Source organism: Petromyzon marinus, chromosome 48, assembly GCF_048934315.1.
Source record: "Petromyzon marinus isolate PM22_M1 ecotype Great Lakes invasive population chromosome 48, UKy_Petmar_22M1.pri1.0, whole genome shotgun sequence".
Taxonomy (NCBI): Eukaryota; Metazoa; Chordata; class Hyperoartia; order Petromyzontiformes; family Petromyzontidae; genus Petromyzon; species Petromyzon marinus.
The window spans coordinates 8,894,481-9,038,659 of NC_133714.1; the positions used below are offsets into that span (position 1 = coordinate 8,894,481).

The following is a 144,179-nucleotide window of genomic DNA, read 5'->3' on the forward strand; positions in this document are numbered from 1 at the left end:
GGGTCAAGGAGGGAGGAAAGACGGACAGAGAAGCAAGGAGAGAGAGAGAGAGAGGGGGCTGGAGGGATGAACAGCAGCCTTAAATAGGAAATAAAGTTGGGGGGAGGGGCCGGAGAGAGAGGGTGCGGCAGCTGAAATAAGCACATCCTGCACATCAACAGAAGCGGGGGGGAGGGGGTAGGAGCAGGCTTGGGGTGCACATTTAGGACAGAATTACAAAGGTAACTTCCCCGTAGAAGTGTGTTAATAAAGAATTAAAGCTTTCGTGACTGCATAAAATTACTCATTGTTTTTTTCGGTAAAGTCACGTATGTAGAAATACAATAAAATTATATTAAAACAAAACAATCACGACGTTTCGATCACAACGCAAGCGATCTTCATCAGGTGTCAAGAACAAATCACGGAGATAATACAACAAGAAGATGAGAGACGAGAATTCAACAAACCTTAGAAAAATTATGTGAAGCACAACTGGTCAGGCCAACAACACAGTTAGACACTTCCTGGCGGACCACGAATTTCAGAAGAGTGTTAAATTTCGTGTTCAACCTCTGGATTGCACATACCAGCATAGACAAAGTGAACAAATACGAGGTACAAAGTCAGCATAAATACATATACAGGCCCACCAAGGGTCAAGGAGGGATGAAAGACGGACAGAGAACAAGGAGAGAGAGAGAGGGGGCCGGAGGGATGAACAGCAGCCTTAAATAGGAAATAAAGTTGGGGGGAGGGGGAGGTCCGCCAGGAAGTGTCTAACTGTGTTGTTGGCCTGACTGGTTGTGCTTCACATAATTTTTCTTAGGTTTGTTGAATTCTCGTCTGTCATCTTCTTGTTGTATTTACCTCCATGATTTGTTCTTGACACCTGATGAAGATCGCTTGTGTTGTGATCGAAACGTCGTGATTGTCTTGTTTTAATATAATTTTATTGTATTTCTACATACGTGACTTTACCGAAAAAAACAATGAGTAATTTTATGCAGTCATGAAAGCTTTAATTCTTTATTAACACACTTCTACGTGAAAGTTACCTTTGCAATTCTGTCCTAAATGTGCACCCCAAGCCTGCTTCTACCCCCTCCCCCCCACTTCTGTTGATGTGCAGGATGTGCTTATTTCAGCTGCCGCACCCTCTCTCTCCGGCCCCTCCCCTCCCCCCAACTTTATTTCCTATTTAAGGCTGCTGTTCATCCCTCCGGCCCCCTCTCTCTCTCTCCTTGCTTCTCTGTCTGTCTTTCCTCCCTCCTTGCCTCTTGGTGGGCCTGTATATGTGTAGTGGAGTATGACGGTGTGTTGTGGGAACTGCGCGATTGCATGATCACACGGACAGTGTGGGTTATCTGGGGTCAGCCTGTGGAGAAGGCGAAAACAGTGTGGGTCGTGTTAGGACAGCCAGGTGCAAAGGCTGGGATGGTGAGGTAACGGTTGGGCCAATTAAGCCACAGGATCAGCAACGGCGGTGATTGGCTGTGGCTGTTGTCAAGGGTGAGGAGGCGTCGGGATGTCTGGAGAAAGGCAGGTGTTTGAGGACGCGAAGCGTGCGGAGGCACGCGGGCCAATTAATTAGCGATAATGAGAATGGGGATAAATTGGGGGAGACACACAGAGAGCGGGGAGTTGGAGTTGGGAGCTGGACGAGGAAGAAGTGGAGTTGGAAACAGAGTAGAAACAGAGTTTGGAAACAGAGTTTGGAAAAAGAGTTTGGAAACAGAGTTTGGAGACAGAGAGGGAAACGGAGTTGGAACAGAGTGTGAAGCAAGACGAAGTAGTTAGCAGTGGAGTGAGCGTAGCGATAGCGGAGCTGAAGATGCTGTGTGCGGAGTGTGCGAAGTCGCTGTGTGCGAAGACGCTGTGTGCGGAGGAGCTGAGGAGAATAGCCAGCAGTGGAGAGAGCGTAGCGATAGCAGAGCTGAAGACGTTGTGTGCGGAGTTGCTGAACGGGGAGTCGCTGAGTGCGAAGCAAGTGAAGTAATAGTGGGGAGACAAAGGTGGTGAGCGAGACGAGCGGAGCACGGCGAGCGAGCCGTGGTGACCAGGATACTGTGGAGTGTGGAGGACATGTTCAATGTTGTAAATAAAGCGGTGTTCGAAGAAAGACAAAAGTTGTCCGTGTAAAGTTGTACACTACATATGTATTTCTGCTGACTTTGTACCTCGTATTTGTTCACTCTGTCTATGCTGGTATGTGCAATCCAGAGGTTGAACACGAAAATTAACACTCTTCTGAAATTCGTGGTCCGCCGGGAAGTGTCTAACTGTGTTGTTGGCCTGACTGGTTGTGCTTCACATAATTTTTCTTAGGTTTGTTGAATTCTCGTCTCTCATCTTGTTGTATTTACCACCATGATTTGTTCTTGACACCTGATGAAGATCGCTTGTGTTGTGATCGAAACGTGTTGATTGTTTTGTTTTAATATAATTTTATTGTATTTCTACATACGTGACTTTACCGAAAAAAAACGAGTAATTTTATGCAGTCACGAAAGCTTTAATTCTTTATTGTAAACCTTTCTACTCGCCTCGCGAGTTTGCTTCGCTCATTTTGGTCGGAGTTTACTTGCTGCCGGGTCCTCAGGTTAAAGAGGCCCAACACATGCTCGTCGACCAGATTCTGAGTGTGGAGCGAGAAAATCCAGATTCGCTGGTTATCGTACTTGGCGACTTTAACAAAGGTAATCTCAGCCACGAACTCCCCAAATACATACAATTCATTAAATGCCCTACCAGAGAAGGGAACACTCTGGATCACTGCTGCACTACAGTCAGTAGAGCCTACCACGCCATCCCCCCAGCAGCATTGGGACACTCTGACCATGCCATGGTCCACCTGATTCCTGTATACAGGCAGAAACTAAAGCTCTGTAAACCTGCTGTGAGGACATCTAAACAGTGGACCAGTGAGGCTGTGGAGGATTTGCGGGCGTGCTTGGACTGTACTGACTGGGATATGTTCACGACTGCTACCAATAGTCTGGATGAACTCACAGAGGCTGTGATGTCGTACATCAGCTTATGTGAGGACTGCTGTATTCCAACACATACCAGGGTGAACTTCAACAACAACAAGCCCTGGTTCTCAGCAAAGCTCAGAAGGTTGAGGTTGGAGAAGGAGGAAGCGTTAAGGAGTGGGGATAGAGACAGATTCAAGGAGTCGAAGAACAGGTTTAGCAAAGCGGTGAGAGAGGCTAAACGACTGTACTCAGAGAGACTAAAATACTAGTTCTCTGCTAACGACTCTGCTTCTGTCTGGAGAGGGCTCAGGCAGATCACCAACTACAAGCCCAGAGCCCCCCACACCACTAACAACTCCCTCCTGGCCAACGACCTGAACGAGTTCTACTGCAGATTTGAAAGACAATTGGACTGTCCTGAACTACCCCTTCCCACCCAAGAGGCCCCATCCCCCACCCCTACTACAGAAACGACTCTCTCTTTTCAGGAGGGAGAAGTTAATAGACTTTTCAAGAGGCAGAACCCACGTAAAGCAGCTGGGCCAGACTCTGTCTCTCCAGCCACCCTCAGGCACTGCGCTGACCAGCTGTATCCAGTGTTCACCAACATCTTCAACACCTTCCTGGAGACATGCCATGTACCAGCCTGTCTCAAGTCCTCCACCATCATCCCTGTGCCCAAAAAGCTAAGGCCAACAGGACTAAATTATTATAGACCAGTCGCCCTTACCTCTGTTTGTAATGAAGTCTTTTGAGCGCCTGGTCCTGGCACACCTCAAAGCCATCACAGACCCTCTCCTGGACCCCCTTCAGTTTGCCTACAGAGCCAACAGGTCTGTGGACGACGCAGTAAACATGGCCCTCCACTTCACCCTACAGGATCTGGACTCCCCAGCATCCTACGCCAGGATCCTGTTTGTGGACTTCAGCTCTGCCTTCAACACCATCATCCCTGCCCTGCTTCAGGACAAGCTATTCCAGCTGAACGTGCCCTACTCCACCTGCAGGTGGATCACAGACTTCCTGTCTGACAGGGAGCAGTGCGTTTAGCTGGGAACACAAGTCTCTGACTCCAGGTCCATCAGCACTGGAACTCCTCAGGGCTGCGTCCTTTCCCCACTGCTCTTCTCCCTGTACACCAACAGCTGCACCTCCAATCAGCTGTCCGTCAAACTCTTGAAGTTTGCGGACGACACCACCCTCAGTGGGCTGATCTCTGTTGGGGATGAGTCTGACTATAGATGGGAAGCTGACAACCTGGTGACCTGGTGTAGCCAGAACAACTTAGAGCTAAATGCTCTAAAGACAGTTGAGATGGTTGTGGACTTCAGGAAGAATACAGCCCCACTCACCCCCATCACCCTGTGCGACTCCCCCAGTCAAAACTGTAGAGTCCTTCTGCTTCCTGGGCACTATTCTCTCCCAGGACCTCAAGTGGGAACTGAACATCAGCTCCCTCACCAAGAGAGCTCAACAGAGGATGTACTTCCTACGGCAGCTGAAGAAATTCAACCTGCCAAAGACAATGATGGTGCACTTCTATACAGCAATCATTGAATCCATCCTCGCCTCCTCCATAACCGTCTGGTACACTGCTGCCACTGCCAAGGACAAGAGCAGACTGCAGCGTATCATCCACACTGCTGAGAAGGTGATTGCCTGCAATCTACCAACCCTCGAGGACCTGCACACCTCGAGGACCATGAGGCGAGCGAGGAAGATTGTGGCCGAATCCTCCCACCCTGGACACTCTCTGTTCCAGCTACTCCCCTCCGGCAGAAGGCTGCGGTCCATCAGGATCAAAACCTTACGCCACAAAAACAGTTTCTTCCCATCCACTGCTGGCCTCTTCAACAAGGCCAAGGGCTTACACTGACTTTAACATTTTATCTACAAAATGACACCTTGCCATATTTACACTATGTTACCCTATTTGTATTTTTTGTATTTTTAGATTTATCTTATAGCTACTTTATTTTAATTATTTGTTTAAAAATTTACATACTTTAGCCCCTTAGTGTCAGTTAGACTTTGTACCTTTTAGTATAGTTAGACTTGTATACCACTTATTTAAGATTCCTATATGTTGAATGTATGCACCTTCCTGCCAAAGTAAATTCCTTGTCTGTGCAAACTTTCATGGCGAATAAAACCCTTTCTGATTCTGATTGTGATTACGATTCGTGGTCACGATGACGTGATTTGTTTAAGCAAGGCGAGAGCTCAAGAGGCCAGGGTAGAGTGTCTCAGGCTCCACCCAAGAGACCTCACTCACCACAGACATTTAGTCGGAGGGCATCACCGTGCTGCCCGGAGCTCTTCTCTGAGAGTGAGCCCGGAATGGGAGCGCAGCAGCTCCTCCCACCTCGTCTCCCATCTCGTCTCCCACCTCGTCTTTAAACTTGTCTCCCACCTTGTTTCCAACCTCGTCTCCAACCTCGTCTCCCACCTCGTTTCCAACCTCGTCTCCAACCTCATCTCCAATCTCATCTCCAACCTCGTCTCTAACCTCGTCCCCTACCTCGTCTCCCACCTCGGCTCTAGCCTCGTCTTTAATCTTGTCTCCCACCTCGTTTCCAACCTCGTTTCCAACCTCGTCTCCAACCTCATCTCCAACCTCGTCTCTAACCTCGTCTCTAACCTCGTCTCTAACCTCGTCTCCAACCTCGTCTCCCACCTAGCCTCTCACCGTTGCCTTGTAGGAGTGCAGTAGAATGCATTTGTGAGAACAGTCCATTATTCTTCCCGACGTTATTAAATGTATAGTTGCATTTTTGTATTTACGAAATAATGTTTACCATTTATATTATTATTCTTTTGATTATTAGCGCTATTACTCATACCACCAATGAAGCCCCCGTATGTTGCTCACACGTAAGACATGACGCTGTCGGGAACGCATCGCCCTGTGTGCAATGTTGTAACGACCCCATTTAGCGCCAATTCGATTAGCGCTAAAAGGAGCGCCAAGCGAGGCGTCGTGTGCCTGTATTTGAACGCTTGTTGTGTTTGTTGCTGTTAAACCTGACAATGTTCGCAGTCGTGGTAACGCTGCCGGATGATTCGGGTCACGTTCACACGCGGGAAATCCCCTCGGGTGCACAGCTACCTCGTGGACACTTCCTCGTTTCACACGCCGACTCTGTGGACTCTCAATCAGCCAACGAAGACCGAGGGAGTCGCTGCACGTTCCATTCGAAGATTTGGGGGGGGGGGACGGAGCGCGTACGGCTCTATGGGTCACACCACATTTCCGGTACAGCACTTTAAAATACGGCACTTGTACAACACGACATTGTGAAATACAATGACGTGTATGTTACGTTGAGCAGATCGGCATCAGGGAACCGAGCGCTGAACGATTTCATGCAAGTCGAGAAACTGCACAGACATAGACTCATCCGAAGTCGGTTCCACGCTGGATTCGCGCAGAAAAAAACCCCGCGCTAGAAACAATGGAAGTGATGGGCTGTCGAGACCAATCCGTAAATCCACCATTACTAACTTCAACACAGGTACTCGCTCTCACCATGGCTTATTCCAGCAGTAGAGAGACCACTGGTTAGTGACCCATATACTCAACTAGAGACTACTAGACTCGCATATAGACCCATAGACTCAACTAGAGACTACTAGACTCACATAGAGACCCATAGACTCAACTAGAGACTACTAGACTCACATAGAGACCCATAGACTCAACGAGAGACTACTAGACTCACATAGAGACCATAGACTCAACTAGAGACTACTAGACTCACATAGAGACCCATAGACTCAACGGGAGACTACTAGACTCACATAGAGACCATAGACTCAACTAGAGACTACTAGACTCGCATAGAGACCAACACAGAAGATGGCCAAGTGACGATCTCTCCGGACATCCACGGGGGGGGGGGGGGGGAGAAAGATTTGAGTACATAGTTTGCTACTCACCATTGGAACCTCCTTTGCCAGTAGAAAAATAACCTTTTATCTGGCAACAAAACTGACATGGTGTAAATGTTCACCCCGGGCTCTCGTACTCTGATGGTGCATTGTCTTTGAGTTGTGCGCTATTTGGCGTCATCTAGTCCAACAACATGTGAGACTAGGCTCTAAGGAAAGCTGTCACGGGTGTGGAACAATCAATTTCAAGGACAGTGCCACAGACATTTTGATTTAAAGCTTTCGTGACTGCAGGGATTCATATTCTTGGTTCTTTCGGTAAAGTCACCACGTAGAAGGGAAACAAGAAAATAATAAAAATATAAAACAATAAAATTCTCACGACGTTTCGACTGTAACACAAGCAATCATCATCAGGTGTGAAAACCACAACAAGAACATTTTCTCGTTGTGTTTTATATTTTTTATTATTTTATTGTTTCCCTTCTGCGTGACTTTACCGAAAGAACCAAGAATATGTGCATAACAGAGTTATGTTTTTTGTTTGCATTCCGACCGCCAGGTAGATTGCAACTGTGAGTTCTATCTGGGGTGGCACGCGCGATACGGGGTGGTGGAATTGAATGAGTTGTTTTCGCACTCTTTGGATATTTCGGTAAAGTCACGTCGGTAGAAAAAATAATAATGGATCACGACGTTTCGGTGAAACAATCACAGCAGGGAAACTGCTGAAACATTTCAGCAGGGGCGGAGCCACAGGGGGGGGGGGGGGTTGGGGGGTTTGGGGGAGGGCTTAGCCCCCCCTGAAATTTTGTGAAAGTCGGTAATCGGGATAACCGGATATCCAGCTGCTGTAAAATGCTGCAGGCTGCCACCTTGTGCTGCTTGAGCCGAAGCCTTTCGAACTTATCTAACTTATTAGCTACATCGGCGGCTCTGACCTATTAATAAACTCCGCGTTCAAATCCAAAGAAAATTTTTCGTGCATTTGTGGCGCCCATTGGAAAACATTACACTGGATATCTCAGTCTAAATCCTGGCTCCGCCCCTGCATTTCAGCAGTTTCCCTGCTGTGATTGTCTCACCTGATGATGGTCGCTTGTGTTGCGATCGAAACGTCGTCATCTATTATTATTATTATTTTGTCCACCTGCGTGACTTTACCGAAATAACCAAAGAGTATGGATTCCTGCGGTCACGAAAGCTTCAAATCGAGATTGAGTTGTTTCCGAGTCTATTCCGTAAGCTCGCCGCTAGATGGTGGCACGGCAATCAGATCGAGTCACGAGGACTGTTCTTCACTGCAAGGCGCCGAGGCCCAACGTGGGCCCCTGGTGACCAGTGACGAGACAAAAAACCAGTGGTCTCTCTCTGTAGAGAGAGAGACCACTGGTTAGTGCAGCAGAAAAGAGACCACGACTTAGTCAAGCAGTAGAGAGACCACGGCTTAGTCCAGCAGTAGAGAGACCACCGCGTAGTGCAGCAGTAGAGAGACCACCGCGTAGTGCAGCAGTAGATAAACCATGACTTAGTCCAGCAGTGGAGAGACGACGACTCACGTAGAGACTTCCTAGACTCACGTCGGAACCCGTCAACTCACATCGAGAACCGCACCCTCAAATGAAGACCAAATGGAGACTCGTAGACTCACGTAATGTCCCGTAGGCTCGCAAAGACACACAGACTCATGATATCACTTAGAGTCCCATAGACTCAACTATAGACTACTAGACTCACATAGAGATCCATAGACTCAACTAGTGACTACTAGACTCACATAGAGACCATAGACTCAACTAGAGACTACTAGACTCACATAGAGTCCAATAGACTCAACTAGTTACTACTAGACTCACATAGAGTCCCATAGACTCAACTAGAAACTAATAAACTCGCATAGAGTCCCATAGACTCAACTAGTGACTACTAGACTCACATAGAGTCCCATAGACTCAACTAGAGACTCCTAGACTCACATAGAGTCCCATAGACTCAACTATAGACTACTAGACTCACATAGAGAACCATAGACTCAACTAGAGACTCCTAGACTCACATAGAGACCCATAGACTCAACTACAGACTACTAGACTCACATAGAGACCCATAGACTCAACTAGAGACTACTAGACTCACATAGAGATCCATAGACTCAACTAGTGACCACTAGACTCACATAGAGACCCATAGACTCAACTAGAGACTACTAGACTCACATAGATACCATAGACTCAACTAGAGACTACTAGACTCACATAGAGACCCATAGACTCAACTACAGACTACTAGACTCGCATAGAGACCCATAGATTCAACTACGGACTACTAGACTCACATATAGACCATAGACTCAACTAGAGACTCCTAGACTCACATAGAGTCCCATAGACTCAACTAGATACTACTAGACTCACATAGAGACCCATAGACTCAACCAGAGACTACTAGACTCACATAGAGACCCATAGACTCAACTAGAGACTACTAGACTCACATAGAGACCCATAGACTCAACTTGAGACTACTAGACTCACATAGAGACCCATAGACTCAACTAGTGACTACTAGACTCACATAGAGACCCATAGACTCAACTTGAGACTACTAGACTCACATCGAGACCCATAGACTTAACTAGAGACTACTCGCCTCACATAGAGACCCATAGACTCAAATACAGACTCCTACACTCACATAGAGATCCATAGACTCAACTAGAGACTACTAGACTCACATAGAGACCCATAGACTCAACTTGAGACTACTAGACTCACATAGAGACCATAGACTCAACTATAGACTCCTAGACTCACATAGAGTCCCATAGACTCAACTAGATACTACTAGACTCACATAGAGACCCATAGACTCAACCAGAGACTACTAGACTCACATAGAGACCCATAGACTCAACTAGAGACTACTAGACTCACATAGAGACCCATAGACTCAACTTGAGACTACTAGACTCACATAGAGACCCATAGACTCAACTAGTGACTACTAGACTCACATAGAGACCCATAGACTCAACTTGAGACTACTAGACTCACATCGAGACCCATAGACTTAACTAGAGACTACTCGACTCACATAGAGACCCATAGACTCAAATACAGACTCCTACACTCACATAGAGATCCATAGACTCAACTAGAGACTACTAGACTCACATAGAGACCCATAGACTCAACTTGAGACTACTAGACTCACATAGAGACCATAGACTCAACTATAGACTCCTAGACTCACATAGAGACCCATAGACTCAACTAGAGACTACTAGACTCACATAAAAACTTATAGACTCAACGAGAGACTACTAGACTCACATAGAGATCCATAGACTCAACGAGAGACTACTAGACTCACATAGAAACCCATAGACTCAACTAGAGACTACTAGACTCACATAGAGACCATAGACTCAACTAGAGACTACTAGACTCACATAGAGACCCATAGACTCAACGAGAGACTACTAGACTCACATATAGACCCATAGACTCAACGAGAGACTACTAGACTCACATAGAGACCCATAGACTCAACGAGAGACTACTTGACTCACATAGAGACCCATAGACTCAACTAGAGACTACTAGACTCACATAGAGACCCACACAGAAGATGGCCAAGTGACGATCTCTCCGGACATCCACGGGGGGGGGGGGGGGGGGTGAGAAAGATTTGAGTACATAGTTTGCTACTCACCATTGGAACCTCCTTTGCCAGTAGAAAAATAACCTTTTATCTGGCAATAAAACTGACATGGTGTAAATGTTTACCCTGAGCTCTCATACTCTGATGGTGCATTGTCTTTGAGTTGTGCGCTATTTGCCGTCATCTAGTCCAACAACATGTGAGACTAGGCTCTAAGGAAAGCTGTCTCGGGTGTGGACCAATCAAATTCAAGGACAGTGCATACATTTTGATTTAAAGCTTTCGTGACTGCAGGGATTCATATTCTTGGTTCTTTCGGTAAAGTCACCACGTAGAAGGGAAACAAGAAAATAATAAAAAATATAAAACAATAAAATTCTCACGACTTTTCGACTGTAACACAAGCAATCATCATCAGGTGTGAAAACTACAACAAGAACATTTTCTCGTTGTGTTTTATATTTTTTATTATTTTATTGTTTCCCTTCTGCGTGACTTTACCGAAAGAACCAAGAATATGTGCATAACAGAGTTATGTTTTTTGTTTGCATTCCGACCGCCAGGTAGATTGCAACTGTGAGTTCTATCTGGGGTGGCACGCGCGATACGGGGTGGTGGAATTGAATGAGTTGTTTTCGCACTCTTTGGATATTTCGGTAAAGTCACGTCGGTAGAAAAAATAATAATGGATCACGACGTTTCGGTGAAACAATCACAGCAGGGAAACTGCTGAAACATTTCAGCAGGGGCGGAGCCACAGGGGGGGGGGGGTTGGGGGTTGGGGGAGGGCTTAGCCCCCCCTGAAATTTTGTGAAAGTCGGTAATTGGGATAACCGGATATCCGGCTGCTGTAAAATGCTGGCTGCCACCTTGTGCTGCTTGAGCCGAAGCCTTTCGAACTTATCGAACTTATTAGCTACATCGGCGGCTCTGACCTATTAATAAACTCCGCGTTCAAATCCAAAGAAAAATTTCCGTGCATTTGTGGCGCCCATTGGAAAACATTACACTGGATATCTCAGAGTCTAAATCCTGGCTCCGCCCCTGCATTTCAGCAGTTTCCCTGCTGTGATTGTTTCACCTGATGACGGTCGCTTGTGTTGCGACAGAAACGTCGTGATCTATTATTATTATTATTTTGTCCACCTGCTTGACTTTACCGAAATAACCAAAGATTATGGATTCCTGCGGTCACGAAAGCTTCAAATCGAGATTGAGTTGTTTCCGAGTCTATTCCGTAAGCTCGCCGCTAGATGGTGGCACGGCAATCAGATCGAGTCACGAGGACTGTTCTTCACTGCAAGGCGCCGCGGCCCAACGTCGGCCCCTGGTGACCAGTGACGAGACAAAAAATACGGGGACTCCTCTGCCGATGAACGAGTTGGGAACCCCAGGTCTGTTCGTAAGTCTGTATACTGGCACACCGTGAACCGTGATACCAGGTAAGTGAAATCGAGAGACTGCAGGCAATAGTGACAATGTGACACTGAGCAGCCATACAGAGACTCCTCTAATCACGAAGGAAACAAGTTCCAGAGGTCTAAGTCGATGTGTTCGTAAGTCCAAGTTTACTCCCGTTGATTCATAACGTGGTGTACGGCGCGGACACTGAACACGGGGAATGGCTTTAACAGTTGCATAATCTCCTGTAGATGCCACTGGTTCTTCACGTTCTGCAGATGTAGATGCAACTGGTTCTTCACGTTCTGCAGATGTAGATGCCACTGGTTCTTCACGTTCTGCGGATGTAGATGCCACCGGTTCTTCACGTTCTGCAGATGTAGATGCCACTGGTTCTTCACGTTCTGCAGATGTAAATGCCACCGGTTCTTCACGTTCTGCAGATGTAGATGCCACTGGTTCTTCACGTTCTGCGGATGTAGATGCCACTGGTTGTTCATGTTCTGCGGATGTAGATGCCACCGGTTCTTCACGTTCTGCAGATGTAGATGCCGCTGGTTCTTCACGTTCTGCAGATGTAGATGCCACTGGTTCTTCACGTTCTGCAGATGTAGATGCCACTGGTTCTTCACGTTCTGCAGATGTAGATGCCACTGGTTCTTCACGTTCTGCAGATGTAGATGCCACTGGTTCTTCACGTTCTGCAGATGTAGATGCCACTAGTTCTTCACGTTCTGCGTATGTAGATGCCACTGCTTCACGTTCTGCGGATGTAGATGCCACTGGTTCTTCACGTTCTGCGGATGTAGATGCCACTGGTTCTTCAAGTTCTGCAGATGTAGATGCCACTGGTTCTTCACGTTCTGCAGATGTAGGTGCCACTGGTTCTTCACGTTCTGCAGATGTAGATGCCACTGGTTCTTCACGTTCTGCGGATGTAGATGCCACTGGTTCTTCACGTTCTGCAGATGTAGATGCCACTATTTCTTCACGTTCTGCATATGTAGATGCCACTGGTTCTTCACGTTCTGCGGATGTAGATGCCACCGATTCTTCACGTTTTGCAGATGTAGATGCCACTGGTTCTTCACGTTCTGCAGATGTAGATGCCACTGATTCTTCACGCTCTGCAGATGTAGATGCCACTACTTCTTCACGTTCTGCAGATGTAGATGCCACTGGTTCTTCACGTTCTGCAGATGTAGATGGCACTGATTCTTCACGTTCTGCAGATGTAGATGCCACTGGTTCTTCACGTTCTGCAGATGTAGATGCCACCACCGCTATATTTTGCTCAGTCGGTTGAACTCAAGACTCTCGGGTCGAGCAGGCAACTGGGCCGTACGTGACCGGGTTTGTTCGTAACTCGGAAAGTTCGTAAGTCGAACGTTCGTAATTAGAGGAGTCAACCCCAACAATGGTTTCACAAGTGTGTTTGGCTGCCCTCACGCCGCTGGTGATAATTCACTACGTAACACTATTTTTGTCCCTGGGTTCTACGTGTTATTTTTAATTGCTTATGCCTAAAAAGTAGAGAAAAATTGATATTATTCCCCGCAAACTTTGCTTATGTGACCAGGACTTTATTTGAAGTAACACATTTTTCTTTTTACACCGTTACTAATGAGTGAAGACCACGGACCTCGATGGTGCCATTCACTATATTCACTCTATGCACTATGTTCACTATGTTCACTCTACTGTATTGAGACGGTAGTCGACGTGCATGCACAGCAGAGGCGGGGTGGGGCGCCTCGTCTCTCACATGAGGAATCGTGGGTGCAGATTATGAACTTTACACCTTCATTGTAAACTCCTGAAAATACTTTATTAAAGGTGTCCTGTTGGGGGGGGTGTGGGGGGCATTGTCCCCCCATGCCTACCCGTGCCCCCCCGTGCCCCCCGTGCCCCCCCCGTGCTCCCCCCTCCCCCCCGCCCAAACTCGTTCCACGACGGGACCCCCCCCAGTGGCGCCACGCGTGGCCGGCCTGAAGCCGGCTGGCCCGGCGGTGCCCAAACACGAGGAGCGTTGCCACAGACGCCGACACTGCCGGTGACGTCCTCCCGCTCCTCACCATCCTTTCTCACCTCACCCCCCTCCCTCTCCCTACCATAACCCTCCCTCACCATTCTCCCTCACCTCACCCCCCTCCCTCTCTCTACCATCACCCTCCCTCACCATCCTCCCTCACCCCACCTCACCCCCCCTCCCTCTCTCTACCATCACGCTCCCTCACCATCCTCCCTCACCTCACCTCACCCCCCCTCCCTCTCTCTACCATCACCCTCCCTCACCATCCTCCCTCACCCCCCTCCCTCTCCCTACCATCACCCTCCCTCACCATCCTCCCTCACCGCACCTCACCCCCCTCCCTCTCCCTACCATCACCCTCCCTCACCATTCTCCCCCAACACCTAAATCCCTTCCCCCCTTTCCTCATCAGCCAATAACGAATGCGCACCATTTTTTTAATTCTCGTCAAGCGCTTTGTACAATCCGAGACGACATTCACGTGTCCAGCAAGGCTCAGGCGCCAGATGGCGCTCAAGCGTTAGCGTCTCTTGGACACCCAACTCCTCCAACTCGATTAAAACCATACTCTTTGGTTCTTTCGGTAAAGTCACGTAGATAGAAAATGTCTAGATCACGACGTTTCGATGGCGACACAAGCGTCCGTCACCAGACGGGACAACCACAGCAAGAAACAACTTCCCACGTGACTTTACCGAAAGAACCAAAGAGTATAGATTCCTGCAGTCACGAAAGCTTCAAATCAAGATCGATTTAAACTACTTTTGTTTCATGCGATCACGAATAATAATAATTCGTGATCGTATAAGAGACAAGGTAATAGATCGAAATATATCAATAATGTTCAGTTTTCACACTGATAGTTATAGGATATAGATTCGCAATGGGCTATTGAGAATCCGCTTTTTGGCTGCTGTGCCACGTGTGGATCATTCTGCGGCCGTCTGGAACGCTCAGCCTGCCGTTGTCAGGAAGCTACTGGAGCTATGCACTTTTAAGTCACCAGATTGAAAACTCATTTCTTGAGAACTGTCTTTTAGTGTTTAGTTTGTTGTCCTCTCCCCCCCCCCCTGCACCTCCGATTAGCGCGGTCGGCCACGTATGGTGCGAAATAAGTTCAACACACACACACGTGCATCCCATCGCTTTGCGTGGATTCAAGTGCTTTCGATTGTACGTCCTGTTTCTCAGAAACGTAGGCTGGTGTGTGCCCTGTATAACGCGAAATGGTCACCTTCCATTCCGACTCTGGGTGCTCTCATGCCCACGTTCACGCGAACCCCAAACCCTCGGATGGAGTCGCTAACCCGCAGTGGCCTCCCGTCCTGGGGGGCCTCTGGCCAACCCCGCTGATTCGCCTTTCCCCGGTGGCTAACAACACATTGTGTCACAGCTTCCCCGAACATGCGGGGTTTGGATTGTCACGGTGGATTTTGTCTTTATTTCCGAGGGAGAGCGTCAGTGTAAAGAATGAAGCGGTATCGGGTATAGGAGGAGGCTCAAACGAGTGTATTGTTGCATCTGATGAACACGCACAAACCTCGCCCATCGCGGGTGGGTTATGTTCTTGAAAATAGCCGCAATTGGAAATTCCGCGATCCGCAAACTCTTAAGCCATGTCAGAAATCGAAATGGTTTGCTTCACGGAGTCGTTATACAATGCCCTCCTCCTTTGGTGCTATGTTACTCTACCTTCACTCAAACATGGACGAGGAAGTATTTTCAATGTAGAATACGGTCAACATTCGCGAATTTCACAATTTATTTTTCACGAGTTTCTCAACCTACTCCAATTCCCCGTCCGCGACCCGCCAGACTGCGGTATTCACGAGGGAGTTCCCAGTGCCTGCAGACCACCCACACCGCGGGAGGTGGGCCCATCACGGTGGGTGACATTTGACGCGGCCTGCGAAGATTCGACACTGCCCCTCGCTTGCCCACGGTCCACGTTGACTTTCTGCTACTTCGGGGCCATTCACAAATGACGTCACGCGATTTTGGAGGATTTTTGACCCCCCCCTCCCCCTCTCGTCACGCGGCGTCACAAAAAGTCAGACCCCCCCCCCTCAAATATGACGTCACAAAGCTTTGCTCCCCCCCTCCAAAAAAATAAAAAAAATGCTTTTAATCGCTTTAAACTATTGTCATTGTAGTGCGTGTTTAATGTGGCGCTGCACTCTGATGTTGTAGGAGAAAACATTTATTAGAAAGTCAATTTAATTAAATAGAAGGTGTTGTCTATATTTATTTAAAGTTGCGCATTTTCACGTGACGTCACATTTCTCAAACACCCCCCCCCCCTCTCGTCACACATCGTCACAAATGTCTGACCACACCCTCCCTAGGTGCGTGAAGTCATTTATAGACGGCCCCTTATCTCAGTCGACTCGTTATTTACGTTTTGGTGTCAACGAGTCGACGGCGAGGCCCGTTAAAAACAGCGGCGAGCGCTCTCCACAGCGCTGAAATGATCACCAGTGTGTGGCGGTTGTTGTCAAAACACATCGCCACCACCACCACCTCCATCGTCGTCAAATCATCATCGGTAATAAAAAAACCACATTCTTCCTTATGTTTTATTATTCATTGTAGCAATGAAAACTTTACCCCCCCCCCACACACACACACACACCGATGTTCACTCGTACCAGGAACACAACCCCAAGTTTTCACACTGAAACAAGGTTTCCGCATTCGCGAATTCTGCATCGGCGAGCGTTTTCAAGAACGTAACCCTCGTGGATAGAGAGGCTTTCCTGCGTTCATATTTTCTGTAGAGTTGAGTATAGCGCATACAGCACAATATATGTAAATATATATATAATGTAGGGACAATCATGCCACTGAACCTCACCGGATGCTGGGAACACGTGACCTGTGACCTGCAATGGGCTGCACGTGACGCAAGGTGGCGCGTGTATTCTTCAGTGGCAGCGTCATCGCGCGCAGTGCAGTTGAAGTACTTTACATGCAGGAATCTCGCGATGTTTATTTGGTGCTAATGGTTAAATCCGCGATGGGCAAAGTATGAGTGCGTGCATGCTAAATACAAGAATTAATAGGATTTCCCGAAAGAGTAATATTGAATTGAAGACTGTTGACTATCCAAGCTAAATATGGTGATGGGGGGATGGGAAGAGATGGGGGACTCCGAACCGACATTTTGTACCCAAAGCCCAGGTGTCTCTCGACCGGCCTGTTCATTACGCACGATCTGCCGTTAGAGATCACGTGCCATGTGCAATTGCCTTGCTATGCATTTGATCATTTAATCATAAGTACCGCCCCAAGCCGTGTAATTCTCGTGAAGAATAGATTGCACGCAGTACATATCATGCGCCTGTGTAAGCGAGCAACCAATTTTTGTCAACGCAAAATTTACGCCGAGAATTTAGTTTTGCATCGTGTTACACAATGCTATAGAAACTTAACCTATGGCGTTAATTTCAACGGTCTCCACCACGTGCATGTTCCCATGGCCATCGGCGACAACTGCGCAAATTCGCTCTGCCATCACAGCCTGACCCAGCGCACGGTCAAATATGACCGCTTGTTCCACATTGGCGGCCAAAACTTGGGGTTGTGGAGGCGGTGCGCGACGTTGAACTCTGTAGTCATGAGCTGGGGTCCAACGCGTGAAGCAGGCGTGTACGGATAGAGGGGTGGGGGGAATACGAGATACAAAAATCACTGAAAAGTATATAAAAAACGTATTTTAAAACGTAAATATTTTGTGTTATTTTACCAGGTAATGCCCACTGAGCTACGTAGCTCTTTTTCCGAAGCGACCTGGATATAACAAATTATAGCTCAACAAAGTGGCTAATCAAGCGGACATTCAAAGCAGCGATATACTCTGGACGCGTGATTTTTATTCTAAATGGAGGGGGGGAAACCGGAGGACCCAGAGGAAAATCCACGCGACCAATGGATCGGAGACACCGCAAACTCCAAATGTACAGCAGCAGGCGTCAGGGTCGGGATGGAATCCACGACTTCCTGCACACCAGGCGAGGTAGTAAACACCTTGCCAGTGCAGTGCCCAACTTTGACTTGGTCACAATGTGCATATTATCTGAGTTCGCACGTGCCAGTGTATCCCTTGATGCTTCCCAACAAAGATTGAAGGCGTGAATGCATTCGCTCTGTCTGGCTGTCCATTCGTCTGTAACATGGTTCATGATGACTCTTGTAAAGATCCAATTAAATTATAATAATAATAAGGTTTTTCCCATTTTTTCTGTCAACAAAACTGAAACCTTTTTACAAGGATTCATGTCTGCATTAACCACAATACCTGCAGTCAAAATGCAAACAAAAAACACACTATGATAATATGATGCATTGTCCTTGAAACTGATTGGTCCACACCAAGGGACGGCTTTCTTTTAAGCCTCGACCCAATTGGTGCTCGACCAGATGACGCCAAAAGGCGTACAGCTCAAAGACATTGCACTGTCAAAGTAATGAGGGCTCGGGGTGAGCATCTACATCATTAGACCTGGCAAAGGAGGTCTAATGATCCAATTAAAATTTGAGTATAGAGTTCTGTTCCCATTAGGGACTTCTCCAATAAAAAAACGCGGACAACATTGATTCAAAGGTTTACCCAAATCGTGGCCATGAAAAAGACAGTGACCAATGCACAAGGCTTTTCAGCCAAGGCCTCTAACTCACACGCCGTACGTTAAACGCGTGTTGAAAACGTGCACACGAGAGTGCGAAACCGAATGGATCTATATCTGTGGGTAATCATCAATCCTACCGTGCTTTTGACTTGGCGCTGCAATCACGGCCGACGCATACGACGATCGTGACGCATCTCGATTATAATTCTACCAATCATAACTACCTCGCCTGGGATGCAGAAGAGCGTGGGTTCGATCCCGACCCTGATGCATGCTGTGTATTTGGAGTTTGCGTGTCTCTCTCTGTCTCTCATCGTCATCACGGTGGCTAGGAGATGTTAACTACCTCGCCTGGTATACAGGAGGTCGTGGGTTCGATCCCGACCCTGACGCCTGCTGTATATTGGGAGTCTGCGTCTCTCTATCTCTCATCACCACGGTGCCTAGGAGATGTTAACTACCTCGCCTGGTATACAGGAAGTCGTGGGTTCGATCCCGACCCTGACGCCTGCTGCTGCTGCATATTTGGAGTTTGCGTGTCTCTCTCTCATCATCATCACGGTGGCTAGGAGATGTTAACTACCTCGCCTGGTATACAGGAGGTCGTGGGTTCGATCCCGACCCTGACGCCTGCTGTATATTTGGAGTCTGCGTCTCTCTCTCTCTCTCATCACCACGGTGCCTAGGAGATGTTAACTACCTCGCCTGGTATACAGGAAGTCGTGGGTTCGATCCCGACCCTGACGCCTGCTGCTGCTGCATATTTGGAGTTTGCGTGTCTCTCTCTCATCATCATCACGGTGGCTAGGAGATGTTCACTACCTCGCCTGGTCTACAGGAAGTCGTGGGTTCGATCCCGACCCTGACGCCTGCTGCTGTATATTTGGAGTTTTCGTGTCTCTCCCTACGGTCGCGTGGATTTTTTTTCCGAGTCCTCCGGTTTTCCCCCTCCACCTTTAGACTCGACATCACTCGTTTAGAGTAAATGGCTGCTCTAAATTTTCACATGGTAAGCCACTTCGTCGGGCTATCGTTCGTGGCCAGGTCGCTTCTGAAAAATGAGCAACATATAGCTCGGTTGGGCCTTACCTGGTACAATTAAGAAATGTTTTTGTTTTCATGTCATACGAGCAATGCATTCGGTCTCACCGGGGCGAGTAGGCACGTCCACGAAATAGGCGGGTCGATTGCGATCGCCATATTCGAAGTCGTCATCGCTCTCATCTTCAACGACGTACACTGCAACGGCAATGTTTTCGAAAACAAGTCCACAATATTGGAACCTCCTTTGCCAGTAGCAAAATATGATCGTTGGTTTTTTTTTACCCTTCTATCTGGTAAACAAAACTGACACCTTGTTTTTTGACAAGGAGTCATGTTTGCATTGACCACAATACCTGCTGGTCGGAATACAAACAGATGACGCCAAAAGGAGCACGCGTCATCTGGTCCAACACCAATGTGAGACGAGGCTCTAAGGAAAGCTGTCTCGGGTGCAGACCAATCATTTTCAAGGACAGTGCCACATACATTATCAGAGTTGTTGTTTTTTGTTCGCATTTCGACCGCAGGTATTGTGGTCAATGCAAACATGACTCCTTGTCAAAAAAAACAAGGTGTCAGTTTTGTTGCCGGATAAAAGGGTACAAAAAACAATGATCAAGTCCACACTAATGCCGTCGTGATACAATGCTCTACCATGTACCAATGTCGCGTCACAATAATTCAAGACGACAGTAGAGACGTGCGGCTGGAGACTGTACCTGGGAGGGCGACCAGAACGGCGATGCAGCGACGGAGATCAGTTCACGAGCGGCGTCTAGACTCTAGAGCGGTGGCTCTTAACCTGGGGGGCAAGATGCCCTTTCCGGGGGTGCGCCAGACACGGCCACATTTTTTCAGAAGCTAAATCGTGTCGTATACGCAAATTTATCACGGGCACGAAAGTACAACTGCTTTGTTTCATCAAGCCCCACATGTATTTATTATCGTTATACAGTTGTTGTTTTTTTTTTACGATTGAGAATCAAAAAGGGTGCGAGGCTGCAGTAAATGTTAAGAGCCCACCGCTCTAGAGGGATGCTTGATGGTGTGGCAGCGGTTGATAGGCCAGGGATTGGCAATCTCCGGCACCAGAGTGGCATGCGGCTCTTCAAAGTACCGCTTCGTTACGCTTATTCACGTTGCATTGCGGTCTTAATTGATTGATCACGCTTACGGTGGCTTTCAGATCGCATCCATTATTTTTCGTCTACCCCCTCCTCTTTTCCGAACATAGATGGACTCGTCCATCCCTGCAGTCACGAACATAGATGGACTCGTCCATCCATTTAGTCACCTTCATAGATGGACTCGTCCATCTGAACAAACTGTCAAATCGCTTTCCGTGGTGCTAACGTTAAAAAAAACCCGCCAATGTTTTCATATTTTCTTGCTGTGGGTTTTCACACCTGATGATGATTGCTTGTGTTGCAGTCGAAACGTCGTGAGAATGTTATTGTTTTATATTTTTATTATTTTATTGTTTCCCTTCTACGTGACTTTACCGAAAGAACCAAGAATATGAATCCCTGCAGTCACGAAAGCTTGAAATCAAAATTTAGTTTAATTTTGATGTCGAATTCTGAAAAAAACAATGGTGCCTTCTGGGTAAGTTGGTTACCGACCCCTCTGGGATAGACCACGTCTCACGATGATGATATGCACGTAACGAAATGTCTTTAGAAAAAATAATACTGCTCATGGTGTAATGGTCATTCATTCATTTCACAAATGAACTTTCACCAGCCGGGAAATTGAGGCAGGGAATAAATGGGAAATATGTCATCCCGGCGAGGCAGCTGGAATGCGTCCACATCACATTCTTGCGACCTTAATTTACTAAACTATATATAAAATGTTTTACCGGATAAGGCCCACTGAGCTGTACAGCTGATTTTCAGAAGCTACCTGGCGATCACAAATTATAGCTCAACGAAGTGGCTTATCGTGTGGAATTGTACAGCAGCGCAATGCTCTAAACGCGTGATGTTGGCTTCGAAATGTGGAGGGGAAAACCGGAGGACCCGGAGAAAAATCCACGCGACCACGTGGTGAGCGAGAGAGAGAAACACGCAAACTCCAAATATACAGCAGCAGCAGGCGTCAGGGTTGGGGATCGAATCAACGACCTCCTGTACACCAGGCGAGGTAGTTAACATCTCATAGCCACCGTGATGATGATGAGAGAGAGAAACACGCACACTCCAAATATACAGCAGCAGCAGGCGTCAGGGTTGGGGATCGAATCAACGACCTCCTGTACACCAGGCGAGGTAGTTAACATCTCATAGCCACCGTGATGATGATGAGAGAGAGAAACACGCAAACTCCAAATATACAGCAGCAGCAGGCGTCAGGGTTGGGGATCGAATCAACGACCTCCTGTATACCAGGCGAGGTAGTTAACATCTCATAGCCACCGTGATGATGATGAGAGAGAGAAACACGCAAATTCCAAATATACAGCAGCAGCAGGCGTCAGGGTTGGGGATCGAATCAACGACCTCCTGTATACCAGGCGAGGGAGTTAACATCTCATAGCCACCGTGATGATGATGAGAGAGAGAAACACGCAAACTCCAAATATACAGCAGCAGCAGGCGTCAGGGTTGGGGATCGAATCAACGACCTCCTGTACACCAGGCGAGGTAGTTAATACCTCACCACCGTGGCACGCATCTCTTTCAACACTTTAAGTACTCAATAGCTAGGGAAACAGGTTTCTATTCACAGTCTCATTATAATTATTGTTCGTAGTCGATTGTGAATAAAAAATAAAATCACTTAATTCACCATCAGCATAAGTATCATCATCAGCCAGGGTCTCTCCACTGCTGGATGAATGCCTGACTCCCCTAGCCTTCTCCCCCATCCTCTAATTCACCATCAGCATCATCATCAGCCAGGCTCTCTCTACTGCTAGATGAATGCCTGACTCCCCTAGCCTTCTCTCCCCATCCTCTACAGTGAGGGAAAAAGTAATTGATCCCCTGCTGATTTTGTACGTTTGCCCAATGACAAAGACATGATCAGTCTATAATTGTAATAGTAGGTTTATTTGAACAGTGAGAGACAGAATAACAACAAAAAAATCCAGAAAAACGCATGTCAAAAATGTTATAAATTGATTTGCATTTTAATGAGGGAAATAAGTATTTCACCCCTCTGCAAAACATGACTTAGTACTTGGTGGCAAAACCCTTGTTGGCAATTACAGAGGTCAGACGTTTCTTGTAGTTGGCAAAGCAGGTTTGCACACATCTCAGGAGGGATTTTGTCCCACTCCTCTTTGCAGATCTTCTCCAAGTCATTAAGGTTTCGAGGCTGACGTTTGGCAACTCGAACCTTCAGCTCCCTCCACAGATTTCCTATGGAATTAAGGTCTGGAGACTGGCTAGGCCACTCCAGGACCTTAATGTGCTTCTTCTTGAGCCACTCCTTTGTTGCCTTGGCCGTGTGTTTTGGGTCATTGTCATGCTGGAATACCCATCCCCGACCCATTTTCAATGCCCTGGCTGAGGGAAGGAGGTTCTCATCCAAGATTTGACGGTAAATGGCCCCGTCCATCGTCGCTTTAATGCGGTTAAGTTGTCCTGTCCCCTTAGTAGAAAAACACCCCCAAAGCATGTTTCCACCTCCATGTTTGACGGTGGGGATGGTGTTCTTGGGGTCATAGGCAGCATTCCTCCTCCTCCAAACACGGCGAGTTGAGTTGATGCAAAAGAGCTCCATTTTGGCCTCATCTGACCATAACACTTTCACCCAGTTGTCCTCTGAATCATTCAAGTGTTCACTGGCAAACTTCAGACGGGCATGTATATGTGCTTTCTTGAGCAGGGGGACCTTGCGGGCACTGCAGGATTTCAGTCCTTCACGGCGTAGTGTGTTACCAATTGTTTTCTTGGTGACTATGGTCCCAGCTGCCTTGAGATCATTGACAAGATCCTCCCGTGTAGTTCTGGGCTGATTCCTCACCGTTCTCATGATCATTGCAACTCCACGAGGTGAGATCTTGCATGGAGCCCTAGGCCGAGGGAGATTGACAGTTCTTTTGTGTTTCTTCCATTGGCGAATAATCGCACCAACTGTTGCCACCTTCTCACCAAGCTGCTTGGCAATGGTCGTGTAGCCCATTCCAGCCTTGTGTAGGTCTACAATCTTGTTCCTGACATCCTTGGAGAGCTCTTTGGCCTTGGCCATGGTGGAGAGTTTGGAATCTGATTGATTGCTTCTGTGGACAGGTGTCTTTTATACAGGTAACGAGCTGAGATTAGGAGCACACTCTTATAAAAGACACCTGGGAGCCAGAAATCTTTCTGATTGAGAGGGGGTCAAATACTTATTTCCCTCATTAAAATGCAAATCAATTTATAACATTTTTGACATGCGTTTTTCTGGATTTTGTTATTGTTATTCTGTCTCTCACTGTTCAAATAAACCTACCATTAAAATTTTAGACTGATCATTTCTTCGTTAGTGGGCAAACGTACAAAATCAGCAGGGGATCAAATACTTTTTTCCCTCACTGTATGTTGAACTTTCTTGGCACCGTACGTAGCCAACCGTGCTGTGTGTGCTCCATGGGGGAGTTGGTTCCAGTCAAGGGGAGCGAGGAGGGAGAAGGAGCGTGAAGACGAGATTGGCCTCAGGGCGAGGGAGGCGCAGAGAGAGAGAGACATTAGCTCGAGGTGACAGAAGCAAGATGTGATGGGGGCAAGGCAGTGGAGGGATTTATCGATGATTCAGAAATGTAAACGTCGTCACTCGTTTCCATCGAGGTTTTTTGTGGTTAGATCGCGTAAATAAATATAAATGTGTCGTTAAACCCGCCACCACCCGACACAGCAAATTAGTAAGAGATGTCATAACATCTATCCCTCTATTTAAGGAACGAAACAGGAGGAGGCTTTCTCCAGAAATCTGGCTGCCGCCTGATGATGCCGGTTGTAATTACTGGCGAAACGTCGTACTCAGATTGTAAATGTTGTGGCTTGGCTCTCCAATACCCCGCTGTGCTGTACTCGTATACTACACTATACACTACACTATACACTACTATACCATTACACTACTATACACTATGCACTACTATACACTACTATACCATTACACTACTATACACTACACTACTATACACTACACTATACACTACACTATCGACTACACTATACACTACACTATACACTACACTATACACTACTATATACACTACACTATACACTACACTATACACTACACTATACAATATACTACACTATACACTACACTATACACTACACTACTATACACTACACTACTATACACTACACTATACACTACACTATCGACTACACTATACACTACACTATACACTACACTATACACTACACTATACACTACACTATACACTACACTATACACTACACTATACACTACACTACTATACACTACACTATACACTACCATACCACTACACTACACTATACACTAGTGCCGCACTGGTGACGAATTGGCCACGTTCTGTTTACGTGACAACCCTTACTAGTTGGCTGTGTCGGGTGGTGGCGGGTTTAACGACACAACATTTACATATGTACGCGATCTAACCCAAAGACACCTGTTTTCTGGAAGCAGCGATAGTATACGTGGCGTGCCCAGTTGCCAGCATGCCTGCGCATCACTGTTCATTCTCTTTGGTTCTTTCGGTAAAGTCACCACCACGTAGAATGAGAATAAAATAATAAAATTCTCACGACGTTTCGGCCACAACACAAGTGGCCTTCTTCAGGTGAAGGAACAGAACTGTCGGGACAACAGCACTTCAATGAACGCTGCTAAGATTCGTGGCTAAATGAGCAATGCAGAATGCCATTCTTTTTTTTTTGGGGGGGGGGGGGGGGGGTGGGAATGAACGCGTCTCACCTGGTCGCCTGTTGGCTGGAGGTCGCACGTTGACAACCGGAACCTGACGATTGCACGAATTCTCGTCTGCGTCGTCAATCACTGCGATCGTGAAACGTGCCCACAATATTTTAAAAGTATGCAATCCAAAACATCTCACATCAGCTCCCGACACACCGAAGTGACGAGTTCAGTGGACATGCGGGACCGAGAGGGATGGTGACGGCATGGAGAGTCCCTCATCCAGCAGGGGATCGAACATGGCTCATTATGTGCAAACCAACGTTGACATTTGACTAAGTGAAGACTATGCTTGGGTTTTTTTTCAACCCACGTTCGTAATATTGCATCCACACGTGTACTTAATGAATAGAATTCCAAACTGGGACCTTTCTTGCGAGTGTCAAAAGATAAGAATATGTTTTTTTACCCTTCCTAGCAATAAGACACGTGATAAGATGTTAAAACACCAAACAGAAACCTTTTCACTTTCACAGACGCTGCAGATATTATCACGGCGTATTTTTGTTTGCATGTTCACCACAAGTACGTGTGGTTAATGCAGACAGGATTCCTTGAAGAAGGTTTCTGTTTGGTGTTTTACATCTCAACACATGTTTTATTGCCAGAAAGGGTAAAAACTATTCTTACAACTTTAAGCTATTAAAATATGTTTTATTTGACCAGGTATGGCCCACTGAGCTAGAAGTGACCCGGCCAAAAAATGATAGCTCAACGGAAGTGGCTTATCAGGTGTAAAGTGTATAGCAGCCAACCACTCTGAACGCGTGATATTGAGTCTAAATGTGGAGGGAAAAAAACGGAGGTCCCGGGAAAAAAAATCCACGTGACCACAGGGAGAGAGAGACACGTAAATTCCAAATATGCATACCAGGCGAGGGAGTTAACATCTCCTAGCCACCGTGATGCATACACGGTGGCGAGCATGTGCCCACTTGCAGCGCATGATTGTGAACTGTATTCATGCCACACCTTGCACACGTGAAGCACTGCAAGTCTAGCACTGACCCTGCAAGTGTGGCGTTTGCATTTGTTTGCGTGTTGTTAAACCTGATATTTCGGTATTTTATATCGAGTGACGGTATCGTTGCAGACATATTTATTTCATGCAGGAAATCCCCCGAGGTGAGCAAGTATGCATAGTGCAGATCATTGTTGATATGTTGTCTCGATGGACTTTTAAGTAGCATCAGATTAAACGGGGAGTTTTAATTTGACAACTGAGCTTACTCAATAAAAAAAAGAGAGATGACATCGTCATACTCTCAGCTGACAAGGGCAATGCCACCGTTATCATGGACAAAACCACGTACAATAACACAATTCAGGACCTACTTAATGATGGTAGCTATACCAAAATTAAAAGAGATCCCACCAACCGCCTCGTTACGAAAACCAACAATATCATCACCGATTTGACATCTTTTGATCGTACCAACCAAGCGGTTATCCTTAAAGCCCTCTGCTGCTAGACCACCCAGATTGTTTGGCTTACCAAAAATCCGTAAAGAAGGGACACCCCTTCGTCCTATCGTCTCCACCATTGACTCACCCACCTACAAACTGGCCCGATTTCTGTCTGAGACCTTACAACCATTCACTGATAAGACCACCTCAGCTGTACTTAACTTGGCTCACTTGGTATCGTTAATTAAGGACATCTCACTATCTCCAGGTGAGACGTTACAACCATTCATTGGTAAGACCACCTCAGCTGTACTCAACTCAGCTCACTTGGTATCGTTAATTAAGGACATCTCACTATCTCCAGGTGAATTGCTCGTTAGTTTCGATGTAGTCTCTTTGTTTACCAAAGTTCCTGTGCTTGACAACGTTGCAATCATTAAAGATTTGGTCCAACAAGGACTGAATGCTGATGTACCGGCCCTGGTGAGACACTGCCTCACCAACACTTACTTCACCTGGAATGGAACATTCTACAAACAAGTTGAAGGTATCCCAATGGGTTCTCCCTTATCTTCAGTTGTAGCCAATGTTTTCATGGAAAAAATTGAGACAGATGCCATCCAGGCATCCACTCTACGTCCGTTCTTCTAGGAGATATACGTAGATGACACCTCCGTCATCTGGCCACATGGCCGACCGGCTCTGAACCAATTCCTCAACCACATCAATTCCATACACCCAGCCATCAAATTCACCATGGAGGTGGAAAAGGACGGCATACTACCACCTTCCGATGTTAGTTGTGCTCTACGCCCATTTCAAACCTTGCGCTTTCACAGTCACTTCGCACGCTGACCCCTTGGCTGCGGCTCTGCGTTCTCCCATTAACATGCTAATCTCTGATTTAAAGCTTTCGTGACTGCAGGGATTCATATTCTTGGTTCTTTCGGTAAAGTCACGTAGAAGGGAAACAATAAAATAATAAAAATATAAAACAATAAAAAAATTCTCACGACGTTTCGACTGCAACACAAGAAATCATCATCATCATCATCGGGTGTGAAAAAAGTGGCGTTTTTTTTCTTCAAATTTTCTTGCTGTGGTTTTCACGCCTGATGATGATTGCTTGCGTTGCAGTCGAAACGTCCTGATAATTTTATTGTTTTATATTTTTATTCTTTCATTGTTTCCCTTCTACGTGACTTTATCGAAAGAACCAAGAATATGCTAATCTCTCTTTAACATGCTAATTTTCACCTGGCAGCCCTCTGATTGGTGGAAAACCAACCACCATCGGGTTGGCTGCTCACCACTTACATTATCATTGGCCGCTGACATTTGGGCTACGCCCATATCAAACCCTCATAAACAGTTTGCCTTGGAAGCTAACCCCCCTTTTCCTAAAGACGACCGCTTGTATTGCGATCCAAACTTCGTAGTTTTTTGTTCTTTTTTGTTATTTTCTTTGAACCTATCTACGTGACTTTACCGAAAGACCCAAGAATACTCTTTGGTTCTTTCGGTAAAGTCACGTAGGTAGAAAAATAATAGAGCACGACGTTTCGATCGCAACACAAGCAATCGCCATCAGGTGAGACAACCACAGCAAAAAAAAACTACTGAAGAAGGATTGCTGCAGTCACGACAGCTTCAAATCAAGACCAAATAATATTAATTCCTGCAGTCACGATAAGCTTTAAGTTAATATTTGATTCACATTCGTTTGACACGTAGGCTTTCGCGACCAATATCATCCATAATAGAGGTTTTTTTTGGAGTTAGATCACGTAAATATATAAATGTGTCGTTAAAACCCGCCACCAACCGACACAGCCAACTTGTAAGGGTTGTCACGTAAACCGAACATGGCCAATTCGTCACTAGTACAGCACTAGTGTATAGTGTAGTGGTATGGTAGTGTATAGTGTAGTGTATAGTGTAGTGTATAGTAGTGTATAGTGTAGTGTATAGTGTAGTATACTAGTACAGCACACCGGTGTGTTGGAGAGCCAAGCCACAACATTTACAAACTGAGTACGACGTTTCGCCAGTGATTACAACCAGCTTCATCAGGCGACAGCCAGATTTGTGGAGAAGTCCTCCACCTGTTTCATTCCTTATATAGAGGCGTAGATGTGCAAGAACGCAGAAGTGTGGTCTCCAACACACCGGTTAGTGCTGTACTAGTATACTACACTATACACTACACTATACACTACACTATACACTACTATACACTACACTATACACTACCATACCACTACACTATACACTACTATACACTACACTATACACTACACTATACACTACTATACACTACACTATACACTACACTATACACTACTATACACTACACTATACACTACACTATACACTACCATACCACTACACTACACTATACACTAGTGCTGTACTAGTGACGAATTGGCCACGTTCTGTTTACGTGACAACCCTTACTAGTTGGCTGTGTCGGATGGTGGCGGGTTTTAACGACACATTTACATATTTACGCGATCTAACCCCAAAAACTCCTCTATTATGGATAATTCACATTCATCAAGACACGCAACACGTGTTTCTGTCTCCGAACTTGATTCACCTCTCTAGCTGGTGACAAGGGGAGCTGGTGACAAGGGGAGCCTTGTCACCAGCGTCCCCACTGATCATCGTCACATCAGCGCATGGCATTCACTACAGTCGTGCCCTCCCTACCTGTCCAGGGGTGGGAGGCATTGCTGGAGAGTCAGCAGACACATCGTGAATAAAATACATTCAAAAATCATATGGCTTCCAGATGTAGATTCATTTAGTCGAGTCTTCCAGTGGCTGAAGACATGTTCTGGAAGATGCCATGAGGTGTCTGCCATCTTAGAAGAGTAGATGCCCTGTTAGGCAAGAAGGCGCCACGGTGGCGAGATGTTACTACCTCGCCTTGTATACAGGAGGTCGACGGTTTGATCCTGACCCTGACGCCTGCTGTATATTTGGAGTTTGCGTGTTCTCTCTCTCCCTCTCTCTGCCCGTGGTCGCGTGGATTTTTCTCCGGGTTTTCTCTCTACATTTGGGGCATTTGCTTGTTATAAATGTCCGCGCGATAAGCCACTTCGTTGAGCTTTCATTTGTGGGCAAGGTGGCTTCTGAAAAAGAACTACATAGCTCAGTGGGGCCTTACCTGGTAAAATGAAAAGTTTATCGTTTTATAGGGATGGTGATGGCACGGAGAGACCCTAATCCAGCACTGCTTGAAGGACGCTGATGTGGCCTAGCGGTTGTGCCTTCACGGTTTGAATACAGCAACCACCCTGGCTAAGATTACAGGTGCCAATAGCAATACAGCCGCCATTCATTCGCCACTGAGTGGCGGTGACATCACCATGGCGCCTGTGCCAGGCCAGGTGCACTTTGACGTCAAGTGAAGTGTCGAAGGCTCGCTGACGGGAGGTGTCGGGACAGGCCCAGGTACCATGGGTTGGCTGACTGAGTATGACTGGTAGATGTGTAGTGGAGTACGAAGGTGCGTTGTGGAAACAGCGTGATTACATGATCACACAGACAGTACGGGTTATCTTGGGTCAGCCTGTAGCGAAGGCGAATACAGTGCAGGTTATGTTGGGGCAATTAAGCTGAGGTAGCCGTGGACGGCTGTGATTGGTTGGTGCTGTTGCCGGGGCTGGAGAGGCGTCTGGAAGTCTGGCGAGAAACAGGTGCGACGGTCACGCGGAGCGCCGTTGGGACGCGGGTTAATTAATTGGGAGGTGTAATGAGAGCGGGTATAAGGGCGGCAGTCGGAGTCAACAGCGGGGAGTTGAGTTGAAGGGAGTTGAGCTTGGAGAGGGGTTGAATGATGAAGAGCTTGGAGGGGGGTTGAAGAGCGGAGAGCTTGGAGATGGGTTGACGTTGGAGAGCTTAGGGAAGACAGAGTTTGGAAGACAGAGTTTGAGAGACAGAGTTTGGAAGACAGAGTTTGAGAGACAGAGTTTGGAAGACAGAGTTTGAGAGACAGAGTTTGGAAGACAGAGTTTGAGAGACAGAGTTGTAGTTAAGAGTTGAAGGGTGGAGTTGCTGAGTGCAAAGACGCTGTGTGCGAAGTCGCTGTGTGCGAAGTCGCTGTGTGCGAAGACGCTGTGTGTGGAGTCGCTGTGTGTGGAGTTGCTGAGTGCAAAGACGCTGTGTGCGAAGTCGCTGTGTGCGGAGTCGCTGTGTGCGGAGTCGCTGTGTGCGAAGTCGCTGTGTGTGGAGTCGCTGTGTGCGAAGTCGCTGTGTGCGGAGTCGCTGTGTGCGAAGACGCTGAGTGCGAAGACGCTGTGTGTGGAGTCGCTGAGTGCGGAGTTGCTGAGTGCGGAGTCGCTGTGTGCGAAGACGCTGAGTGCGAAGTCGCTGTGTGTGGAGTTGCTGTGTGCGGAGTCGCTGTGTGCGAAGTCGCTGAGTGCGAAGTCGCTGTGTGCGGAGTCGCTGTGTGTGGAGTCGCTGTGTGCGAAGTCGCTGTGTGTGGAGTCGCTGTGTGCGGAGTCGCTGTGTGCGAAGACGCTGAGTGTGAAGTCGCTGTGTGTGGAGTCGCTGTGTGCGGAGTCGCTGTGTGTGAAGACGCTGTGTGCGAAGTCGCTGTGTGTGGAGTCGCTGTGTGTGGAGTCGCTGTGTGCGAAGACGCTGAGTGCGAAGACGCTGTGTGCGAAGTCGCTGTGTGTGGAGTCGCTGTGTGCGAAGTCGCTGTGTGCGAAGACGCTGAGTGCGAAGACGCTGTGTGTGGAGTCGCTGAGTGCGGAGTTGCTGAGTGCGGAGTCGCTGTGTGCGAAGTCGCTGTGTGCGGAGTCGCTGTGTGCGAAGTCGCTGTGTGTGAAGTCGCTGAGTGCGGAGTCGCTGTGTGTGGAGTCGCTGTGTGCGAAGACGCTGAGTGCGAAGACGCTGTGTGTGGAGTCGCTGAGTGCGGAGTTGCTGAGTGCGGAGTCGCTGTGTGCGAAGTCGCTGTGTGCGGAGTCGCTGTGTGCGAAGTCGCTGTGTGTGAAGTCGCTGTGTGCGGAGACGCTGTGTGCGAAGACGCTGAGTGCGAAGACGCTGTGTGCGAAGTCGCTGTGTGCGGAGTCGCTGTGTGTGAAGTCGCTGTGTGCGGAGACGCTGTGTGCGAAGACGCTGAGTGCGAAGACGCTGTGTGCGAAGTCGCTGTGTGTGGAGTCGCTGAGTGCGGAGTTGCTGAGTGCGGAGTTGCTGAGTGCGGAGTTGTTGAGTGCGGAGTCGCTGAGTGCGGAGCAAGCGAAGTCATCGTGGGTAGTGGAGAGACAAAGGTGGCGAGCGAGTCGAGTGAGGCACGGCGAGCGAGCCGTGGCGACCAGGATACTGTGGAATGTGGAGGACATGCTGAGAGTTGTAAATAAAGCAGTGTTCGAAGAAAGACAGAAGTTGTCCGAGTGAAATCGAACACTACAGATGCACCACCTGTGCCCCCTACTGTGCCAACTTGCTGTATTTTATCTGCCCCGGCGCTCCGCTCGTTGTTGTGAGCGTCGCTTCTCTGCCCTCCGTTGTCAAGATCCCCGTGAGACCATTCTTTGGAGTAGGCCATTGTGTGCCCGCGTCACGGTCCAAATTGGATAAGTTTGAAAAACTACCCGCAAACGATTAAATACAACCGTAATGTGTGTGTCTTTTTTGGAGGGTTAGATCGCATAAATATATAAACGTGTCGTTAAATCGCCACCACCCGACACAGCCAATTAGTAAGGTTTGTCACGTTTCAGTTTTCAGTTTCATTTATTTGGTATAGCCCTGTGAGCCATTCGGCTCTTGAATCGGGTGCAACCGCAACAAACAAAAAACAAAAACATGAACAAAAAAACATCTTAAAGTGATCATGTGACAGTGCAAACAGAAAAATCCAGGAAAAAACCAGCAAAATCTTCCAGAAAAAGCACCGTACACCAACGCTGTGTGCAAAAATCCCAGTGGGATGCAAGTCAAACAACAACAACAAGACAACTTAGATTAAAGCCATCCGTTTAACTCCGTACTACAGCAATCAAACATGGCCAAACAAAAAAAAACGTTTTCGAAATCACAAAAATAAAGCCATAAAATGCAATGTAACAGTGATCATAGGAACTGTGACCGAAATTTCCCAATAAACGACATAAACAACATGTACAGAACATGCCAATTCGTTTTAATTACAACACACCGGTGTGTTGGAGAGCAAATCCACAACATTTACAATCTGAGTACGACGTTTCGCCAGTAATTACAACCGGCATCATCAGGCGGCAGGCAGATTTGTGGACAAAGCCTCCTCCTGTTTCGTTCCTTAAATAGAGGGATAGATGTTATGACATCTCTTACTAATTTGTTGTGTCGGGTGGTGGCGGGTTTAACGACACATTTATATTTATTTACGCGATCTAACCCAAAAAAACCCCTGTATTATGGATGATATTGGTCGCGAAAGCCTACGTGTTAAACTGATTAAATACAATATATATGTATATTGTTGGTTCTTTCGGTAAAGTCACGTAGATAGAAAACTAAATTCTAAATTAAAAGCAAAAAATCTTCTATTTCAGGTGGAGAGAAAGGAGCTTTTTTTTCTCTCCACCTGAAGAAGACCGCTTGTGTTGCGATTGAAATGTCGTGGGTGTTCTGCTTTTAATTTAGATTTTTGTTTTCTATCTACGTGACTTTACCGAACGAACCAAGAATATGAATTCCTGCAGGCACGAAAGTTTGAAGTCACAATATATATGTTCGCATTGTTTAGAATTGTTTCAATTTGCATATTGAGTATTGATGTACAATTGACAGGTCACAAAATTGTAATATTCACAACAATCATTGCGAAAATTTGCAAGGACCCTCCTAAAAAAGACAATCGGTGAGACATCTCGGGATAGGCAAGCCTCAAATAATAACTAAGAGTGGATAAACTATGGCTAATGATGATGATGATGTGAGAACCAACATTTCTATTTGATCAACTTTATTCATTAAAAAACACACACGCGCGCACGCACTGTAAAATGTTGTACGTTATTATCCGCAAGCTCTCCGCCCCTCCAATTGGCACGCTTGGCTACGTACAGCGCGAAAGAGGTTCAACATACGTCCAGTGCAAGCTTACTAAGGAGACGAACTTACACCAGCAGCAAATGAGGCAGGGAAGAAATGGGAAACAGATCGTCCCAATGAGACAGCGGGAGCACGTCCACTTGCAGCACATGCTTGCGAACTGACTGTGATCGTCGCCTCGCGTACGCTTCAAGTATTCCACATTTATCGTTGAGACCAGGCAGCAAGAATTATTTTATATTTGAATATTTCTTTTGTTAAACCTGATATTTCGGTTTTTATCTGAAGCCGTGGTAACATTGCAGACATATTTGTGCTATGTATACACGTGGGAAATCCCCTAAGGTGTATAGGGCATATTCTTGGTTCTTTCGGTAAAGTCACCACGTAGAAGGGAAACAATAAAATAATAAAAAAATATTAAACAAAATTCTCACGACGTTTCGACCGCAACACAAGCAATCATCATCAGGTGTGAAAACCACAGCAAGAAAATTTTGAAAAAAGTGGCGTTTTTTTATAACGTTAGCACCACGGAGAGCGATTTGGCAGTTTGTTCAGATGGACGAGTTCATCTAAGTTCGTGACTGCAGGGATGGACGAGTCCATCTGTGTTCGTGACTGCAGGGATGGACGAGTCCATCTGTGTTCGTGACTGCAGGAATGGCCGAGTCCATCTATGTTCGGAAAAGAGGAGGGGGGAGACGAAAAATAATGGATGCGGTCTGAAAGCCACCGTAAGCGTGATCAATCAATTAAGACCCGAAATGGTTGATCAAATCCTTCCAATTATTGCTAAGCCAGAATCCATCTTCTCGGTTGTATAGGGCAGTCATCAACTTAGGAACACAATTATATACTGAGGCCCGTTCGTAAGTCGAACGGTTCGTAAGTCGGAACGGTTCGCAAGTCGGAACAGTAACAGACTCTATTTAGATGCTCATATGGTCAGTGTTATGAAATGTGTTACGGTTCAACAAAAAAAGGGAAGCATTGTTAAACTCATAAATAAGAATAAATATTGTACATTTGCATGTAACTCTGCATGCAATTGTGTGGTAAAAAAACACAACTAAATAAAGTAACATTAATCGAAAAAAAATATCAATTTCATTTTCACTTGCCTTTAGTCCTGATGCTGGCTTGCTTGTCGGAAGGGACACAATGAACCACCCCAATTGCACACACACACACGGGGCACGCGCGCTCGCAACCGGTTGCGCGCCTGCTCGCAACCAGTTGCGCGACTGCTCGCAAAACCGGTTGCCGAGACGTCCACGTGCGAGCAATTCGGCTCGCGCGTGCACGCAACCAAAAGTTGTGCATCTGATCGCTCGGTCGTGAGATCCCGGCATTGCGCAAGGGTCAAGGGTACGTGGGCAGAGATAGTTCATAGTTCATTTATTTGGTATAGCCCTGTGAGCCATTCGGCTCTTGAATCGGGTGCAAACGCAACAAACAAAAAACATGAACAAGAAAACATCTTAAAGTGATTATGTGACTGTGCAAACAGAAAATCCAGGAGAAAAAAACATCAAAATATTCCTGAAATAGCACCGTACACCAACGCTGTGTGCAAAAATCCCAGTGGGATGCAAGTCAAATAACAACAACAACCACAAGACAACTAAGATTAAAGCCATCAGTCTAACTCCGTACTACAATAAACAAAAACATGGCCAAAACAAAAAAAAAAACTTTTCGAAATCACCAAAATAAAAGCCATAAATGCAATGTAACAGTGATCATAGGGACTGTGACCGAATTTTTAACAATAAAATACATAAATAAATTACAACACCAAAATCTAGGGCCATAATTTAGGCCACTGAATAGCAGTGGCAGCTATGGTTGTACAACTCCTCTAGAGCAGTTTTGAGTGAAGATCTCATAGTGATTCAAGTTACAGTTTATTGGCAATAGCATTCCAGACCCTGGGGGCATCAATAGCAAAAGCTCTTCCTCCAGTTTTTGTACGGCAATAGGGAATGTGAAGCTGGTAAATGAGCGAAGACCTGAGGTCAAATTTGTTCTTTGAAACAGAGAGGAGATCCAGTAGGTAGTCTGCGGAATTTTTTGTAAGTACATCGTGAATAAATAAGATCTGGTGCACAAGCCGTCGAACATTAAGAGATGTTAAGTTTGACCCAATGTGGAGATCACAGTGGTGAGTCCTATATGGGCAGTTCAATGCAAATCTTAAGGCCGAGTGATAGATGGAATCAAGCTTCTTCAGTACAGTACTTGGGGCTGATTTATACACGATGTCACAGTAGTCAAGTAGAGGCAGTATGGTAGCTTTTATCAATTTCAAACGGAACATTGGGGGGAAGCAGTGCTTGTGTCGATACAGAAAACCAATTTTTATTTTTGTCTTTTTACCAATATAATCAATGTGATCTTCAAAACTAAGTTTTGAATCCAGGATGACCCCAAGATACTTATAGATCTTGACTTGCTCTATTTGATAATTATTCAAGGAATGTAATTGGGGAAAAATAACTTCCTGCTTTAGTCCCGGAGAGAAGCATAGCACCTTGGTTTTGGAGGTATTCAGGACTAGTTTAAGAAAAACTAGCTGATGTTGTAGTTTGTTGAAATCACCCTGGAGCTTAGCAATCACGTCATCCGTAGAGCGGCCAGCAGTAATCAGTATCGTGTCATCTGCAAAAAGATTTACCCTGGAATGATCCAGTTCAGTGCCCAAGTCATTGACATAAAGAGAGAATAAGAGGGGGCCGAGGATGGAACCCTGTGGAACCCCTTTTGTTATCTTAACACTGTTTGACCTCCAACCATCTGTGAATACAGTTTGGGTGCGAGAAAAGAGGTAATTTTTTAACCATTGTACTGTGTTCTTGGAAACACCGAGGTAACTTAGTTTACTAAGCAGGGTGTTGTGGTCAACTGTATCAAAAGCTTTGGACAAGTCAAGAAAAAGACAGGCACAGTACTGCTTATTATCAAGGCTATTGTAAATTTGATTCAAAGAGTCTAATGCAGCAGATGTGGTGCTGTATTTTTTCCGGAACCCAGATTGTTTTAGATGTAGTAGATTGTTGGTGGACAGGAAACTGCTAATTTGGTAGTTCAATAATTTTTCAAAAATTTTAATCAATGGGGACAAAATTGAGATAGGTCGGTAGTTATTGGGATCATCTTTAGGGCCCCCTTTGTGAAGTGGACGGACATAGGCATGTTTCCATTCTAGAGGAACCGATGCTTCTTTGATGGACAGGTTGAAAATATGGGCTATAGGTTTGTATATTAGGTGACCAACAGTTAGTAGAGCAAAGACGGGAAAACTATCTGCTCCGGTAGAGGAGGACCCTTTGAGGTAGGACAGTTGTTTCAGAACATTACTTTCGTGGATTGGTTGGAAACTAAATTCGTTTAAAGTTTGGACAGGGGTGTAGGAATTTGCAGGAGCAGGGGTGATTCCCAATATATTATCAAAAAGATTACCAGCTTCAGAAAAATGAAGGTTAAAATTGTCAACTATTTTTTTGGGATCTGAAAAATATTCCCCATTTCGGTGAAGCTCAATGGGCAGATTTTCTGTTTTGGATGCCTTTTCGATAGATTTGATTGTTTTCCAAAAAATCCTGGCATTTCCATGTGATTCCAGGAGAGTGTAGGAAAAATAGGCATTTTTTGCATGCCGTATTTTTTTAACGCATCTATTCCTTAAAATCCTGTATTCTAGCCAGTCATTTACCAAATTACTTTTCTGAGCACATGCCCAAGCCTTGTCCCTAGTTTTCATGAGCTTTGTAATCAAAGGATCATACCATGGTGGGCGGTTGCCTTTAGTTTTAAATCTAACCAACGGAGCATGTTTGTTAAGAATTTGGAGAAACGTGTACCTGAAAGTCTCCAAAGCCGTAGTCAGGTTGGGGATATCACAGACCTTATCAATATCCGAGTGAAGCACATCATTTGTAAATGCCTGAGTGCTGAAGTGCCTCAAAGAGTGCTTCTCAACAATTTTAGGGGGGGCTTTGGGTCTGGCTGATGATCTCACACCAAAAATGAAGGAGTGATCACTAAGGTTATTACCCAGAACACCAGTCAGTGCGAAATTGTGAGGGGCATTTGTCAATAGGACGTCAAGCAGAGTTGACTGTCCCAGATTTTTTAGGTTGGGTCTTGTGGGGACATTTATTAATTGAAACAAGTTAAATTCATCTGTAAAATTTGTTGCCACGGCCGGCGGGTTTAGCCAATTCCAATTTAGATCACCCACTAAAATTATTTCACCTTTAGGGAGGCCCCCAAAAAGCTCTCTCAGTGCCAATGCAGCTTCAACATCCTTCCCACAAGGCGGTCTATAGCAGCACACTACCAATATCTGTTGATTATTTGGGAGAGTTATTCTGAGAGCCAGACCTTCAAAGCAACATTTTTTAAACAAGGAGTGAGCTGGTGAACATGCAATAGTGTTACGAACATAGATGGCAATTCCACCTCCTTTAGATCCTCGGTCAAGCCGAAAAAGGTTGTAGTTTTCAATCGTAATCTGCAAGTCATTGACGGCAGGAGTGAGAAATGTTTCTGTTAGGCAAAAAATGTCCGGGTCAAGATTTGCCACTTCTAGTTTTAGTTGACTTAATTTAATCACAAGCCCTCTGATGTTGACATGTAGAACACCAACACCTTTCCTGCCAGAAAAATCTACAGAATTATACGAGCTCTTTTCATTTGGGCCAGGATGAAGCTCAATACCACCCATAAATAGGAAAAGTAGAATTAACAGTTTGCATAAGTATTTTCTGTGAAAGGATGAAGAGCGGCGAACCTTGGACGAATGGCAGCAGCTCGCAGATGGTGTTATTTTTAAGAGCAGAATGAAGTTTGGAAGGAGTGCTGGTGAAGTAATGGGATGACAAAGATAGGGTTTAAAAGGATACAATGATGGAGTGTAGAAGTGTCTATGAGCTGTTTCATTTGCAGGTGTAGTGGCAAATAGAGCAACAAGTATTGACGCAAAATAACGAGGGTAGCCGTTTGTAGAGTTGAGTGTGGCACTAGATATGGCCGGGAGGGACAGCAGTAGGATACACAGCAGGAGAATTGCCATCTCTAAAATATCCGGGGTATACACAGATTTACACACAAGTGGAGGGAAAGGACGGGGTGGATGGTGGGGCGGGTGGAATCTATGAATCATTCAATTAGAGGCGTCTCGCAGGTGAGGAACAGGGGGGGGAGGGGTGGGGGAAAGGAAGGGGGGTGGGGGCGACTCTCTGTGACGTAGGCGGCTACCCGCGTGGAACCGCGCGCGCCTAACGCGTCGTGTCATTGATTTAGGAGCCATCGTTAATTCCCGCCGGCCCGGGCCAAATTAGAATCGAGGAATCAATTATGAGCGCCCAGCGCGACGTGGCGTGTCGCATCGGGCACAAGCGGTAGGGTGACTTCTACTTTACTCTCCGTCGTGACCACCACGTCCATTGCCGAGTTACATACGGAGCGGTTAGAACGCTTGCTAATTTGTAAATTTTGCTTCAGATTTTTATGGTTCTGTTTTAGACAATGTTCCGTCAGCTTTGGTGGAGACAGAGACGACCACGACGATGATGATGATGATTATGGGAGAAAGGAATTCCACAGTGCGAGGAGAGAAGCGGAGAGAAGTGAGGTGACCTGCAGTGTGGTGGGTGGCCGAGTGGGTTGGCGAGCGAGTGGGTGGGCGAGCGAGTGGGTGGGCGAGCGAGTGGGTGGGCGAGCGAGTGGGTGGACGAGCGAGTGGGTGGGCGAGTGGGTAGGTGAGTGAGGAGGTGAGTGAGGAGGTGAGTGAGTGAGTGGGTGGGTGAGTGAGTAGGTGGGTGGGTGAGTGTGTGAGGGGGTATGGCGAGCGGTAGTGTAGCGTTTAGCATGCTTGCTACAAACCTGGACACCCGAATACGATTCCCACCTACAGCCAACAGCGGTGACGAATATCTACACCCGTCCTGGGGGTGGGTGGTGGTGTCGTGGTGGGTGGGTGTGGGGTGGAGGGGGTGGGTGGTGGCGTGGTTGGTGGGTGGGTGGTGGGGGTGGGTGGTGGTATGGTTGGTGGGTGGGTGGTGGGGTGGAGGGGGTGGGTGATGGTGTGGTGGCGGGTGGGTGGGGCGGAGGGGGTGGGTGATGGTGTGGTGGTGGGTGGGTGGTGGGGTGGAGGGGGTGGGTGGTGGGGTGGAGGGGGATGGGTGGTGGTATGGTTGGTGGGTGGGTGGTGGGGTGGAGGGGGTGGGTGATGGTGTGGTGGCGGGTGGGTGGGGCGGAGGGGGTGGGTGATGGTGTGGTGGTGGGTGGGTGGTGGGGTGGAGGGGGTGGGTGGTGGGGTGGAGGGGGATGGGTGGTGGTATGGTTGGTGGGTGGGTGGTGGGGTGGAGGGGGTGGGTGATGGTGTGGTGGTGGGTGGTGGGGTGAAGGGGGTGGGTGGTGGTGGTGTGGTGGTGGCTGGTGGGGTGGAGGGGGTGGGGTGGAGGGGGTGGAGGGGGTGGGGTGAAGGTAGTGGCTGGTGTTGGTGTGGTTGGTGGGTGGTGGGGTAGAGGGGGTGGGGGTGGAGGGGAACGAGCATCACCTTTGCTTCTCTATCTAAGACCGATACAGGAGTAGGAATTCTTGTCAATTCTGGCTCATCGCCTGATGTTGCTGGTTGTTGTTGTTGTTATCACCGGCGGAACGTCACGGCACTCGAATTGTAAATGCCGTAGTGGATTTACTCTCCAACACACAACCGGTGTGCTGAGCCAGTAACTAATTGCCACGTTGTGTTTGCGTGACAAACCTTACTAATCGGCTGTGTCGGGTGGTGGCGAGTTTAGCGACACGTGTATCGACGCGATCTAACCCAACAAAAATAAACCTTTATTATGGATTAGGTGCGCGACGTCATCACGACTCAACGGTGTGGGATGCAGGTGACGTCATCCACGCCAGCCAGTCAGGCAGGAATCCAGGCAGGAAGCCAGCCAGCAAACTTTTTTATGATATTATACGCGGGACATCCCCGGAGACGGAAAATCGCGTTTGTAAGGATGTCGAGTGACACCATACCCCTCATCAGTGCCTTTAGCTTGTTAGAGACCAACTCAGACCTTATTGGTCACCCCGTGCCCTTATAAATCTCAAAGTTCATCCTACAAAGTTCCATCACAAGGGAGAAACACAAACAAAGAGACACATTTTTTGTTGTTGTTGTTGTTGTTGCCCGTATTGAAACGGCTGTGCGCCGTACGGACCTAAGATGTTAAAACACCAAACAGAAACCTTTTGCAAGGCATCATGTCTGCATTAACCACACACACAGTACTTGTAGTGAACATGCAAACAAAAACATCATGCTCTGGCAGTACATGTGTGAAGATCGCTTGCGTTGTGATCGAAATGTCGTGATTGTTTTTTGTTTTAATATAATTTTATTGTATTTCTACATACGTGACTTTATCGAAAAAACCAATGAGTCATTTTATGCAGTCACGAAAGCTTTAATACTTTATTATCACACTTCTACGGGGAAGTTACCGTTGTAATTACGTGTAAGATGTGCCCTTTTTTGAGCTGCCATTTTGTATTTACAAGAGGTGCTCATTTTTTGAGCTGCCGTTTTGTATGTACAAGAGGTGGTCCTTTTTTGAGCTGCCGTTTTGTATTTACAAGAGGTGCTCATTTTTTGAGCTGCCGTTTTGTATGTACAAGAGGTGGTCCTTTTTTGAGCTGCCATTTTGTATGTGTAAGATGTTGCATGTTTGAGCTGCCGCTCTCGCTCTGGCCCCTCCCCCCCTCCAACCGTATTTCCTATTTAAGCTTCTGTTCATCCCCCCCTCTCTCTCTGCCTCCCTGTCCGTCTTTCCTCCCTCCTTACCTCTTGGTGGACTTGTATATGTATTTCTACTGACCGTGTACCTCGTATTCTTATTTCTATCTATGCTGGTATGTGCAATCCAAAGGTTGAACACGAAATTTAACACTCTTCTGAAATTCGTGGTCCGCCAGGAAGTGTCTAACTGTGTTGTTGGCCTGACTGGATGTGCTTCACGTAATTTTTTTTCAGGTTTGTTGAATTCTCGTCTCTCATCTTTTTGTTGTATTTACCTCCGTGATTTGTTCTTGACACCTGATGAAGATCGCTTGCGTTGGGATCGAAACGTCGTGATTGTTTTTTGTTTTAATATAATTTTATTGTATTTCTATACACGTAGTTTAGCGGGATATTCGCGGGGAATAAAACCGCTAATAGAGGATAAAACTGTGTCGCGATCGCTGTGAGTGCGAAGAGGGAGGCGGAGTGTTTTGTGTCCGCGCGCATACGCGGCTGTTTGCGGCGAATAAGGGAGTGTAGCGCCTTGCGTTCGCGTGCATGCGCGGTTGTTTATAGCGAAGCAGAGAGCTAAGCGCCTGGTGTGCGCGTACACGCGCGGCTGTTTAAACGGCCCTTTCAATCGGAGCGGAGTGGCTCCCTCCAATCAGCGGCGCGCGCACGGCAGACGCCCCTTGCCCTCTCACCCCCGACCCCAACTCCCTCGAGTGTGATTGGTGTACGGGGCTGGGCAGGTAGCGGCGTCGGGTTTGTTATTGCCTGGACGCGTGGAGCGTGTGTGTGAGGGAATCACGCGTCGGCGCGCCGTACCCGTTTGTTTCACGCGCGGGACGGAGTCGTGCTTCGCGAACGCGCTCACCGCAGCGCGCCGCCACTGAACCCGCGTAGCGCCCCGCAAGCGTAAAGCGTACGAGCCCACTAATTGAGCCATGCTTACGCGGTCGACAACACAGTCAGGGGTACAGGGGGGCGAGGAGTTGGGGGTCGGTAACCCGAACCCCACAGAACAGCCGGGGGGTAGTAGTATGAATGTAACGGGGGAGTCGGGGGACAGCGGCCCCGACAATTCGGTGATGGCGGGGGACGGTAGCCCCCACACATGCATTGTCTTTGAAACTGATTGATCCACAACCAGAGACGGCTTTCTTTAGAGCCTCGTCTCAAACAGCGTTAGACCAGAAGACAACGCCCAAAAGGCGAACAGCACAAAGACAACGCCACTATCAGGGGCAATGAGAGCTCGGGGTGATCAGCTACACCATGGGACCTCCCTTGCCAGTATCACAATATTAAGAATAGGGTTTCCACTTTCTGGCAATTAAACAGCTGTTGTTTTGTTGTTGTTTTAAGACAGCTGCTGTTTTGTTGTTGTTTTAAAACAGCAGCTGTTTTGTTGTTGTTTTAAGACAGCAGCTGTGTTGTTGTTTTAAAACAGCTGTTTTGTTGTTTTAAAACAGCTGTGTTGTTGTTTTAAAACAGCTGTTTTGTTGTTTTAAGACAGCAGCTGTGTTGTTGTTGTTTTAAAACAGCTGTTTTGTTGTTTTAAAACAGCTGTGTTGTTGTTTTAAAACAGCTGTTTTGTTGTTTTAAGACAGCAGCTGTGTTGTTGTTTTAAAACAGCTGTGTTGTTGTTGTTTTAAGACAGCAGCTGTGTTGTTGTTTTAAAACAGCTGTGTTGTTGTTTTAAAACAGCTGTTTTGTTGTTGTTTTAAAACAGCTGCTGTTGTTGTTTTCCAACATTTGTTATTGTACCCTATTGGAACCTCCTTTGCCAGTAGCAAAATACGATAATTATTTTTTTTACCCTTTTATCTAGCAACAAAACTCACACCTTTTTTTGACAAGGAGTCATGTTTGCATTGACCACAATACCTGCGGTCGGAATGCAAACAAAAAACACAACTCTGATAATGTATTGGCACTGTCCTTGAAATTGATTGGTCCACACCCGAGACAGCTTTCCTTAAGAGCCTAGTCTCACATTGGTGTTGGACCAGAAGACGCCAAAAGGCGCACAACTCAAAGACAACGCAGCATCAGAGTATGAGAGCTCTGGGTGAGACTAGGCTCTAAGAAAAGCTGTCTCTGGTGTGGACCAATCAATTTCAAGGACAGTGCCACATACATTATCAGAGTTGTGTTTTTTGTTTGCATTCCGACCGGAGGTATTGTGGTCAATGCAAACATGACTCCTTGTAAAAAAAAGGTGTCAGTTTTGTTGCCAGAAAAAAGTGTAAAAAAAAACATTATTAATTATCAACTGTTGTTTTATTTTGATTTAAAGCTTTCGTGACTGCAGGGATTCATAGTCTTGGTTCTTTCGGTAAAGTCACCACGTAGAAGGGGAAACAATAAATAATAAAAATATAAAACTATTATCAATATTCAACTGTTGTTTTATTTTGATTGAAAGCTTTCGTGATTTATATTTTTATTATTTTATTGTTTCCCTTCTACGTGGTGACTTTACCGAAAGAACCAAGAATATGTTGTTTTAATGTTGGGTGGGGGACCACACACATCCCCCGGTATAGCTTCAGTCGGCGTTGACAACCCTACAACGCAGCTAGGCGACGTTTCGGACTCTGACCCTCGCCCGGAGCAACACGCGCGACGAGGGAGGGAGGGCCCAAGACAGAAGTCGCGAGGCGATTGGCCGAGGGCCGCGGCAGGGGCGGCTCATTTCTGACCAATCACGAGCGGCGTTACTGCTGCACCCGGCTCGTACCCCCCAACATGGGGCCTAGCGAGGCGTTTTCCCGCCAACGCCACCGACGCAACGATCCTCTCTTGCTACTCGCAACGTTTCCCCGTTTCATTGTATTAGCTATAACCCTGTGAGCCACGCGGCTCTTGACAAAACAAAAACATAATTAAGAGTGCCGTAAATTGCGGCGATTAATGAAACATGAGCGTCCTGACGTGGAACATCAATGGTATCAGGGCTTCGCGCGTGGGCCTCAAGGCCCTGCTCGACTCGCTCGACGCCGACGTTGTCTGCTTACAGGAGACTAAAGTCACGAGTGAGTGAAGGCCAACGTTTCGGTCCACCCACCCTCCCCGTAATTGCCAGGGCTGTCGTCGTCATTGTACTGCAAAGGAAGTCGCGGTCGCTTTGACGTTTAAAGCTTCGCGAGTCGCCGTTTGGCTCTGCGCGCCACTCCCGTGTGTTAAGTGCTGGACTTGTTGTTAAACGTTGCTGTTGTGGTACGCATTGTCAGACTAGGTGTCGATGAATATAGTATGCTACCCCTGGTTCTGTTCAAAGTGTACAATTATTACACTAAATGCACCCCCTCGCCAATTAACAATACGGTTCAAAACAGTATATGCATATAAACACTGCGTTTAAAAAATTCTGAGCACACTACTTGTTTAAAAGTGATGCTTGTGTGTGTTTGTGTTGTGTGGCGGGGACAGGGACGTGCAGGATATTAGTTTCTTGTTTAACTTTTGATTAAAAACTGATGGGGAACAGCGCCAGGGCGCCTCTTCATTGGCTGCAAGCACCCCCACGTGACTGACCGCACGGCCCAACGTGACTGCCTGCAGCCCCCACGTGACTGAGTGCACAGCCCCACGTGACCGACTACAGCCCCCACTTGACTGCAGCCCCACGTGACTGACTGCAGCCCCCACTTGACTGCAGCCCCACGTGACTGACTGCAGCCCCACGTGACCGACTGCACAGTCCCACGTGACCGACTGCAGCCCCACTTGACCGACTGCAGCCCCACGTGACTGACTGCAGCCCCACTTGACTAACTGCAGCCCCCACTTGACTACAGCCCCACGTGACTGACTGCAGCCCCACGTGACTGACTGCAGCCCCACTTGACTGAGTGCAGCCCCACTTGACTGACTGCACAGCCCCACGTGACTGACTGCTGCCTCACTTAACTGAGTGCACAGCCCCACGTGACTGACTGCACGGCCCCACGTGACTGCCTGCAGCCCCCACTTGACTGAGTGCACAGCCCCACGTGACTTACCGCACGGCCCCACGTGACTGACCGCACGGCCCCGCGTGACTGACCGCACGGCCCCACGTGACTGCCTGCAGCCCCCACGTGACTGACTGCACAGTCCCACGTGACCGACTGCAGCCCCCACTTGACTGCAGCCCCACGTGACTGACTGCAGCCCCCACGTGACTGACTGCACAGCCCCACGTGACTGACTGCAGCCCCCACGTGACTGACTGCAGCCCCCACTTGACTGAGTGTACAGCCCCACGTGACTGACTGCACAGCCCCACGTGACTGACTGCAGCCCCACGTGACTGACTGCTGCCTCACTTAACTGAGTGCACAGCCCAACGTGACTGACTGCACGGCCCCACGTGACTGCCTGCAGCCCCACTTGACTGACTGCACAGCCCCACGTGACTGACTGCACAGCCCCACGTGACTGACTGCACAGCCCCACGTGACTGACTGCAGCCCCACGTGACTGACTGCTGCCTCACTTAACTGAGTGCACAGCCCCACGTGACTGACTGCACGGCCCCACGTGACTGCCTGCAGCCCCACGTGACTGACTGCACAGCCCCACGTGACTGACTGCAGCCCCACTTGACTGACTGCAGCCCCCACTTGACTGAGTGCACAGCCCCACGTGACTGACTGCAGCCCCCACGTGACTGACTACACAGCCCCACGTGACCGACCGCACAGCCCTACGTGACTGACTGCGCAGCCCCACGTGACTGACTGCAGCCCCACGTGACTGACTGCTGCCTCACTTAACTGAGTGCACAGCCCCACTTGACTGAGTGCACGGCCCCACGTGACTGACTGCAGCCCCCACGTGACTGACTGCACAGCCCCACGTGACTGACTGCACAGCCCCACGTGACCGACTGCAGCCCCACGTGACTGACTGCAGCCCCCACTTGACTGAGTGCACAGCCCCACGTGACTGACTGCACAGCCCCACGTGACTGACTGCAGCCCCACGTGACTGACTGCACAGCCCCACGTGACTGCAGCCCCGGAACTTGGCGTTTCGCGGTTCATTTCCAACCCACGACGACAGCCCCTTGTTTAGATTTACATCCCCAATATAATAACACTTACATCTTCTGAATAATATAATTTGTTATCCCTTCCGAGTATATCTTCGGGTTTTACCCATATCTGTTGTTACGTTTGAATGCCTCACATACCGCTTACAAAAATAAAACGCGACACATTGATCATTGTAACTAATTATTAGTTTGTTATAGGAGTAATCAATTTTCTCCTTAAGTATACCAGTGCCGCTTTTGATAAAAACCAAGTGCGACCCTGTTTTGGTATTTTTATCTCTTCCTTTTGCACACCAACATTACAGAATAACGATCGTGAATTAACACCAAATGTGATGTATAGAGACATTTTTTATACATATATTTCAATACAATCTTTACATTTTAGTTTTTTTTGTTTAATTCGATTTTTATGAACCGGTCATATGATGGGCAGTTACGCTAGTTAATCAATAACACTGAGTGTGTGGCCTTAAAAAATCGAATAAAAAAAATCTATTATAGGCGACCTTTCGGGCAATGACCCTTCATAGCACGTGAATGTATTCCGTTTTTTATATTGTACTTGTGTACCACTAGCAATGCGACATCACCGAATTATCTCTTTTAAGAGCTCTTAAAAATATATTTCCCATGTGTCCTGAACAAATGTGTCTCTTATGTCTCTTGATGAGTGCATCTCCTCTCTTTTATAATCTCTCTTCTGCATACCTCCTGGTTCATAGACTCGCTTGAGGTCCGGATATAATCACAGGTGGCTGAAACCCAGATTCGAACCCAAATTCCCGGCTATGCCTGCTCAGCGCTCTTGACTTCTGAGCCACTCCTCCGCGAGCGTGAATTGAAACCACCTCCGATCGTCGGACGAGCGCACGTGTGCTTGGTAGAGGTAGGTCGACTCAGCCTTAAATGAGCACGTGCTGCGTCGTGTGTGACCATCACCACCGGGGAAGACCAATGCAGCAGGGCGTGGTCCTGGCCACACCACCCCGTCGTGTGCCGTGCCATCCTTAAAGATGTGTTCGCTTACAGAACCTGCCCCAACAATCTGCGAAGGTTTACAGGAGCCATGTTCCTTTGTGTGTTTTTTTAGGGGACCTCCTGGATGAACCCACGGCCGTAGTGGATGGGTACAATGCCTACTTCAGCTTCTCGAGGGTCCGCAGCGGCTACTCTGGTGAGATGGGCGCACAGCTTCATCCCTGTTAGGGATCATCTCCAACGTATTGTGAGTCAGCTGGTGGGTGAGCGAGCAGCTCGCATTCGGAAGGTTTCGAGTTCAAATCCTGGTTCGGGGTGTTAACTTGGTCTATCGTCCCTCTAGAGTCGGTAAAATAGGCCGCTCTATGAACCCGGCAACCCGGTGGAGGGATGTTAACTACCTCACCTGGTATACAGGAGGTTGTGGGTTCGATCCAGACCCTGACACCTATGTATTTGGAGGGTGCATGTCTCTTTCCCTGTGGTCGCGTGGATTTTTGCCCGGATCCTCCGATTTTTCCCTCCACATTTTGAATGAATATCACGCGTTTAAAGTATTTGGCCCGCAATACATTTCCACGTGATAACCCACATCGTTGAGCTATCATTTGTGGCTTGGTCGCCTCTGAAAATGAGCTATATATAGCTCAGTGGGCCTAACCTGGTCAAATGAAAAATAGTTTAAAGTAATTGTATTAAGTACACTTGTGGATGTAACATTATCACTGGGTTAAAAAAAATTCAGTTGGCCAAATATAAATGTTGGTTTGCACATCCTCTTTAGCCAGGCTCTATTCGCCGCTGGATGAAGACCTCTCCATGCCATCACCATCCCTCTAGGCCCCGCATATCATGCGGAGTTTCGCAGTTATCGTGAGACACCGCGTGTTTTAAATTGCGTATTTTCGCACAAGCGGCAGTGGTTTAAACAAAGCGGCGTGTTCGCCGCGTGGGCAGGCGTGGCCACGTACTGCAGGGATGTGGCAACCCCCCTGGCCGCCGAGGAGGGGCTGTCGGGCCTCCTGCGAGGGGCGAGCGGTCGCCGGGACGACGGCAGCGACGGCAGCGTCGGCTGCTACGGCGACACCAGCGAGTTCACCGCCGACGAGCTGCAGGCTCTGGACGCCGAGGGCAGGGCCGTGGTGACGCAGCACCGCGTGCGGTGAGCGGCCGCACAGCATCGGGGAGAGAGGAGGTGGGAGGGGAGAAGGTGGAGGGGAGAGGGAGACGTGGTGAGAGAGAGAGAGAGAGGCGCACACACGGTGCGCTAACCACCGCGCCACCGCTCCTACCCCACCTATCGCCACCAAGGGCCAGGGAGGGTGACTGCTTTGACCTTGCCAGGCTAGGTGCACACGCTCACCATTTTATCTCATCATCTCCCCGTGTGTGAAGCCCAAACGCTCTTAGCGTGTCCGTGCGTGCGTCTGTTAGCGTTTGGGGAGCGGAAGTGCAGCGGTTAGCACGCCGCGCTATGTACACGGCAATCCAGACGATTATCTGAACCGGTCATGGGCCTCACCTAGGTCGACTCAGTCCTCAAATGAGTACCTGGTGAGATGTAGGGGTGACGTCACTGCCACGTAAACGAAACTAGACTATTTTTTTTTATTTTACCAGGTAAGATTCACGGAGCTATGTAGTTCTTTTTCAGAAGCGACCTGGCCACAAGTGAATGCTCAACGAGGTGGCTTATCGCGTGAAAATTTAAAGCAGCCAAATACTCGAAATACTTGCATCTAAATGTGGAGGGATGAACCGGAGGAGCCGGAGAAAAATTCACGCTACCATGGGGAAAACACGCAAGGTCGGAATCGAACCCACGACCTCCTGCATACCGGGCGAGGGAGTGAATATCTCACCACTGCGGTGCCACTCGGTGGCGAATGGTAACGTGAAGCGCCGCGGTGACGTCACCACCACCACTCAGTGGCGGTGGTGACGTCACCACCACCACTCAGTGGCGGTGGTGACGTCACCACCACCACTCAGTGGCGGTGGTTGTTTATTCTGTGCGTTTGCCCGTGCGCCGTGTGTGTGCCCACAGGCTGGCGGCGAGCGGGGAAGAGCGGAGCCTCGCCATCGTCAACGTCTACTGTCCCCGCGCCGACCCCGATAGGCCGCACCGCGGGGACTTCAAGCTGCGCTTCTACCGCCTCCTGCAGGCGCGCTGCGTCGCCCTGCGCAACAGCGGCAGGTGAGGCCCTGCGCCGATCGCCGCGCTGCCAGAATGTCAGTCGCCCTCTGTTTGAGATAATGAAATTGTTATTATTGAGTTGACTGCGTGGTCTTGGTGTGGTCTGGGACAGTGTTTGCCTTGCTCAAGCTTGGGAAAATTTTAAATGTGGTACTTTTGTCTATTTCACGTATTTATTTTTAGCGATTTGTTCACCCTTCCTATACTTTACATTGCCATCGTTGTTTTTGTATCGTTTGTTGTTGTAACCTTTAGAAGCTCATCGGATTTCTCCAGGACACAGATTCTGTTTCGGATTCAATCGTTGATTCCTCCGCCCGTGACGTGGGACTTGGTCTTTCAGCCTGACTGTTTGATCTCATGCCCCACTGTGTTCAGCCACCACCACCACACACCACACCGCAGATCACAGCAGCACTCACCCACCACACAGGACATTGCAGTTACAAAGAGTTGCATAGAGATCCATAGAGTCACGTAGAGAGCCACAGAGTCACATAGAGAGCCACAGAGTCACGTAGACAATCGTGACCACAGCCCAAAACCGCTGGCAGTGGCGGCATTTACAGGACATCGCAGGGTGGAGGGAACGTGCAAACTATAAACGATAAAAACTATACATTATTTTATTTTACCAGGTAAGGTCCACTGAGCTATAAAGCTCCTTTTCAGAAGCGAGTTTGATTCGCGCTCACGGCCACCAACACCGGTGACGATTGTCTGAACCGGTCCCGGGCCTTCCCTAGGTCGACTTGGCCTCAAACGAGTACCTGGTGCCGTCTGTAAACATCGCCACTGGGGAGACAAAGGCAGCCGGGCGTGGTGCCGGCCACCCACCCCGTCGTGTGCCGTGCCGGCCTTCGTGGGTGCTACTCGCTAACAGCCCCAGCAGTCTGTTAAAGGCTACACGGCGGGGGGGTCTTTGTCTTTGTACGTGACAAAAGCGCGTGATGTCACTGACCGCGGCTTGCGCACCATCGAATGTTGCGAGCAACTCGCGGCGGCCGTGTTTGGCAAAGTGCGCCAGGCAAGGGCTAAATGATCCACAGTGCAAGTCGTGTGAGGGAAGAAGCAGAGAGAATTGACCTGCAGTTTTGGGCGAGTGAGTGGGAGAGTGAGTGAGTGAGTGGGGAGGAAGTGGAGAGTCGGTGGGTCAGTAGGTTGGTGAGTGGGTGAGTGCAGTGGGTGGGTCAGAAGGTTGCCGCACATCGATCAAAGATGGTCACCGCATTGTTCGCTTTCAGATGCACTTCTGGGGCCGTCTGGAACGCTCTTCCTCCTGAGATTTGGAAGCCACTGGAGCTACGCGCTTTCAAATCATCATCTAGATTGACAAACTAATTTCTTGAGAAACTGCTTTTTGTGTTTAGTTTGTTGTCCTTCCCCCACACCTCCAATTGGCACGGTCGGCTATGTAGGTTCAAAAGAAGTTCAACATATATACAGTGGGTTAGTGAGTGGTTGACCGGCTGGGTCGGAACGTTGGTGAGTGGGCGGGTGGGTGGGTGAGTGAGCCGGTGAGTCGATGGTTCAGCGAGTGATTGTGCGACTTGGCGACCAGCAGCGTAGCCGTTGGCTACGGTGTGTTTGCGTGGATGAGACGAAACTCTTGGGCCTGGTTAGCGAGGCTCCTCTTCTCTCTGAAATATCCCCCCGTTCGTTGCATCAGTGGGTCGTCTATAAATGGATCACGCCGTGTGTTTGTCTGAGAGGCTGCGATGCTCAGGACGGCCTGGGGGCTCCACTAAAGTCGCGGGCCGGCTCTCCAACCCTAACGTAGACCGCGGCGTCGCCATCGCTGTGATTGACCGCGCGTGGTTTCCATCCTTATATATTTATTTACTTATACGCCACGCGAGATTACCATGCAGGCAGCGGCTCTTAATTATTTGACGGCGCATTAAGTGAAATGCTAATTGTACGTTTGTGCCTTCGCCAAAATTAAATATTTAGCGACGGGGGGTTGGGGGGCCCCGGGGGGGCCGCTGTTGCTCGCGTGCCGTGGCAGCGATAATGAGGATCAGCCGCGGCCCCACTCTCCGCGGCTTGCTTTAACCCCCTCCGCGGCACCTGCTGCCACGTCACCGCGGGGCAAATGCGCTCCTTGCAAATTCGTGAAAGTTTTCCGTTTGCGTACGAGGGGCGAAGTTGGAGCGGCAGACAACTCTGTGGGCGTGAAGCCAGAGGGCTCAGGGTTTCTCTAATACTAGTCTGAACAGGTGAGGGCCTGAACCAGGTGAGAGTTCTGGACGGGTGAGGGCCTGAACCAGGTGAGGGCCTGAACCAGGTGAGAGTTCTGGACGGGCGAGCGCCCCAAACTGCTGCGTGAATTTGGACGACGCTTGACTGCTGTGCGAGTGAGGTGTTTTAAAACGCCCCTCAGCCAGGACAGAAACACAGTGGCTCAAGAGCTGTGATGCCTGAATTCCGCCGAGCCGCACGGTTTTCAACCGAGGGTCCCCTCCCCGTATTTAAGATCGTGATCAAAGACGGATCGAGATAACGGATCCCGTCGTGGCATCTCTGCCAGATCCCGCAGCTGGTTGCACGGGGAGACGCGGGGCGACCTCCAAGGTTCTGCGCTGACAGCCTCATCCCGACATCTGCTCTCAGACTCACGCGGAGATCCCGTGGACTCGCGCGGGGACCCATAGGCTCACGCAGAGACGTGTAGATTCACACGTTGAGGCATAGACTCGCACGGAGACCCACTGACTCAGGCACAGGCACACATGGACTCAACGCAGACACCGGCGAACTCGCACAGGGGCCACTCTCAATGCCTGTCTCGGCAATCGGGCCTTCCTCCATCCTACACGCACATCCCACCCAGCGCAACCGGTGTTTTCCTCGTCCTGTCTGCACCGCCCGCCCGCCCGCCCGCCGTGTTCTCTTCCGGACCCCGTGCGCATGCCCCTGCGCTGTTTTGACACCAAATGCCAAGTCCCCGTGAGGTTCTCACCGACGCGATATCTGGGCGTGGCCTGGGACTCTCTTGTTGATGGTTTTTTTTAGCCGTCTTGCCCAAGCTTGGTCAATCGTGACCCGCTTAACTTGTTCCCTATTTTGCACTCCCATCGTTTTTTTGTCGTCCTATCGTCTCTTGTTGTTGTAACTCTCTGACCCTGCCCTCCTAGGACATCTATGAGCAAGAGCTTCATAGCTCATCGGGTTTCCTCCTCCAGCCTAAATACAGATCTTGATCCGTTTGCCCTCCCCTTCGGCGTGTGTTGAGATATAAGTTTTGTGTGTGGGTGTCTGGGGACGTTTCTTTGACACTTAAGAAATAGGGGCTGGTACGCGTTCGTGTGTTCGTAGGTGCGATGGACAGTGAATACCGATTTAATGTGTTCACAGTTCCATAGTTTTTATTGCCACTAGAGGGTTTAAACACGATCAGCTGATTGATGATGATAATGATGTTGGTATGATGGTGACGACGGTACTATTTATTGAAACGGCACGCGAGTAATTTCCAAAATTAACGATTGTTAAATATTTCAAACACACACACGAGGTAGTAAAATAGAACATTTTAATACAGTTACTCGTGCCCACAGAGTAGTTTAACAGCACAGAGGTGAAGACTGAAGGCTCAAATTACTACCGTAAATTTCCTTAACCCTTTCCTAGAAGTCTGCAAGTGGCAGGGTGGGTGTCCCGTTCACCGCTGAATCTCGGAGCGGTTCGGCTTTCCACTTAGAGGGACGTAGCACCGTTGTTTTTAAAGACATTGCACTCATTGCAGAGAACTGTGGCGACACGACCACCACACTCTAATAGCTGGAGCCAAACTGTGCCACGCGCCGTACCGCATGGCCTTGGTTGGGAGCCCCGGTACCGATAACGTTATTTGTTTAGTTTTTCCCAAGGTCCTCCGGTTTTTGCCTCCACATTTAGAATCGACGTGCCTTTCGAGTATTTGGCTGCTATAAATTTCCACGCGATGATAAGCCACGTACCTCTGGTAAAATGAAAAAAATAATAATTTCATAGTGGCTGATAATTTTGGTGGGGGTAGGGATCTGGACAGGTTCTGTAAGTTGCGTGCCGTTGGTTCTGCCGCTGCTCTGACCCCGGTCACGCGAGCATCTCTTGTGTCTTTCCGGTGTCCTCTCCTCGCCGTCCCTTGCAGCCACGTGATTGTGCTCGGAGACCTGAACACGGCACACAGACCGATAGACCACTGCGACCCAGAGGATCCCGTGAGTGATTGGGGCATCGCCACCATCGTTACCAATCAGCATCATCATCATCATCATCACCACTGCCCATCATCATTGTCATCATCAGAAGCATTAATAGCCTCACCATGACCGTCATCGTCACAAGAAGTCTTCTCAGCATCGTCACCATCGTCATCAATAGCATTGTCACGTTCCATAATCACCACCACCACCACCATCATCATCATCACATGGGCCTCCACCACAACTAATGATAACCCACCATTCATTCTGCCCGCAGGAGCTGTTTCAAGAACACCCTGGCAGAAAGTGGCTGGACCAGTTCCTCTGCGAATCCAGTTCCTCTGCGAGACCTCCTCCTTGGCCCACCGACAACGACCACAGCCACGACGGCGCCGGAGGAGGCGGCGGAGGAGGCGGAGACCCTCCCGCGTCGCGGCCCGGTGCCGCTGGCCCCCGCTTCGTCGACGCCTTCCGCCTCTTCCACCCGACGCGCGCCGACGCGTTCACCTGCTGGTGCAACGTCACCGGCGCTCGCGTCACCAACTACGGCACGCGCATCGACTACGTCCTCGCCGACGGTGCCCTGGCCGCCTCCCGCGTCCTCTCGGCGTGCGACATCGTGCCGGGCGTGCTCGGCTCGGACCACTGCCCCGTGCGCGCCGCGCTGGCGCTCGACTTCGTGCCGTCGCCGCGCCGCCCGCCGCTGTGCGCGCACCTCATGCCCGAGTTCGCCGGGCGCCAGCGCAAGCTCTCGGCGTTCCTGGTGAAGGGGCCGGCTGACCGCGGCGGCGGCGGCGGCGGCGGCGGCGGCAAACCCGAGGCCTGCTCGCGGGATTCGGCGCTCGGCCCGGCGGGGCGGCGCGTTGACCGTGCCGCGAACGTTGCCGGCAAAGCGAGCCCTTCGGCCGCCGCAGCGAAGGGGAAGCGTGCGGCACGCGAGTCGCACGGCGCGAAGGCCAAGCGGGCGAAGGGGGCCGACGAGGCGACCGCCGTGCCGGCCAGGGGGACCCTGCTGAGCTTCCTCAAGCGCCCGACGGGCAGCGCGCGGCTCGACCCGGCGATCCCGGCCGGCGGCCCGGCCGGCGGCCCGGTCTCCTGTCGCGACAAAGATTCCGGCGCGTCCCCCGAGGGAGCCGCGATGGCCGCGGGGGGCGCGGAGGACGCAGGGGGCGCGGGAGATACGGGGGGCATGGAGCTGGGCGGTGGCGGCCCCGCCGCCGACCCCGCCACCGACGACCGCCAGCCGCGGCAGAGAAATCTCGGCACGGATTTTTGGAAGTCGGTGCTGAAGGGGCTGCCCCCGGCGCCGCCGTGCAGGGGCCACGGCGAGCCGTGCCTGCTGAGGACGGTGAAAAAACCCGGGCAGAATTTCGGCCGCCGGTTCTACGTGTGCCCTCGGCCCGAGGGCCACGCGTCGAACAAGGAGGCTCGCTGCAACTCGTTCACTTGGGTCGCCAAGAGGTGAGCCGCAAGGAGGCCTCGCAACGGCCGCTTGGGTGGTGAGCCAGCGCCGCTGGGCTGCCGCGTAGCGATGGGTTTTGTAAACTCTTTGGTTCTCGCAGTCACGAAAGCTTCAAAATCTAGAGCTGTTTTTTTGTTTTTTAAACGATGAAAACTCTCAACGTTCGTCAAACAGCAACTCTGTGGTGTGCACGGCCTCTATTAGTGTGAGGGGACGTGTTAATTACCTCGGCCGGAGGTCGTGGGTTCGATCCCGACCCTGATGACACGTGCTGTATATTTGGAATTTGCGTGCATCTCCAGTTTTTCCCCTCCACATTTCGAACCAACGTGTATTCGGCTGCGACAAATGTGCACGTGATGAGCCACTTCGTTGAGCGATCAACATAAACCATCACGAGGGAACGCCGGTCATCCTCGCAGCGGCTTTTGCCTGCCATCGAACCAAAGACGGTCACCACATCGCGCGCGCTTTTGGATGCCCCTCTGCGGCCGTCTGGAATGCTCTTCCTTCCGATGTTCGGAGGCCACCAGAGCTATGCACTTTTACAATAATTTAGATTGACAAACTAATTTATTTAAAACGGATTTTTCTGTTCAGTTTGTTGTCCTTGGGCACTTCCGATTAGCACGGTTAGCCACGTTTCGGTGCGAAATAAGTTCAACATACACACATTTGTGGGCCAGGTCACTTCTGAAAAAGAGCTTTATAGCTCAGTGGACCTTACCTGGTAAAGTAAAGACTTATTCAATAAAAAAAAATAGTAACAAAATAAGAACAGATTACATTACAGGTGACGTTTCAAGCAACGGCCCTTTCTAGGTGGCATTGGAAATGTGCTGGAGTTTGTTTCCTTGTGTGTACATGCACACCACTGCCCCAAGCGGTACCACCAAATCACTTGTTTTTTGATGACGACTTCAGTTATTGAAGATAATGTGACGATTTTACTGAATATATTTTGTAATAAAAAAGACATTCGCTTAGATCCTGCGAGTCTTTGAGCCTTGTTCCGCCGCAAAATCCAGACTAGGATGCGTTTGACGACGCGTGGGACGTGCGTATCGAGTCGGACTCGGGACACGCCGTCCTCCCTCGCCCAGCAATTCATAACCACGTGTACACGTCAGCGTGCCATTGAGTAATTCGAAAATCTGTGCGTCCGTCAGTAACGCTGCGCGTGTGTATGTACGTGTACTGTATTTTGAACGGTGGGGAGCGGTGGTGCAGCGGTTAGCGCTACGCCGCGCTACGAATCCGGCGACCCGAGTTCGATTTCCGCTCGCGGCAAACACCGCTCGACGATTATTTGAATCGGTCCTGGGCCTCCCCTAGGTCGACTCGGCCTCAAATGAGTACCCGATTTGGTGTGTAAACGTCGCCACTGAGGAGACAAAGGCGGCCGGGCGTGGTGTTGGCCCCCCACCCCCCCCCCCCCGAGGGTTTTGCTCCCTCCCGTCACCAATGGACTTTCGTGCGCGGGCGGTTAATTTGTGAGGGCTGTTTGGGCTCGGTTCATGGTGCGACGTGGAGCGCTGAGAATCCGCCAGAGCCCGACTGCGAGGCGTTCCCTCCTCGCCGCTCGTTCTCACCGTGCGTGCACGCACACGAGTGGAATGCGTGTGTACACGCGCGCACACGTGTACACGCGCACACACGCGCCTGGAACAGTTGTGTACACGCACGAGTATGACTCGTACACACAGACACGCACGTGGAACACGTGTGTGCACGCACGGATATAGCACTTGTGCACGGGTATGACACGTGTGCACACGCGCACACACGCCTGGAACACTTGTGTACACGCACGAGTATAACTCGTACACACAGACACACACGTGGAACACGTGAACACGCGCACACACGCCTGGAACACTTGTGTACACGCACGAGTATAACTCGTACACACAGACACACACGTGGAACACGTGTACACGCGCACACACGCCTGGAACACTTGTGTACACGCACGAGTGTATCTCGTACACACAGACACACACGTGGAACACATGTACACACGCGCACACACACACTGAGACCTCGGCCTTTAATGTGGATCGGCTCATCTCACGCAGACACCGTTAATTGCTTGCCGCATTGTGTGGGCCGCGCGTTTAAGAATCATCGGGCCGTGAAGCGGCGTGGGACAAGTTCATCAGTATGTGAATGGGGCAGGAGTTACTTTGGTGAATGCGGAGAGAGGGAAGCGTGGCGGTGGCGATTGGGTCACCAAGTCTGCAGTGTGGGAACCCCCGGTTCGGTGTTCTTCATTGCAGGGCACCTGACGTGCACCCCCGACAACACACAACACGTGAGAACACCACCGCCCCCCACCCCCCACACCACCACCACCATCAGCATCATCATCATCGTGCTGCTGTCAAAACTCCCAATGGTTTCAAATGCGTGGCGGGCCTCACACTGGTGATGTCCCATCTGCCAAAGTGCTTCCACCTTCTCTCGGGAAATGAGTGAAGAACACTGCAGCGGACTCGAGGCATTGTGCCGCGTGCAACTTGCAGCAGGGCTCTCCATCCTCCCCCTCTCGCCAGATCTTCTGCCGGAAAATAAAGAAATGAAAAACCGCGTCGAGACTTCGCCCGCGGGGTTCGCCGTGCGATTGAGGTCACTGGCCTCGGCGAGGGAATGTAACTTTGCGACCTCAATCAAAGCCCGGCTGACGAGCAACTCGCTCCCGTCGCTACGTGGAACCCCCACCCCCACCACCCCCCCTCCCCCCCAAACAAATATATATAAAACCAAAAAAAAGAATTGCCCGTGCAAAGTCTTTGATGGCCCCGTGAACTATTACCCTTTCCAGGATTCACGGGGGAGCTCGCGAGCCTGACAATTATTTTGGTTCCGTCAGCACGGAGCCACCACGGCTGCTGTTGGCGGCGGCGGCGGCTCCACTCGGGGCTTTCACGTCAGGTGCGCCTGTGTGTGGGTGAGTCGAAAACTCACGTGGATAATGAATCACTCGCACAGAGACCCATAGAGTCGCAGCGACCCGTAGACTCGCCCACACGGAGAGATGCACACACGCACAGATAATCATAAGATTCATGCGGGGACCCATAGAATCGCACACACCCATAGGCTCACACACTCGCACAGATCCATAGACTTACACTGATACCCATACGCTCCCACAGATCCATAGACTTGCAGAGACACCCATTAGACTCAGACTCACCCACACGGAGATATCCGAAGACTCGCACGGATAAGACTCGCACGGATAATCATAGATTCACGCAGAGACCCATAGACTCGCACAGAGACCCACAGACTCACAAAGATATCTATAGACTTACAGAGACACCCATTGACTCAAACGGAGAGCCACAGATTCACACCGAGCCCCACAGACTCGCACGCAGACGAGGGGGCTCACATACCATCCCACGGCGAGGGGCTGTATACTTGACGGAGTGTGCCGCGTGCAGTTACATCCGCGGCGGGCTGTCCCGAGTGGGCTCGGTTCATCGGTGTTCGCCGCCGCGCAAATTTTCGGGAGAATATTTGCAGGAATCCCGGCCTGGTTTTCCTTCTCACTCCGGACCGCCGGCATTACTTAAAGCACCCGCTCACCCACCCGACTGCCGACGTTCGCAACCGCCACCCAACCCGCTCGACCATGCAATCAACCCAAACGTCCACCCACCTACCCGCCCAGCCAACCACCCACTCAATCACAATTACCGCGCTCAATCAAATCACCCGCCCGCTGCTACCGCGAGCCGCGTCTTGCTTCTCACGCGGGTCGCTAATGCGGTGACAGATGGAGCGGTGTCCCCCCCCCCCCTTACAGATGCTGTCCATCAACAAGGTCCCCCCCAGGCGGGGGACGGGGGACTGTGGCGGGGGTGAAGGGGGTGTGGGTAGGGTCTGTCAATAGGGGTCGCGACATGTTCCACAGATCCCAACCCGAGTGAACGAGTCATTGTGTGGGTAGGGAGTGTTAGCGCTACACAGCGGTAGAGTCCAACACAGCGGTAGAGTCCAACACAGCGGTAGAGTCCAACACAGCGGTAGAGTCCAACACAGCGGTAGAGTCCAACACAGCGGTAGAGTCCAACACAGCGGTAGAGTCTAACACAGCGGTAGGGTCTAACACAGCGGTAGAGTCTAACACAGCGGTAGAGTCCAACACAGCGATAGAGTCTAACACAGCGGTAGAGTCCAACACAGCGGTAGAGTCCAACACAGCGGTAGAGTCCAACACAGCGGTAGAGTCCAACACAGCGGTAGAGTCCAACACAGCAGTAGAGTCCAACACAGCGGTAGGGTCTAACACAGCGGTAGAGTCTAACACAGCGGTAGAGTCCAACACAGCGGTAGAGTCCAACACAGCGGTAGAGTCCAACACAGCGGTAGAGTCTAACACAGCGGTAGAGTCCAACACAGCGGGAGAGTCCAACACAGCGACACTGTCACACCGTCATACCGTCCTCTTAGTGGGACAAAGACAAAGATCCCCCGTGTAGCCTTAACAGACTGTCGGGGCAAGTGCTGTTAGCGAGCACGAGGGGGTGGGTGGCCAGCACCATGCCCGGCCGCCTTTGTATCCCGAGTGGCGATATTTACTACACACCGCACCAGGCACTCATTTGAGGCTGAGTCGACCTAGGGGAGGCCCCATGACCGGTTCAGGTAATCGCCAGCGGTGTTTGTGGCCGTGAGCGGGAATCGAACTCGGGTCGCCGGGTTCGCAGCATAGCGCTAACCGCTGCGCCACCGCTCCCCATGACGACGCGGCAACACGATGACACGACATCACTACACAACACCACGACACCACACAACAACACAGCAACACCACAACATCACAACACAACAACACAGCAACACCACAAGGCCACACAACAACGCGACGACACGGGAATCCAGGAGGAGGAGGTCGTGGTGGTGGTGGTGGTAGCGGCGGCTAGGAGCAGGAGGAGCAGGAGAAGTTATTGACGTTTGAAATTGGAGGACAGAACGAGCGCCTTCAATTCATTACGGCACTCCAAACAAATGCAATTGCGTCGTGGACACGGCCACGAATTGAATTTCCACCCAGCGCCTCTTGAATTGCCTCGCCATTGTGTTTGGACAATACCCAGAAACCCGACAGTCACCACGCAGTGACGGGCAGAGTGCCAGGCCAGGTGCACTTTGAGAGCCACGTGATTGAATTAGCCCCCCCCCCACGTTAAAAGTGGGTGGTGGTGGGGGGGGAGCTTTCCTTAGACTCCAGACCGAATTGTACAGCGACGATATTCTGGGTCGGTTTGACAAGTGATGAATGTTGTCATTTATTTTAACAGCACGGTAATCGGCATACAGGCGCGGACACCCCCCTCCTCTCCGCTTTCACGACGCACCAAGTTCCTGGAACCCCTCCGTCGTAAATCGGGACTCCTACTTCCCCCAGAGTAGAAACGCGTCACTCGGCAGACGCGCTTCGTATTGAGCGGGGGGGGGGGGGTCTAATTTGGCGCAAGTCATCTCCAAAGGAACTGGAGAATAACTGAAGAGGCTCCACGCCAGGTCACAACGGAAACCGAACCGACCCTGGTTCAAACGCATTTGGAGTCGCGTCGTCAGAGGCGTCGTAAATCGGATCCTGCGTCGTAAATCGATCCGCGGCGGTATTATATAAACTACATTAAAACTATTTTGTTTTTACCAGGCGTTAAGGTATTATATAAACTACACTAAAACTATTTTGTGTTTTACCAGGCGTAAGGTATTATATAAACTACACTAAAACTATTTTGTGTTTTACCAGGTGTAAGGTATTATATAAACTACACTAAAACTATTTTGTGTTTTACCAGGCGTTAAGGTATTATATAAACTACACTAAAATTATTTTGTGTTTTACCAGGCGTAAGGTATTATATAAACTACACTAAAATTATTTTGTGTTTTACCAGGCGTTAAGGTATTATATAAACTACACTAAAACTATTTTGTGTTTTACCAGGTGTAAGGTATTATATAAACTACACTAAAACTATTTTGTGTTTTACCAGGCGTAAGGTATTATATAAACTACATCATCATCATCCTCATCACGTGGACATTTAGGGCAGCAGCCAACTGCTCGAAACGCGTGATGACGTTGACTCTACATTTGGAGGGGGGGGGGGGGAACCGGAGAAAAATCCACACGACCACGAGAGAGAGAGACAGAGAGACACGCAAACTCCAAATATACAGCAGCAGGTGCCAGGGTCGGGATCGAACCCACGACCCTCCTGTATACCAGGCGAGGTAGGTAACATCTCAGCACGAGAGAGACAGAGAGACACGCAAACTCCAAATATACAGCAGCAGGTGCCAGGGTCGGGATCGAACCCACGACCCTCCTGTATACCAGGCGAGGTAGGTAACATCTCAGCACGAGAGAGACAGAGAGACACGCAAACTCCAAATATACAGCAGGCGCCAGGGTTGGGAACGAACCCACGACCTCCTCCTGCACACGATGCTGTCACATAACGATATTAGCCGTGTGCCCAAACCCAGGAGCCCAGAATGGCAATGCTTTCATTTCAACAATCCCATAACACATGTAATATATATGAAGCACCTTACGATGGATCAATATGTGATTTCGTGCTCAGGATTCAGACTCAGCCTCTGTAGAAACGCATTAAGAAGTGCACGCATTATTAAGCAATGTGTCAGTATTTTTGGTGGTGGTGGTGATGGTGGCGGTGGTGGCGGTGGTGATGTTCCAGTGCTGTGGAGGCAGTAGCGAGGGTTGGTGAAAGGAGGAGCCGTGCCCCTGGCTCAGCCAGAAGGCGGTTCAGCAGAGTGTGGAGCAATGTATTCATGTTTTCGTTGAACTTCTTTCGCAAATTGCGTAGCCAACCGTGCTCATCCGAGGTGCGCCTGGAAGGACCACAAACTAAACGCACACAGAGGCAGTGCTAAAGAAAATAAAGTATGAAAGCTTTCGTGACTGCATAAAATTACTCATTGGTTGTTTTTCGGTAAAGTCACGTATGTAGAAATACAATAAAATTATTTTAAAACAAAAAAACAATCACGACGTTTCGATCACGATGCAAGCGATCTTCATCAGGTGTCAAGAACCTGATGAAGATCGCCAGCAGTGCTAAAGAAGTTCGTTTCCAACCACACTCACCCACCCCACCCGCTCACCCCACTCCACTCGCCCACCCCACCCGCTCACCCTACTCACCCACCCCACCCGCTCACCCACCCCACTCACCCACCCCACCCGCTCACCCCACTCACCCACCCCACCCGCTCACCCCACTCCACTCGCCCACCCCACTCACCCACCCCACCCGCTCACCCCACTCCACTCGCCCACCCCACTCACCCACCCCACCCGCTCACCCCACTCCACTCGCCCACCCCACTCACCCACCCCACCCGCTCACCCCACTCCACTCGCCCACCCCACTCACCCACCCCACCCGCTCACCCCACTCCACTCGCCCACCCCACTCACCCACCCCACCCGCTCACCCCACTCCACTCGCCCACCCCACTCACCCACCCCACCCGCTCACCCCACTCCACTCGCCCACCCCACTCACCCACCCCACTCACCCACCCCACCCGCTCACCCCACTCCAATCGCCCACCCCACTCACCCACCCCACCCGCTCACCCCACTCACCCACCCCGCCCGCTCGCCCCACTCCACTCGCCCACCCCACTCACGTAGACCGACTGCTACGACTCGTCCCCGGAGTTCGTCCTTTGCGGGAACTAACGCGACAAAAAGGTGGCAACCCCCGAAACGGGTTTCGGCATTCCGCGTCTCATCAGCGAGGTTCACCGACGGCCGGCGGCTCGTGCCGGGCGCGTGCCCTGGCTCCCATCCCTGCGCGTCACAGAGGCCACGCCGCGTAGGAATTAAAAGCCATAGGACGCACCCAGTCAGCCCTGGGAAGGGGGGGGGGGGCCCATTTGGAGCCGTCCATAAATGACGTCACGCACCTGGGGGGGGGAGGGGTCAGACATTTGTGACGATGTGTGACGAGGGGGGTTTGAGAAATGTGACGTCACATCAAAATGCGCAACTTTAAATAAATATAGACAACACGTTCTACTTTATTAAATAGACTTTTTTAACAAATGTTTTCTCCTACGACATCAGAGTGCAGCGCCACATTAAATACGCACTACAATGACAATAGTTTAAAGCGATTTGAAGCATGTTTTATTTTCAAAATGCAATTATGGTTTGTTTGGGGGTTGGGGGGGCAGAGCTTTGTGATGGGGGGGTCTGATAGTTTTGTGAGTGAAAGTGTGAACCACCAACCCTCGCTGCTGGCTCCACAGCGTTGGATCACTCCGGGAAGCCACGTGCAGCAGCGTAGCCACCACCACGCAAGACAAAGATCCCCCGTGTAGCCTTAACAGACTGTTGGGGCAAGTGCTGTTAGCCAGCAGCTGTGAAGGCCGGCACGGCACACGAGCGGGTGGGTGGCCGGCGCCACGCGCGGCCGCCTTTGTCTTACCAGGTCACTCATTTGAGGCCGAGTCGACCTAGGGCAGGCCCAGGACCGATACAGATAATCCGTCACGTGGTGTTGGCCGTGAGCTCGCCGCGGTTGTAGCGCAGCGCTGAGCGCTGCTCCGCCACCACCATTGGCCGAAACGATGGCACGCGTGTGTCGGGTCGTCCGGTCTGAACGGAGGGAATGCGACCTCACGTAGTCTCCCATCTCTCCCCGCTGCGTCTCGACTACAGCCCGGGCAGAGCTACGTGGCCAGGGGGTGTCAGAGAAACTCAGCCTCAAATGAGTGCTTGGTGCGGTGTGTAGTAAACATCGCCACTGGGGAGACAAAGGCGGTCGGGCGTGGTGCTGGTCACCCACCCCCTCGTGTGCCGTGCCGGCCTTCATAGGTGCCGCTCGCTAACAACACTTGCCCCAACAGAATGTTAAGGCTATACGGGGGATTTTGTCTTTGTGTGTACCTCTTGTAGGTGTGTGTGTGTGTATAGTGTAGGTGTGTGTAGATAGTGTAGTTGTGTGTATATATAGTGTAGTTGTGTGTATAGTGTAGGTGTGTGTGCATATAGTGTAGGTGTGTGTGTATATATTGTAGGTGTGTGTATATAGTGTAGTTGCGTGTGTATATAGTGTAGGTGTGTGTGTATATAGTGTAGTTGTGTGTGTATATAGTGTAGGTGTGTGTGTATATATAGTGTAGTTGTGTGTGTATATATAGTGTAGGTGTGTGTGTACAGTGAGGGAAAAAAGTATTTGATCCCCTGTTGATTTTGTACATTTGCCCACTGACAAAGAAATTATCAGTCTATAATTTTAATGGTAGGTTTATTTGAACAGTGAGAGACAGAATAACAAAAAAAATGCAGAAAAACGCATGTCAAAAATGTTATAAATTGATTTGCATTTTAATGAGGGAAATAAGTATTTGACCCCCTCTCAATCAGAAAGATTTCTGGCTCCCAGGTGTCTTTTATACAGGTAACGAGCTGAGATTAGGAGCACACTCTTAAAGGGAGTGCTCCTAATCTCAGCTTGTTACCTGTATAAAAGACACATGTCCACAGAAGCAATCAATCAATCAGATTCCAAACTCTCCACCATGGCCAAGACCAAAGAGCTCTCCAAGGATGTCAAGGACAAGATTGTAGACCTACACAAGGCTGGAATGGGCTACAATACCATTGCCAAGCAGCTTGGTGGGAAGGTGACAACAGTTGGTGCGATTATTCGCAAATGGAAGAAACACAAAAGAACTGTCAATCTCTCTCAGCCTGGGGCTCCATTCAAGATCTCGCCTGGTGGAGTTGCAATGATCATGAGAACCGTGAGAAATCAGCCCAGAACTATACGGGAGGATCTTGTCAATGATCTCAAGGCAGCTGGGAACATAGTCACCAAGAAAACAATTGGTAACACACCACGCCGTGAAGGACTGAAATCCTGCAGCGCACGCAAGGTCCCCCTGCTCAAGAAAGCACATATACCTGCCCGTCTGAAGTTTGCCAATGAACATCTGAATGATTCAGAGGACAACTGGGTGAAAGTGTTGTGGTCAGATGAGACCAAAATGGAGCTCTTTGGCATCAACTCAACTCGCCGTGTTTGGAGGAGGAGGAATGCTGCCTATGACCCCAAGAACACCATCCCCACCGTTAAACATGGAGGTGGAAACATTATGCTTTGGGGGTGTTTTTCTGCTAAGGGGACAGGACAACTTCACCGCATCAAAGGGACGATGGACGGGGCCATGTGCTGTTAAAACTTGGGTGAGAACCTCCTTCCCTCAGCCAGGGCATTGAAAATGGGTCGTGGATGGGTATTATAGCATGACAATAACCCAAAACGCACGGCCAAGGCAACAAAGGAGTGGCTCAAGGAGAAGCACATTAAGGTCCAGGAGTGGCCTAGCCAGTCTCCAGACCTTAATCCCATAGAAAATCTGTGGAGGGAGCTGAAGGTTCGAGTTGCCAAACGTCAGCCTCGAAACCTTAATGAGGAGGGGGACAAAATCCCTCCTAAGATGTGTGCAAACCTGGTGGCCAACTACAAGAAACGTCTGACCTCTGTGATTGCCAACAAGGGTTTTGCCACCAAGTACTAAGTCATGTTTTGCAGAGGGGTCAAATACTTATTTCCCTCATTAAAATGCAAATCAATTTATAACATTTTTGACATGCGTTTTTCTAGAATTTTTTGTTGTTATTCTGTCTCTCACTGTTCAAATAAACCTACCATTAAAATTATAGACTGATCATTTCTTTGTCAGTGGGCAAACGAACAAAATCAGCAGGGGATCAAATACTTTTTTCCCCTCACTGTATATAGTGTAGGTGTGTGTGTATATAGTGTAGGTGCGTATATATAGTGTAGGTGTGTGTATATGGTGTAGTTGCGTGTATATAGTGTGTGTGTGTGTGTATATAGTGTAGGTGTGTGTGTATATAGTGTAGTTGTGTGTGTATATAGTGTAGTTGTGTGTGTATATAGTGTAGGTGTGAGCCCTAATGTGGTTTCAGGCTAGGGCGGTCTTGCACGGATGCCATATTCTCTATCCGTCTTCTACAGCAGAGGTGTAGGGAATGCCAACAAGATCTACATCTCTGCCTTATTGACCTGGTCAAGGTCTATGATACCATTAACAGGCCAGGGCTGAGGGCAGTTCTTCCTACTTTCGAAGTCCCTCAATCATTAAAGACCTTCATGATGGTGAGCAGGCCCGGGTAAAGCTACGTGGCTAGGAGTCGGAGCCATTCCCTGTTCACCTTGGGATGCGACAGAGATGTCCTCTGGCTCCCATATTATTTAACATCATCTTCGACCACGTAGTTCGAGAAGCTTTACATGGCTGTACCGGAGGAATTTACATCTGGTACAGATGCAATGGGAGGCTGATCGATGCCCGGGTGCAGTCAAGGAATGGCTCCCCGTTGGTCAACCATGTTATGTATGCTGATGACCTGGTGATTGCTGCTCAGAGGAGTTGGAGACGCTGCTGTTGAACCTGGAGTGTTCCACTAAGAGATATGGTCTTACCATCAGCCCACCAAAACTAAGCACCTGCCTGGATGTTTTGTGCCATCAAACACTCCACCCCCACAACTCCCAATTGGTGTTGGGGCAGTTGTGGAGAGAGTGGAGAGTTTTCCATACTTGGGCAGTGTGCTCATGACCGGCTCCGGTTTGACAGCAGAGGTCTCAGTCAGAATCAGTCGAGCGGCAATATCATTTCATCGGTTGCGAAACGCTGAGTGGAAGCTACCTTGTCTGTCGCTCCGCACTAAGCTTCAGGTCTTCTCGGCCACGGTCATTCCCTCCCTTCTCTACGCTTGCGAAACGTGGACCCCCCCCCCCCCAATGGAGCATCTTCGCCGATTGGAAACATTTAGGCTGGCCTGCCTACGATCCATCCTGGGTTTAACCAGGCTGGATTGTGTGAGAAGCTCACAAATCCTTGAAAGATCTGGGCAAAGTCCCATCGGTGATCTCCTCCGGCAGGCAAGGCTGCGTAGGCTCGGTCATGTGGCCCGCATGCCTAGCCACCGCATGCCGAAACAGCTTTTGTGTGGCCAGATCGAGGGGGCTAAACGAGCGCTGCGTGGGCTAGAGAAGAGATGGAGTGACGTGGTACAAGAGAACGTGGAGCTGAGTGGACTTGCCGATGACTGGTACCAGCGGTGTCAAGATCGGCCTCTGTGGAGGAGGCTCGTGAGAGAGTGAGCGAGTGAGTGAGTGAGAGTGAGTGAGAGTGAAAGACAGGGCTGCAGTCGCTCCAGGTGGCTGCCCGGATCCTGGCCGAAGCCAAGGGGGCCTTCTCAGCGGCAGCGGGGAGAATGCCCCCCATCGGCGTCGGGGATGACGAGGCCCCTCTCGGTCCCCATTCACCGGAGCTCTCAGTCGTGCCACTGCATCGCCAATGCCGACAAACGAAGGCGGATCACAACCTGTGCCGGCTGGAAGACCTGCCGGAGGTGGCCTTCACAAATGTAAAGAGGAAGGTGCTCTACTCCTACATGGTCCGGTTCCACCAACAGGACACCCTGAGGAGCCACAAGGACCATGCCTGGAGAAGAGCCCCAGCCCTGCATCTCTCCGGAGGGGCCTCGCTGGAGGCAACTCTACTCCAGCCCGACGTACAACCGCATCGGCGACCTCAGCTGGAACATCGCCCACGGCACCGTCACCACCAATGCCTCCCTGGTGCGCTTCACCGACACGTCCCCGGAGTGCCGGTTCTGCGGTAAAGTGGAGACGGTGGCGCACCAATACGTGGAGTGCAAGAGCCTGGACTCGCTGTTCAAGTTCAGCCTCCACTTCTCCCCGACGGTCCTCATGTTTGGATACCCGAAGGGCGACGGACCCCAACATCTTCAGGGGCTGGTCAACGTGCTCTTTGGCTATGCCAAGCTCGCCATATAGAGGGCGAGGAAGGTGGCCCTGGAGGGGCAACGTCCGGCCAGCAGCCTGGGCATCTTCCGCGCTCTGGTCGGAGCCAGGGTGTGGCCCGGAGTTCCGCCACGCGCGGCTGACCCACGCCGTGCCGGCCTTCAAGGAGCAGTGGGCGCTGGAGGAGGCCGTGTGCTCGGTGGCAGATGACGGTAGAGAGCTCTGTGCGTGCAGATCTAAGCTACCCGTCGGAGGCCGTTTGACTGTGGGAAGGGCTGCGTGCAGATGCAGCACTTTTCGTAGTTATAAAAAAAAGAGAGAGAGCGAGAGTGAAATGGAGTAGAAAGAGAGGGGGCAGAGAGAGAGGAGGGGCAGAGAGGGGGGTAGAGAGAGGAGGGGCAGAGAGGGGGGTAGAGAGAGGAGGGGCAGAGAGGGGGGTAGAGAGAGAGGGAAGCGGTAAGGAGAGCAGACAAAAAAGAAATAAAATATATGTTGTTGGGTCTTTCATTTAAAAGGGGGGGGGGGGTTACATAAAGCAAAGCATTAAAACAAACTAAAAGATGAACGGAGCAAAGTGCCGACTACACCGAGCATCTTCTTGTTTCCTCTGATCGTAAAAAAAGAGAGTGTGAGTGTGTGAGAGAGTGTGAGTGTGTGAGAGTTTGAGTGAGTGAGTGAGTGTGAGTGTGTGAGAGAGTGTGAGTGTGTGAGAGTGAGTGTGAGTGAGTGTGAGTGAGTGAGAGAGAGTGAGTGTGTGAGTGAGTGTGTGAGAGTGTAAGTGTGTGAGAGAGTGAGTGAGAGAGTGAGTGAGTGTGAGTGTGTGAGAGTGAGTGTGAGTGAGAGAGTGTGAGTGTGTGAGTGTGAGAGTCAGTGTGTGAGAGCGTAAGTGTGTGAGAGTTTGAGTGAGTGTGAGTGAGAGAGTGTGAGTGTGTGAGAGTTAGTGTGTGAGTGTGTGAGAGTGAGTGAGAGTGAGTGTGTGAGTGTGTGAGAGTTTGAGTGAGTGTGAGTGAGTGGCAGTGAGAGTGTGTTAGAGAGTGATTGAGAGAGTGAGTGAGTGAGTGTGAGAGTGAGTGTGTGAGTGTGTGAGAGTGAGTGTGTGAGAGTGAGTGTGAGAGTGAGTGTGTGAGAGTGTGTGTGAGTGAGTGTGAGTGTGTGTGACTGAGTGAGTGTGAGTGAGTGAGAGTGAGTGGAAGAAGTCACCCCCTGTGAGTGGCTGGCTGAGGTGCCATCTGCTGAGGAGGTATTGAAGGCGATCCAGAGTCTGAGGCCAGGAAAGGCAGCGGGCAGAGATGATCTCCCAAGCGAAATGCTGAGGGAGGGTGGCGTTTGTGCACAGACTGCCCTATATGACATCATAACAACAGTCTGGACCACTGGACGGGTTCCGCAGGATTGGAAGGATGCCCTGGTGGTCCCCCTTTTTAAGAAGGGGGACCGCACAGACTGTAACAACTACAGGGGCATCTCACTCCTCAGTGTGCCGGGAAAGGTCCTGGTAAGGATTATTCAGCATCGCCTTGCCAGGCACGCTGAGGAGAGGTTTGCGGAGCCCCAATGCGGTTTTAGGAAAGGGCGGTCCTGCACATATGCCATATTTTCTGTCCGTCTGCTACAGCAGAGGTCTAGGGAATTCCAACAAGACCTACATCTCTGCTTTATTGACCTGGTCAAGGCCTATGATACCATCAGTAGGCCTGGGCTCTGGGTCGTTCTTCGTGCTTTTGGAGTACCTGACCCTCTGCTCACGATCATTAAGGACCTTCATGATGGTGAGCGGGCCCGGGTACAACTACGTGGCCGGGAGTCAGAGCCATTCCCTGTACACCTTGGGGTGCGACAGGGATGTCCTCTGGCTCCCACATTATTTAACATCTATTCTGACCACGTAGTTCGTGAAGCCTTCAATAGCTGTACCGGGGGAATCTCCATATGGTACAGATATAATGGGAGGCTAATCGATGCCCGGGTGCGGTCAAGGGATGGCTCCCTATTGCTCAACCACGTTATGTATGCTGATGATTTGGTAATAGCTGCTCAGTCAGAGGAGGAGTTGGAGACGCTGCTGCTGAGACTGGAGCGTGCCACTAAGAGGTGGGGCCTTACCATCAGCCCCACCAAAACTAAGCACCTGCCTGGGTATTTTGTACCATCGGACACTCCACCCCCACAACTCCCAATCGGTGATGGGGCAGTTGTGGAGAGAGTGGAGAGTTTCCCATACCTGGGCAGTGTGCTTATGACTGGCTCCAGTTTAACAGCAGAGGTCTCACTCCGAATCAGTCGAGCGGCAATATCTTTTCATCGGTTGCGTAACGCTGTGTGGAAGCTACCTGGTCTGTCGCTCCGCACTAAGCTTCAGGTCTTCTCGGCCACGGTCATTCCCTCCCTTCTCTACGCTTGCGAAACGTGGACCCCCCTAATGGAACATCTTTGCCGGTTAGAAACATTTAGGCTGGCCTGCCTACGATCCATCCTGGGTTTAACCAGACTGGATTGTGTGAGGAGCTCACAAATCCTTGAAAGATCTGGGCAGGGTCCCATCGGTGAGCTCCTCCGGCAGGCAAGGCTGCGATGGCTGGGTCATGTAGCCCGCATGCCCAGCCACCGCATGCCGAAACAGCTTTTGTTTGGCCGGATTGAGGGGGCTAAGCGGCCGCGGCACGGGCTAGAGAAGAGATGGAGTGATGTGGTACAGGAGGACGTGGAGCTGAGTGGACTTGCCGATGACTGGTACCAGCGGTGTCAAGATCGGCCTCTGTGGAGGAGGCTCGTGAAGGATGCTACTGGGCAGTTGGAGGCAGTCGCCCTCCAACAACAACGGAGGACGGAGGAGCGACGCTCAGAACAACGAGCGGAGCGCCGGGTGGCTAAAGCACAGCAGGTTGGCACAGTAGGGGGCACAGGTGGTGCATCAGCCAGTCATCTCAGTCAGTCGACCCGTGGCACCTGGTTCTGCCCCGTGACCTCCTGCCAGCGGGCGTTCGACACTTCACGTGGCCTCAGGGTGCACATAGCCTGGCACAAGCGTCGTGGTGACGTCACCGCCACTTAGTGGCGAATGGCGGTTGTTGTTGTTGTGAGTGTGTGAGAGTTAGTGTGAGTGTGTGAGAGTGAGTGAGTGTGTGAGGGTGAGTGTGAGTGTGTGAGAGTTTGAGTGTGTGAGTGAGTGTGAGTGATTGAGAGTGAGTGTGTGTGTGAGAGTTTGAGTGTGTGTGAGAGTTTGAGTGTGTGTGAGTGAGTGAGTGAGAGTGTGTGAGAGTTAGTGTGAGTGTGTGAGAGTGAGTGTGTGAGTGTGAGTGTGTGTGAGTGTGTGTGAGTGAGTGTGAGTGTGTGAGAGAGTGTGAGTGTGTGTGAGTGAGTGTGAGTAAGTGAGAGTGTGTGAGGGTGAGTGAGAGAGTGTGAGTGTATGTGAGTGTGTGTGAGTGAGTGAGAGTGAGTGAGAGTGAGTGAGAGAGTGTGTGTGTGAGTGAGAGTGAGTGAGAGTGAGTGTGTGAGTGAGTGAGAGTGTGTGTGTGAGGGTGTGTGAGTGAGTGAGAGTGTGAGTGTGTGTGTGAGTGGGAGTGTGTGAGTGAGAGTTAGTGAGAGCCGCTCTAGGAGTTAAGAAGACGCCACGGGCCGAGGCCGCGCAGCGTGGAATCTCAATGAGCCCCCCCCCACCCACCAGCCGCCCCCCAAATTGGACGTTAATTGACTTTGCCCGCGCCGCGACGCATTAATAGGGCCGCCTGCCCGTCACGAGACTCGCGTGCCGAGGTGCGGCGGGGGGTGGTGGTGGTGGGGGTGGTGGTGGTGGGGGTGGTGGTGGTGGGGGTGGGGGTGGTGGTGGTGGTGGGGGTGGTGTTGGGGGTGGTGTTGGTGGGGGTGGTGGGGGTGGTGGTGGTGGTGGTGGTGGGGGTGGTGGTGGTGGGGGTGGTGGTGGTGCGGGTGGTGGTGGTGGTGGTGGTGTTGGTGGGGGTGGTGGTGGTGGTGGTGGGGGTGGGGGTGGTGGTGGTGGTGGTGGGGGTGGTGGTGGTGGGGGTGTTGGTGGTGGTGGTGGGGGTGGTGGTGGTGGGGGCCCTGGTGGTGGTGGTGGGGGTGGTGGGGGTGGTGTTGGTGGTGTTGGTCGGGGTGGTGGTGGAGGTGGTGGTGGAGGTGGGGGTGGTGGTGGTGGTGGGGGTGGTGGTGGGGGTGTTGGTGGTGGTGTTGGTGGTGGGGGTGGTGGTGGGGGTGGTGTTGGTGGTGTTGGTGGGGGTGTTGGTGGTGGTGGTGGTGGTGAGAGAGAGAGAGGGCACCTCGTGTGTCACGGTCTCCGCTTTGCAGGTTGCGCTGGCGGGGCGAGCGGGAGGACAATTACGGAGCCTTCCGATGCGATTTGACTCCAGGGGAAAGGCGGCGAGAGAAGCGGAGGGTGCCTGCCCTGGGGGTGGGGGCGGGGTCACCGGGCTGCCGGAGAGTTGAGCGTGGAGGGGAGAGAGCGGGGAGAGAGAGGGGGGTGTAGCGAGGGAGGGGAGCGAGGGGGGGGGATGGGGGGGGGTTCTTCCTCTCGCTGCGCTCTTCCGAGGCGTTAGCGCTGGAAGTTTCGCAATGGATCAGCGCGAGTGGGGAGCCGTCTCAAGCTTCACGCCACCGCATTCACAAATAGATACACTATACACTACATATAGATACACTACACACTACATATAGATACACTATACACTACATATAGATACACTATACACTACATATAGATACACTATACACTACATATAGATACACTATACACTACATATAGATACACTATACACTACATATAGATACACTATACACTACATATAGATACACTATACACTACATATAGATACACTATACACTACATATAGATACACTATACACTACATATAGATACACTACACACTACATATAGATACACTACACACTACATATAGATACACTACACACTACATATAGATACACTACACACTACATATAGATACACTATACACTACATATAGATACACTATACACTACATATAGATACACTATACACTACATATAGATACACTACACACTACATATAGATACACTACACACTACATATAGATACACTACACACTACATATAGATACACTATACACTACATATAGATACACTACACACTACATATAGATACACTACATATAGATACACTACACACTACATATAGATACACTACACACTACATATAGATACACTATACACTACATATAGATACACTACACACTACATATAGATACACTACACACTACATATAGATACACTACACACTACATATAGATACACTACACACTACATATAGATACACTACACACTACATATAGATACACTACACACTACATATAGATACACTACACACTACATATAGATACACTACACACTACATATAGATACACTACACACTACATATAGATACACTATACACTACATATAGATACACTATACACTACATATAGATACACTATACACTACATATAGATACACTATACACTACATATAGATACACTACACACTACATATAGATACACTACATATAGATACACTACACACTACATATAGATACACTATACACTACATATAGATACACTACACACTACATATAGATACACTACATATAGATACACTACACACTACATATAGATACACTATACACTACATATAGATACACTACACACTACATATAGATACACTATACACTACATATAGATACACTACACACTACATATAGATACACTACACACTACATATAGATACACTACACACTACATATAGATACACTACACACTACATATAGATACACTACACACTACATATAGATACACTATACACTACATATAGATACACTATACACTACATATAGATACACTATACACTACATATAGATACACTACACACTACATATAGATACACTACACACTACATATAGATACACTACATATAGATACACTACACACTACATATAGATACACTACACACTACATATAGATACACTACACACTACATATAGATACACTACACACTACATATAGATACACTACACACTACATATAGATACACTACACACTACATATAGATACACTATACACTACATATAGATACACTACACACTACATATAGATACACTACACACTACATATAGATACACTACACACTACATATAGATACACTACACACTACATATAGATACACTACACACTACATAGAGATACACTATACACTACACATAGATACACTATACACTACACATAGATACACTATACACTAAATATAGATACACTATACACTACATATAGATACACTACACACTACATATAGATACACTATACACTACATATCGATACACTACACACTACATATAGATACACTACATATAGATACACTACATATAGATACACTACACACTACATATAGATACACTATACACTACATATAGATACACTATACACTACATATAGATACACTACACACTACATATAGATACACTACATATAGATACACTACACACTACATATAGATACACTACACACTACATATAGATACACTACACACTACATATAGATACACTATACACTACATATAGATACACTACACACTACATATAGAAACACTATACACTACATATAGATACACTATACACTACATATAGATACACTACACCCTACATATAGATACACTCCACACACTACATATAGATACACTACACACTACATATAGATACACTACACACTACATATAGATACACTACATATAGATACACTATACACTACATATAGATACACTACACACTACATATAGATACACTACACACTACATATTGATACACTATACACTACATATAGATACACTATACACTACATATAGATACACTATACACTACATATAGATACACTACACACTACATATAGATACACTACACACTACATATAGATACACTATACACTACATATAGATACACTACATATAGATACACTACACACTACATATAGATACACTACACACTACATATAGATACACTACACACTACATATAGATACACTACATATAGATACACTATACACTACATATAGATACACTACACACTACATATAGATACACTATACACTACATATAGATACACTATACACTACATATAGATACACTACACACTACATATAGATACAATATACACTACATATAGATACACGACACACTACATATAGATACACTATACACTACATATAGATACACTACACACTACATATAGATACACTACACACTACATATAGATACACTCCACACACTCCACTAGTATAGTCCTCGACTTACGAACCGATTCCGTTCCTAAGACGCGTGCGTAAGTCGGACCGTTCGTAAGTCAGAACACAACAATGTACTGCATTTAAATGCCCATAGGGTTCGTGTTAAAGTGTTGCGGGTCCAAGGGAAGCATTGCTAAACTCGTAAATAATCTATATATTTTACATGTGCTTGTAATACTGTAGCAAATAAAACAAACTCAAGTTACACAAAGAGAGAAAAAATCAGTTTTATTTTCACTTACCTCGAGTGCTGAAGCTGTCTTGCTTGCTGTAAGCGGTCACCACAATTGCACAAAGACAAAGATCCCCCGTGTAGCCTTCACAGACTGTAGGGGCAAGTGCTGTTAGCGAGCACCTATGAAGGCCGGTAACGGTACACGAGGGGGTGGGTGGCCAGCACCACGCCCGACCGCCTTTGTCTCCCCAGTGGCGATGTTTACACACCGCAGCAGGTACTCACTTGAGGCTGAGTCGACCTAGGGGAGGCCCGGGACCGGTTCAGATACACACACAGACAGAAAGACAGACAGGTAGACACACACAAAGACACACCAAGTCGACCTAGGGGAGGCCCAGGATCGGTTCAGGTAATTGTCACCGGTGTTGGCCGTTGAGCGGGAATCAAACTCAGGACACTTGCAGATGGCGAGATGTGAACTACCTCGCTTGGTATACAGGAGGCCGTGGGTCCGATCCCGACCCTAACGCCTGTTGTATATTGGGAGTTTGAATGTCTCTCTCTTGCTCTCTCCGTGGTCGCGTGTATTTATATCCGGCTCCGACGGATTTCCCCTCCACGTTTAGAATCACGCGTTGAGAGTATTTGGCTGCTATAAATGTCCACGTGGTGATGATGCTGATGATGATGATGAGACACTTCGTTGAGCTCTCATTTGTGGTAGCCAGGTCGCTTCTGAAAAATAGTTACATACTGGCTTGGTGGGACTGACCTGGTCAAATAAAAATAGTGTATCATGGTATAGTTTTAAAACAATGTAAATCCAATTACGCTGTACGTTTATATTAAGGCAATTTATTCTATACGTGCGTTGACAAAACGGTTTTAAAACACAAATAAACCCCACACCCCTCCATATTATAACAGTCCTAATATTTGCACAAACACACACACAACGTTGTAATCAGTCAGCACCACGAACCCACAACGTTTATCACCCCCCTCCCACCACTCCTCTCTCCGTCCCATGGGTAAACAAATTAATTAAAAGTAATAATTCCCCATTTAGATCGTCCCGAGATGAGTCTGCGGCTGAATTTTAATTACATGCTAATTTATATTTAATTACATGCAAATTTCTCCTTTGGACTGAACAGATTTTTTTTTTGATGTCTGGGCCCAGCAAACTCAGGCTTGGTTCAGGATACGGGCCGCGAGTCCGGGTGATGTCGATTCGGACCATTGGCTGCCACCGTTTGAGACTACGCTATAACTCACGGTTTCCCATTGTTCAATAGACCATACTTCACCACGCTCCTTCGTTTACGGCCTTGTTAAGACATCGTCCGTTGCTCCTTGCAGCATCGCGAATGGAGTTCCCTGCACCGCCGCCAGCCACGTGCGAGCGTGGTTCGATGTTCCAACGATTGTGACGTCACCCGACGCCACGTGACGCCACTTTTTGGCGGGAACTTAACGCTTTCGGATCGATTCCGTAAGGAATTTAACGGGGGGAAAAAAAAACTCTCACTTCGTAACGAGGGTAAAACACCTTTCTGAGCATGCAAATAAAACTCGTTAAAAAAAATCAATCGGGAACAAAGACCAAAAATCCCGCCCGTGTAGCTTTAACAGACGTTTACGGGCAAGTGCCGCTAGCAAATCAGCTATGCAGGCCGTTACGGCACACGAGGGGGGTGGGTGGCCAGCACCACGCCCGGCCGCCTTTGTCTCCCCAGTGGCGATTGTTCGCGCACCGCACCAGGTACTCATTTGAGGCTGAGTCGACCTAGAGGAGGCGCAGAACCGGTTCAAATATTTTCGCGGCCGTTTTTGGTCTTGGGCAGGGAATGGAACTCGGGGCGTTCGGTTTGTAGCTCAGTGCGCTAACCACTGCACCACCAGCACCAGCACCACCACTCGATGTATCGTTGACGGGTATCCCCGATTGGTTATCGATTATGATCGATCGGCCCACTCGCTGCCCGTGCGTGAAGGCACGGGGTCGTCGGACCGATGCGGGTGTGGGCGGCTGAGTTAACAAAAGAATAATGGATGCAACAACAACAACAACAACAAACACCACTAGTTCCTGAAGAACTGCACCACGGTCTAACCCTCGAGGTCACCACCACAACGAATCCGAGACAAAGTGGCACCGACCGACCGAGGCGACGACGATGACGACGACGATGACGACGATTACGATGACGACGATGATGACGACGATGATGACGACGATGATGGCGATGACGACGATGACGGCGATGACGACGATGACGACGATGATGACGATGATGACGGCGATGATGACGACGACCATGACGACGATGACGACGATGACAATGACGACGACAACGACGATGATGACAACAACGACGACGACGACGATGATGATGATTACGACGACGATAACGACGATGATGACGATGACGATGATGACGACGATGACGACGACGACGACGACGATGATGATTACGACGATGATGACGACGATGATGACGATGATGACGACGATGACGACGACGATGACTATGCTAATTCAGTGCTAGACAGACTGTGGTCGATCGGCTTCGTCTACATTAGGGGCTCATCAACACCGCATGGCCCACCGATTCTCACCTGCTGCAAAGTCTGCACCACCCCCCCCCCCCCCCCCACTGCTGAGTGGGGGGGGGGGGGGGGCGGTGTTCGTTTCCAGCTGCGTTTGTCGGCAGGCTGAGGCAGTGTTGGCGAAGCAGCCTCCCTTACCCGGTGGTCAACTCAGAAGGCGACGAGCCGAGGCCGCTATTAACCACACAACTCAACGGCGTTCGCGAAGCCTCGAAATAAACGAAGCAAAAAGAAACACGGATGTGGTAACCGACGTTTCGGGCAAGGACCCCCTTTTGTCTTCTTTGGTTCTTTCGGTAAAGTCAAGTAGAATGAGAATAAAATAATAAATTGTGTTATTTTATTTTATAAATTTATTATTTTATTCTCATTCTACGTGACTTTACCGAAAGAACCAAAGAAGATGAATCCTTGTAGTCACGAAAGCTTTAAATCGAAAAGACCCCCTTTCTTCATGACGTGTAAATATAGAGGCCAGAAGTTAGACGGCGTAGATGGTGAGAGTGGAAGACTGATGTGGATTCAAACATTGCATTACCACCCAGATCCTACCTCGCTGCTGCAACCACTCACCTCATCCAGTCACTCACTCAGTCACTCACCTCACTTCGTCACTAACCTCACTCAGTCACTCGCCCAATCACTCACCTCACCCAGTGACTCACCTCACCCAGTCACTCACCCAGTCACTCACCTCACTCAGTCACTCACCTCACTCAGTCACTCGCCCAGTCACTCCCCTCACCCAGTCACTCACTCAGTCACTCACCTCACTTAGTCACTCACCTCACTCAGTCATTCGCCCAGTCACTCCCCTCACCCAGTCACTCACTCAGTCACTCACCTCACTTCGTCACTAACCTCACTCAGTCACTCGCCCAATCACTCACCTCACCCAGTCACTCACCCATTCATTCACCTCACCCAGTCACTCACGTCACCCAGTCACTCACCTCACCCAGTCACTCGCCCAGTCACTCACCTCACCCAGTCACCCACCTCGCCCAGTCACTCACCTCACCTAGTCACTCACCCAGTCACTCACCTCGCCCAGACACCTCACCCATTCACTCACCTCACCCAGTTACTCACCTCACCCAGTGACTCACCTCACTCAGTCACTCGCCCAGTCACTCACCTCACCCAGTCACTCACCCAGTCACTAGCCTCACCCAGTCACTCACCTAGTCACTCACCTCACCAAGTCACTCACTCACCTCACCAAGTCACTCACTCAGTCACTCACCTCACCCAGTTACTAACCCAGTCACTCACCTCACCCAGTCACTCAACTCAGCCAGTCACTCACCCAGTCACTCACCTCCCCCAGACACTCACCCAGTCACTCACCTCGTCCATACACTCACCTCACCCAGTCACTCACCCAGTCACTCACCTCACTCAGTCACTCACCTCACTCAGTCACTCGCCAGTCACTCCCCTCACCCAGTCACTCACTCAGTCACTCACCTAACTTCGTCACTAACCTCACTCAGTCACTCGCCCAATCACTCACCTCACCCAGTCACTCACCCAGTCACTGACCTCGCCCAGACACTCACCTCACCCAGACACTCACCTCGCCCAGTCACTCACCTCACCTAGTCACTCACCCAGTCACTCACCTCGCCCAGACACCTCACCCATTCACTCACCTCACCCAGTTACTCACCTCACCCAGTCACTCACCTCACTCAGTCACTCGCCCAGTCACTCACCTCACCCAGTCACTCACCTCGCCCAGACACTCACCCAGTCACTCACCTCGCCCATACTCTCACCTCACCCAGTCACTCACCCAGTCACTCACCTCACCCAGTCACTCACTCAGTCACTCACCTCACCCAGTCACTAACCCAGTCACTCACCTCACCCAGTCACTCAACTCACCCAGTCACTCACCCAGTCACTCACCTCGCCCAGACACTCACCCAGTCACTCACCTCACTCAGTCACTCGCCAGTCACTCCCCTCACCCAGTCACTCACTCAGTCACTCACCTCACTTAGTCACTCACCTCACTCAGTCACTCCCCTCACCCAGTCACTCACTCAGTCACTCACCTCACTTCGTCACTAACCTCACTCAGTCACTCGCCCAATCACTCACCTCACCCAGTCACTCACCCAGTCACTGACCTCGCCCAGTCACTCACCTCGCCAAGTCACTCACCTCACCCAGTCACTCGCCCAGTCACTCACCTCACCAAGTCACTCACTCAGTCACTCACCTCACCCAGTTACTAACCCAGTCACTCACCTCACCCAGTCACTCAACTCACCCAGTCACTCACCTCGCCCAGACACTCACCCAGTCACTCACCTCACTCAGTCACTCCCCTCACCCAGTCACTCACTCAGTCACTCACCTCACTTCGTCACTAACTTCACTCAGTCACTCGCCCAATCACTCACCTCACCCAGTCACTCACCCAGTCACTGACCTCGCCCAGTCACTCACCTCGCCAAGTCACTCCCCTCACCCAGTTACTCCCTCAGTCACTCACCTCACCCAGTCACTCACCTCACCCAGTCACTCGCCCAGTGACTCACCTCGCCCAGTCACTCACCCAGTCACTCACCTCGCCCAGTCACTCACGTCATCCAGTCACTCACCTCACCCAGTCACTCGCCCAGTCACTCACCTCGCCCAGACACTCACCTCACCCATTCACTCACCTCACCCAGTTACTCACCTCACCCAGTCACTCACCTCACTCAGTCACTCGCCCAGTCACTAACCTCGCCCAGACACTCACCTCACCCATTCACTCACCTCACCCAGTCACTTGCCCAGTCACTCACCTCGCCCAGACACTCACCTCACCCATTCACTCACCTCACCCAGTTACTCACCTCACCTAGTCACTCACCTCACTCAGTCACTCGCCCAGTCACTAACCTCGCCCAGTCACTCACCTCACCCAGTCACTCACCTCATCCAGTCACTCGCCCAGTCACTAACCTCACCCAGTGACTCACCTCGCCCAGACACTCACCTCACCCAGTCACTCACCTCGCCCAGACACCTCACTCAGTCACTCACCTCACCCAGTCACTCACCCAGTCACTCACATCACTCAGTCACTCACCTCACCCAGTCACTCACCCAGTCACTCACCCAGTCACTCACCTCACCCAGTCACTCACTCAGTCACTCATCTCACCCAGTCACTCACCCAGTCACTCACCTCACCCAGTCACTCACTCAGTCACTCATCTCACCCAGTCACTCGCCCAGTCACTCACTCAGTCACTCACCTCACCCAGTCACTCACTCAGTCACTCATCTCACCCAGTCACTCGCCCAGTCACTCACTCACCCAGTCACTCACCTCACCTAGTCACTCACCTCACCCACACCCCCAGTCACTCACCTCACCCAGTCACTCGCCTCCCCCACACCCCCCAGTCACCTCACCCAGTCACTCACCTCACCCAGTCACTCACTCAGTCACTCATCTCACCCAGTCACTCGCCCAGTCACTCACTCAGTCACTCACCTCACCCAGTCACTCACTCAGTCACTCATCTCACCCAGTCACTCGCCCAGTCACTCACTCACCCAGTCACTCACGTCACCTAGTCACTCACCTCACCCACACCCCCAGTCACTCACCTCACCCAGTCACTCGCCTCCCCCACACCCCCCAGTCACCTCACCCAGTCACTCACCTCACCCAGTCACTCACCCAGTCACTCACGGTATTAACCTGACAACCCCGTTGGGGTAAGCGCCGTCAGCGAGTGACACATTTGTTCACCGGCACGGCACACGAGAGACGCGGCTGGCCAGCACCACGCCAGACCGCTCTGGCGATGTTTACGGACCGCACCAGGCACTCGCTTGAGGCCGGGTCAACCTAGGGGCGGCCCAGGACCCGCCACTGGCGTTGGCCGTGCGTGTTGCTCTGTCACTCGCCACAAACTCCACCTCGCGCCGCTAAATGCCCGGGTGGGAGAACATCGCCCCTACGTGCGGTGCGAAGCTAGTTCGGCGTACATGCAAAACTTCGGAACTCCACGCATGCAGGTGCACAGGTCGAAAATGGAACCGAGGCACCGTCTTGCTGTAAGGGTTACACCAAGCGATGCCCTGCCGCCCATCCAGCAGTGGATAGCCGATGATGGTGGTGATGGCGATGATGTGGATGATGGTGCTACGGTGGCTAGGAGATGTTAACTACCTCGCCTGGTGTGCAGGAGGTCGTGGGTTCGATCCCAACCCTGACGCCTGCTGCTGTATATTTGGAGTTTGTGTGTCTTTCTGTCATCATCATCATCATCACGGTGGCTAGGAGATGTTAACTACCTCGCCTGGTGTGCAGGAGGTCGTGGGTTCGATCCCAGACCCTGACGCCTGCTGCTGTATATTTGGAGTTTGTGTCTTTCTGTCATCATCATCATCACGGTGGCTAGGAGATGTTAAGTACCTCGCCTGGTGTGCAGGAGGTCGTGGGTTCGATCCCAGACCCTGACGCCTGCTGCTGTATATTTGGAGTTTGTGTGTCTTTCTGTCATCATCATCATCATCACGGTGGCTAGGAGATGTTAACTACCTCGCCTGGTGTGCAGGAGGTCGTGGGTTCGATCCCAGACCCTGACGCCTGCTGCTGTATATTTGGAGTTTGTGTCTTTCTGTCATCATCATCATCACGGTGGCTAGGAGATGTTAACTACCTCGCCAGGGGTGCAGGAGGTCGTGGGTTCGATCCCAACCCTGACGCCTGCTGCTGTATATTTGGAGTTTGCGTGTCTCTCTCTCTCATCATCACGGTGGCTAGGAGATGTTAACTGCCTCGCCTGGTATACAGGAGGTCGTGGATTTGATCCCAACCCTGACGCCTGCTGATGTATATTTGGAGTTTGCGCGTCTCTCTCTCTCTCTCTCCAGGTGGTCGCGTGGATTTTTCTCCGGGTCCGCCGGTTTTTTCCCTCCCACATTTTAGAATCAACATCACCACCACGCGTTTAGAGAATGTGGCTGCTGTAAATTTCCACGCGACGACAAGCCACTTCGTTGGGCCATCATTTGTGATCGCTTCTGAAAAAAATCTACATCGCAGCTGATAAAATAAAATATCTACATCGTTAGACCTCCTCTACCAGTACCAAAATATAATAATATTCGGGTTTTTTCCCCTTTATTCTAGCAACAAAACTGAAACCTTTTTTTACGAGGAATCACGTGTGCATTAACCACAATACTTGTGGTCAAAATGCAAATTAAAAAAAACACGCTCTGATAATATATGCATTGTCCTTTAAACTGATTAGTCCACACCAGAGACGTCTCGTGGTTAATGTAAACATGATTCCTTGTTAAAAAGGTTTCAGTTTTGTTGCCAGAAAAAAGGGAAAAAACCCTATTATTATTTTTTAAAAAAAATAGTTGAGTCGTTTTTAGTTGAGGAGGCGAGGTCGCTGTTGAAAAGGAGCTTTAAAGCTTCGCGGGCCTTACCCGGCAAAATAACAAAAAAATATATCATAAAATAATAGTTTATTGGCTTGTAGGTCGCTATTCCCACGGTTCAGGTGGAACTCCGATCAAGCCACGTATGTATGAACTTTTTCGCACCGTACGTAGCCACAACAACAACAGGCGGATTTTGTTTTCGATTTAAAGCTTTCGTGACTGCAGGGATTCATATTCTTGGTTCTTTCGGTAAAGTCACCACGTAGAAGGGAAACGATAAAATAATACAAAACAATAAAATTATCACGACGTTTCGATTGCAACACAAGCAATCATCATCAGGTGTGAAAACCACAGCAATAATATTTTTTTTAAAGTAACAAAAGGCAGTTCGAAAATTGAATTCGTTTTCAAAGCCGTGGAGCAGCAAACACCGCCCGCTTCCCTCCCTCCTCTCACCAGGTGGTGTCGAATCACTCTAAGTGGCTTGGTGATGGCCTGCCAAAGACGACTTGGCGTGCCCGGTCGGCGCTGACAAGTCGCAAATTATATCCGTCTCTGTAAATCAGAAAGATTCCATCGCAGGTTTACATCGCGCGGGCAAAGATTCCACCCCCTGCCGCCACCGCTAGGGGCCTTTCAGCGGCACATTTTCTCGAGGCCAAGCGTCGCCAGCGAGTGGCACGGCACATTTTCTCGAGGCCAAGCGTCGCCAGCGAGTGGCACGGCACATTTTCTCGAGGCCAAGCGTCGCCAGCGAGTGGCACGGCACATTTTCTCGAGGCCAAGCGTCGCCAGCGAGTGGCACAGCACATTTTCTCGAGGCCAAGCGTCGCCAGCGAGTGGCACGGCACATTTTCTCGAGGCCAAGCGTCGCCAGCGAGTGGCACGGCACATTTTCTCGAGGCCAAGCGTCGCCAGCGAGTGGCACGGCACATTTTCTCGAGGCCAAGCGTCGCCAGCGAGTGGCACGGCACATTTTCTCGAGGCCAAGCGTCGCCAGCGAGTGGCACGGCACATTTTCTCGAGGCCAAGCGTCGCCAGCGAGTGGCACGGCACATTTTCTCGAGGCCAAGCGTCGCCAGCGAGTGGCACGGCACATTTTCTCGAGGCCAAGCGTCGCCAGCGAGTGGCACGGCACATTTTCTCGAGGCCAAGCGTCGCCAGCGAGTGGCACGGCACATTTTCTCGAGGCCAAGCGTCGCCAGCGAGTGGCACGGCACATTTTCTCGAGGCCAAGCGTCGCCAGCGAGTGGCACGGCACATTTTCTCGAGGCCAAGCGTCGCCAGCGAGTGGCACGGCACATTTTCTCGAGGCCAAGCGTCGCCAGCGAGTGGCACGGCACACGAGAGGGGTGGTGGTTGGGGTGGCCAACACCGCGCGTCTTATAAAACAGGGGGCTCGCAGACAGCACTCGCACCAATGGGGAGCGGTGGCGCAGTGGTTAGCGTCTTAAGACTGGTTGGGGCAAGCGCTGCTAGCGATGCGCCTATTAAGGCTGGCACGGTGCACGAGGGTACTGGGTGGCCAAACACCACGCCCGGCCGCCTTTGTCTCCCCAGCAGCGAAGTTTACTCATCGCATCATCACAAGTGAAGACAAAGATCGCCCTCGTATCGCTTACAAAGACAAAGCTCCCCTCGGCCTATAGACCCACGCAACGGATCGCACAGCGGTGCCCCAGCGATGACACCGCAAATGGCAAGGACACACATCTTCCCGCGAAGCGGCGTGCGCTGGTACATTTTATTCTTTCAAAACTTTTCGTACAATTTTTACCTTCGAATGACAAGTGAACGAATTCACGTATATAGTCGTCAACGCGTACTCTGCGACTTCTGAGTGTGCGTGCGTGTGCTTTATATCTGTCACAGTGTCGACTCTTCGTCCAGCTCGTCTCAACGACGCGCTCTACCAAACCCCCACGGCAACGTTAGACACTGGATGAATCACAAGTGATTCTTCATTGAGAAAAGTGTCGTAAGTGCCCCGCTAGACACGTCCCAGACTCTTGAGAATAAAATAAATGTGGGGGGTTGTTTTTTTTTTGGGGGGGGGAGGTTAAATATATAAATGTGTCGTGAAACCCACCACCACCCGACGCGACCAATCAGTAAAGTTTGCAAACTTGTCAACCCCTCATCAGTGCCCTAGCTTATTACAGACGAACCTTATTGGTCACCCCGTGCCCCTTAAAAATCTCAACGTTCATCCTACGAAGCCCCATCACAAGGGAGAAACGCAAACAAAATAATAATTACTGCCCGTATCGAAACGGCTGTACGGACCTGGAAAGGCAACTTCCCTGCACAAGAAGACTACGGAGTCCACCGTATGGGGTGACAGCTGTGGGTTTGGTCACGTTAACAAAACGTGACAATCGGTGACTAATAATAGGGGTTTTCCCTTTTTTTTGTTCTGGCAACAAACCTGAAGCCTTTTTACAAGGATTCGCGTCTGCATTAGCCACAATACCTGCAGTCAAAATGCAAACAAATAACATATATTATCATAGTATGTTAGTATGTTATTTGTTTGCATTTTGAATGCAGGTATTGTGGTTAATGCAAACGCGAATCCTTGTAAAAAGGTTTCAGTTTTGTTGCCAGAAAAAAAAAGGGGGAAACCCCTATTATTACATTTTGGTACTGGCAAAGGAGGTCTCTAATGATGTAAATCGGTGCCTGCTTGTGCCCACCGGTGTGTCGGAGAGTAAATCCATACCACCACGACGTTCACAATGCGAGCGCCGTGATGTTTCGCGGGGACGAGGTTTTTCTGTTGTTTAGCCAGAACAATTATTGACTTAAAGCTTTCGTGACTGCAGGAATTCATATTCTTTGGGTCTTTTGGTAAAGCCACGTTAGATAGCTAAAATAATAAGTAAAAATATTAAATAAAAATAATAACAATATATTTTGTATTACTCTTTGGTTCTTTCGGTAAAGTCACGTAGGTAGAAATAAAAGAAAATAAATCACGACGTTTCGGGCGCAACACAAGCCTCCGTCATCAGGTGGGACAACCACAGCAAAAAACAATGACCTACCACGTGACTTTACCGAAAGAATCAAAGAGTATGGGTTCCTGCAATCGCGAAAGCTTCAAATCAAGATTGAATATTTTTATTATTTTAATAATAACAATATATATTTTTTATTATTATTTGATCTGTCTACGTGGCTTTACCTAGAGACCCAAAGAACTGAACAATTCTGGCCGGTTGATGTCATCACCGGCGACACGTGGTCACTTTAAGATGTTTTTCTTGTTCATGTTTTTGTTTTGATTTAAAGCTTTCGTGACTGCAGTAATTCATATTCTTAGCTCTTTAGGTAAAGTCACGTTGAAGGGAAACAATAAAATAATTAAAATATATAAAACAATAAAAATTCTCACGACGTTTCGACCGTAACACAAACGGTCATCATCAGGTGACACGACAAACGGTCATCATCACCTGATGATGACCGTTTGTGTTATGGTCGAAACGTTGTGAGAATTTTAATTGTTTTTTTAATATATATTTTATTATTTTATTGTTTCCCTTCAACGTGACTTTACCGAAAGAGCTAAGAACGTGTTTTTTTTGTGTGTTTGTTGCGGTTGCACCCGATTCAAGAGCCGAACGGCTCACAGGGCTCTATACCAAAATAAACGGAACTAAATAAATACATGAAGTGGAACGGCGCGACACTCACTCGACGCCCTGAATGCCGCCGTGGATTTTGCTCTCCGCCGCACCGGTGGTGCTGAAGTTGCCGCTCGCCGCCGCGTTCTTCGGCTTACGCGACGAACCTCGCTTGTTGACCGCGCCGGGCTAACGAAACACATTCGTGCTCGTGAGATCTAGCCCAAGGCGTACCCCCGCTTAACGTCACGGACCTTGGGGGTAGTGGGGAGTGGGGAGTGGGGGGGGGGGCGGTGTGGGAATGCGTTCCTGAAAGGCGACACGAGGAGCGAGGAAACGACGTCAAAACGAGAAGTGGACTGCCGGGCTGGCTCGGAGGCGAAGGGTTTGCCGCGAGGCCACGGATAACGGGGGCGATGACGTCGGCGACGTACCACGCTGCCTTGCGAGGGCTTGAGACCACGCAAATCGGGGAGCGGCATTCGCCATGGAGTGGACACGTGTTCGCGAATCGACAGGGGAGGGAGGGGAGGGGGGGAGCCTGAATTGGAAGTTGCACCGAGCAAACAAAACGCTTGTCTCTCTTTCACCACCCCGCTCTGCTGCCTTCTCTCTATGCACGTGTCCATGCAGAAGGGTCATCGCCCGAAACGTCGGGCCACTGGACGCGTTTGTTTTCGTTGAAGGCGTGGCGCGCGCGTTCGGCTGTGCGGCGAAGAGCGGCCCGCAGGCGCCTCGCGTGTTTTGGAGTTGCAAGTCGAGGGTCAGCACGAGGCTGCTTCACCAACACCCCCGGCAGCGCTGCTGGAAACGAACTCCTCCTCCTTCCCCCTCCCACCCCCACCGGACTCAACACGCGTCGACAGCTACCACCGCAAACGCGTCGCCTCGAGATACATAACGCGCGACGTTTCGGGCAAGGGCCCTTCTTCGTGGCACACGGAATAGCATTCGTTGACCTTCGATATAAGCAGTTGGGAGTTTTTACGCACAAGCAGATACAAAAAAAAGACAAAGATCCCCTGTGTAGCCTGTAACAGACTGTTGGGGCAAGTGCTGTTAGCGAGCGCCTATGAAGGCCAGAATGGCACACGAGGGGGTGGGTGGCCAGCACCACGCCCGGCCGCCTTTGTCTCCTCAGTAGTGATGTCTAAATACCGCACTAGGTACTTATTTGAGGCTGAGTCGACCTAGGGGAGGCCCAAAACCGTTTAGATAATCGTCACCGTGGTGTTGGTCGTGAGCGGGAATCGAACTTGGGTCGTCAGGTTCGTAGCGCAGCGTAGCGCTAACCGCTACACTACCGCTCCCCACATAACTGGATACACACACGCGCGTGTGTGTATATTTAAAAGACAAAGATCCCCCGTAAACCCTTAACAGACTATTGGGACAAGTGCTGTTATTGAGCACCAATGAAGGCCGGTACAGCACACAACCACGCCCGACCGCCTTTGTCTCCCTAGTGACGATGTTTACACATCACACTGGGTACACACACACATACACACACGTGTATGTGTGTGTGTTTGCGTCTATAAGTGGGGAGCGGTAGTGTAGCGGTTAGCGCGCTGCGCTATGAACCTGGCGACCCGGGTTCGATTCCCGTTCACGGCCAACACCACGGTGACGATTATCTGAACCGGTACTGGGCCACCCCTAGGTTGACTCAGCCTCAAATTAGTACCTGGTGCGGTGGATAAAACGTTGCCACTGGGGAGACTAAGGCGGTCGGCCGTGGTGCTGGCCACCCACCCCCTCGTGTACCGTTCCGGCCTTCATAGGTGCTCGCTAACAGCACTTGCCCCTACAGTCTGTTAAGGCTATACGGAGGATCTTTGTCTTTGTTTGCGTCTATGCATGGCGGAGAGCGGTAGTGTAGTGGTTAGCGCTACGCACCTGGCCACCCGAGTTCGATTCCGGCTCACGGCCGACACCAGCGACGATCATCTGAATCGGTTCTGGGCCTCCCTTAGGTCGACTCAGCCTCAAAACATGTTAATGATGTAACGGGATTACGTACGGGAAGTTGGTGGCGAAGAGTTCTTGGCTGGTGTTGAAGACCGCTCGGATCGGCCGGCTCCTCCTACTCCTCCCTCTCTCCTTTCCCAGCAGAGGCGACAATAATTTCAGATTCTCTCTCCGCCGATGATGTTCAGAGTCTCTCCCTCCCTCTCTCTCTCACTCTCAGCTCTGTCTCGGCCTTCCTTATAAGGCACGCGGGAGGCGGGGTCCTTGTGAGTGGTGGCGCGGCGGTTAGTGCACTGCGCTAACGAACCCGGCGACCCTAAAAATGAAACAATTGCAATCTATTTTATTGATCTACGTTAACCAGGTAAGGCCCACCGAGCTCGGAAGTTATTTTGTCAGAAGTGACCTGGCCACAATTGATAGCTCATCGAAGCCGCTTATTGTCACGTGGAAACTTTTCAGAAACCAAATTCTCTGAACGCGTGGTGATGCAGATTCTAAATGTGGGAGGGAAAAACCGCAGGCCCACGCGACCACGGAGAGAAAGAGAGAGACACCGCAAACTGCAAATATACAGCAGCAGCAGCAGCAGGCGTCAGGGTCGGGATCAAACCCACGACCTCCTGCATACCAGGCGAGGTAGTTAACATCTCCTAGACACCGTGATGATGATGATGAGAGAGAGAGACACCGCAAACTACAAATATACAGCAGCAGCAGCAGGCGTCAGGGTCGGGATCAAACCCACGACCTCCTGCATACCAGGCGAGGTAGCTAACATCTCCTAGCCACCGTGGTGGCCCGAGTTCGATTCCCGCCCCGTACACACCCCGTACACCCCCCCCCCCCCTGTACACCCCCTGTACCTCCCCCCTGTACATCCCCCCGTAACCACCCCCGCCCCCCGTACACCCCCCCCGTACCTCCCCCGTGCCCCCCCCCCGTGCCCCCACCCCCCCCCCCCACCCCACCTCTGTACCCCGCCGCTGCTTCTAGGAGTTTCTCGGCACGCCGAAAAACAACAAATCTGACCCGATCAATAAAAAAATGATCCAGCCACTGCGTGGCACAACAAAACCAGCTCGCTACCGCACAGGAAGACTCGCGCGCGACAAAACGCGCTTTGGTGAATCCTTGAGCGCAGAGGCCGCGTTGCCACAATGCCATCGGGCGCGCGCGAATCGGAGCGTCTGCCAGCTCTGGCACAGCTGCTCATGTCACCCCGTCAATAGGAATGTGGAATTTCCACAAACCGGCTCTGCAGGGCTGTGAACGGGAGATGGGATCATGTCACCCCGTCAATAGGAATGTGGAATTTCCACAAACCCGGCTCTGCAGGGCTGTGAACGGGAGATGGGCTCATGTCACCCCGTCAATAGGAATGTGGAATTTCCACAAACCGGCTCTGCAGGGCTGTGAACGGGAGATGGGCTCATGTCACCCCGTCAATAGGAATGTGGAATTTCCACAAACCGGCTCTGCAGGGCTGTGAACGGGAGATGGGCTCACGTCACCCCGTCAATAGGAATGTGGAATTTCCACAAACCGGCTCTGTAGGGCTGTGAACGGGAGATGGGCTCATGTCACCCCGTCAATAGGAATGTGGAATTTCCACAAACCGGCTCTGTAGGGCTGTGAACGGGAGATGGGCTCATGTCACCCCGTCAATAGGAATGTGGAATTTCCACAAACCGGCTCTGCAGGGCTGTGAACGGGAGATGGGCTCATGTCACCCCCGTCAATAGGAATGTGGAATTTCCACAAACCGGCTCTGCAGGGCTGTGAACGTGAGATGGGCACATGTCACCCCGTCAATAGGAATGTGGAATTTCCACAAACCGGCTCTGCAGGGCTCTGAACGGGAGATGGTCAGCAGGGAGCGGATGTTTTGTTTTAATTCTTCGTAGCAAGGCGCGCGCCTGCTGCACCACCCCTGGCACCTGCACGGGGAAGGGAGTGGGGGGGAGAGAGCAGAGCGGGGGATGTGACGCGTGTTGGGCAAAGAGAGAGAGAGAGGGAAGAGAGAGCGGAGAACGGAGCGGGGGATGCGAGGAGAAGGGTGGGGAAGGAGCGGAGAGGTCTGGGGAGACGAGGAGAGGCAGCTGTTGCTGCTGTTGCTGCTGTTGCTGCTGCTGTTGCTGCTGCTGTTGCTGCTGCTGCTGTTGCTGCTGCTATTGCTGCTGCTGCTGTTGCTGCTGCTGTTGCTGCTGCTGTTGCTGCTGTTGCTGCTGCTGCTGCTGTTGCTGCTGCTGCTGTTGCTGCTGCTGCTGTTGTTGCTGCTGTTGCTGCTGCTGCTGTTGCTGCTGCTGTTGCTGCTGCTGCTGTTGCTGCTGCTGTTGCTGCTGCTGCTGCTGTTGCTGCTGTTGCTGCTGCTGCACGGAGCGGGAGGAGCGGAGTCTGTTTTCACAGTGGGCGGGGAGAGGGGAGGGGTTCAGAGTGGGGGGGGGGTGGACGCACAGAGGTCACGCGGTGTACGGGAAGCTTCAGCTGGTTCAGGTAGAGAGGTGGAGGTCTCGAAGATGAGAGGGGAGCGGAGATTCAGGGTGGGGGTGACCACAGAGTGTTATTCAGTGCGGGATTCCATGCATTGAAAGTATCCAAAGACAAAGACCCCCCGTATAGCCTCATCAGACTGTTGGGGCAAGTGCTGTTAGCGAGTAGCACCTATGAAGGCCGTAACGGCCTTCATAGTCGACCTACGGGGGGAGGCCCAGGACCGTTTCAGATAATCGTCACTGGTGTTGGCCGTGAGCGGGAATCGAACCCGGGTCGCCGGGTTCATAGCGCAGCGTAGCGCTAACCACTACACTACCACTCCCCCCCCCCCCCCCCCCACAGACACACTCACACTCACACACACATTCACACACACCAACTCCAACCATCACATTTCCAATCATCTCCCCCCCCCCCCCCCCCCCATTCTAACTTTAAAGACAAAATAAGAAAATCCATAGCTCGTTTCCATCACAGCGCTTTTGAGCCAAACTGAGAAGCTGGATCTGGCCCGTAGGTACACGCCCCGATCTCGCGCTTGAGTCGACCTCCTCCGGCGAGACGGGGCCGCGGGGATAGAGGTGGACGAAAGAGCGACTCCGCAAAGCGTCCATCTCAACCCCAGTGCGTTTCCCCAATTAATTGACACCTAACATCTTGTTCATCCCTTTGCATGATAATTTACGATTTAAATCAATCTTACTTTTAAAAAAACACATGTTGATGTAACCCTTTCCCATTCCGATGGCGTGCGTGCACGTCATCAAACTAAAGTAAAGTACATTTATCGGTACGTCTTCAGGTCAGAAAATGTACCGAGGCTCCCACAAGGCCATGCGGGAGGGCGCGCGGCATCGTTTGGCGCCAGCTATCATAGAGTGCGGTGGTCGTGTCGCTACAGTTCTCTGCGGTGAGCGTAATGTCTTTGAAAACGACGGCGCTGCTACGCCTCTGGGCGCGCGGCATCGTTTGGCGCCAGCTATCATAGAGTGCGGTGGTCGTGTCGCTACAGTTCTCTGCGGTGAGCGTAATGTCTTTGAAAACGACGGCGCTGCTACGCCTCTCTAAATGCAATTAACGCTGCACCGTTCCGAGAGTGAGCGGTGAACGGGACACCCACCCTGCAACTTGCAGACTTCTCGGAACGGTTGAGTTTTAGAGGATTAATAGGGGATTACAAGACATCTGCACCACCCTCTAGATCAGACATGGGCAAAGTACGGCCCCCGGGCCGTACACGGCCCCCGGGCCGTACACGGCTCGTTGGGCTTTTTAATCCGGCCCGCCGAACTTGTCCAAATATTATTATTATTAAATTAAATTTCCCCTTCTCCTGTAATGCCCCCATTTCCCCATTAGATGGCGCACTTTGACCGGGAGTTACGACATGTTTTTGTATTCATGTTCGTGCAATTTGTTAAATTGCCTTGCAAATAAATGCTTTGCTACCGGTTAAAGGCCAAATCCTTTAATGTAATGATTTTTACATGTTATTTATATTAGTTCACACAAACACTCCATCCATCTGTACACTCACCCACTCACCCGCCCACTCACCGACCCACCCGCACACTCGAACGCTCACTCACCCACTCACTCACCCACTCACCCACTCACCCACCCACCCACCCACTCACCCACTCACTCACCCACCCACCCACCCACTCACCCACTCACTCACCCACCCACCCACCCACTCACCCACCCACCCACTCACCCACCCACCCACCCACTCACTCACCCACCCACCCACTCACCCACTCACTCACCCACCCACCCACTCACCCACTCACTCACTCATCCACCCACCCACCCACTCACCCACTCACTCACCCACTCACTCACCCACTCACCCACCCACCCACTCACTCACCCACTCACCCACCCACCCACTCACTCACCCACTCACCCACCCACCCACTCACTCACCCACCCACCCAACCACTCACCCACCCACTCACCCACCCACCCACTCACCCACTCACTCACCCACCCACCCACCCACTCACCCACCCACCCACTCACCCACCCACCCACTCACCCACTCACCCACCCACTCACCCACTCACCCACTCACTCACCCACCCACCCACCCACTCACCCACTCACCCATCACTGCGCCACCGCTCCTCCACATGGCCCGAGCAGCCCCCCCTGCTCCTACCGGGGGGCTCGCTGCAGCCATGCAGGGACTCCTCGCTACTTTATTCATCCTGGAGCAACCCCATGAGCTGTGACGCTCCATGCCACAGATGCCCAGGAGGTGCGGGTCACAACGTTACAACACCAACAAACAATGGCAGGAGCGCAGAGTATAACACGGGTAAACAAATCACTAAAACAAACAATACATTTGAGTCGTGATGCGTGGCTGGCACGCATCACAAGTAGCGTGTGTACCCCAGGAACAGGCCACGGATTAAATAAAGTATACATTTACAATTGTATATATATATAAATTTGTATTTAAAAAGAAAAATCGTAGATACAAACCTGCGGGTGTTTCCCTGCATCTTATTTCTTGATAAGGTCAAATGCTGAGGGGGCATTTGGAGTTCATCATTATTCTGCAGAGGCGGTCTAGTCAGTAACGCTTGTACACTCCCCTTCCTCACTGTGCTAAATACATTAACGACGGGGAGCGGTGGCGCAGCGGTTAGCGCACCGCGCAGAATACGAACCACCTGAGTTCGACCCCCGGTCCACGGCGAACATGAAATAATTAAATGATATTTAAAAAATTATTTAACCTGGTGTAAGGCCGCACTGATCTGTGTAGCTTTTTTCCCAGAAGCGACCTGGCTGCCCAACGAGGTGGCGTTCTCATAATCGTCGTCATCATCATCACGTGGCAGCAGCCAAACACAGAACTACGTCATGATGAAGTTGACTCTAAACGTGGAGGGGGAAAGTCGGAGGGACCGGAGAAAAATCCACGCGGACACGGGGAGAGAGAAAAAGACGCAAACTCCAAATACACAGCAGCAGGCGTCAGGGTCGGGATCGAACCCACGACCTCCTGTAGACCAGGCGATGTAGTTAACATCTCCTAGCCACCGTGGTGATGGTGAGAGAGAGAGAGAGAGACACGCAAACTCCAAATATACAGCAGCAGGCGTCAGGGTCGGGATCGAACCCACGACCTCCTGTATACCAGGCGATGTAGTTAACATCTCCTAGCCACCGTGGTGATGGTCAGAGAGAGAGACACGCAAACTCCAAATACACAGCAGCAGGCGTCAGGGTCGGGATCGAACCCACGACCTCCTGTAGACCAGGCGATGTAGTTAACATCTCCTAGCCACCGTGGTGATGGTTAGAGAGAGAGAGAGACACACAAACACCAAATATACAGCAGGCGTCAGGGTCGGGATCGAACCCACGACCTCCTGTATACCAGGCGATGTAGTTAACATCTCCTAGCCACTGTGGTGATGGTGAGAGAGAGACGCACAAACACCAAATATACAGCAGCAGGCGTCAGGGTCGGGATCGAACCCACGACCTCCTGTAGACCAGGCGATGTAGTTAACATCTCCTAGCCACTGTGGTGATGGTGAGAGAGACAGAGACACGCAAACTCCAAATATACAGCAGCAGGCGTCAGGGTCGGGATCGAACCCACAACCTCCTGTATACCAGGCGAGGTAGTTAACATCTCCTAGCCACTGTGATGATGATGAGAGAGAGACACGCAGACTCCAAATATACAGCAGCAGGCGTCAGGGTCGTGATCGAACCCACAACCTCCTGTGTACCAGGCGAGGTAGTTAACATCTCCTAGCCACCGTGGTGATGGTGAGAGAGAGACACGCAGACTCCAAATATACAGCAGCAGGCGTCAAGGTCGTGATCGAACCCACGACCTCCTGTAGACCAGGCGAGGTAGTTAACATCTCCTAGCCACCGTGGTGATGGTGAGAGAGAGACACGCAGACTCCAAATATACAGCAGCAGGCGTCAGGGTCGAGATCGAACCCACAACCTCCTGTGGACCAGGCGAGGTAGTTAACATCTCCTAGCCACCGTGGTGATAGTGAGAGAGAGACACGCAGACTCCAAATATACAGCAGCAGGCGTCAGGGTCGGGATCGAACCCACGGCCTTCCTGCATACCAGGCGAGGTAGTTAACATCTCCTAGCCACCGTGGTGATGGTGAGAGAGAGACACGCAAACTCCAAATATACAGCAGCAGGCGTTAGGGTCGTGATCGAACCCACGACCTCCTGTATACCAGGCGATGTAGTTAACATCTCCTAGCTACTGTGGTGATGGTGAGAGAGAGAGACACGCAAACACCAAATATACAGCAGCAGGCGTCAGGGTCGTGATCGAACCCACAACCTCCTGTGTACCAGGCGAGGTAGTTAACATCTCCTAGCCACCGTGGTGATGGTGAGAGAGAGACACACAGACTCCAAATATACAGCAGCAGCAGGCGTCAGGGTCGTGATCGAACCCACGACCTCCTGTGTACCAGGCGAGGTAGTTAACATCTCCTAGCCACCGTGGTGATGGTGAGAGAGAGACACGCAAACTCCAAATATACAGCAGCAGCAGGCGTCAGGGTCGTGATCGAACCCACGACCTCCTGTGTACCAGGCGAGGTAGTTAACATCTCCTAGCCACTGTGATGATGATGAGAGAGAGACACGCAGACTCCAAATATACAGCAGCAGGCGTCAGGGTCGTGATCGAACCCACGACCTCCTGTATACCAGGCGAGGTAGTTAACATCTCCTAGCCACCGTGATGATGATGATGAGAGAGAGACACGCAAACTCCAAATATACAGCAGCAGGCGTCAGGGTCGTGATCGAACCCACGACCTCCTGTGTACCAGGCGAGGTAGTTAACATCTCCTAGCCACCGTGGTGATGGTGAGAGAGAGAGACACGCAAACTCCAAATATACAGCAGCAGTAGGCGTCAGGGTCGGGATCGAACCCACGACCTCCTGTGTACCAGGCGAGGTAGTTAACATCTCCTAGCCACCGTGGCGCCCCACGTGACTGGGTGATATCTGAACCGGTCCCGGGCCGCAAGCCACTTCACCAACCCCGGAGTGAGCCGCAGGCGTTGCGATGTGCGGGGTCAAACAATATAAAGACAAAGGTCCCCCGTATAGCCTTAGACTTTTTGGGGCAAGTGCTGTTAGCGAGTAGCACCGAATGAAGGCTGGCACGGCACACGAGGGGGTGGGTGGCAAGCAACACACCCGGCCGCCTTTGTCTCCCCAGCGGCGGTGTTTACTGCGCAGCGCACCGGGTGTTCATTTGAGACCGAGTGTTCACAATTGACTTCTCGGCTGTTTAGAAATTCTCCATGGCCCCAGGTGTGCCTAATGGGGCTAATTGCGAGCCGAGAGATGCGACTCCCGTTCAATTTGCTTTCGTTATGGCGAAGCTACGGTTTGTGCGTGTGTGTGATGTCTCTGTGTGTGATGTCTGTGTGTGTGTCTGTGTGTGATGTCAGTGTGATGTCTGTGTGTGTGATGTCTGTGTGTGTGATGTCTGTGTGATGTCTGTGCGTGTGATGTCTGTGTGTGTGATGTCTGTGTGTGTGCGTGTGTGTGATGTCTGTGTGTGTGATGTCAGTGTGATGTCTGTGTGTGTGTTGTCTGTGTGTGTGATGTCTGTGTGTGTGATGTCTGTGTGTGTGATGTCCGTGTGTGTGATGTCTGTGTGATGTCTGTGTGATGTCTGTGTGTGTGATGTCTGTGTGTGTGTCTGTGTGTGCGTGTGTGTGATGTCTGTGTGTGTGATGTCTGTGTGTGTGTATGTGATGTCAGCGGTAGTGTAGCGGTTAGCGCGCTGCACTACGAACCTGGCGAACCGGGTTCGATTCCCGCCCACGGCCAACACCAGTGAAGATTATCTGAACCGGTCCCGGGCCTCCCCTAGGTCGACTCAGCCTCAAATGAGTACCTGGTGCGGTGTGTAAACATTGCCACTAGGGAGACAAAGGCGGTCGGGCGTGGTGCTGGCCACCCACCCCCTTGTGTACCGTTCCGGCCTTCATAGGTGATCGCTAACAGCACTTGCCCCTACAGTCTGTTAAGGCTATATGGGGGATCTTTGATCTTTGATGTCAGTGTGATGCCTGTGTGTGTGATGCCTGTGTGTGTGATGCCTGTGTGTGTGATGCCTGTGTGTGTGATGCCTGTGTGTGTGATGCCTGTGTGTGTGATGCCTGTGTGTGTGATGCCTGTGTGTGTGATGCCTGTGTGTGTGATGCCTGTGTGTGTGATGCCTGTGTGTGTGATGCCTGTGTGTGTGATGCCTGTGTGTGTGATGCCTGTGTGTGTGATGCCTGTGTGTGTGATGCCTGTGTGTGTGATGCCTGTGTGTGTGATGCCTGTGTGTGTGATGCCTGTGTGTGTGATGCCTGTGTGTGTGATGCCTGTGTGTGTGATGCCTGTGTGTGTGATGCCTGTGTGTGTGATGCCTGTGTGTGTGATGCCTGTGTGTGTGATGCCTGTGTGTGTGATGCCTGTGTGTGTGATGCCTGTGTGTGTGATGCCTGTGTGTGTGATGCCTGTGTGTGTGATGCCTGTGTGTGTGATGCCTGTGTGTGTGATGCCTGTGTGTGTGATGCCTGTGTGTGTGATGCCTGTGTGTGTGATGCCTGTGTGTGTGATGCCTGTGTGTGTGATGCCTGTGTGTGTGATGCCTGTGTGTGTGATGCCTGTGTGTGTGATGCCTGTGTGTGTGATGCCTGTGTGTGTGATGCCTGTGTGTGTGATGCCTGTGTGTGTGATGCCTGTGTGTGTGATGCCTGTGTGTGTGATGCCTGTGTGTGTGATGCCTGTGTGTGTGATGCCTGTGTGTGTGATGCCTGTGTGTGTGATGCCTGTGTGTGTGATGCCTGTGTGTGTGATGCCTGTGTGTGTGATGCCTGTGTGTGTGATGCCTGTGTGTGTGATGCCTGTGTGTGTGATGCCTGTGTGTGTGATGCCTGTGTGTGTGATGCCTGTGTGTGTGATGCCTGTGTGTGTGATGCCTGTGTGTGTGATGCCTGTGTGTGTGATGCCTGTGTGTGTGATGCCTGTGTGTGTGATGCCTGTGTGTGTGATGCCTGTGTGTGTGATGCCTGTGTGTGTGATGCCTGTGTGTGTGATGCCTGTGTGGGTGATGTCTGTGTGTGTGCGTGTGTCGTCTGTGTGTGTGTCGTCTGTGTGTGTGATGTCTGTGTGTGTGATGTCTGTGTGTGTGATGTCTGTGTGATGTCTGTGTGGGTGATGTTTGTGTGTGATGTCTGTGTGTGTGATGTCTGTGTGTGTGTAAAGTCTCTGTGTGTGATGTCTGTGTGATGTCTGTGTGTGTGATGTCTGTGTGTGTGATGAGGTAGGTCTATGTATGTGATGTCTGTGTATGTGATGTCTGTGTGTGTGATGTCTGTGTGTGTGATGTCTGTGTGTGTGATGTCTGTGTGTGTGATGTCTGCGTGTGTGTGATGTCTATGTGATTTATGTGTGTGTGATGTCTCTGTGTGTGTGATGTCTGTGTGTGTGATGTCTGTGTGTGTGATGTCTGTGTGTGTGATGTCTGTGTGTGTGATGTCTGTGTGTGTGATGTCTGTGTGTGTGTGATGTCTGTGTGTGTGTGATGTCTGTGTGTGTGTGATGTCTGTGTGATGTCTGTGTGATGTCTGTGTGTGTGATGTCTCTGTGTGTGTGAAGTCTCTGTGTGTGAAGTCTCTGTGTGTGTAGTCTGTGTGTGTGTGATGTCTGTGTGTGTGATGTATGTGTGTGTGTGATGTCTGTGTGTGTGATGTATGTGTGTGTGATGTCTGTGTGATGTTTGTGTGTGATGTCTGTGTGTGTGATGTCTGTCTGTGTGATGTCTGGGTGTGATGAGGTAGTTCTGCCTGTGTGTGATGAGGTAGTTCTGTGTGTGTGATGAGGTAGTTCTGTGTGATGGGGTAGTTCTGTGTGTGTGATGAGGTAGTTCTGTGTGTGTGTGATGAGGTAGGTCTGTGTTGTGATGAGGTAGGTCTGTGTGGGTGTGATGAGGTAGTTCTCTGTGTGATGAGGTAGGTCTGTGTGTGATGAGGTAGGTCTGTGTGTGTGTGATGAGGTAGGTCTGTGTGTGTGTGATGAGGTAGGTCTGTGTGTGTAATGAGGCAGTTCTGTGTGTGTGATGAGGTAATTCTGTGTGTGTGATGAGGTAGTTCTGTGTATGTGATGAGGTAGGTCTGTGTGTGTGTGATGAGGTAGTTCTGTGTGTGTGATGAGGTAGTTCTGTGTGTGTGATGAGGTAGTTCTGTGTGTGTGATGAGGTAGTTCTGTGTGTGTGTGATGAGGTAGGTCTGTGTGTGTGATGAGGTAGTTCTGTGTGTGTGATGTCTGTGTGTGTGATGTCTGTGTGTGTGTGTGATGTCTATGTGTGTGATGTCTATGTGTGTGATGTCTTTGTGTGTGATGAGGTAGGTCTGTGTGTGTGTGATGAGGTAGTTCTGTGTGTGTGTTGTCATTTGTGCCGTGTCACTGCCCTACATCACCAGTCAGTGTAAGTCGGTGTCTGGCCCTCACCTAGGTTAGCTCAGCATAAACATTATCGCAACAGTTATATCTCAATACCAGCCACACTGCTGGATGAAAGCTCTCCATGCCTTGGCGAGCCCTCACGCTTCTGCCAAGCCAACGCGAAAATAAAATCGATTTTAAAATCGACAACACCGCTCCAGGTCGCGTTGTTAAGTGTGGCACTGCAAGCTGCACCACCCCTGGCACCAACACTGGGAGGGGGGGGGCAGAGCGGAGGCCGCGACGCGTGGGGGGGGGGGAAGACGTAAAACATATTACATAGAAACCAGGGAGAACATAGACATAGAGTAGGGAGAGAGGGGGTAGAGAGAGAGGGGGTAGAGAGAGAGGGGGGGGGGGTAGAGAGGGGGGGGGGGGTGGAGAGAGAGGGGGTAGAGAGAGGGGGTAGAGAGAGGGGGTAGAGAGAAGGGGGTAGAGAGAGGGGGGTAGAGAGAGGGGGTACAGAGAGGAGGGGGGGGTAGAGAGAGAGGGGTAGAGAGGGGGGTAGAGAGAGAGGGGGGTAGAGAGAGAGGGGGGGGTAGAGAGAGGGGGGGTAGAGAGGGGGGGTAGAGAGAGAGGGGGGGGTAGAGAGAGGGGGTAGAGAGAGGGGGGTAGAGAGAGAGGGGGGTAGAGAGAGAGGGGGTAGAGAGAGAGGGGGGGGGTAGAGAGAGGGGGTAGAGAGAGGGGGGTAGAGAGGGAGGGGGGTAGAGAGAGGGGGTAGAGAGAGAGGGGGTAGAGAGGGGGGGGTAGAGAGAGGGGGTAGAGAGAGAGGGGGTAGAGAGAGAGAGGGGGTAGAGGGGGGAGGGTAGAGAGAGAGGGGTTGAGAGAGAGAGGGGGGGTAGAGAGAGAGGGGGGGTAGAGAGAGAGGGGGGTAGAGAGAGGGGGTAGAGAGGGGGGGTAGAGAGAGGGGGTAGAGAGAGAGGAGGGGGGGTAGAGAGAGGGGGTAGAGAGAAAGAGGGGGGATAGAGAGAGAGGGGGGTAGAGAGAGAGGGGGGTAGAGAGAGGGGGTAGAGAGAGAGAGGGGGGGTAGAGAGAGGGGGGTAGAGAGAGAGGGGGGGTAGAGAGAGGGGGTAGAGAGAGAGAGGGGGGGGTAGAGAGAGGGGGTAGAGAGAGGGGGTGGTAGAGAGAGAGGGGGGGTAGAGAGAGGGGGGGTAGAGAGAGAGGGGGTAGAGAGAGGGGGGGTAGAGAGAGGGGGTAGAGAGAGGGGGTAGAGAGAGAGGGGGGGTAGAGAGAGGGGGTGGAGAGAGGGGGGGGGGGTAGAGAGAGGGGGGGGGGGGTAGAGAGAGAGGGGGGGTAGAGAGAGAGGGGGTAGAGAGAGGGGGGTAGAGAGAGGGGGTTGAGAGAGAGGGGGTAGAGAGAGAGGGGGTAGAGAGAGGGGGTAGAGAGAGAGGGGGGGTAGAGAGAGAGGGTAGAGAGAGGGGGTAGAGAGAGAGGGGGTAGAGAGAGAGGGGGTAGAGAGGGGGGGGGGTAGAGAGGGGGGTAGAGAGAGGGAAGGGGTAAGAAGGAGGAGAACAGAGCGTGAAATATTTTGCGAAATCTTTCATTTAAAAGTGGGGGTGGGTGCACATAAAGCAAAGCATGGAAAAAAACCCCGAAATGATGAACGAAGCAAAGTGCCGACTACACCGAGCATCTTCTTGCTTCCTCTGATCGTAACAAAAGAGGGACGGGGAGAGCGAAGAGGATGGAGAAGGAGCGGAGAAACGGGAGCGGAGGCGTCTGGGGAGACGAGGAGGCAGGAGGCAGCAGCAGCAGCGACTCGACGCTGCTGCTGCTGCACGGAGGAGCAGGAGCTGAATCTGTTTTCACGGTGGGCGTGGAGAGAGGAGAGGGGTTCAGAATCTGTATTCAGACCGCAAGAGGATGAATCCGATGAGCCATGGAGCTCCTTTGCACAGATGTCCAGGTGGGGCACGGATTCAGAACGGTACACAAACACACGGCACAAAGACACAACAGCAGTGCCAGAGTATAGGAGAGGGTAACCACACAGATGCCGCGTGATGGCTTGAGCCAAGGGCCATTTGGATATTTATATAACATCATTCGCGGGCCATACAAAATAATCAACTTAAAAATTAGCCCGTTATATTTGGTCAAACGTTTAATTAACTCGCCCCTAATGCGATGGGATGGAACTGCTTATCTTTGGCGAGGCGTGGTGATGATGTTAGCTGGTATTGATGATGTTAGCTGGTGTTGATGATGTTAGCTGGTATTGATGATGTTAGCTGGTATTGATGTTGTTAGCTGGTATTGATGATGTTAGCTGGTATTGATGTTGTTAGCTGGTATTGACGATGTTAGCTGGTATTGACGATGTTAGCTGGTATTGACGATGTTAGCTGGTATTAATGATGTTAGCTGGTATTGATGATGTTAGCTGGTATTGATGTTGTTAGCTGGTATTGACGATGTTGCTACTCGCAACTGCTTTTCCAGGTTTGCTCTCCTAGATTTGTTGAATTTCGAGTCCCGCATGCGGTTGCCTTGGCAGGGCCAGAGACCAAATGATTTTGCGGGCCTCACACGGCCCGCGGGCCTCATACTCGGGCCGGACGTTCCCCAGCCCTGGTCTAGATGGATGGTTCTGCATCAATCTGGGAGGGCCCTTGCCTATAATTGCGACTTATCGATGAACCAATGGATGTCACAACCAGTCCTTGCCTGTTAATACATGCCATTTAACTAGCATAGGTCCAAGCAAGCCTGTATCTGCTGGTGAGACACTGAATGTTGAAACCAATCCTTGGCCTCTACGCGTCTGGCAGTTCACCATCGTTGGCTTCAATGCTGGTGAAGTGTTTGGTAAAAAGGGGTACTCAACTAGTTTCGGCAAAAGCCATCTCTGTTGATGAGACACTCAATGTCGAAACTGGTTCAGAGTTGAGTTTGTGTTCAATAAACGCCGCTGTTAAAAAAAGATACATGCACTCCCAGAATGCTGTGTGACCGATGGGGTGTGTATAGTTTTAAAAAGAAAACTTTTTCGGAGGAGAGAGACAAATGTGGGGCGGAGGCGTTTTGTCTGATTGTTTATTTTGCAGGTTAGAAGGTCACGGCACAGACGGGTGCCACAGCGGCGATGAGTAACGACCAGGGCAGCGTGCTTGACTTACAGATGTGGTGACAGGAGACTTCATGGAACGAAAATCCCAAAGCAATGTCACTCTTGAACCGAAAATAGGAATAAAAAATACAACAATTTACAAAGGGCCTGGATAGTGGAGTGTGTGGCTGGGTAGTGGAGCGTGTGGCTGGGTAGTGGAGCGTGTGGCTGGGTGGTGGAGCATGTGGATAGTGGAATGTGTAGCTGGGTAGTGGAGCGTGTGGCTGGATAGTGGAGTGTGTGGCTGGGTGGTGGAGTGTGTGGCTGGGTAGTGGAGTGTGTGGCTGGGTAGTGGAGTGTGTGGCTGGATAGTGGAGCGTGTGGCTGGGTAGTGGAGCGTGTGGCTGGGTAGTGGAGTGTGTGGATAGTGGAGTGTGTGGCTGGATAGTGGAGTGTCTGGCTGGGTAGTGGAGTGTGTGGCTGGATAGTGGAGTGTGTGGATGGACAGTGGAGTGTGTGGCTGGATAGTGGAGTGTGTGGCTGGATAGTGGAGCGTGTGGCTGGATAGTGGAGTGTGTGGCTGGGTAGTGGAGCGTGTGGCTGGGTAGTGGAGTGTGTGGCTGGGTAGTGGAGTGTGTGGCTGGGTAGTGGAGTGTGTGGCTGGATGGTGGAGTGTGTGGATAGTGGAGTGTGTGGCTGGGTAGTGGAGCGTGTGGCTGGGTAGTGGAGCGTGTGGCTGGGTAGTGGAGCGTGTGGCTGGGTAGTGGAGTGTGTGGCTGGGTAGTGGAGCGTGTGGCTGGGTAGTGGAGTGTGTGGCTGGGTAGTGGAGTGTGTGGCTGGATGGTGGAGTGTGTGGCTGGGTAGTGGAGTGTGTGGCTGGGTAGTGGAGTGTGTGGCTGGGTAGTGGAGCGTGTGGATAGTGGAGTGTGTGGCTGGGTAGTGGAGTGTGTGGATAGTGGAGCGTGTGGCTGGGTAGTGGAGTGTGTGGATAGTGGAGTGTGTGGCTGGGTAGTGGAGTGTGTAGCTGGGTAGTGGAGCGTGTGGCTGGGTAGTGGAGCGTGTGGATAGTGGAGTGTGTAGCTGGGTAGTGGAGCGTGTGGCTGGGTAGTGGAGCGTGTGGATAGTGGAATGTGTAGCTGGGTAGTGGAGTGTGTGGCTGGGTAGTGGAGCGTGTGGCTGGGTAGTGGAGCGTGTGGATAGTGGAGTGTGTAGCTGGGTAGTGGAGCGTGTGGCTGGGTAGTGGAGCGTGTGGATAGTGGAATGTGTAGCTGGGTAGTGGAGCGTGTGGCTGGGTAGTGGAGCGTGTGGATAGTGGAATGTGTAGCTGGGTAGTGGAGCGTGTGGCTGGGTAGTGGAGTGTGTGGATAGTGGAGTGTGTGGCTGGGTAGTGGAGTGTGTGGCTGGGTAGTGGAGTGTGTGGCTGGGTAGTGGAGTGTGTGGCTGGGTAGTGGAGCGTGTGGCTAGGTAGTGGAGTGTGTGGCGGGGTAGTGGAGTGTCTGGCTGGGTAGTGGAGCGTGTGGCTGGGTAGTGGAGCGTGTGGATAGTGGAGTGTGTAGCTGGGTAGTGGAGTGTGTGGCTGGGTAGTGGAGCGTGTGGCTGGGTAGTGGAGTGTGTGGATAGTGGAGTGTGTGGCTGGGTAGTGGAGTGTGTGGCTGGGTAGTGGAGTGTGTGGCTGGGTAGTGGAGTGTGTGGCTGGGTAGTGGAGTGTGTGGCTGGATAGTGGAGTGTGTGGATAGTGGAGTGTGTGGCTGGGTAGTGGAGCGTGTGGCTGGGTAGTGGAGCGTGTGGATAGTGGAGTGTGTGGCTGGGTAGTGGAGCGTGTGGCTGGGTAGTGGAGCGTGTGGATAGTGGAATGTGTAGCTGGGTAGTGGAGCGTGTGGCTGGATAGTGGAGTGTGTGGCTGGGTGGTGGAGTGTATGGCTGGGTAGTGGAGTGTGTGGCTGGGTAGTGGAGCGTGTGGCTGGATAGTGGAGCGTGTGGCTGGGTAGTGGAGCGTGTGGCTGGGTAGTGGAGCGTGTGGCTGGGTAGTGGAGTGTGTGCCTGGATAGTGGAGCGTGTGGCTGGGTAGTGGAGCGTGTGGCTGCGTAGTGGAGTGTGTGGCTGGATAGTGGAGTGTGTGGATGGACAGTGGAGTGTGTGGCTGGATAGTGGAGTGTGTGGCTGGATAGTGGAGCGTGTGGCTGGATAGTGGAGCGTGTGGCTGGGTAGTGGAGCGTGTGGCTGGTTAGTGGAGCGTGTGGCTGGGTAGTGGAGCGTGTGGCTGGGTAGTGGAGCGTGTGGATAGTGGAGTGTGTAGCTGGGTAGTGGAGTGTGTGGATAGTGGAGTGTGTGGCTGGGTAGTGGAGTGTGTGGCTGGGTAGTGGAGCGTGTGGCTGGGTAGTGGGGTAGAGAGTGTGGCTGGGTAGTGGAGCGTGTGGATAGTGGAGTGTGTGGCTGGTTAGTGGAGCGTGTGGCAGGTTAGTGGAGCGTGTGGATAGTGGAGTGTGTGGCTGGGTAGTGGAGCGTGTGGCTGGGTAGTGGAGTGTGTGGCTGGGTAGTGGAGTGTGTGGTTGGATAGTGGAGTGAGTGGCTGGGTAGTGGAGTGTGTGGATGGATAGTGGAGTGTGTGGGTAGAGTGTGTGGATGGATAGTGGAGTGTGTGGGTAGTGGAGTGTGTGGCTGATTAGTCGAGTGTGTGGGTAGTGGAGTGTGTGGATGGTTAGTGGAGTGTGTGGCTGGATAGCGGAGCGTGTGGGTAGTGGAGTGTGTGGATAGTGGAGCGTGTGGGTAGTGAAGTGTGTGGTTGGATAGTGGAGTGTGTGGCTGGGTAGTGGAGTGTGTGGCTGGGTAGTGGAGTGTGTGGATGGATAGTGGAGTGTGTGGCTGGGTAGTGGAGTGTATGGCTGGGTAGCAGAGTGTGTGGGTAGTGGAGTGTGTGGATAGTGGAGTGTGTGGATAGTGGAGTGTATGGCTGGGTAGTGGAGTGTGTGGCTGGGTAGTGGAGTGTGTGGCTGGACAGTGGAGTGTGTGGCTGGGTAGCGGAGTGTGTGGATAGTGGAGTGTGTGGATAGTGGAGTGTGTGGGTAGTGGAGTGTGTGGCTGGACAGTGGAGTGTGTGGATGGATAGTGGAGTGTGTGGATAGTGGAGTGTGTGGCTGGCTAGTGGAGTGTGTGGGTAGTGGAGTGTGTGGCTGGATAGTGGAGTGTGTGTGGGTAGTGGAGTGTGTGGGTAGTGGAGTGTGTGGATGGATAGTGGAGTGTGTGGCTGGATAGTGGAGTGTGTGGCTGGGTAGTGGAGTGTGTGGCTGGATAGTGGAGTGTGTGGCTGATAGTGGAGTGTGTGGACAGTGGAGTGTATGAATAGTGGAGTGTGTGGCTGGGTAGTGGAGTGTGTGGATAGTGGAGTGTGTGGCTGGATAGTGGAGTGTGTGGCTGGACAGTGGAGCGTGTGGATAGTGGAGCGTGTGGCTGGATAGTTGCTGAATCTAAGCAAGCCCATTCAACGCTTTAAACACACCTAGGATAATCTTAAAATCAATGCGAGTTTGAACTGGCAGCCAATCCAGACAGTGTATACATTCTGTCTAAATAAAATGACAAAATGTATTATTAGAACGATATTTCTTTATTTATATAATAATTTCCCAGCTCCCCTCCCAACATTCTCCCCTGGGATTCCAGGAGACAAACGAGAGCTGTCGGATTTGTCACGAGGTTCCGCGAGATGACCGATTGTTCTCAGAAACGCGCCGAGTGGCCGAGCCTAGCGGACTTGGCTCGACCCGGCTCAGTTTCAGCAATCACGGGCGTCGTGAGGATGCCACCACCACCACCAAGGATCACCCCAACCCCCCTATTATAGCCTGTAACAGACTGTTGGGGCAAGGGGCCGTCCATAAATGACGTCACGCGATTTTGGAAGATTTTTGACCCCCCCCCTTGTCACACGGCGTCACAAAGTCAGACCCCCTCTGAAATATGACGTCACAAAGCTCCGCCCCCACCCCCCCAAAAATAAAAAAATGCTTCAAATCGCTTTAAACTATTGCCATTGTAGTGCGTGTTTAATGTGGCGCTGCAATCTGATGTTGTAGGAGAAAACATTTATTAAAAAGTCTATTTAATTAAGTAGAACGTGTTGTCTATATTTATTTAAAGTTGCGCATTTTGATGTGACGTCACATTCCTCAAACCCCCCCCCCTCGTCACACGTCACAAATGTCTGACCCCGCCCCCCCCCAGGTGCGTGACGTCATTTATGGACGGCCCCCAAGTGCCGCTAGTGAGTGGCACCTGTGAAGGCCGGCACGGCACACGAGGGGGTGGGGGGCCATCACCACGCCCGGTCGCCTTTGTCTTCCCCGGTGGCGATGGATACTACACACCGCACCAGGTACTCGTTTGAGGCTGAGTCGACCTAGGGTAGGCCCAGGGCCGGTTCAGATAATCGCCACTGGTGTTGGTTGCCCTGCGATGGTCTCTGAGATGGTATCTGAGATGGTATTGATGCCTGAGATGGTATCTGAGATGGTATCTGAGATGGTATTGATGCCTGAGATGGTATCTGAGATGGTATTGATGCCTGAGATGGTATCTGAGATGGTATTGATGCCTGAGATGGTATCTGAGATGGTATTGATGCCTGAGATGGTATCTGAGATGGTATCTGAGATGGTATTGATGCCTGAGATGGTACCTGAGATGGTATTGATGCCTGAGATGGTACCTGAGATGGTATTGATGCCTGAGATGGTATCTGAGATGGTATTGATGCCTGAGATGGTATTGATGCCTGAGATGGTATCTGAGATGGTATTGATGCCTGAGATGGTATTGATGCCTGAGATGGTATCTGAGATGGTATTGATGCCTGAGATGGTATTGATGCCTGAGATGGTACCTGAGATGGTATTGATGCCTGAGATGGTATCTGAGATGGTATTGATGCCTGAGATGGTATCTGAGATGGTATTGATGCCTGAGATGGTACCTGAGATGGTATTGATGCCTGAGATGACATCTGAGATGGTATCTGAGATGGTATCTGAGATGGTATTGATGCCTGAGATGGTATCTGAGATGGTATTGATGCCTGAGATGGTATCTGAGATGGTATTGATGCCTGAGATGGTACCTGAGATGGTATTGATGCCTGAGATGACATCTGAGATGGTATCTGAGATGGTATCTGAGATGGTATTGATGCCTGAGATGGTATCTGAGATGGTATTGATGCCTGAGATGGTATCTGTGATGGTATTGATGCCTGAGATGGTATCTGAGATGGTATCGATGCCTGAGATGGTATCTGAGATGGTATTGATGCCTGAGATGGTACGTGAGATGGTATCGATGCCTGAGATGGTACCTGAGATGGTATTGATGCCTGAGATGGTATCGGAGATGGTATTGATGCCTGAGATGGTATTGATGCCTGAGATGACATCTGAGATGGTATTGATGCCTGAGATGACATCTGAGATGGTATTGATGCCTGAGATGGTATCTGAGATGGTATTGATGCCTGAGATGGTACCTGAGATGGTATTGATGCCTGAGATGGCATCTGAGATGGTATCTGAGATGGTATCTGAGATGGTATTGATGCCTGAGATGGTATCTGAGATGGTATTGATGCCTGAGATGGTATCTGAGATGGTATTGATGCCTGAGATGGTATCTGAGATGGTATTGATGCCTGAGATGGTACCTGAGATGGTATTGATGCCTGAGATGGTATCGGAGATGGTATTGATGCCTGAGATGGTATTGATGCCTGAGATGACATCTGAGATGGTATTGATGCCTGAGATGACATCTGAGATGGTATTGATGCCTGAGATGGTATCTGAGATGGTATTGATGCCTGAGATGGTACCTGAGATGGTATTGATGCCTGAGATGGCATCTGAGATGGTATCTGAGATGGTATCTGAGATGGTATTGATGCCTGAGATGGTATCTGAGATGGTATTGATGCCTGAGATGGTATCTGAGATGGTATTGATGCCTGAGATGGTATCTGAGATGGTATTGATGCCTGAGATGGTATCTGAGATGGTATTGATGCCTGAGATGGTATCTGAGATGGTATTGATGCCTGAGATGGTATCTGAGATGGTATTGATGCCTGAGATGGTATCTGAGATGGTATTGATGCCTAAGATGGTATCTGAGATGGTACCTGAGATGGTATCTGAGATGGTATCTGAGATGGTATTGATGCCTGCGATGGTATCTGAGATGGTATTGATGCCTGAGATGGTATCTAATATGGTATTGATGCCTGAGATGGTATCTGAGATGGTACCTGAGATGGTATCTGAGATGGTATCTGAGATGGTATTGATGCCTGAGATGGTATCTGAGATGATATCTGAGATGGTATTGATGCCTGAGATGGTATTGATGCCTGAGATGGTATTGATGCCTGAGATGGTATCTGAGATGGTATCTGAGATGGTATCTGAGATGGTATCGATGCCTGAGATGGTATCTGAGATGGTATCTGAGATGGTATCTGAGATGGTATCGATGCCTGAGATGGTATCTGAGATGGTATCTGAGATGGTATCTGAGATGGTATCGATGCCTGAGATGGTATCTGAGATGGTATCTGAGATGGTATTAATGCCTGAGATGGTACCTGAGATGGTATCGATGCCTGAGATGGTATCTGAGATGGTATTTGAGATGGTATCTGAGATGGTATCGATGCCTGAGATGGTATCTGAGATGGTATCTGAGATGGTATCGATGCCTGAGATGGTATCTGAGATGGTATCTGAGATGGTATCTGAGATGGTATTAATGCCTGAGATGGTACCTGAGATGGTATCGATGCCTGAGATGGTATCTGAGATGGTATCTGAGATGGTATCTGAGATGGTATCGATGCCTGAGATGGTATCTGAGATGGTATCTGAGATGGTATCGATGCCTGAGATGGTATCTGAGATGGTATCTGAGATGGTATCTGAGATGGTATCGATGCCTGAGATGGTATCTGAGATGGTATCTGAGATGGTATCTGAGATGGTATCGATGCCTGAGATGGTATCTGAGATGGTATCTGAGATGGTATTGATGCCTGAGATGGTATCTGAGATGGTATCTGAGATGGTATTGATGCCTGAGATGGTATCTGAGATGGTATCTGAGATGGTATTGATGCCTGAGATGGTATCTGAGATGGTATCTGAGATGGTATTGATGCCTGAGATGGTACCTGAGATGGTATTGATGCCTGAGATGGTATTGATGCCTGAGATGGTATCTGAGATGGTATCTGAGATGGTATTGATGCCTGAGATGGTATCTGAGATGGTATCTGAGATGGTATCTGAGATGGTATCGATGCCTGAGATGGTATCTGAGATGGTATCTGAGATGGTATCGATGCCTGAGATGGTATCGATGCCTGAGATGGTATCTGAGATGGTATCTGAGATGGTATCTGAGATGGTATCGATGCCTGAGATGGTATCTGAGATGGTATCTGAGATGGTATCTGAGATGGTATCGATGCCTGAGATGGTATCTGAGATGGTATCTGAGATGGTATCTGAGATGGTATCGATGCCTGAGATGGTATCTGAGATGGTATCTGAGATGGTATCTGAGATGGTATTAATGCCTGAGATGGTACCTGAGATGGTATCGATGCCTGAGATGGTATCTGAGATGGTATCTGAGATGGTATCGATGCCTGAGATGGTATCTGAGATGGTATCTGAGATGGTATCGATGCCTGAGATGGTATCTGAGATGGTATCTGAGATGGTATCGATGCCTGAGATGGTATCTGAGATGGTATCTGAGATGGTATCTGAGATGGTATCGATGCCTGAGATGGTATCTGAGATGGTATCTGAGATGGTATTGATGCCTGAGATGGTACCTGAGATGGTATCGATGCCTGAGATGGTATCTGAGATGGTATCGAAACTCGGGTGGCGGTGTTCCACGCGCAGCACGGTGTTGCACTACCACCACCATCACTACCACCACTACCACCACCACTACTACCACTCCCCACTACTATCACTACTACCACCACCACTACCACCACTACCACCACCACCACTACCACCACCACTACCACCACCACTACTACCATAACTACTACCACTCCCCAATACCACCAGAACTACTACCACCACCACCATCACTACCACCACTACCACCACCACTACTACCATCACAACTACTACCACTCCCCACTACTATCACTACTACCACCACCACCATCACTACCACCACCACTACCACCACCACTACTACCATCACAACTACTACCACTCCCCACTACTATCACTACTACCACCACCACTACCACCACCACTACTACCATAACTACTACCACTCCCCACTACCACCAGAACTACTACCACGCCCCACTACCATCACTACTACCATCACAACTACTACTACCACCACTACTACCACTACCACCACAACTACTGCCACCGCTACTACCACCACTACTACCACCACCACTAACACCACAACTACTACTATCACCACCCATATCACCATAACTACTACCACCACCACAACTACTACCACCACCACTACTACCACTACTACCACTACCACCACAACTACTACCACCACTACTACTACCACCACCACTACTACTACTACCACAACTACTGCCACCACTACTACCACCACTTCTAACACCACAACTATTACCACCACCACCAATATCACCATAACTACTACCACCACTACCACCACAACTACTACCACCACCACTAATACCACCACTACAACTACTACCACCACCACTACTACCACTACTCCTACCACCACTAATACCACAACACCTACCACAACTACTACCACCGCCACTACTACCACTATCACCACCACTATCACCATAACTACTACCACCACCACTACTCCTACCACCACTACCACCACCACTACCACCGGCACTACTACCACTACTCCTACCACCACTACTACCACCACTACTACCACCACCACTATGACCGCCACTACTACTACCACCACTACTACCACTACCACCACAACTACTGCCACCACTACTACCACCACCACTACAACCAGCACTAACACCACAACTACTACTACTACCACCACTACTACCACTACCACCAGAACTACTGCCACCACTACTACCACTACCACCACAACTACTACTACCACCACCAATATCACCATAACTACTACCACCACTACCACCACCACAACTACTACCACCACCACTACTACCACTACCACCACAACTACTACCACCACGACTACTACCACCACCACTACTACTACTACCACAACTACTGCCACCACTACTACCACCACTTCTAACACCACAACTATTACCACCACCACCAATATCACCATAACTACTACCACCACTACCACCACAACTACTACCACCACTAATACCACCACTACCACTACAACTACTACCACCACCACTACTACCACTTCTCCTACCACCACTAATACCACAACTACTACCACAACTACTACCACCACTACTACCACCACCACTACCACCGCCACTACTACCACCACCACTATCACCACCACTATCACCATAACTACTACCACCACCACTACCACCGCCACTACTACCACCATCACCATAACTACTACCACCACTACTCCTACCACCACTACTACCACCACCACTACTCCTTCCACCACTACTACCACCACTACTACCACCACTATGACCGCCACTACTACTACCACCACTACTACCACTACTCTTACCACCACTACCACCACCCCTACCACCACCACTATCACCACCACTATCACCATAACTACTACCACCACTAATACCACAACTACCACTACCACCACAACTACTACCACTACTCCTACCACCACTACCACCACCACCACTATCACTATAACTACTACCACCACCACTACTCCTACCACCACTACCACCACCACTACCACCGCCACTCCTACCCGTGGCGGAAGACATCTTCCGGTGGAAGAAGATCTCCGAAAAGAAACCCAAAGGGGGTGCGGCCTCAGCGGTGACGTCACGCTGCTGCCCTTTAACCTCCGCGGTTTCTTGGGCTTCCGTCTCAAAGTTTCCAGTTCGGGGCGAGGGAAACTTTCAGAGATTTGTTTTTTTTTTAAATTGTCGTCTTTTTATTTTTACCCATGCCCCCCTTTGCTTCGTTAAAATCACGTCGGCATTCTTGTCGTCCTTGTTAGTAACCGTAGTCGCCGCTGTTGATTCGCAATCGCCTGCCACGCAAGACGCGTTCCGAGTGCGTCGACCTGCCAAGTTTCACTCATCTCGGCTGCGCTCCACGTCGCCTCGAATCAGGTTAGCAGTGGATAGAGACTGCAGCAGTGGATAGAGACTGCAGCAGTGGATAGAGACTGCAGCAGTGGATAGAGACTGCAGCAGTGGATAGAGACTGCAGCAGTGGATAGAGACTGCAGCAGTGGATAGAGACTGCAGCAGTGGAGAGAGACTGTGGATAGAGACTGCAGCAGTGGATAGAGACTGCAGCAGTGGATAGAGACTGCAGCAGTGGATAGAGACTGCAGCAGTGGATAGAGACTGCAGCAGTGGATAGAGACTGCAGCAGTGGATAGAGACTGTGGATAGAGACTGCAGCAGTGGATAGAGACTGTGGATAGAGACTGCAGCAGTGGATAGAGACTGCAGCAGTGGATAGAGACTGCAGCACTGGATAGAGACTGCAGCACTGGATAGAGACTGCAGCAGTGGATAGAGACTGCAGCAGTGGATAGAGACTGCAGCAGTGGATAGAGACTGCAGCAGTGGATAGAGACTGCAGCAGTGGATAGAGACTGCAGCAGTGGATAGAGACAGTGGATAGAGACTGCAGCAGTGGATAGAGACAGTGGATAGAGACTGCAGCAGTGGATAGAGACAGTGGATAGAGACTGCAGCAGTGGATAGAGACTGCAGCAGTGGATAGAGACTGTGGATAGAGACTGCAGCAGTGGATAGACACTGTGGATAGAGACTGCAGCAGTGGATAGAGACTGCAGCAGTGGGTAGAAACTGCAGCAGTGGATAGAGACAGTGGATAGAGACTGCAGCAGTGGATAGAGACTGCAGCAGTGGATAGAGACTGTGGATAGAGACAGTGGATAGAGACTGCAGGAGTGGATAGAGACTGCAGCAGTGGATAGAGACTGTGGATAGAGACTGCAGCAGTGTATAGAGACTGCAGCAGTGTACTGTACTGCACTGGTGCGTTATAACAGCAGTAACTGTGCAAGAGAGCGCGATTGTAACACGAGTTAGTACACGTGTTATACTGGAACTAGTGTGAGTTATAACGTGTTATACTGGAACTAGTGTGAGTTATAACGTGTTATTCTAGCACTAGTGTGAGTTATAACGTGTTATACTAGCACTAGTGTGAGTTATAACGTGTTATACTAGAACTAGTGTGAGTTATAACGTGTTATTCTAGCACTAGTGTGAGTTATAACGTGTTTTACTAGCACTAGTGTGAGTTATAACGTGTTATACTAGCACTAGTGTGAGTTATAACGTTATACTAGCACTAGTGTGAGTTATAACGTGTTATACTAGCACTATTGTGAGTTATAACGTGTTATACTAGCACTAGTGTGAGTTATAACGTTATACTAGCACTAGTGTGAGTTATAACGTGTTATACTAGCACTAGTGTGAGTTATAACGTGATATACTAGCACTAGTGTGAGTTATAACGTGTTATACTAGCACTAGTGTGAGTTATAACGTGTTTTACTAGCACTAGTGTGAGTTATAACGTGTTATACTAGCACTAGTGTGAGTTATAACGTGTTATACTAGCACTAGTGTGAGTTATAACGCGTTATACTAGCACGAGTGTGAGTTATAACGTGTTATTCTAGCACGAGTGTGAGTTATAACGTGTTATACTAGCACTAGTGTGAGTTATAACGTGTTATACTAGCACTAGTCTGAGTTATAACGTGTTATACTAGCACTAGTGTGAGTTATAACGTGTTATACTAGCACTAGTGTGAGTTATAACGTGTTATACTAGCACTAGTGAGTTATAACGTGTTATACTAGCACTAGTGTGAGTTATAACGTGTTATACTAGCACTAGTGTGAGTTATAACGTGTTTTACTAGCACTAGTGTGAGTTATAACGTGTTATACTAGCACTAGTGTGAGTTATAACGCGTTATGCTAGCACTAGTGTGATTCATAACGTGTTATACTAGCACTAGGGTGAGTTATAACGTGTTATACTAGCACTAGTGTGAGTTATAACGTGTTATACTAGCACTAGTGTGAGTTATAACGTGTTATACTAGAACTAGTGTGAGTTATAACGTGTTATACTAGCGCTAGTGTGAGTTATAACATGTTTTACTAGCACTAGTGTGAGTTATAACGTGTTATACTTGCACTAGTGTGAGTTATAACGTGTTATACTAGCACTAGTGTGAGTTAGAACGTGTTATACTAGCACTAGTGTGAGTTATAACGTGTTATACTAGCACTAGTGTGAGTTATAACGTGTTATACTAGCACTAGTGTGAGTTATAACGTGTTATACTAGCACTAGTGTGAGTTATAACGTGTTATACTAGCGCTAGTGTGAGTTGTAACGTGTTATACTAGCACGAGTGTAAGTTATAACGTGTTATACTAGCACTAGTGTTAGTTATAACGTGTTATACTAGCACTAGTGTGAGTTATAACGTGTTATACTAGCACGAGTGTGAGTTATAACGCGTTATACTAGCACTAGGGTGAGTTATAACGCGTTATACTAGCACTAGTGTGAGTTATAACGTGTTATACTAGCACTAGTGTGAGTTATAACGCGTTATACTAGCACTAGTGTGAGTTATAACGCGTTATACTAGCACTAGTGTGAGTTATAACGTGTTATACTAGCACTAGTGTGAGTTATAACGCGTTATACTAGCACTAGTGTGAGTTATAACGCGTTATACTAGCACTAGTGTGAGTTATAACGTGTTATACTAGCACTAGTGTGAGTTATAACGTGTTATACTAGCACGAGTGTGAGTTATAACGCGTTATACTAGCACGAGTGTGAGTTATGACGCGTTATCATTATACTAGTGTGATTTATACCAATACGAATTGAGTTATGAGGCGTTATCCCTCCCACATAAGTACCACTGTGTGATGACGTCAACAGTGGTTGTGCTATCGATGGATGCATTCAGTTCCCGTCATAGAAATGTGGAAGTGCCACCAGGGACTCTGCAGGGCTGTTAACAGGATATGAGCACCAATGCCTCGGTGGCCTTGCGAGTAGGAAAATCGCTTTGTGGCCCGTGGTGATAACAACCGGCGTGGGTGGTGGGTCAGTGTTATTATGGCCGAGCGGTGGCGCGTTTGCCGCTTGTTGTCTACGTTCGTGGTTCCGAGCTGCATAGCAGCCCCGTTTAATACCGCCGGGAGCAATGAGTGGGAGATTGAATCGGTGAGCAAATGGGTGAGCGAGTGGGTGGGTGGGTGAGCGAGCGTGCCAGATGAGCGAGTGAATGATCGGTTGGGTTTGGTGAGTGGATGAGCTGAACTGTACTCGTCCGTGACACGCAGTAGCGGCACGTTGCTACGCTCTCTGCTATGACGACGTTAGCGCCCTGACATCAGACGTGCGTGTGGATGTCGAACTTCTTTCGCACCGTACGTAGCCAACCGCGCTAATCGGAGGTGTGGGGGCAATGACAATGAACTAAACACAAAAAGCGCTTCTCAAGAAAAGACACTTCAATCGAGATGATTTAAAAGTGCGTAGCCCCCAGTGGCCCGCTAATACCGGAAGGGAGAGCGCGTTCCAGACGGCCGCAGAAGGGCGGCACCTGAAAGCGCGCGGTGTCGGCGAGCACCGCCTTTGTTCGATGGGGCCAGCCAAAAAAGGCGCTGCTGCTGCTGCTGCGGGGATGACCGGAGTTTGCGTGGCAGCTTATATGGTCCCCCCCCTCCTTCGACGAGATCGGCAAGTGAAATGTGCTCGTGATTTTATTTTATCACGCGCGTGCGGGGCCCTGCCGGGCCGGCGTGATCACGCGCGTGCAGGCTTTGCCGGGCCGGCGTGATCACGCGCGTGCAGGCGTCGCGGTGGTTGGGACGTCCGTGGCAGCCGCGCGACGATGCACGATGGCGAGGGCGGCGGCGCGTGCGACTTCCTCTTCAAGGTCATCCTCGTCGGCGACCCCGACGTGGGCAAGACGTGCGTCGTGCAGCGGTTCAAGTCCGGGATCTTCCTCGAGAGGCAGCGCAACACCATCGGCGTCGACTTTGCCATGAAGACCGTCGACATGCAGGGCAAAAGGATCAAGGTGACGATCGCGCGGGAACGCGACCCGGGGCTCGTCCAATCGTAGGGCCCACGTAACGAGCTATTATCCCCCCACCCCCCATCCCCCAAAAAAAAAAAATCCCTCGAAACTTTTCATTTTACCAGGTAAGGCACCGCTGAGCTTTCCAGCTCTTTTTTTTCAGAGTACTACAAACGCGTGATGATTCTGAATGTGGGGGTGAAAAATCCGCACGGCACGGTTAAAAAAAATCCACGGGGAGAGAGAGAGCGAGCGAGACGTACAAACTCCAAATATACAGGCGTCGGGGTCGGGGTCAGGTGTAGCGCGCCGCTGAACGTCACGCCACCGCTGTGGCCGCTGTGCTCGCCAGAGGCCGGCGTGCGGGACGGCGCTTGCGTTTACTTTAACGCGCAGTTGTCAGGGCCGGATTATCCCCGCAGCAAAGGTGGCACGTAGCTACGGGCCCCGCGCTTTCAAGGGCCCCGCGCGAAACGCTTTCAAGCCATCGATTCCGGTGCAGCGATTCTGCACGTAACTCTATTACTATAGTACTACACCGCCTTCAACTTTTACGAACGACCGGGTGTTTAAGGTTATCAATTTTTTGTCGTATTATCTGGCCGTGTAGCAAATGAAAAAAATCCATTTTCTTCACTTGTGCGAGTTAAAAAAAAATGCGTGCGTTTTTTTTTTACGTTTTAATTTTTTTTTTAAATTCAAGGCTCCCTTTATAACACATGCTACAGGCCCCGCACTACCTTAATGTGGCATTGGCTGCGTTGCACGTAGCGCGCGCGTTACCAGCGCGCACCCTCTCGCTGAGTTTTAAGCGCAGCGGCGGATTTCCTCGGCTTGCTCGTTTAATCCCCGGTCCAGTTCGGCGAGGCGGCATTGCCATTGGGACCACCGCGTGGCCGTGCACTTTGCTTTGTTGTGCAACGCGCTGAGAATGAGAAACCCCCCCCCCCCCACTAGCTGATTCCATTGCTCGATGTAATTTGCTGTACAAACAATCGGGTCACCACCCCCCTCCACCGCCCCTTACCCCCGTCCGCCATCCCCCACCACCACCACCACCCCTCCCTCATCCCCCCACTCCGCCCTTACCCCCCACCACGCTCTTATCAAAGACCAAGGTCCCCCGTGTAGCCTCAACAGAATTTTGGGGCCAAGTGCTGTTAGCGAGCAGCAGCAGTGGGAGACCAGGTCCTCATTTGAGGCTGAGTCAACCTAGGGGAGGCCCAGGACCGGTTCAAATAATCGTCACCGGTGTTTGTGGTCATGAGCGGGATTTGAACTCGGGTAGCTGGGGTTCGTAGCGCAGCGCGCTAACCGCTGCACCACCGCTCCCCAATAACCCCCATCCACCGACACTAACATTGTCCAAAGTATATTTATTACGTATGAATTCTATATTCTATACCTTATACGCAATATCGCGTGTTCTAGTGCATTTGTGTTTAGCATTATACAATTCCCCTCCAAGCTCTGCGGTCCTCTATAAAAGTGTTATCGGCCAACGCTGGACATCTGTGATAAAGAGCTTCGTAGCACATCGGATTCCTCCTCCTGCAGTTTCTATAAAGATTCTGAACGGTTATGCACGTGGGGAGAAAACCTGCGCATGCGCAGTGACATCGCGGGATGTCACTGCGCTTGAAGGCCCCCGGGAGGCACCGCGTGCGGTGTCGCGGCATCGCGGGCACCACTTGGATGTGGGTGCAGTACCGGCCCTAGAGGGCCTCGGTCGGCGCCGATTTGACGGCGCTTGATGCCGTCGCCCTCGGCGTGCAATGGCAGCCCTAGAGGATCGGCTGTGCGAGTGCGGCCCATAGAGAAAGGATCGCTGGAGGGCCGTGCACTCTGGTTGACCCAAGAGGACACGTGACCGGTTAAGTCTGCAAAGGGGCCCCAAGTAGGGCGAGTGGGGGTAGTCACGTGGTCCGGGTGGAGATCCCGCTAGAGGGTTCTGGAAGGTGGCCGTGGCCAGGGGCGGAGCCGGCCCCGCCGCAGGCGATACAAGCGGAGTCCCCCAGAGGGGACCGGCTGCTGTTGTTCATCCTGAAGAAACCGAAACCAGATCGGAAGTTAAAAATCGACTTTCGGCCGAAACCGAAACGATGCCGAAAGAGGCCATTTGCCAACTTTCGGCGCCGCAAACGAAACCGAATTTCGGTCGGCCTCTCGTCTCCGCTCTCCCTCCTGCAGAGTCCTCAACACGTGGACCTCGACCCAAGCTGTGGTCCGGTCAATTGCAGCGAGTCACGTTGTAATTAGTGTAGTTAGCCTGTTGGTCACCTCCACAGGTTGTTATCCTGTTAACCCGAGTGTTGGAGGTAACAAATGTGTTGCCTCCAAAGGGTAGGTCCGCGACGCGGCTGAATCCACGACACGTGCGAGTGGGGAAACACTCTGTCCCCGTACAGATGGAACAGATGGGGATTAGTCCGCGGTTTGCTGCACTGCCTTCTGGCATGCCGGAGTAAACGGTTCCTCGACGCTCACCCACAGGGAAGGGAGTTTCACAACAACTTCTGTGCGGTGGTCCACCAACCCTCCCTGCTGCCTCTACAGCGCTGGAATACAGGCAGGCACATGCAGCAGCGTAGCCACCACCACTACCCACCGCCCAGTCGTGTTAAGTCTGCGAGAGGCCGTGGTGGTGGTGGTTGTGATGGCGGTGGTGGAGTGGCAGTGGCGGCAGTGATGGCGGCAGCGGTGTTGGTGGCGGCAGTGGTGGTAGCGGTGGTTGCCTCAGAGTGCACCCGGCCAGGCACCCGTGCCCTGGTGACGTTACCGTCACTTTGTTTCGAATGGGGGGGGGGTATTGGTGGTGGTGGTGGTGGTGGCGGTTGACGTTGCTGCCGGTGCTGTCGGTGAATCCGGACGCAGCTTCAGATCTGGGACACGGCCGGGCAGGAGCGCTTCAAGACGATCACGCAGAGCTACTACCGCAGCGCCAACGGCGCGGTGCTGGCCTACGACATCACCAGCCGGCCCTCCTTCCTCTCCGTGCCGCGATGGATCGACGACATCAACCGCTACGCCGGGCACAACCTCGTGCAACTGCTCATCGGTGCGGCGCCGGCAAACCCGCCGCGCTCACCGTCATCTTCACCATCATTAACTCGTCCTCGCCACCGTCACCGCGATCCTCACCGTCGTCACCTCATCCTCGCATCATCACCGCCATCTCATCCTCACCGCCGTCACCTCGTCCTCACCATCATAACCACCGTCACCACCATGCTCACCGCCATCTCCTCAGCCTCACCATTGCAACCGCCACCGGCACCACCACCACCACCACCACCACCCTCGCCATCGCAACTGCTAACCGTCGCCGTGATCGCAACCGCTCCTCGCGTCTGCCGGTCCCCCGCAGGCAACAAGCTGGACATGGCCGAGGGGCGCCAGGTGTCGTGGGAGGAGGGTCAGGAGCTGGCGCGGCGGCACGGCATGCTGGCCGCGCTCGAGACCTCGGCCAAGGAGGCGGACAACGTGGACGAGGTGTTCCTGCGCCTGGCCGCCGAGCTGTTGGCCCGCAACGGCGGCCCCTCCGTGTCGGACTCGCGGCATGGCTCGCTCAAACTGGACTCGCGCGCCGTCGGCGCCGGCTGGGGGTGCGGATGCTGAGGAGCATGCGAGCGGGTGCGGGTGCGGGTGCGGGTGCGGCGCGCGAGGAGCGGTGGCGTTCAGAGCGCTGTGCTCCCAACTCGGCGATTCTCGCTCACGGCCGACGCCGGTGACGATTCATCTGAACTGGTCCTGGGCCTCACCTAGGTCAAACTCGGCCCTAAAATGCGTGCCTGGTGCGAGGCGTAAACATCGCCACTCGGGAGACAAAGGCGGTCGGGCGTGGTGCTGGCCACCCAACGCCCTCTTGTGCTGTGCCACTGACAGCACACGCCGCAACAGTCTGTCCGAGGGTATCCGGGTGAATCGCTGACTTTTGTACCTTGCGTTACTTTTTGTTAGTGGAGGCGTTCCCGTACGTGGGCTGAGTTGCCGATGGCCAGCTCCCGTTTTGCAGCAGAGGCCCTTGCACCGAATCAGCCAAGCGGCATTATCTTTTCATCAGCTGCGTAAAACTGCTCTGTGGTAGCTTCCTGGCCTGTCGCTCCACACGAAACTCCGGGTCTTATCACCCACCGTCATGCCCTCCATTCTCTTTGCTTGCGAGGCGTGGACCCCCCTTAGAAAAGGAACATCTGCACCCGGTTCGAGACATTCAGGCTGGCCTGTCTACAATCCATCCCGGGTGTAACCAGACTGGATTGTGTGAGGAGCTCGCAGAACCTTGAAAGGTCTGGACACAGTCCCCATCATCGGTGAGCTCTTCCAGCAGGCGAGGCTGTCTTGGCTGGGTCATGTAGCCAGCATGCCCAGCCGCAGCATGCCCAAGCAGCTTCTGTTTTGTCGGAGGGAGGGGGCTAAACCGGCACGGCATGGGCTGGAGAAGAGGTGTGACTGATGTGTGTGTGAGTGAGTGGAATGGCCGAGAGAAGAGGTGGGCTGGTGTGGTACAGCAAGACACGGGACCGGGATTTGAACTCTGGCGTGGCGTCCCCCGACGCGGCGTTGCCAATGCCCCCGGCGTCACTCAGCAGCCGTCTCTTGTCTGCGGCGGAGTTTTTGTCGTGGGTCTGAGCCACCTTCTTGCAAGCTTGATCTTGGGATCAATCCCGGACCATGACATGGCAGGGTCCATTTGTTACTTACTCATTCGAGGGACCTTATTTTCTAGGGGGTGCGGGATAAGGGGCGTGTGCGGTTTGTCTATTTTGTTTATTTTATGGACCTTAATCACTTTATATATGTATACATATTCCAGTTTCACTGTGGGAGTCAGCGGTATGTCCTGGAAACTCCCGACTTACAAAAGCAGCGCGCCGAGTCACCAGATACCCCCCCGGAAGCACGGCTGCCTCGCTTGGAGCCACTGTGACGCACTTACGAGCGTACGGGCCCCTTGCGTTTGTCCACTGCTGGATGAGGTTCCTGCCCACCCCGGGCGGCCCGTGACTGATGTTTGAACATTCTGCGCCACTCTGGTCTGTGCGGGCTGGTACGGGAGAGCAGTGAAGACAACGGCGTCGCTCCGTAGAGCGATGGCGGCCGTGTCGGCACGCGGGTCGCCCATCCGGGCCACTGCTCAGGCTAAGGCCTGCTTAGCTTCTGAGTTCTGGCTGGGTCAGGGTTCACTGCGGTTGAGCTGATCGTGGGCGAAGGTACCCCGTGGCTGCCGTTCCCGTGAACTTCACCCATCGATGCCGCCACCCGTGTTGAGGACTTGGTCTCTGGCAGACTCTGACCGATTCATCTCATCCCACGCTGGCATCAACCACTGCACCGCTGGTCCCAGCAACACACTCTCGGTCACTCGCCCACTCACTCGCCCAATCACTCGCCCAATCACTCACTCGCCCAATCACTCACTCGCCCAATCACTCACTCATTCACCCACTCTCTTACCCACTCGCCCAATAGCTAATTCGCCCACTTTATCACCCACTTACTCACACACTCAGTCACTCGCCCAATTTCTCATTCGCCCACTCACCGATTCATGCACTCTCTCACCCACCCACTCAACCGATGACTAAATTCCCCTATTTACCCACTCGCTCACTCACTCACTCAATGACGTATTCACCCGTGTATTGTGCTGGTAATTTGACGAAATGCGGGTTGGTAAAGGCGGATAGCATGAACGCGGGAGCATAGAAGTAGAGTACAGCGGTGTAATTTGATACAATTGCCCACTGCTACCCGGCACGTTGCTCCGTGGGCAGCTGAGGGGTCTCGGTCACATGTTCATTGACGCTAGGCCACCGCCCTCGTCTGTGCTATGTCGGCCTGTCATCTAACATTTCCGTAGACTAACTCGTCATCCTAATTGATGACAAACTCAACACGGTCGTCGATGGCACTGCGTGTGGCCCTTAAAATAAATAATAATATATAGGAGGCGACGTTTAGGTCAACGGCCCTTCTGCATTGCACAAACACGTTTCGTCGATTATGAAACTTTCAACGTCACTATAACCGGCTACCGTTCCTCCCTTACAACAACCCCAATCTCTTCTACCTTAACCCATCATCGTCCTGATATTACTATACCCTGCCTCACCTCCCAGCTGGGATCAAGCCTACCCCAATCACTACCCCTATCACTACCCCAACCCCCCATCACTACCTCAACCCCCATCACTACCCCCATCACTATCCCCATCACTACCCCCATCACTACCCCAACCCCTATCACTACCCCAGGACCACGGGGAGAAAGACACCGCAAACTCCAAATATACAACAGGCGTCGGGGTCGGGTTCGAATGCACGACCTCCTGCATAGCAGGACGAGGCAGTTAATAATAACAATTGTGGTGTCCGTCCTTGTCGGGGAAAATCGCGAGTGCCGAGAGAAATCCCTAAGGGTGCGAGTAGCCGGCAGCTGCCAACACTTGAATTCCCGTGTGGATGGAAAACGCGTCCACTTGCAGTGCTACTGGAATAAGCCCTGGAGAGCCACGAGAGGGCGACTGCTAAGGATTCCGTGTGATCACATTTCTTGTATTCGGGGAGACGCGTCGATGCACGCGAAGTCTGGGTGGAGGTGGGGGCTGGTATTCCAGCTGTTGTGTTCGTATGCTTTTTGAACCCGAGCCGTGTAGCACACTTTATTGTATACGTGTTTTTGGTAACGCATTTGCTGGGGGGGGGGAAGGCCCAAAATCTCAAGTGGCCAGACGTGTTTGTGGAATCCAGTGAGGTGATTGTTCTCATCGCTTTAGGGGAAGGAAATAGACGGTGATGGGAGGAGGGAATTCCAGTGTCGAGCAATGCACAGCTGAGTGAGTGTGTGGTTGAGTTCGTGGGTGTGCGTGTGCGTGTGTTGTTGAGTGAATGGTGGGTGGGTGGTTGAGTGGGTGTGTGGTTGATTGAGTGGGTGTGTGGTTGCTTGAGTGGGTGTGTGGTTGAGCGAGTAGATGTGTGGTTGAGCGAGTGGGTGTGTGGTTGAGCGAGTGGGTGTGTGGTTGAGCGAGTGGGTGTGTGGTTGAGCGAGTGGGTGTGTGGTTGAGCGAGTGGGTGTGTGGTTGAGCGAGTGGGTGTGTGGTTGAGCGAGTGGGTGTGTGGTTGAGCGAGTGGGTGTGTGGTTGAGCGAGTGGGTGTGTGGTTGAGCGGATGGGTGTGTGGTTGAGCGGATGGGTGGGTGGTTGAGCGGATGGGTGGGTGGTTGAGCGGATGGGTGGGTGGTTGAGCGGATGGGTGGGTGGTTGAGTGAGTGGGTGGGTGGTTGAGTGAGTGGGTGGGTGGTTGAGTGAGTGGGTGGGTGGTTGAGTGGGTGTGTGGTTGATTGAGTGGGTGTGTGGTTGCTTGAGTAGATGTGTGGTTGAGTGAATGGGTGTGTGGTTGAGTGAGTGGGTGTGTGGTTGAGTGAGTGGGTGGGTATGTGGTTGAGTGAATGGGTGGGTAGGTGGTTGAGTGAGTGTGAGCGTTTTGTTTTGACCTGCTCTGCGGGTGGTTGTGAACGCGAGACGATCTGACGGGACACATGCCAAGTTGACGTGAGGAATTATTTCACACCACCGTGTTCGGGCTCGACCAGGGGTCGGCAACCGAAATTATTTGTGATCGGTCGCTTCTGAACAAAGAGCTGCATAGCGGAGCGGGCCTTTTTCTGGTAACATACAATACAAGTTGTAGTTTAAATTAACAAGAGGAGACATTTCCCCCCCCAAATTCGGTAATTAAAAAAATCCCCCCACAATATTTCAAGAGCCGCAATGCACTGTAGGGCGAATAGGAGAGACGGCGATTTGATGAATTATAAAATGACGTCACGGAGCGGCTCGTCAAAGAGCCCCACCTCATGCGGCTCTTATAGCCGCAGGTCGCCGACCGCTGGGCTGGACCAACTCTCTCAATATTCACTGCTTGCTTTGCCCCCCCGCCCCCAGTCTCTCTAGTGCAGTGATTCTTCTTAACCTGGGGTGTGCGCATTTTCTTTTCGAATTCGGCAAAAAACAAATATCTTCGTTAAATTTTGCTTCAAAGCTTTCGTGACTGCAGGGATTCATATTCTTGGGTTCTTTCGGCAAAGTCACGTAGAAGGGAAACAATAAAATATTTTTTTAAAAATATATATAAAACAATAAAATTCTCACGACGTTTCGACTGCAACACAAGCACTCAACATCAGCTGTGAAAACCACGGCAAGAAAAACAAGTCTTGCCGTTATTACGATAGTTTATTATATATTTTTATATTATTATTTTATTGTTTCCCTTCTACGTGGCTTTACCGAAAGAACCAAGAATATAGGCATCTCGCCGTTTCAAGAGCCGCGATGCAACGTGAATAACGTCACGGGAAGCGGTCCCTTCGCAAGAGCCGCATGAGGCGCAGGTTGCCGGCCCCTGGCCTATCCACCGCTGCCGCACCATCCACGCTTTCCCTCTGGAGCGGTGGCTCTTCATCTGGGGGTGCGAGATGCCCTTTCTGGGGATGCGAGACACGGGCAGAATTTTTGTTTATTTTTTTTTAGAAGCGGAATCATTCAAAAGCACCACTCGAACACGTCAGCGCAGCTACTTTTATTCATCACTTCCCTGTGCATCGATGAACATCGTACAGTTGTTAACGATTAAGAACCAAAGTGGGGGTTGGGGAGGGGGGGGGTGTGTACAAGCCTGCGGCAAAGGTTAAGAGCCACTGCCCTAAAGTTTTAGTGCTGCGTGTGCTATCACAGGGCAGGTGGATTCCTGGACAGTGTATCGGTGGGGGGAGGGGGGGCTCGCGGATGTAACTACGATTTATTGTTATTACGATAGTTGGTTATTTGCGGGGGTGGGCGGGTGGGACATGATTTTTACACGGCGTGGCGCGTCGACTTGTGCAATCGTCACGTGTTTTGTATCGGCGCGGACGCCGGCGAAGCGCCGAACGTCACGCGCGCAGTCTCCACGCCGGCGGTCGTTTGGCTCCCACCACTTGACCCCGTCGTCGACTCTCCAGCCGTTACCGCCGCTCACAGTCTGTTGGTTTTTGTGTGTGTGTGTGTGTTTTTTTTTGCGCCACGGCGACGTGCCTCCCGCGATGGTTCAACGAGTCGAGATCCCACGCGCCCGATGCGTTAGCGTGGCGGAGTTTGACGGCGGGGATTAGTCCGCCAACGGCAGCGTGGACTTGGACCGATGGGGTCTCTCTGCATCGCGAGCGTCATTGGCTTTCTTCTGACGGTGTTCCACGCTGAAGCTAATCTCTATAATATTTAATCCATGATTAGATTCTTTGGTTTTGAGTGTAACTCGCTAAACTGCAAACTAAACTTTTTATTTTTATTTTAGCAGATAAGGCCCACTGAGCTATATAGCTCTTTTTCAGAAGCGACATGGCCACAAATTATCGCTCAACGAAGTGGCTTATGATCACGTGGTACTGTATAGCAGCCGATACTCTTAAACGCGCTTTGATTCTTAAATCGTGAGTGAAAAACCGGAGGGCTTCAGAGAAAAATCCATACGACCACCACGGAAAGAGAGACACGCAAACTCCAAATATACAGCAGGCATCGGCGTCAGGGTCGAACCCACGACCTCCCGCATACCAGGCGAGGTAGTTAACATCTCCTAGCCACTGTGGTGATGATGAGAGAGAGAGAGACACGCAAACTCCAAATATACAGCAGGCATCGGCGTCAGGGTCGAACCCACGACCTCCCGCATACCAGGCGAGGTAGTTAACATCTCCTAGCCACTGTGGTGATGGTGAGAGAGAGAGAGAGACACGCAAACTCCAAATATACAGCAGGCATCGGCGTCAGGGTCGAACCCACGACCTCCCGCATACCAGGCGAGGTAGTTAACATCGCCGTCGTGCACAGTGCGGATTTCTTTGATCTCTCACCCTCCGTCCACCATCCAGGCAGAGCCAAATCAAATCAAAAGTCGTCACGCCGTGGGCGACCACGCCAGTTGATTTGGGTTGTTCAGCAAAGCTGGAGCAGGTGGAGGATGGCACCCCCATCGTGCGTTCACGAAAAGCTCAGCGCCCTCTCACCTTTCTTACGGGTTTTTACGGGAAAAGCACAGAAACGATACGACATGTGATGCAACCTTGTGTCGTGGGAATTTGCCACGTCGTGAAATGTGGTGTCGCGGAAAGTGCAATTATAGTGGTAGGAGTCGGTGCCTTTAGGCTGGGTCTGCGTGCGTGTATACGTGTGTGTGTGTGTACGTGTGTGTGTGTACGTGTGTGTGTGTACGTGTGTGTGTGTGTACGTGCGTGCAACGATAGCAGTGGGAAGCGGTAGTGCAACAGTCGGCGCGCTGCACTACGAACCCGGCGACCCGAGTTCGATTCCCGTTCACGGCCACCCACGTCAGTGACGATTTTCTGAACTCGTCCTGCGTCTCCCTCTTAGTCGACTCAGCCTCAAATGAGCACCGGGTGCGGTGTGTAGTAAATGGCGCCACTGGGGAGACAAAGGCGGCCGGGCGTGGTCCTGTCCACCCATTCCCTCGTGCGCTGTGCCAGCCTTCATAGGTGCTGCTCGCTAGCAGCACTTTGTCTCAGAGCAGTCTGTTAAGGCTACACGGGGGGAGAGCGTGGGGTGATCTTTGTCTTTGTGGCAACGGCTGAACGAGTTTTGTGACGCTGCTGTTTATTTTTGCGGAGAGGTGACGCAGCCTGCGAGGCCGCAAGTGTCGGAAGCCAATTTTCGAGAACTCGAGAGGACCCCTAGTCCAGTGAGCGACTTGGACTAGGGGTGGGGTGGGAGGGTTGTCACACCAAAGTGGCAACTCGGTCACGTGAAGTGAAGTTTGTAAACTTTTGTGAACTCTAAGCGTTTAACTCGTTTTGTTTGTTTACCAGGTAAGGCGCCGCTGAGCTGCGTTGCTCTTGTTCAGAAGCGACCTGGCTATCGCGAACGATAGCTCAAACGAAGTGGCTGTTCAATGTTTCGCAGTCAAATGCCCTGAACGCGTGACGCTGGTTCTAAATGCGGAGGGGGAAAAAAAAACGGAGGACCCGGAGAAAAATCCACGCGACCACGGGGCGAGAGAGAGAGAGAGACGCACGTGCCAACTCCGTGGACGTCGAGGAGGAGCCGTACCCTGGCTCGCCAGGAGAACGCAGTACAGCACAGTGTGGCCTCCAGCAGTTGCATCAGAGCGGGGATAGAGTGTTGCTCCCTCGCACACGTGGGTTTTCCCGCGGTTTGCTCCGGTTTTCTACGACACGTACGGGCACTCTTTAATTGGCTTAATATCAAATTCATAAATGGAGGCCCGCAAAGCTTGGGAAATATTTGGAAGCACCGGCTCACTGGCTGCCTGCTGCTTTCCAACTTGTCTGTGGTTCCACATTGGCTGCGAGACGCAATTTGCTTCCACGACTTTCATACATATATAAAACACACCTGATGATGAGTGCTTGTGTTGCAGTCGAAACGTCGTGAGAATTTTATTGTTTTATATTTTTATTTTATTGTTTCCCTTCTACGTGACTTTACCGAAAGAACCAAGAATATATATAAAACACTAAACATAATTACGTATTATTAAACTGCTTGGGTCAATGATACTTGGGGATTTACCATTGTGGCCTCGCAATGAAAACCGAGCAATCGCTTCTTCTGGGACACCTTCCTGCATTCCATCTCTGACTTCCAATCTCTGACATTAGAATGATTCACAATCTCCTCGTACCTGCAGCAAGGACCGGGCCCGTCTCTGCCGGTCACTGGTTCCACACAGCCCCCCCCCCTCCTGCACCGTGGGTTCGACGTTTAAGAAACACTTCTTTTTGAGGCCCAACCTCTTTCGTACAGCCCCTGCCTCTGTTCGCCTGGCTTTCGAGCGACACTGAGCTTGGCTCTTCACCTCGGAGTCACGGTTATGTATGTATATAACTCGCGGTAAGTACCCGGCGTTGCCCGGGCGAAAACACAGACACACACACATCGACTTACACACAGACATCGACCCACACACATCGAAACACATGGACTTACACACACGTGGACTCAGTTCATAGTTCCATTTATTTGGTATAGCCCTGTGAGCCATTCGGCTCTTGAATCGGGTGCAACCGCAACAAACAAAAAACAAAAACATGAACAAGAAAACATCTTAAAGTGATTATGTGACTGTGCAAACAAAATCCAGGAAAAAAAACATAAAAATATTCCTGAAATAGCACCGTACACCAACGCTGTTTGCAAAAATCCCAGTGGGATGCAAGTCAAACAACAACAACCACAAGACAACTCGCACACAGACATCGAATTTAGACACATGTAGTTGCACACACAAATCGACTCGCACACACACACATAGCTCACAGTCTCCATTCCTCCCTTTGGTCACCCACCTCATGCCTGTCCTGCTGACTCTCGACTTGTTCTGTTCTGAATCCTTCAAGTCGCTCACCCTACTATCCTGCCGTGATAGGAATCCAGACGACATTGCGACTCGTGAAACTCAACACATTCATCAATAACGTGTGGCCTTAACAGTGAAGAATCTACAGCAGGCAACGTTTCGGGGCAATGACCCCCTTGCATAGCACGGAAATAAGAGAGGCCAGAGATCGAACTGGTTAGTTTTGGAGACCGCACTGAACACAAAGGACCCTGGTTGTTGTGCACCGCTGCAGGAGTACAAAGTAACTTGTTTATTCGCCGTGCAGGTCACGCCTGCAAATGGCACTCGTTCTGGTCTCTCTCCTCCTGGTCTCTCTCTCGAGTCCTGGTCACTCCTGGTCTCTCGAGTTCTCGCCGGCAGGGGCGGGGGCGGGGGGACGAAATGATGAACGTCGAACTGGCACTGCCGGCAGCGCCCAGTGCTGACGAGTGCCGGGTTGCCGTGCGCTGGGAATTGTTTTGTGTTTGGCACGGTGAGGATGCTGCTGCTGCTGAGAGTCCGGCCCGTCCGCTGTGTAGAGGATTTCGTACGCCGCATTCGTTTGCAGGTGAAAGGTGTTCTCTTGGCAGGTCTACTGTATTGTGCGACACGTAAATTGCGGCGACCGCTCGGCCTATCCATGGGGCGGTTGGAACTGAACGGGGTTTGTTTTTTTTCCCGCGACAAATGAAATAAAACGTCGATCTCTACCGCGCGAACGCCGCTTTCATTATTTGGCCGCTCGCTCGACGACTCGTCGATGGGTGGTCTGGGGCGCCCACGTGGCGAGGGAGCACGTGGCGAGCGAGCACGTGGCACAGGCCCAAGCCGGCAAAGAAAAAAAAACAAGGACAAAAAGACGCCGCCTCCGTCCGAGTCGTCGAACCAGCAGCTATCGGCCGGGTGGCTCCAGTGCTAGAAGTGGGAGCGGCTCGCAAGTGTCAACAAGTGGTTGAGTTCAAATCCCGGGTCGGGGGGTTGACTTTGGTGGCCCGGCATCTGTTCATACCGGGGTCTGGTTTAAACAAACAAAAACACGTGTTTACACTTTGTAGGGGAAGTCAACAGATTTGGTTGTGCTATGGTTAGACTCGCACCTTCCATAGGAATGTGCAATTTCCACCGCTGGTTCGGGGCTGTAAACGAGAGATGAACACCGATGCCACAATGCACTTTTAATGAAGACATCACTTGACCTTTCTGAACGTAATAAATAAGGTCTAATTTACAAATGTTTAGCATGGTCCGTCTTTTGGTTTCACATGAGACAACCCTCCCCCTTCCATTACCCCGGAAAATCGAGCGTAGACCCCTCTGCGCACAGCCTCCACAATAACCTTGTTCACTCACCTTACGTCTCACGACAATGTACACAGCATCCCATGGAGCTTTGCGCATGGAACAAAGACAGTACCTTCAAACTGACGCTCAAACTTGTCCGCAGTGTGTTACCTTCCATATTGGTGGCCATGCCGAACTGAGTCGAGTGGCCATCGTGGCCAAAGCTATCGCTGCTAACGCTTTCTCAGCCCCCGTGTCCAATACGCAAACTCCAACATCTGCCCTGATAAGACATTCCCAGCCCCTGTCCTGAGACTCGCACAGGGACGCACAGGCTCACGGAGAGAACCACAGACTCAAGCAGATCCATATACTCGCAGAGAGACCCAGAGACTCACACCAGCTCCTCGTATACAGAGACCCACAGTCTCACACAGACCCAGATCCACACCAGAGACCCATATACTCGCACAAACCCATAGATTCTCAGAGAGCCACTTCATTGATTCATTGGCTCGCACAAAGACCCCACGTACAGACGACCATAGATGTGCCCTCAATCTCCCACCATCTATTGTTCGGTCGTCTCTTCCCCTTGGCGGCAGACTCGTGGAGACCACTCCAATGCCTCTGCAATCCCCCCCCACCCCCCATTCTGCCTGATTTCATTTGCAGCATTCACCTCATGCAGTGATCTCTTCCAGTCTTGTGCGCCGTTTTCCCGTGTCATTTGGTGGCTCAGATCGAATGCCAGACAACCAAAGTGACTCATCTGTGAATTGGCAGCCAGCACGTGTTACCTCTGGATGTTTTTTGTTTGTTTCTGGTTTGAACCCAGCCTCTGCCTTGTCGTTAAAATAACAGCGACAACGCTGAAGCTACCAGCTATCCTGGTTTGTTTGGCACGGTCCCGTCTTCACAAACACTGTCCCCGTGTCCCGGACAAGTAGGCAGTGGCGAGTTGAGCAGGGTAAATCTTTTTGCAGATGACACGATACTGATTACTGCTGGCCGCTCTCCGGATGACGTGATTGCTAAGCTACAGGGTGATTTCAACAAACTACAACATCAGCTAGTTGCTCTTAAACTAGTCCTGAATACCTCCAAAACCAAGGTGCTATGCTTCTCACCAGGACTAAAGCAGGAAGTTATTTTTCCCCAATTACATTCCTTAAATAATTGTCAAATAGAGCAAGTCAAGATCTATAAGTATCTTGGGGTCATCCTGGATTCAAAACTGAATTTTGAAGATCACATTGATTATATTGGTAAAAAGACAAAAATAAAAATTGGTTTTCTGTATCGACACAAGCACTGCTTCCCCCCAATGTTCTGTTTGGAATTGATAAAAGCTACCATACTGCCTATACTTGACTACTGTGGCATCGTGTATAAATCAGCCCCAAGTACTGTACTGAAGAAGCTTGATTCCATCTATCACTCGGCCTTAAGATTTACATTGAACTGCCCATATATGACTCACCACTGTGATCTCCACATTGGGTCCAACTTAACATCTCTTAATGTTCGACGGCTTGTGCACCAGATCTTATTTATTCACGATGTACTTACAAAAAAATCCGCAGACTACCTGCTGGATCTCCTCTGTTTCAAAGAACAAATTTGAACTCAGGTCTGCGCTCATTTACCAGCTTCACATTCCCTATTGCCGTACAAAAACTGGAGGAAGGGCCTTTGCTATTGATGCCCCCAGAGTCTGGAATGCTATTGCCAATAAACTGCAACTTTAATCGCTACAAATGAGATCTTCTCTCAAAACTGCTCTAGAGGAGCTGTACATCCCTATAGCTGCCACTGCTATTCATTGGCGTAAAATAAAATAAAATGTTTCGCTCCGAATGACGCTGCAAACTATGATCTGTATTTTTATTTAGCGTGCTGATCTTAAAGGTGCATTGAAAAATTTGATATTCCGACCGATGCTTCTGTTGTTGTGAAGTAATTCATGCAGCCAGCTATGGCTCTAGGATTTGGTGTTACATGTTATTTATGTAGATTATTGTAAAAATTCGGTCACAGTCCTTGTGATAACTGTTGCGTTGCAATTATGGCTTTATTTTTTGGTGATTTGGAAACGTTTTATGGTTTGGACATGTTTGTTTTGTTATAGTACGGAGTTAGACTGATGGCCTTAATCTAAATGTTTGTGGTTGTTGTTGTTTGACTTGCATCCCACTGGGATTTTTTGCACACAGCGTAGGTCTACGGTGCTTTTTTCAGGAATATTTTTGCTGTTTTTTTTTCCATGGATTTTCTGTTTGCACAGTCACATAGTCACTTTAAGATGTTTTTTTCTTGTTCGTGTTTTTGTTTTTTTGTTTGTTGTGGTTGCACCCGATTCAAGAGCCGAATGGCTCACAGGGCTATACCAAAATAAACTGAAGTGAACTGAAGACGGGATTACCTGGGCGGTGGGCGGGGTCACCTGCGTAGTGGGCGGGACTACCTGAGTAGGGGGCGAGGCTAACAGCAGTGGGCGGAGCTACCTGTCCAGCGAGGTCCCGGCTATAGGAGGGGCCCCGGGCGGCCCCGTGATGGCGTGGCCGCGTAGCTCGCCGTGATCGTATAGTGGTTAGTACTCTGCGTTGTGGCCGCAGCAACCTCGGTTCGAATCCGATTCACGGCAGCGGGCTCGCTTTTGTTTTATTTGAAATGCCAGAAAAATTGTATCGCTTATGTCAATTTATGGGGGGGGGGGGAAAAAACTATTTTTCCAGAACTTGTTATGCTTGACGATTTGAGAGTAGTTTGGACTACTTTGGAAAGACTGAATACGTTATTTAATGTGCTATGAAGAAGGGACGTAGCCCTTAATTCCACATCTTATATATTGTGTTCTTTCACATCCACGCAGTGTTCTTGTTGACGAATGTGCTGAGTTGCCTGTTATTGGTGGCTGGACACCACTGCCATCGCATCACCACAAATACATTGCGATGATGGAATGCTACAAACCGACGTGCAGGATACAGAACAATGTTTACAATCAGTGCATAGCACTACCTGCTGTGTCACGTAGTGCACGTGGTGTACGAACACGTGGTTATGAACGAGAAGGGTACTGAACAAAACATGAAAAGTGCGCAGGGAATCACGAAGAGATGCAGGTTACGAGGCATCAACATTCATCTTCATCCAGCAGTGGAGAGATCTTGATGACACTGAGAAAGAGGAAGACGCGGATGAGCCAACGCTGCTGTGCCAAAAATCGCCAGTCTTTTTCTATCCAGACCTGCAAACACATTTACAACAAAACGCATGGATTTTGTCTGGGATGTAAAAAAGGAATAAAAACGAGCCAGCTGCCGTGTCTTTGTCACCACAATGCCGTGACTCGGATTCGAACCGAGGTTGCTGCGGCCACAACACAGAGTACTAACCACTATACGATCACGGCGAGCTACGCGGGCTCACGATCTCGAGGGCGCCGGGAGCCCCTCTTATAGCCGGGACCTCGCTGGGCACGTGGCGCTCAATGCAGTCACCCAGACCACGTGCAGCCCGTGGGGCTATGGAGGAGGGCGAAGACGGTGGTCGGGTGGCTGAGGGCTCGCAGACACAGAGGCGGCAGATTTGTGGGGATTTGCATGGGTTCGCATTTGTTTGAACAGACTGGTAACCGTGATTGAACCGGTTTCGCAAGCGCAGCGAGTTGATGGTCCTACTCCGTTCGGCAGTAACGCACATAGACTTACAAAGACACACACAGACTCACAGAGACCGACAGGCTCACACAGAGACCGACAGACTGGCATAGAGATCCAAAGACTTGAATATAGACCACAGATTAAATAAATACCAACAGCCTCACGTAGGCACCCACAGACTTACAGAGTCACACATAGACCCATAGACTCACACAAAGATCCACAGACCAGCAAAAGATAACCACAGACTCACACAGAGATCCACAGATCCACAAAAGAGACCCATAGACTCTCAGAGAGCCAAGCAGAGACCCATAGATGTGCGGGGCTTCCTCCGTCACGGGCGGGCTGACCTTCCCAGCGGGGTCCCGGCTATAAGAGGGGCTCCCGGCACCCTCGTGATGGCGAGCCCGCGTAGCTCGCCGTGATCGTATAGTGGTTAGTACTCTGCGTTGTGGCCGCAGCAACCTCGGTTCGAATCCGAGTCACGGCATTGTGGTGACAAAGACACGGCAGCGGGCTTGCATTTTATTAATTAAGGATATGGCGTCTGGACGCCAACGGGAATGAGGTTTCACAACATTCGTGTGACCCACCAACCCCTCGCTGCCTTCCACAGTGCTGAACCACAGGCTTGCGACACTACCCCCTGGCGGATAATCATATTTATTACGAACACTCGCACTTACGAACCAGCTTATGGGAAATTATGTTTACATCCACTTAAAATGCGAACTCGCGATCATTTAGTTCAGTGGGGCGATTCCCGCTCACGGTCAACACCAGTGACGATCTGAACCGGGGAGACAAAGGCGGCCGGGCGTGGTGTTGGCCACCCACCTCATGTGCCGTGCCGACCTTCATAGGTGCTACTCCCTAGCAGCACTTGCCCCAACAGTCTGTTCAGGCTATATGGGGGATCGTTGTCATTGGAGTGTGTGTCCGTGTGTGTCCGTGTGTGAATGTGGTGACTCATTGCGTCCCTTCCGATAAGCAAGGCAGCATCAGGACTCAAAGGTAAGTGAAAATAAAACTGATGTTGTTTATATTCATGTTACTTTACTTTAACTTATATTCACAATACAGTATTATTTTTACAATGGCACATGCACATTTACATTCGTTCTTATTTTTGAGTTTAGCAATGATTCCCTTATGAGTCGAACCGTAAAACATTTCACAACACTCACCTATGGGCATTTAAATATTAAATATAGTACATCAATTCAAGTGTTCTGACTTATTACGTAACCGCATACAGCGCGCATGCGCATGACTCAGAGGCGCGACGAATCACGGACGTGCAGGAAGGAAGCCACGTGGTGAGCCAACACCAACGATTCTCCGAGCTTTGCGGTCCTCTATGTATAAAGGCATCAGATAATTAATGACGAGCGTTTATACAAGCGGGGGTAAACCGGAGTACCCAGAAAAAAACCACGCGTGTGAGGGGGCAACACTCTATCCCCGTACATCCTCCTGGCGAGGAAGGTTATGGCACCTCCACGCCCACGGGAAGGGGATTTTACAACATCCACCAACCCTGGCTGACTCCCACAGTGCTGATGATAACAACAAAAAAAACAATAATTTCCACTTATAATAAACAGTTCTCAGAGGTGCGAGGAACCACGGATGATCAGGAAGCCCCGTGGTGAGCTGGCACCTACAACTGTCCAAGATCTGTGGCCCTATTGTTAAGTTGTTATCGACCAAATGACGAGTGTTTACGTGTGGGGGGGAAGCACCCAGACAAAAACCCACGTGCCAGGAGGCGACACTCTTCCGCATGCAGATGAAACAAGTCCACATTTTCCTGCTGGACTGCATTGCCCTGTCTGTGGTTTCTTGCAGCACACACACACATTACAAGCTCAGATTCATCTTCATGTTAATGACATTCTATTCATCTTATTCAAAGATTACAGCCCCGAACCCCACCAATCCGCCCCGTCCGAAGCCTCCATGGCCCCAAAGTTGATCTTCTTGGTGTCCCGGTCTCGAGCTGTTTGGCAACGCGGCCTCTCTCCGAGAGCCTCTAAATGTCCACGGGTGGTTCATTGCCTTGTCAGGGCTCATTCGTTGCTCCGGATCCCATCTGAAAATGCCAGGTACAGACCCCACATCATTAAAGCCACCATGTGAATGGTGCCACGGGTCTATTTATCCGCGGCACTAGCTATTTAACTTTTTTTTTATTTTTCCAGGCAAGGCCCACTGAGCTATACGGCTCTCTTTAAGAAGTGACCTGGCCACAAATGATAGCTGAACAAAGTGGCGTATCGTGTGGAAATGTACAGCAGCCAAATATTCTAAATGCGTGTTTCTAAATCCACTCGACCACGGTGAGATAACATCCAAACTCCAAATATATAGAGATCAGGGTCAGAATCGAACCCACGACCTCCTGTATACCCTGCGAGGGAGTTAACATCTCGCCACCGTGACGCCCCATTGTGATCACACGACATTGGCAAAACGACACGGTGCATACCAATAATTAACGCGGCCAATTCATGAGTGTTTATACAAGTGAGGGAACAGGAGTACCCGGAGAAAACGCACGCATGGAAGGGGGCAACACTCTATCCCATGCGGACAGAGATGGCGATTATCCCACTTGCTGTACTGACTTCTCCTGGCCAGCCAGAATATGCCACCTCGACGCCCACTACACCATGAACCTGGTGAACCGAGTTTCAATTTCTGGCCACGGCTAACATCAGTAGCGAGTGACAGCTGGATTGGTCTCAAGCCTTGTCCACTCCCCCCTCCTCCACACCCCCTTTTCTCCCGTCAACAAACTCGCACAAACCAGTGGTCAACACACACGACCCAAATGGCATGAGAAAGCTTTCATCCAGCAGTGGATTTGCAAAGGGCTTCTTCTTCGTATGGCTGATGCAGGTGGCAAGAGCAACAACTATTACTGGTAGGAACGAAGTTGTAAACTGAGTGTACCAGCCTGCAATAGATCAATGTGTCCGTCCGTCCGTCCCCTTTCAATACTTTAACGAAGTGAAATCTCGTGCTGTTGGGTGTAAAATCAGCAATAGACAGCGCAGAGACTTGTCCTACCAGCCCACCCTGCAGGGACCTGTTATTTTACATTGACGTAGTAGACGAGTCAGCTGATTGCATTAGGAGTAGCGCAGTGGTGAATCATCCCTGTGGCGATGCCTCCACCTTCCTATTTGTGAATGGGGCATCGAGTCGTCGTACGTTCCATGGTTCTGCCCAGGGTCGCCAGGTAGCCCAGTCTGACATGGTTTAAGCGGATGTGCGGTTGAGGGTTTGCGACTGTACACTAATTCCTTGTTAAACGCGCTATTTGCGTTCCTGAAAATTGCCGCGTCAAGCGAGGAATGACCGTACATTCACGGACACCACAAAGTCGGGGTGTTTTTTTTTTAGAACATTTAATATTATTTTAACAAACTAATAATTAGTAGCAATTTAAATAAGCCTTTTAACCAAATTGCACGAAAATCCAAGTAGCTTACCCAGTGTTACACGCAGCATACGGAGTCAGATCACCAACACTATAGGTATAATTTACCTCGGTAAAATATATTCACTTGGCTCCAGGTAAATTAATCAAACGTAAATCACTACGCTCGTTTCTTCGAACAACAAAAAAACATCTTCCTAGCTTTATACGAATGATGTTATCGTAATTCACGGTCAATTTGTTTTTTTCTGATGGCCGTATTACCCTCGCTCATGCCGGTCCTTCGCAGTGGAAAGGGGGGTCAACAAATCCGCTTAATCCGGTTGAGGCCGGCCCAAAGTTGGTGGCAAATGGCCTCTTACGGCATACTTTCGGTTTCGGCCGAAAGTAAATTTTAAACTTTTGCTTTACTTATAATCCGGCTTTGGAGACTTTGCATTCAGCCAACTTGCGATTATCCCCGGGGAGGGATATGCAGGCTATAGAGTAACCGCAGCGCTTGCAGATTCCAACATTATATATATTGTTGTTGCACTCATTGCGCGTCGGTCACGCGACAGGCAGTGTGACCGCAGACGTATCGCGAAGTGAACTGATTGCTCGAATAAAAAAAACGTACGATGCGTTCTACGTCTTTACTGCCATTCTGCATGGGTAGAGCAATGAACGTGCTTTTACCCAAATTGACTTCATAATAATAATCAAAAAAATATTTATTTTGTATGATGTCAAAAGCTTATAATGGGAAATAATCATTAATGTGTACAGTGTTCCCAAACAAATGGACATTACATGCCATGCATGCATGTAAAGTAGGGCGATGCGTGAGAAGTAACCGGGGAGACTCAATAATAAGATGGAGAATTAAAGACAGAGAGAGAGAAGGCTTTTTAAATTAAGATTAGTCTCTACCGCCTGTGAATTCCTCGCCCCCAAGCAGGGGCGGAGCCACAGGGGGGGCTGGGGGGGGGGCTGGGGGGGGCTCAGCCCCCCCTGAAATTTTGGGAAAGTCGGTAATCGGGATAACCGGATATCCGGCTGCTGCAAAATGCTGCAGGCTGCCACCTCGTACTGCCCTGCAGGCTGCCACCTTGTGTGCTGCCCTGCAGGCTGCCACCTTGTGCTGCCACCTTGTGCTGCCCTGCAGGCTGCCACCTTGTGTGCTGCCCTGCAGGCTGCCACCTTGTGTGCTGCCCTGCAGGCTGCCACCTTGTGTGCTGCCCTGCAGGCTGCCACCTTGTGCTGCCACCTTGTGCTGCCCTGCAGGCTGCCACCTTGTGTGCTGCCCTGCAAGCTGCCACCTTGTGTGCTGCCCTGCAAGCTGCCACCTTGTGCTGCCACCTCGTGCTGCCCTGCAGGCTACCACCTTGTGTGCTGCCCTGCAGGCTGCCACCTTGTGCTGCCCTGCAGGCTGCCACCTTGTGCTGCCCTGCAGGCTGCCACCTTGTGCTGCCCTGCAGGCTGCCACCTTGTGTGCTGCCCTGCAGGCTGCCACCTCGTGTGCTGCCCTGCAGGCTGCCACCTTGTGTGCTGCCCTGCAGGCTGCCACCTTGTGTGCTGCCCTGCAGGCTGCCACCTTGTGCTGCCCTGCAGGCTGCCACCTTGTGTGCTGCCCTGCAGGCTGCCACCTTGTGTGCTGCCCTGCAGGCTGCCACCTTGTGTGCTGCCCTGCAGGCTGCCACCTTGTGCTGCCACCTTGTGCTGCCCTGCAGGCTGCCACCTTGTGTGCTGCCCTGCAGGCTGCCACCTTGTGTGCTGCCCTGCAGGCTGCCACCTTGTGCTGCCACCTTGTGCTGCCCTGCAAGCTGCCACCTTGTGTGCTGCCCTGCAAGCTGCCACCTTGTGTGCTGCCCTGCAGGCTGCCACCTCGTGTGCTGCCCTGCAGGCTGCCACCTTGTGTGCTGCCCTGCAGGCTGCCACCTCGTGTTGCCACCTTGTGCTGCCCTGAAGGCTGCTTGAGCGGCAGCCTTTCGAACTTATCGAACTTATTAGCCACATCAGCGGCTCCGACCTATTAATAAACTCCGCGTTCAAATCCAATAAAATTTGTTTTATACATTTGTGGCGCCCATTGGAAAACATTACACTGGATATCTCAGAATATTGAAGTCAGCCCCCCCCCCAAGTCAAAATCCTGGCTCCGCCCCTGCCCCCAAGGGCAGGGAATTCTAAAATCTGGGTGCTGTTCAAACAAGTCCTACTGCCCAAAAGTTTAAGCCTGGTGCATGACTACTTTGGGTCATGCACGATCGGTATTATGTTATCTTTGTGGCTACTCATTCATCGGCCTTTGCAAGCCCCTTGTCATCAAAATAATTATATTATTATACCCTGTTTTAAACCATGTTGAGCGCCATGGGCATCGGCGCTCAGAATATAAAATGAGATACAATCTTTGCTTTGGTTTTATCTGGACCACCCTTTCCCCATTCCGAGAGACACTCTAGAGTTGTCTGCACTATCAATGAGCGGGTGTTCAAGGCAACTTAAATATATCCAACAGTTGGTTCATGTGTTGAGGAGTAGAGTGATGACGTCATGTCACACTCGCCTCGGGTGGAGTGACGTTAGAGGGAGGGACGTCAGGGGAGCTTCGGGGGAAGGTGACGGGATGTCCCCCCGGGGTATTTAAGGGGTGACCGATAACGTGGACGAGGTCTTCGCCGGGAGCCAGGAACGTGAGCGGTAGGGAAAGTGTGGACCCAGGGTAAGGGGGAAATAGCACCAGGGTAGGGGGGGGGGGGCTACTTTACCCAGCTGGCCGAGTTGGCTGAACCTTCGGTCAGCGCTGGAGGAAGAGCCCGATAGCCTGGGAGGGATTAGGGAATTCCCAGTACCCTTTCCCCTGGGGATATTTAGTTAGCCAGCAGGTTGTGTTAACTTCTTCCAAGCGAGGCGAAAACCCCCAATAAACAGTTGGCGGAAGCCCCTACAACACCTGCCTGCGTTGTCGTTCTTCACACCTCAACACATGTAATAGACTCACCACGACCAAGATTCTGGACACGTGGACCGGGTGACTCCTACTGGGTGCCACCTGCCCAGCGCGGTCCCGGCTATAAGAGGGGCTCGCCATGATCGTATAGTGGTCAGTTCTCTGCATTGTGGCCGCAGCAGCCTCGTTTCGAATCAAAATCACTGTGGGGACAAAGAGACGGCAGTGGGCTCAGCTGTTTTGTTGGTGTTTTAAATCCCAGACAAATCCATTACCTAGGTAAAAAAAAATGTTTGTCTAGGACTTTTCGATTTAAAGCTTTCGTGACTGCAGGGATTCATATTCTTGGTTCTTTCGGTAAAGTCACGTTGAAGGGAAACAATAAAATATATTTATTGTTTTATATATATTTTATTGTTTCCCTTCAACGTGACTTTACCGAAAGAACCAAGAATAACAATAAAATTCTCACGACTTTTCGATTCCAACACAAGCCATCATTATCAGGTGTGAAAACCACAGCAAAAAAATATATTGCTGTGGTTTTCACACCTGATGATGATTGCTTGTGTTGCAATCTAAACGTGATAATTTTATTGTTTTTATTTTAATATTTCCCTTCTATGTTACTTTATCGAATGAACTAAGCATATGTCTAGAACTTGTTATGCTTGCTATTTGAGGGTAGTGTGGATTTCCTCTCGTGATGCACATCGAGACCCACAGACTCACATAGATACTTAAATAAATTAACGAAGGTATTTATATTTTGGTAGAGACCACCAACTCACCGCACTTGAGAACGCTGTTTAATCTCAATTCAGTCTATGTGAGTCCATAAGTCTCTACGTGAGTCCATGGGTGTCCGTGTGGGCATAATGGTGTTTACGTGAGTTTATGATTATCTGTGTGTCTATGGGTCTAAATGTGAGTTTATGTGCTTATGTGTGGGTCTATGGGTCTCTTTGTGGGTCTGGGTCTATGGGTCTCTATGTGAGTTTCTGTGTGGGTCTATGGGTCTCTTTGTGGGTCTGTGTCTATGGGTCTCTATGTGAGTTTCTGTGTGGGTCTATGGGTCTCTTTGTGGGTCTGTGTCTATGGGTCTCTATGTGAGTTTCTGTGTGGGTCTATGGGTCTCTTTGTGGGTCTGTGTCTATGGGTCTCTATGTGAGTTTCTGTGTGGGTCTATGGGTCTCTTTGTGGGTCTGTGTCTATGGGTCTCTATGTGAGTTTCTGTGTGGGTCTATGGGTCTCTTTGTGGGTCTGGGTCTATGGGTCTCTATGTGAGTTTTTGTGTGGGTCTATGGGTCTCTTTGTGGGTCTGTGTCTATGGGTCTCTATGTGAGTTTCTGTGTGGGTCTATGGGTCTCTTTGTGGGTCTGTGTCTATGGGTCTCTATGTGAGTTTCTGTGTGGGTCTATGGGTCTCTTTGTGGGTCTGTGTCTATGGGTCTCTATGTGAGTTTCTGTGTGGGTCTATGGGTCTCTTTGTGGGTCTGTGTCTATGGGTCTCTATGTGAGTTTCTGTGTGGGTCTATGGGTCTCTTTGTGGGTCTGTGTATGGGTCTCTATGTGAGTTTCTGTGTGGGTCTATGGGTCTCTTTGTGGGTCTGGGTCTATGGGTCTCTATGTGAGTTTTTGTGTGGGTCTATGGGTCTCTTTGTGGGTTTGTGTCTATGGGTCTCTATGTGAGTTTCTGTGTGGGTCTATGGGTCTCTTTGTGGGTTTGTGTCTATGGGTCTCTATGTGAGTTTCTGTGTGGGTCTATGGATCTCTTTGTGGGTCTGTGTCTATGGGTCTCTATGTGAGTTTCTGTGTGGGTCTATGGGTCTCTTTGTGGGTCTGGGTCTATGGGTCTCTATGTGAGTTTCTGTGTGGGTCTATGGGTCTCTTTGTGGGTTTGTGTCTATGGGTCTCTATGTGAGTTTCTGTGTGGGTCTATGGATCTCTTTGTGGGTCTGTGTCTATGGGTCTCTATGTGAGTTTCTGTGTGGGTCTATGGGTCTCTTTGTGGGTCTGGGTCTATGGGTCTCTACGTGAGTTTCTGTGTGGGTCTATGGGTCTATTTGTGGGTCTGGGTCTATGGGTCTCTATGTGAGTTTTTGTGTGGGTCTATGGGTCTCTATGTGGGTCTGTTTCTATGGGTCTCTATGTGAGTTTCTGTGTGGGTCTATGGGTCTCTTTGTGGGTCTGGGTCTATATGTGAGTTTTTGTGTGGGTCTATGGGTCTCTATGTGGGTCTGGGTCTATATGTGAGTTTCTGTGTGGGTCTATGGGTCTCTTTGTGGGTCTGTGTCTATGGGTCTCTATGTGAGTTTCTGTGTGGGTCTATGGGTCTCTTTGTGGGTCTGGGTCTATGGGTCTCTATGTGAGTTTCTGTGTGGGTCTATGGGTCTCTTTGTGGGTCTGTGTCTATGGGTCTCTATGTGAGTTTCTGTGTGGGTCTATGGGTCT

General features: G+C 50.4%; 2 protein-coding genes, 2 long non-coding RNA genes and 2 other non-coding genes across 8 annotated transcripts; 3 read left to right on the plus strand and 3 right to left on the minus strand.

Annotated features, from left to right (window-relative positions):
• Positions 1-16,306: 16,306 nt before the first annotated feature.
• Positions 16,307-34,854, minus strand: LOC142931084 (uncharacterized). 2 transcript variants are annotated; one of them, XR_012947091.1, is made up of 4 exons: positions 34,041-34,854; positions 25,515-25,595; positions 19,722-19,811; positions 16,307-17,565 (listed from the first exon to the last, which is right to left on the minus strand). It is a non-coding gene; the product is annotated as an uncharacterized LOC142931084 (long non-coding RNA). The 2 variants fall into 2 exon arrangements; XR_012947092.1 differs by lacking the exons at positions 25,515-25,595; positions 34,041-34,854 and adding an exon at positions 20,336-23,141.
• A 9,603-nt stretch (positions 34,855-44,457) lies between these two features.
• On the plus strand, positions 44,458-56,625 carry APEX2 (apurinic/apyrimidinic endodeoxyribonuclease 2). The gene is made up of 6 exons (XM_032972317.2): positions 44,458-44,801; positions 47,901-47,984; positions 48,746-48,950; positions 49,836-49,985; positions 54,121-54,190; positions 54,453-56,625. Exons 1-6 carry the CDS (start codon positions 44,687-44,689, stop codon positions 55,638-55,640), a joined length of 1,812 nt encoding a protein of 603 aa, XP_032828208.2. The 5' UTR covers positions 44,458-44,686; the 3' UTR covers positions 55,641-56,625.
• LOC116952719 (uncharacterized) lies at positions 53,507-90,303 on the minus strand. The gene is made up of 3 exons (XR_004404504.2): positions 89,669-90,303; positions 54,435-54,682; positions 53,507-54,142 (listed from the first exon to the last, which is right to left on the minus strand). It is a non-coding gene; the product is annotated as an uncharacterized LOC116952719 (long non-coding RNA).
• Positions 90,304-113,679: 23,376 nt separating this feature from the next.
• On the plus strand, positions 113,680-126,114 carry RAB43 (RAB43, member RAS oncogene family). 2 transcript variants are annotated; one of them, XM_076074517.1, is made up of 4 exons: positions 113,680-113,994; positions 117,733-117,995; positions 120,870-121,053; positions 121,363-126,114. In XM_076074517.1, exons 2-4 carry the CDS (start codon positions 117,807-117,809, stop codon positions 121,611-121,613), a joined length of 624 nt encoding a protein of 207 aa, XP_075930632.1. In that variant the 5' UTR covers positions 113,680-113,994; positions 117,733-117,806; the 3' UTR covers positions 121,614-126,114. The 2 variants fall into 2 exon arrangements, with proteins under 2 accessions (XP_075930632.1, XP_032828213.1); XM_032972322.2 differs by having other exon boundaries at positions 117,767-117,995.
• Positions 126,115-135,018: 8,904 nt separating this feature from the next.
• Positions 135,019-135,090, minus strand: TRNAH-GUG (transfer RNA histidin (anticodon GUG)). Its single transcript has one exon. It is a non-coding gene; the product is annotated as a tRNA-His (tRNA).
• Positions 135,091-135,761: 671 nt separating this feature from the next.
• On the plus strand, positions 135,762-135,833 carry TRNAH-GUG (transfer RNA histidin (anticodon GUG)). Its single transcript has one exon. It is a non-coding gene; the product is annotated as a tRNA-His (tRNA).
• Positions 135,834-144,179: the final 8,346 nt, after the last annotated feature.

What these genes read in the sequence shown, in the direction of transcription:
- APEX2 (XM_032972317.2), top strand. Translation starts at nt 44,687, where the DNA reads ATGAGCGTCCTGACGTGGAACATCAATGGTATCAGGGCTTCGCGCGTG. An exon ending in GGTCCGCAGCGGCTACTCTG is followed by an intron (nt 47,985 to 48,745) that starts GTGAGATGGGCG and finishes CCGCGTGGGCAG; the next exon opens with GCGTGGCCACGTACTGCAGG. An exon ending in GTGACGCAGCACCGCGTGCG is followed by an intron (nt 48,951 to 49,835) that starts GTGAGCGGCCGC and finishes GTGTGCCCACAG; the next exon opens with GCTGGCGGCGAGCGGGGAAG.
- RAB43 (XM_076074517.1), top strand. Translation starts at nt 117,807, where the DNA reads ATGCACGATGGCGAGGGCGGCGGCGCGTGCGACTTCCTCTTCAAGGTC. An exon ending in TGCAGGGCAAAAGGATCAAG is followed by an intron (nt 117,996 to 120,869) that starts GTGACGATCGCG and finishes ATCCGGACGCAG; the next exon opens with CTTCAGATCTGGGACACGGC. An exon ending in CCTCGTGCAACTGCTCATCG is followed by an intron (nt 121,054 to 121,362) that starts GTGCGGCGCCGG and finishes GGTCCCCCGCAG; the next exon opens with GCAACAAGCTGGACATGGCC.